Source organism: Oncorhynchus kisutch, linkage group LG8, assembly GCF_002021735.2.
Source record: "Oncorhynchus kisutch isolate 150728-3 linkage group LG8, Okis_V2, whole genome shotgun sequence".
NCBI classification, from domain to species: domain Eukaryota; kingdom Metazoa; phylum Chordata; class Actinopteri; order Salmoniformes; family Salmonidae; genus Oncorhynchus; species Oncorhynchus kisutch.
Genome location: NC_034181.2, coordinates 30,960,501 through 31,104,679, shown reverse-complemented (window position 1 = coordinate 31,104,679; position 144,179 = coordinate 30,960,501). Strand labels below are relative to the sequence as shown.

Below are 144,179 nucleotides of genomic sequence, written 5' to 3'. Positions count from 1 at the left end.
CTGTCTCTGACAGGCTGTGGAGGAGGCTCCATTGTTGTTGGTATGTTTAGGTAATACCTGGAGGCACTATCGCTGAGACTACAGCATTATCCTATTATTAGGCTTAGTTGTTTACGCTTATTGCTGCTTGTCAGGTAGGTAAAAGTATCCCACTGAAGATTTGTATTTCCAAAAATTTTTATTTCCACGACTACAGTCTTGTCTCATTCAGGTACACCGGCTTACGGTAATATTAATAATTTTCTGAGGTCTTAAGAATCTCTAGAGAGGACACAACAAGCAGATTGTGAAAGCAAGTGTGAACATCATGTTATCTTGTATAAAGTGACAGTGGTGGTCTTCACTGCACCTCCAAACAGGGTCTGAAATGTGATTGGCTGTTACTGTCAGAGCAACCTATTTCTGCTGTACCTGCTCATGCCCCAGCAGCACATATAGCACCGTGCTCATGTCTCCTGTCTTAATTACTGCTTGGAGACCTTGTGAGTTGGGACTAGCCTTGATTGATGCCTCTGTTTGCAGGAAAAGTGAACATAAAAAAAAAAAATCCCATCATATGGTCTGACAGATTTTGGGCACAGAACCAGGGATGACAAATGTGCTCTAGCAATAATTCAATCTGCTCACATAATTCTCTAACTTTGAGGGACAGACAGAGTGGAATATTTTGTGCAATTAAAACGCCAAGTTATCGTCCAGTGACTGTGATCAAGTGTTTACTTGAGATGGTTTTTCACAAGAATTACCCACTGACAGATTGAAGGGAGTAAAGATACACCAGAAGGGACAGAATGAAAGCATGAATATGTTCACAACTACTTAGTTAATGTAACCTCCAACACTCTATTGTTGATAACTGACAGGCTAGCCACAGCAGTATCAGATCCAAAACCTCATTAAATGAATGTTGGAAGCCACTTTTTATACAATAGTGTCTATCTTTTTTGTTTTCAGGGGAAAAGTAATGTTTCAATGATATTTGACCCTGACGCTCCAAGCTGTAGTAAACCAACTTGCTCTCATTGGAGGCGCTACCTGGTGGCGGACATAAAGGTAAGCAGACGAATAAAGTGGGTATGCTTTTTTCAACACTTACTGGACCGGACATCCAAACCGGATACAACATTTAAATTCAAGGTCTGTCAATAATATTCAGCCTGTATCAAATACAGAATGTCACTGTTGTAGTTAAATATGCCATTCTGTGATACCTGTAAGATTTTGTGGAGACTAGGTTGCAAGGCTTAAATCGTATGAATAGTTTTTAAGCCCACCATGTTAAAAAGGGGAAGTAGTTTTTCATATCATGCATCTTGTGCAATAAATGCCTGTGACAAAAGTGTGGGAGTAAGTCACACTAAATGACGGGGAAAGTTTGTGAGGCCCTGTCAGCAGCAATTTCCCTCTGCTGCTGATCGAGAGTCTGGGACGTGTCAATGCAAGCGTGTGAGACTGTGATTGAGGAGAGCAGCATGCGTGGCGAGTAGAGGAGCAGGCTCTATAGAGCTGTGGGCCTTCAGCTCCCCCTCCAGTGGAGAGATCTTGGCAGAACATCCTCCCTTCATCTGTTCCCCGAGGCAGAGCAGCTCCTCCAATGATCCACACTTCTCCATATTTTACACCCCCGAAATGGGCACTGTTCCGATCCCCCTATTTCTCTTCATGTTTTGCTCATCTTCCTCCATCCATTTGTTTTCACGTTCCTGCGTTCTCACGCCAAATGTGTGTTAAGTTGTTGATTGCCTCAAATATTGTGAGGTTTTGCAGACATTTTTGAATTCCACTGCAACCCAGTGATTAACCTAGTTGATTAGCACTAGTGACTTGAAGAGCAGCCATACAAGCAACAGAGAAGGTTTGACACATTTGCTTATCTTTGTTATCATAGAGGCTTAATGAAATCTATACAAATGTGATATGACTGGGAATTTTTGCCAGGATTATAATCCATAATGTTCACGAAATGAAATTGAAAACTCAATATTGTGATTCATTAGGCTGTTCAATTGCATCACATCGTACTGTGTTTTGAAAGCTCTATATCTTGAAAACTTGATTGCTGACATGCAAAACATTTTAGAGCTGTATCAACAGTGGACGAATGAAACAAATACTAAATATAGTTTTAGGAGTGGTAGGTATTTTTTTTTTCCTTTAAGCTTTGGAGACACAAACATGTTCTTGCTTGATTTTCAAAAAAGTACCTAGTATTGGTAATGAATCATTAGTATAATGATGACAAGTTCACTAACTGTTACAGTCCACTTTGTTACAGAGCAGTGACCTAATTTCGATGAGTCCTCATACAGTGCCTTCAGAAAGTATTCACACCCCTTGACTTTAATTAAAAAGGAAAAGCTGAAATGTCTTGAGTCAATAATTATTCAACCCTTTTGTTTTGCCAAGCCTAAATAAGTTCAGGAATGAAAATGTGCTTAATAAGTCACATAATAAGTTCCATGGACTCACTCTGTGTGCAATAATAGTGTTTAACATGATCTGTAAGATCCCTCAGTCGAACAGTGAATTTCAAGTACAATTTCAACCACAAAGATCAGGGAGGTTTTTCAATGCTGAATACAAAGTGTTGTTTGGGGCAAATCCAACACAACACATCACTGAGTTCCACTTTTCATATTTTCAAGCATGGTGGTGGCTGCATCCTGTTATGAGTATGCTTGTCATCGGCAAGGACTAGAGAAGCAACATCCTAGAGGGAAACCTGCTTCAGTCTGCTTTCCAACAGACACTGGGAGACAAATTCACCTTTCAGTGGGACAATTCCCTAAAACACAAGGTCAAATATAAACTGGAGTTGCTTACCAAAACGACATTGAATGTTCCTGAGTGGCCTAGTTACAATTTTGACTTAAATCGGAAAATTGCTATCTAGCAATGATCAACAACCAATTTGACATATCTTTAAAAAATAAAAATAAAATTATATTGTACGACCAGAAGTGCAAAGCTCTAAGAGACTGCCAAAGGTGATTCTAATATGCATTGCCTCAGGGAGTTGAATACTTATGTATTCAAGATATATCTGTTTTATTTCATCAATACATTTTTTTATACATTTTCCTTCTATTTTGACATTACTGAGTATTTTCTGTAGATAAAAAAATGACAATTAAATCTATTTTAATCCCACTTTGTAACACAACAAAATATGGAAAAAGTCAAGGCGTGTAAATACTTCCTGAAGGCACTGTAGCTGACAATATCATACTCCACCATTAACTTACAGTACACCTCCCTTTGCTCTTTTTTTAAAGGTCCTTACTGTCTGGCCACTTGACCAGTTGAGAATAAACAAATGTATTTTAGGTGCGCTGACAGACAACTTCTCTGCCAGCAATTCAATTTCCTGTCACTTGTGTGGGCGTTGACATGGATTACCTGCGTGGTGATTGGCCAGTGTGGCAGGATGTTTGGGTGATGGTGGCTGGTGGTTGGTCAGGGGGGTTAAGGAGGATTCTGAGTGATGCCTACCCTCAGTGGGAGGTGTTTAATTGCTGGGAATGACTAGGTGACATCATATAACCTCCATTTAGTTATAACAATTGTGGTTGTAAATGTGTTGAATTATTTCTAAATACCTTTGGGGGTTTACACTAATATAGTGCCTTCAGAAAGTAGAATTGTGTTACAAAGTGGGATTAAAATGTATTTTTATTGTCATTTTTGGTCAAAGATCTACACAAAATACTCTGTAATGTCAAAATTATAGCATTTATAACATTTATGAAAAATGAAACACTAATATAGTATCTTGATTAGATAAGTATTCACTCCCTGAAATAATACATGTTAGAAACACCTTTGGCAGCGATTACAGCTGTGGGTCAGTTTGGGTTCGTCTTTAAGAGCTTTGCACACCTGGATTGTACAATATTTACCCATTATTCTTTTTTAAATTTTTCAAACTATGTGAAGTTGGTTGTTGATCATTGGTAGAAAGCCATTTTCCAGTCTTGCCATAGATTTTAAAGCTGATTTAAGTCAAAATTGTAACTAGGCCACTTGGGAATATTCAATGTCTTCTTGGTAAGCAACTCCAATGTAGATTTGGCCTTGTGTTTTAGGTTATTGTCCTGCTGAAAGGTGAATGCATCTCCCAGTATTTGTTGGAAAGGAGACTGAACCAGGTTTTATGCCTGTACGTAGCTGTATTACATTTCCTTTTATCCTGAAAAAACTCAAGACATTTTAGCTTTTCATTTTTTATTCATTTCAACAACTTTCTACAAAGAAGGTATTGTGTGTAGGCCAGTGACACAACATCTCAATTGAATCCATTTTAAATTCAGGCTGTAACACAACAAAATGTGGAAAAAATAAAGGGGTGTGAATACTTTCTGAAGGCAATGTATGTACAGGTAATGTTCAAATGAATATCTATATATATATATGTATTTTTACTTTCTTTAGGATATTCTTTTTCAGAAGAATCTGATCATTCTCTGACCCTTTATTGATTATAATATTTGTTTGTAAAATTTAGCAAGTAAAGTTAAAACCAAGGTAGCGGTAGCAATATGTTCTTGAAAATGTAAATGAGGTCATTATTTGTCTGCTGCTTTTTTCTGGTATTTTTTAAAAAGTAAGACCATGGGTTACCACTGGTCACGGCATGTTGTTAGCTGTCATCAACATTACAACACATTAAAGTTATTCACTCAATGAAATTGGCACTTAGTTGTTTGTTTTTTTACCCCTTTTAATTTGTGTCAGTTATTCAATATGCATGGGGGTAGAGATGAATGTGGAATCGGGGGTAAGGTCAGAGGTAAAACTGTTTGAAAATGAATATGCTCATTCCCAATAGTTAGTTAGTAGCCATACTCCATATACAGTCAATTCCAAAATTATTGGCACCCTTGATCAAAAGGAGCAAAAATAATCTAAATGAAATAATACAAATACAGAGCCATATTAAATGGGACAATTGGATTATGTTATACTAATATGATTGCTCAGAGAAATAGATTTTGTTTAACAAGTAAAACAAATCCTCTAAAAATACATGTGTCAAAAAGATTGGCACCCCAAAAGATTATTGTAAATAAAATCAAGCAAAATTGAATCTGCATCAACATTCTACTTTTGTAAATTAATCTCAGATGAAGAAATGGTATTGTGGCCTTTTATAGCTTCCTGTTTAACTTGGGTATAAAAATGAGGTAACAATCATGTAAAGTCCCATTGTCACCATGGGGAAAGGCAAAGAACTCACAAATGGAAAGAGACAAATGGTTGTTGACTTTCAGATAATCGGTACAAACAAACTACTGAAAAAACAAATATACCACTTACCACTATTAGGGCAACAACTAAGAAGTTTAAAACTCTGGAACAATGGTAAACCTGTCTGTATCTTGTCCCCACACACATTGTGGGGACAAGATAAACCCTTATTCTAAAATGTATATATATTTTTTTAAATGATCATCAATCTACACACGATAGCCCATAATGACAAAAGCAAAAACTGGTTTTTAGACATTTTTGCAAATGTATAAAACATACAAAACGGAACAAATCACAATTCAAATCTAATTTTATTCATCATATACACATATTTAGCAGATGTTATTGCGGGTGTAGCCAAAATGCTTGTGTTCCTAGTTCCCAACAGTGCAGTAGTATCTAAAAACTCTTCACAACAATACACACAAATCTAAAAGTAAAAGAATGGAATGAATTAATATAGAGTTGAAGTCAGAAGTTTACATACACCTTAGCCAAATACATTCAAACTCAGTTTTTCACAATTCCTGACATTTAATCCTCGTAAAAATTCCCTGTCTTAGGTCAGTTAGGATCACCACTTTATTTTAAGAATGTGAAATGTCAGAATAATAGTAGAGAGAATTATTTATTTCAGATTTTAATTCTTTCATCACATTCCCAGTGGGTCTGTCACATCCTGACCTTAGTTCCTTTTTTTATGTCTCTATTTTAGGTTGGTCAGGGCGTGAGTTGGGGTGGGCATTCTATGTTTTGTTCTGTGTTTGTATTTCTATGTGTTTGGCCTGGTATGGTTCCCAATCAGAGGCAGCTGTCAATCGTTGTCTCTGATTGAGAACCATACTTAGGCAACCTGGTTTCGCCCTTGAGTTGTGGGTAGTTGTTTTCTGTTTTGTATCTGTACCAGACAGAACTGTTTCGGTTTAGTTCGTTCACGTTGTTGGTTTTTTCAGTATTCTATTAAAATAATTATGAACACGTACCACGCAGCACCTTGGTCCTCACCTTCTTCCACCTACGACAGCCATTACAGGGTCAGAAGTTTACATACACTCAATTTGTATTTGGTAGCATTGCCTTTAAATTGTTTAACTTGGTCAGGGCTTTGTAATGGCCACTCCAAAACCATGATTTTGTTGTCCTTAAGCCATTTTGCAACAGCTTTGGAAGTATGCTTGGAATCATTGTCCATTTGGAAGACCCATTTGCGACCAAGCTTTAACTCCCTGACTGATGTCTTGAGCTGTTGCTTCAATATATCCACATAATTTCCTTCCTCATGATGACTTCTATTTTGTGAAGTGCACCAGTCTCTCCTGCAGCAAAGCACCCGCACAACATGATGCTGCCACCCCCGTACCTCACGGTTGGGATGGTGTTCTTCAGCTTGCAAGCCTCCCCGTTTTTCCTTTTTGGCCTTCCTGTAACAATACTTTGTTGAAGCATCTTTGGTAGCAATTACAGCCTTGAGTCTTCATGGGTATGACACTACAAGCTTGGCACACCTGTATTTGGGGAGTTTATCCCATTCTGCTCTGCTGATCCTTTCAATCTCTGTCAGGTTGGATGGGGAGCATCACTGCACAGCTATTTTCAGGTCTCTCCAGAGATGTTTGATTGGGTTCAAGTCCGGGCTCTGGCTGGGCCACTCAAGGACCACATTCTACTTGGTCTGTTCCTCTTTCTCTTGATACTGACCAGTCTCTCAGGCTGCCACCACAATGCTTCACTGTAGGGAGGGCGTCAGGTTTCCTCCAAACATGATGCTTGGCATTCAGGCCAAAGAGTTGTTTCATCAGACAAGAAAATCTTGTATCTCATGGTTTGAGAGTCCTTTACAGTGGGGAGAACAAGTATTTGATACACTGCCGATTCTTCAGGTTTTCATACTTACAAAGCATGTAGAGATCTGTAATTTATCATAGGTACACTTCAACTGTGAGAGACAGAATCTAAAACTTAAATCCAGAAAATCACATTGTATGATTTTTAAGTAATTAATTTGCATTTTATTGCATGACATAAGTATTTGATGCATCAGAAAAGCAGATCTTAATATTTGGTACAGAAACCTTTGTTTGCAATTACAGAGATCATACGTTTCCTGTAGTTCTTGACCAGGTTTGCACACACTGCAGCAGGGATTTTGGCCCACTCCTCCATACAGGCCTTCTCCAGATCCTTCAGGTTTTGGGGCTGTCGCAGGGCAATATGGACTTTCAGCTCCCTCCAAAGATTTTCTATTGGGTTCAGGTCTGGAGACTGGCTAGGCCACTCCAGGACCTTGAGATTCTTCTTACGGAGCCACTCCTTAGTTGCCCTGGCTGTGTGTTTCGGGTCGTTGTCATGCTGGAAGACCCAGCAACGACCCATCTTCAATGCTCTTACTGAGGGAAGGAGGTTGTTGGTGAAGATCTCGCGATACATGGCCCCATCCATCCTCCCCTCAATACGGTGCAGTCGTCCTGTCCCCTTTGCAGAAAAGCATCCCCAAAGAATGATGTTTCCACCACCAGGGATGGTGTCCTTGGGGTTGTACTCATCCTTCTTCTTCCTCCAAACACGGCAAGTGGAGTTTAGACCAAAAAGCTCTATTTCTGTCTCATCAGACCCCATGACCTTTTCCCATTCCTCCTCTGGATCATCCAGATGGTCATTGGCAAACTTCAGACGGGCCTGGACATGCGCTGGCTTGAGCAGGGGGACCTTGCATGCGCTGCAGGATTTTAATCCATGACGGTGTAGTGTGTTACTAATGGTTTTCTTTGAGACTGTGGTCCCAGCTCTCTTCGGGTCATTGACCAGGTCCTGCCGTGTAGTTCTGGGCTGATCCCTCACCTTCCTTATGATCATTGATGCCCCACGAGGTGAGATCTTGCATGGAGCCCCAGACTGAGGGTCATTGACCGTCATCTTGATCTTCTTCCATTTTCTAATAATTGCGCCAACAGTTGTTGCCTTCTCACCAAGCTGCTTGCCTATTGTCCTGTAGCCCATCCCAGTCTTGTGCAGGTCTACAGTTTTATCCCAGATGTCCTTACACAGCTCTCTGGTCTTGGCCATTGTGGAGAGTTTGGAGTCTGTTTGATTGAGTGTGTGGACAGGTGTCTTTTATACAGGTAACGAGTTCAAACAGGTGCAGTTAATACAGGCAATGAGTGGAGAACAGGAGGGCTTCTTAAAGAAAAACTAGCAGGTCTGTGAGAGCCGGAATTCTTACTGGTTGGTAGGGGATCAAATACTTATGTCATGCAATAAAATGCAAATGAATTACTTAAAAATAATACAATGTGATTTTCTGGATTTTTGTTTTAGATTCCGTCTCTCAAAGATGAAGTGTACCTATGATAAAAATTACAGACCTCTCCAAACCTGAAAAATTGGCAGTATATCAAATACTTGTTCTCCCCACTGTACGTGCCTTTTGGAAAACTTCACGCAGGCTGTCATGTGCCTTTCACTTAGGAGTGGCTTCCGTCTACCACTCTACCATAAAGGCCTGATTGGTGGAGAGCTACAGAGATGGTTGTCCTTCTGGAAAGGTCTCCCATCGCCACAGAGGAATTCTGGAGCTCTGTCCGAGTGACCATTGGGTACTCGGTCACCTCCCTGACCAAGGCCCTTCTCCAAAGATTGTTCAGTTTGGCCGAGCGGCCAGCTCTAGAAGGAGTCTTGGTGGTTCCAAATTTCTTCCATTTAAGAATGATGGGTCCACTGTGTTCTTGGAGAACTTCAATGCTGCAGAAATGTTTTGGTACCCTTCCTCAGATCTGTGCCTAGACACAATCCTGTCTCAGAGCTCTGCGGACAATTCCTTCGACCTCATGGCTTGGTTTTTGCATGCACTGTCAACAATGGGACCTTATATAGACAGGTGTGGGCCTTTCCAAATCATGTCCAAACAATTGAATTTACCACAGGTGGACTCCAATCAAGTTGTAGAAACAAGGATGGTCAATGGAAACAGGATGTACCTGAGCTCAATTTTGAGTCTCATAGCAAAGGGTCTGAATACTTAAATAAATAAGGTATTTGTGTTTTTAATTTTTAATACGTCTGAAAAACTTTTTTTGCTTTGACATTATGGGGTGTTGTTTGAAAATGAATCAGGAAGATGTTTATTTAATCCATTTCATAATAAGGCTGTAAAGTAACAAAATATGGAAAAAGTCAAGGGGTCTGAATACTTTCCGAAGGCACTGTATGGTCAGATGAGACGAAAATATAGCTCTTTGGCCACGCACACTAGTGGAGGGTTTGGCCTCGAAAGAAGGATGCATATGCAGAAAATATCCTCATACCCATTGTAAAATATGGTGGTGTATCTTAGATGTTGTGGGGCTCTTTTATTTCCATTGGGCCTGGGGCCCTTGTTAACGTCTACGGCGTAAACTCTACCAAGTACCAGGAGATTTTAGCCAAAAACCTGGTTGCCTCTGCCAGGAAGCTTAAACTTGGCCGCAAGTGGATCTTCCAGCAAGACAATGACCCAAGAAAACATCAAAATCCACAAAGAAATTGTTAATTGACAACAAAATCAAGATTTTGCAATGGCCATCTCAGTCTCCAGACTTGAACCCCATTAAAATCCTGGGGTTTGAATTGAAGAGGGCAGTCCATAAGTGCAGACTAATGGATATTAAGTATCTGGAAGGAGGTATGGAGGAATGGTCTTCTTAACTGAGGCCTCATTAGAGAAAGCATGCTAACAAAGCAAGGACATGCTGGCTCACTCAAAGGGCTGAGTCTTTACTGTATCCTAAGGACCAGTTTTTCCCTCTCACTAGCACATCTGCTGATAGAATGTCTCTTCATCCTGTGCCAGCTCCCATGACAAAATCCACTTGTATTTCAGAAGGCTACTTTAAATGTCGACATACTTTATTAATTTGAAACAACACAGTTGAGTTAACATTTCTGTCGCTCTCTGTTTTCATTGTCTTTCCTTGTCCATTGAGACAATGAAGAAAATACATGTAAAGCTTCTTGATGATGTTTGATATTTATCAACTATTGTTACCCTACAACCGTTATTAGCTGGTGCTGCCTGTTACCATACAACCGTTAATAACTCATGTGATGGAGCTGTGCAATTGCTGCTTAAACCTCTTATCTTTGAAGTGGAATCATGAAATGTACATCTCATGGTTCTGTGATTCTCTTGGCTCAGGTCTCTGTGCTCTTTCACTCAGCCCTCTGTGTCTGTGGAGGCTCCTTCTCTCAGCTCCAATTGTCTCAGCATTGTGTATCGCTGTGTCTCTCATCTTTAATTGCTCCCTACAGCTCCCTTCCTCTCTGTCCTCTTAGCTGTTGTTTCTCTATGCAAGCTGATCTGAATAGCATCAATTCATATTTCTGATTCGTTTTTCAGGAGTGAAAAACTATTAGACTTCAGTGTATATAGTCAATTGCTCTTCTGCTCTGACAATGCAGGGTATGCTGAGTAGATCATTTCAAATTAGTATTTTATTTTTCAGTGATGTTTTATGAGTACATAGAGCTGAATTACATTTTGAAAATAGGGTTCTCACCGTATTGTGTATCAACTTGCAGTAAAGATGTGATTTGGTTAGAGCAGATGGTGAATGGGTTTATAGCTGTATATTTGATAAACTGAAATATCCCCCAGTTTATTGCTCACTCCAATTGACCTCTTAAGCTAAATGAAATTTAGGATACCCTAAACAGTTTGTGGTGTTTTGCATCAATCATGGACAATCCTCAACAGCTTGTTCTCTCTGTGACTAACTTGGCTTCCAGATTGTGTGCCTCTCACTCCCTCTCTCTTCTCTCCCAAAGTCTTAATCAATGCTGATGTTCTTGTATTGTCTTGCAGCGATAATTAACAAGCAAGTCATTAGTATCTAAAAAGAGCCTGCTTATGTAAATACACTGTTGTTGGATGTAACAGTTTTTTGGGTTTTTAACCCTCATCCTCCAGCTACAGTTTGCACTTTACACAGCAGTATACAGAAACTTAGAAAAAAATGTAGTTTATTATTGTTTATGTGGTATACAGCACCCTTTTGAGTCTAAGCCTTTGGGGAGGGGGGGGTTCTACTAAGCTAACATATGGAATTGTTTTAAGATGATTACACCTTAGATCATTTAGCAATTTGATCGTTTTTTAAATGATTTGATGAAATAGCCTTACTGCTATTAGCCCATAGAAACACATTGAATAACACGTTTATACATGGCAAAACAGATAATCGAAAAATAAAATGGAAGCATGTTTTGATGTGTCTGTCCTATATCTTAGAGATATAAGAAAGCTCTTTTTTGGGGGGGACCCATATTTAACCTCTTTGTTTTTGGCACATTCTACCCCCTATGAACTTTTGTTCATTTTGGCCACCCAGTACTGGGTTACCTTCAGAATACTCTTGTGAAGCTTATGGGGGTCGTAGAGCAAAACAGCTAACGTTCGTGAGAGTCTCAGCTTTCGATGGTGGGGTCATATTCATTTTTGTAGCCCAAACTGTTCAGCTTTAACAAACGATTTTGTTAGAAGACCTGTTTAGAGTGGGGAAGTCGGTGTCACTGACTTGAGACGACTCCCATGAAGCTTCTGGGCGTTGTAGAGAAAAACAGTTTGGACTTCACAGACGTTTTCGTGAAAAGTAACTTTTCGGCATCCTCTCTTGTCTGGCAAACACAGATTTCTGAACCGCCTGTCTACCGTATAGTCGAATGGCTGACACTGGTGGATTCAATGGATTTCTACACAGCCCAGTCTCTAGCGTGAACACTCAGGGTTTAAAAAAAAAAAAAGTGATGATATCACCAATTTCCACGCGGGCGATAGACCTCAGAGGGTTTTAATGGATTGCAGATATTGTGATAGTATGCAACCTGAAGATAATAATGCACTATTTATATGCAGCACCAAGCCAATCTCTGTACACATAGTGACTGTTACCTTCCATTGGAGAATCCAAGGGTCCAAACCCAGAACTCTGGCATGACTTACATAATCAGGGGTAAAGGACATGGCTGACAGACAGACTAACTGACCCATGTGAATCTGTTTAGGCTCCTCTAGGACATACAAATTCAAACAGTGAAGTATTGTGATGGTGTTAGACCAGGTGCTGTTGTGTTTGTGTATTCTGTTGTAGCCTGTAGGGATGCTGCACTCCGCCCCTCAAGATGTCCTTTGACTAACGATAGGATTATATTTTCCCCCTAAAGGACAGTGCTTTTCAAGAAGTCAGCATGTCAAGTACACTCATGTACTCGTCTTAGTTGGACTGTGCTCTGGCTGTCAAGGAGGAATTTCTGCCTCTTAATCGTTTGACCCAAGGAAGATACTGTAGGAGTTTGTTTTGTTAGGTCTCTATGAAAGTAAACTGAGGTCTTTTCAATTCAATTGTATACATTTGTTGAGACCTCCTTTATAACCTCTGCTATAGTTAGCTAAATATTTTTCAGGGAAATATTTTTGTGGTTTATTTCATGTAATTTTCCAGATTGCACTTTAATTAAAAAAAAATATTTGATAGACAACTCCCTCCCAGAAAGACGCCCAAAAAATATTTAGCCAAAGGCCAAGCAAACCTTGCTTTTAGCACCAGCCTGAGAACAATGAACCGTTGCTATTATTCCTAATTCAACTGTTATTGTGCTCTCTGCTGAATTTTTGATTCTTCTGCCTCTCTGCTGCGCTCTCGCTCCTTCTCCCTCTCCGTGCTTTGCACCTCATGGTGGGAACATCTGTCTGGCATCAGTGTGGAGCCTAGCTGTGCAGATTGGAGCAGGTAGAGGAGCACATTGAAGCCCAGCTAATGATGAGAGTGTCTGCCCTCTCTCTTGGAGGAGACGCAAGCTGCTGCTTCACACTCACTCACTCCACTCATACGCCCAGGGAAACAGATTTCCAAACATATGCAGTATGTTTTTAATCCAGTAGAGCACTTCAGTTCCCAACAAACACAAATAACCTTACGGGACATCCATATCTTATGACAAAGGAATTTAAAAATAATATTTTTTCTGTATGTGATTTCTTTTTTCAAAAAGTTGCTAAACACACCTAAGTTAGCCGTTTGTGTGTGTCAGGTTTTCAAAAAATTGGAGAGAATTACTCGTCAATGCCAAGTCATACAAATAAAAACTTAATGTCTACTTTTCCAGTTTAAACATGTTTATACACATGTTGTAATTCCTATGTTACCTCTGTTATTCCTTGAGAACATTCTTTGGATTTTAGACGTGGTAAAATTGTTAGAATAGCATTGCTCAATTGAGTAAGCATCTGGTTTTTATATCTTCGATACAGAGATTGATGTGTCTTTCAGAACACTCACTGTAACATAGGAGGTTGATGGCACCATAATTGGAGAGGACGGGCTCATAGTAATGGCTGGTACGGTATTAATGGAATGGTATCGAACTTATCAAACCCACGATTTCCATGTTTGATACCATTCCATTTACTCCATTCCAGTCATTATTATGAGCCATCCTCCCCTCAGCAGCTTCCTGTGCATTGTAATGCCTCTAAGGCTAATGTGCTAAAATGAAATGCACTCTCATATGAAGCCAATGCTTAGTATTGTATTGATGGTTAGTATGAATCAAACCCAGACAGAAATTGTTCTTGTGTTGAGCACTTACTTTTTGATTTGGAAGTATTTGACACTTCCCTTGGTGTCAGTCAACAATAGCCCCTATTGTTGAGGGGGTTTCCATCCTGCTGTTCTCTCTGGCCAGACAAATGTCAGAGGTGCTGTTAACTGGAGGTCATCATGAGGAAGTCATCGCCTCACCAAACTCACACAGCCACTCCCTCCTTCCACACACACACCCATTCAGAGGCTATTATTAAGTGTAGTGCATGATCGTTTTGTGTGCGTGCATGCGTGTGAGTGATTTGGTGAATGAGGTGTGCATGCAGGACTGTGTGGGTGGGAGGGCGGGCACACGCCCCCACCTACCAGCCTAATGTGGGTTCATAATCATGCATGGTAAAATCACGCAGGTAAAAATGTCAATCTTGGTATGAGGTCTACAATTAAAAAGTGCACAGGTTAAATGCAATTATCATACTATGGCTCCTACAAGCAGCTTGTCCTTGTTGTAAGCATATTGACAAACAGGTTATGCTGCAGTGTGGGCTGCCGTTCGCTGCTGCAGTTCGCTCTGTGCTACCTAAAGGGGGCATTACATAAGAATCCTCCGCTCCCTTGTCAGATTCATCCCCCGTCCACACACACAGTACTTGTGTTGGTAACCTTTGCAGCCTCTCCATCACTATAACAACTGGCCTCCCAGCAGCGCCTGCTCTGGTTTACTGTTGCGAGGTGACTGAGAAGGTTTCGCTGCAGAAGGAATGAGAGCAGCTTTGCCTTTGAGTTCCTGTGAGAGACTTGTTATGATCATGAAGGATGAGAAAGGAGCTGGGAATAGGCATCTGTGAATCTGAAGGTTTTAGGCGTTTTTTGTCTAGTTGAGTCTCTGAGTAGTTTTGTTGTGACGTGATATTTTTGGTCTCTGCATTTTGTAGTTGGTCTCTATCACTGTGCATCGTTTTAGAAGATTTGAAATAGTAGTTATTTCATCCCTGATACTGTAGTATATCAGTGTGTTATCTCAATTTCGCCAAGCACATTGTCCTGGATGTATTAAAGTAACTCTCTAAGAACAAAAAGGACAGCCCTAAAAGCCCTCTCTAATCCAGTCTGTCATAGTGTAGACAGTTGAAAAACAGATTGGACCATCTCCATGCAAACGACTGTTTAAAACCACTAGCTTCATACATAAAGACGCTTCTTTTAATATGTGCCCCCTTTCTTCACACCCACAATCATTGTGTATAAAATCCTGTTTTTCCTGAAAAGATTTCGACTCACAGCCACAGACAATGTTCCCCCACACAAGCTGTTGTATTTGTCATCCCCCTCCCCCCTTAGTCAGTAAAGCAGGATCTTTGGCAGTCGTCAGTGTGTGAGCGCTGTATCCAGGGAACAGGTGGAGGCTCAATGAAGCCTGCCTACCTGTTCTTGTGTAAGCTGGTCAATCTCCACAGATATGGAGAGCAGGAGAAAGGGAAACGAAGGAGGGATAGAGTGAATGAATGGCGGAGTTAAAGGGAGGCAGAGGCCACAGAGGAAAGCCCATTCTGTGAGGGGGAGCACTGTGACTCCTCTTAGGGTGAGGTGAAGAGGAGGGAGGAAGGCATGCTGATACAAAAACCTCACCAACAACCATCACCTAAAATAGCACTCACTGAAGTGGATGCTTGCTGGTCAATTATATACTTAAAAACCTAAGCCTTCCCAAAATATCCACAAACCTCTTAGAATATGTGTGGCCTAAATAATCAACGTTGATTACAGTGCATTTGGAAAGTATTCAGACGCCTTGACTTTTTCCACATTTTGTTACGTTACAGCCTTATTCTAAAATTGCTAAAATGAATCTACAAACAATCCCCCATAATGCCAGTTTTTTTTTTCTTTTGCAAATTTATACAAAAATAAAAATGCTTTTTTATAGAAGTATTCAGACCCTTTGCTATGAGACCCGAAATCAAGCTCAGGTGCATCCTGTTTCCTTTGATCATCCTTGAGATGATCTGGGGAAGGGTACCAAAACATTTCTGCAGCATTGAAGGTCCCAAAGAACACAGTGGCCTCCATCATTCTTAAATGGAAGAAGTTTGTAACCACCAAGACTCTTCCTAGATCTGGCCGCCCGGCCAAACTGAGCAATCGGGGGAGAAGGGCCTTGATCAGGGAGGTGACCAAGGACCCGATTGCCACTCTGACAGAGCTCCAGAGTTCTTCTGTCGAGATGGGAGAACCTTCCAGAAGGACAACCATCTCGACAGCACTCCACCAATCAGGCCTTTATCGTAGAATGGCCAGACGGAAGCCACTTCTCAGCAAAAGGCACATTACAGCCCGCTTGGAGTTTGCTAAAAGGCACTTAAAGGACTCTCAGATCAGAAGAAACAAGATTCTCTGATCTGATGAAACCAAGATTGAACTATTTGGCCTGAATGCCAAGCGTCACTTCTGGAGGAAACCTTGCACCATCCCTACGGTGAAGCATGGTGGTGGCAGCATCATGCTGTGGGGATGTTTTTCAGTGGCAGGTACTGGGAGACTAGTCAGGATCGAGGGAAAGCTGTATGGAGCAAAGTACAGAGAGATCCTTGATGAAATCCTGCTGCAGAGCACTCAGGACCTCAGACTGGGGTGAAGGTTCCCCTTCCAACAGCACAACCAACCTAAGCACACAGCCAAGACAACGGAGTGGAGTGGCTTCGGGACAAGTCTCGAGCCTGAACTTGAACCCAATCTAACATCTCCGGAGAGACCTGAAAATAGCTGTGCAGCGACGCTCCCCATCCAATCTGAAGAAGAATGCGATAAAGCGTCATACCCAAGAAGACTCGAAGTTATAATCACTGCCAAATGTGCTTCAACAAAGTACTGAGTAAAGGGTCTGAATACTTATGGAAATGTAATATTGAATTCATTTTAGAATAACGCTGTAATGTAACAAAATGTGGAAAAGTAAAGGGGTCTGCATACTTTAGGAATGCACTGTATATGAAAATACTCAAACGAAAAGTGGTCAAGTTTTCATAGCCTACATGCAAAGATGCACAAAGGGGGATTTAGTATATTTTGTTGATGATAGTTAATTTGCAGTTAACACCACATTTCATAATGTTGACATGTTTGTTAGAGAACAGGGCTTGTATTAGAATGTTAGCCAATTAGAGTGAAAATGTACATATTTTTTACTTAAATATGTCTCTAAAATTTAAAGATGTAGAACAAATCAATCTCGTCATTAAAATGTTTACTGTGAGTTACAGGCAGCATCTTGAATATACAAAAAATTGCTTCAAAATGTTATTTACTTTTTCTAGGTTTGAGGTTATACAGTGGGGCAAAAAAGTATTTAGTCAGCCACCAATTGTGCAAGTTCTCCCACTTAAAAAGATGAGAGGCCTGTAATTTTCATCATAGGTACACTTCAACTATGACAGTCAAAATGAGAAAAGAAATCCTGAAAATCACATTGTAGGATTTTTTATGAATTTATTTGCAAATTATGGTGGGAAATAAGTATTTAGTCAATAATAAAAGTTTATAAATACTAAACACTTTTTTGCCCCACTGTATAGTCTGAAAGATTTTTAAAAAAATTGAATCCAAAAGATTATGTTAGTGGCTCTCGCACATTTTTTATTTCGGTAATTTGACCTTTGTTGTTTTCAGAGTGTTAGTGCTAGCACTTACTGCAGCATGGTATACGCCTTTATTAGTAAATGAAAAGCTTGGCCTCAGATAGTGAGCAGTGAGTCAACAGATCAGCAGATCATGGATCTGTTCACAGCAGATTGCCTTGCCTTGGCGGCTGTGAAACCCCAGCCTGTCCGTTCTGTCCTGTCCCTACCAGCCAACTGTCCCCTGACTCCCTCCATGGGGTTTAGTCACAACACTGTTTTAGCTGTCTCAGGAAGGAAGTGCAGTTCTGGTAGGTCCATGAGGACACATAAAGCAGGTGTAGAGGCCTCTATAATACCATGTAAAGTATATGGATAACAGCTCCCTTGGTGTTATGCATAAAAGGCACATCATGTGTGCAGTTAAATAGAAGACATCCATCAGGTTATGAAATACTGTTTATTGTTTAGTAGTCTGGTATATAATACATGCAGTCATATAGATTTGACATAATGATGTACAAACCTTTTTTTAATCAATACATTATACCTCTACCGACTGTAAAATCTGCAAAGACCTCTGATCTGTACTATTGACCATTATCATAGCCAAGAGGTTTCTTTGTTACAATGGTGTATTTTTATGCTACAGTTGGTGGAGGAACCTGTTTACATTCCAGGGTAATGTAGTTCACTTCTCTCTGCAGCTCTGTGAGGTTCCAAAGGACTGTATAGATTTCTTTCAGCTGATGAAATTAAAAAGACAGCACAGTGTGTGTGGTGTGCCTTGCAGCAACACGATTTGCCTGCGAGTTCATGATATGGGTTGAGAGGGGAGTTCCTTTGGGGGGGATTAAATAGCTCCCTCTCTTCCTTCCCTCCTCCCCTGCCCGCCATCCTTGCAGAACACAAACTGCTCGCAGGGCTGTGCAGTAAGAGAGTACAACATGTTCACCACTGTGCTGCTCACAGGTAACAATAAGCACGGGTCAAAGGTTAAGAGGGATTGTGGAGCACTGAATCTTGTGTGTTCCTCTGGTAAAGCTGTGCAGTGTACTATGCACCTCGAAGGCATTATGTGCAGGCTATATGGAAACAATGCATACAGCGTAGCTTGGAGAGAATGTCGGTGGAGAGAGAGGCTATTGTTATCCCGATCAGTGCACTTTGAATGGTAGGAAGATAATCCATTTAAGCTCTTAATCGTGCATACTGTTTACGTACATATCGTGTTAGCTGGACCCAGGCCTAACACCTTTGTATCCATCACAGGTATGTATCATATCTAGTAATTCCACTCGTCTTCATCATTCAGTCTAGCCTAGCTGCCCCACTATAATAACCTAGCCCTGCACAGTAAATGGATTGAGGAAATATGCATACTTTTGAACAATGTTGTGAAAAATGACCCATTTTACCTGAAATGTATTCAAAGCAGACATAGTGGTTGCATCACCTACTGTACAATGTGCATTGTATGTTTTCAGATTTTTTTTTTTGAATTAATGAAGACATATTTCAGCATGTAATTGCCATTTAAACAATTATGTACTTAATTTCTTCCAATAAATGCATTCCACATCATTGTTATGCTTCAGATAGCAAAGCACCCAAAAGACTAAAACCTTTAATTCCAGCAAAGGCCGTTTTTGGTCACCGTCAATAAAAGCATAAAAGCATTTATTTCCCACGTTTGTCAAATGAACAGCATACTCCATCTCCCATAGGAACTGTGTGGTTCATTAACCTCTTTGTGAAGTGGGACAGATTTCCAGCAGTTACCATAACCTCTGTTCTGTTCCTAGCTCAATTATAATAGAAGAATTAAACATCCAGTGATTCAAAACAGTAATGCTGCCTCTTAAATCCCTTTGTAGCAGCTCTTAACTGGTAATGACTAAAGAACCGTGAATGAGGTACGCAGCAGAGATAAACAGAAATAACCACGGGAACCCAACACAACCAAATGTTATCTTTTGACTTTTGTGATTGTACAGTGCTAGATTGTTGTATTTTTTGTATTTTCAGAGATATACTGTGTAGCATGTGGCAGCACCATTTGCGTCACTGTTATAACTATAAAATTTGTAAAAAATATAGTAATAAGCATCTAACAGAGAACACAATCTCTATTTGTGTTGATATGTAATACCATAGTGGATGATATCATAGTGTAGAATCCTCCTAACCTTGTACAAATACCATACATAGAGGTACCTGTAGTAAAAACACCATCTCCGCCATTATCTGCCTTGTCCACCTCTTCCTCCTTCCCCTCCACATTCAGGCCCAACATGTTTCTTTAATCGTTTTCCCCCCATGTAATGTGCAGTATATCATGAATTTAATTGTACACTCTTTGTTCTCTAATGAGAATGAGCTTTGTCCTACACCTCCTCCTCCACCCCCCCCTACCCTCTTTCCATTCTACCTCCTCTTCTTCTATTTTATCCACACAGTTTTATATGATCTAAACATCGCAAGTAGGAAGTACCTGTAACTGGGTCATGTTACAGCTAGGCCTGCAGTTAGATACAGACTTATACCCTAGGTTGTAGGGTGCAGGCAGTAACCATGTAGTGGTTGCCCAGCCCTGTGTGTGCTGTGATGTGGTTGCTCCTGGTACTGAAAGCAGAGAGAGCCGGGGATTTTCCACAGCCACCCCCAGCAGTAGGAAGCCCTGTGTGGGGACATGTCAGCTCCCTGTTTGCTTGTTGTGCTGATGAAGCTGGGGGTGGGGCGAGTGTGCAGCTGAGTGTGTTCCAGGATTCCCTCCAAATGAGTCAGCCAGCCCCCAGTCTAACTGATTGTTATCTTGGGAACTCAGGCTGGGGGCTTCCCTAATCAGCACTGCACTACAGACTCATCGCTAGCTAGCAGAGACTAAAGAGTTCAAGAGGAAGACATGGAGGTGAATTATCATCACTGAATTAACATTAAATTACACCCCTGGGCCCATCTCCTCTCTAGTAATAAGGTATGCGCGAAATTATGGGAGTTTTACTTACTCAAACATATTCTCAGGGCAGAAATGATTATGACTGGTAGTATCAGGCAACCAATGTGTCACGCTGGTGTAAAGGATTTGGAGACAGGGGCAGGAATACGTGTGTTTTTAATACACCCAAAACAAACACGTATACAAAACACAGGGATGTACCCAAACAAAAGAGCGAGGGTACACCTTGTAGAACGACACGGGACGAGACCCGTAATACACAATGCACAAAACACACAGCACAGGATGAGACAACGCATGGGTACTCACACGACCAACAGACAATAATCATCAGCCCAATGGGGAAACAAAGGGCACATATATACAAACACAATCAGTGAGGAATTGGAACCAGGTGTGTGTAATGACACAGTTCAGTGCAGCCTAGAAGGCCGATGACGTCGACCTCCGGAACTGGTGAACAGAATGAGCAGCAGTACCAGGGGGGATCCGTGACACAATGAAAATGGAGAGGAGGTGGGAGGAGTCAGGAATACCAAACAGAGCAGGCAGGGGAGTAGACGTTTCACATCACAGGATTCGAAAATATTTTAGGGGAAAAAAGTGAGGGAAGAAGAGGAGGACAAAGTTCTGCAGGAACTAGCAGCAAGAAGTTAAGTTATATATACCTACCAAGTTCTTAATTTAGCAAATTCATGTCCTGTTTTCTAGCTAGTCTAAATAATTGATTAAATGTGATGCAAGATAAAGTTAGTTACAATTTTTTTTTTTTTTTACCTAATGTTAGCTAGTTTAGCCAGAGTTACGAAGCTAGCTAGCAAGCTAGGTCAACTGGTTTAACCTTATGTTACCAAGCTAGCTTGCTAGTAAACCATTCAAGCCTGCAGGCTAACTAGCTAGCCAGCTAAATAATTTATGTTGCTGTTCTACTAGCAGCATGAATGAACAGGGAGAGCTGCTGCTCTTGGAAAATAACTGTGTCAAACACAGTAACTAGTGCTGCTCTAAGACCAGTTTGAGTCAACTGGGACTTCTGCTGCTCTAAGAGCAGAACTGTACTGTGTTATCTTGATGTTGCTGCTCAGGTAAATTATCAGCACTGCTGCTCAAGTAGATCTAGACTGTATTGCCCTAAGAACAGAGTACAGCTAGCTCTAGGAGCTGTACTCAGACATGGATGCACACACACACACACACACACAATGAAAAAAAAAAACATCTTACCTACGCTTACACAGAGGCTCAAAGATCGTACCCCTAAGACATGCGCACCTCTCACCATTATCAATAGCAAGGGAGGGTAGCATGTATAGGGGATATGATCTTTGACCCTCTAATTTTCTCACTTATCATTATTCACAATTCATTCAGGATTATCCATAATCATGGAGCATCCACATTATTCCTTAAGAGTCTATTGACGCACCCGTGCATCACTCTAAGTAAAAAAATGTTTAATACAACCAACTAATTGCAGCAAGTGGAAGGGGGGGGAAGTAATGAACTTGCCTGTCAGCCCTGCATTAAAGACCAAAATTGGTTAAAGAAAATTGTGATAATGACCAAAATAATTGGCAGCTGTGCCATATAGATTGCAAAATAGTTAGGAAGAGATTTGCGATGTACCAATTCCATGGCAGGTGGTTTATGAACTATACGCAAAACGACGCCTGATTCAAAACCTAGAATTGTTTATTTGAATTATTATACAAAATTCTTGCAACCAATAGAAAATTATATACACAGTGCATTCGGAAAGCATTCAGACTCCTTGACTTTTTCCACATTTTGTTACGTTACAGCCTTATTCTAAAATAGATTCAATCATTTTTTCCCCTCATCAATTTACACACAATACTCCATAATGACAAAGCACATTTTTTAAAACATTTTTTAAAATAAATTAACTGAAATAATAAAATGTTATTTGTCACATGCGCCGAATACAACACCTTACAGTGAAATGCTTACTTACCAGCCCTTAACTAACAACAAAAATATCACATTTATATAAAGCTAACCAAATAGGTTCAATGTTAGCTAGCTAGCAGTACGCTTTAACTTGCAATGAAAAAGACTGACAAAATTAGAAACGTGTAATATCAGAAAATATAGCTAGACTTTTACCCGCATACAGTGCCTTGCGAAAGTATTCGGCCCCCTTGAACTTTGCGACCTTTTGCCACATTTCAGGCTTCAAACATAAAGATATAAAACTGTATTTTTTTGTGAAGAATCAACAACAAGTGGGACACAATCATGAAGTGGATCGACATTTATTGGATATTTCAAACTTTTTTAACAAATCAAAAACTGAAAAATTGGGCTTGCAAAATTATTCAGCCCCTTTACTTTCAGTGCAGCAAACTCTCTCCAGAAGTTCAGTGAGGATCTCTGAATGATCCAATGTTGACCTAAATGACTAATGATGATAAATACAATCCACCTGTGTGTAATCAAGTCTCCGTATAAATGCACCTGCACTGTGATAGTCTCAGAGGTCCGTTAAAAGCGCAGAGAGCATCATGAAGAACAAGGAACACACCAGGCAGGTCCGAGATACTGTTGTGAAGAAGTTTAAAGCCGGATTTGGATACAAAAAGATTTCCCAAGCTTTAAACATCCCAAGGAGCACTGTGCAAGCGATAATATTGAAATGGAAGGAGTATCAGACCACTGCAAATCTACCAAGACCTGGCCGTCCCTCTAAACTTTCAGCTCATACAAGGAGAAGACTGATCAGAGATGCAGCCAAGAGGCCCATGATCACTCTGGATGAACTGCAGAGATCTACAGCTGAGGTGGGAGACTCTGTCCATAGGACAACAATCAGTCGTATATTGCACAAATCTGGCCTTTATGGAAGAGTGGCAAGAAGAAAGCCATTTCTTAAAGATATCCATAAAAAGTGTTGTTTAAAGTTTGCCACAAGCCACCTGGGAGACACACCAAACATGTGGAAGAAGGTGCTCTGGTCAGATGAAACCAAAATTGAACTTTTTGGCAACAATGCAAAATGTTATGTTTGGCGTAAAAGCAACACAGCTCATCACCCTGACCACACCATCCCCACTGTCAAACATGGTGGTGGCAGCATCATGGTTTGGGCCTGCTTTTCTTCAGCAGGGACAGGGAAGATGGTTAAAATTGATGGGAAGATGGATGGAGCCAAATACAGGACCATTCTGGAAGAATGAGACTGGGACGGAGATTTGTCTTCCAACAAGACAATGATCCAAAACATAAAGCAAAATCTACAATGGAATGGTTCAAAAATAAACATATCCAGGTGTTAGAATGGCCAAGTCAAAGTCCAGACCTGAATCCAATCGAGAATCTGTGGAAAGAACTTAAAACTGCTGTTCACAAATGCTCTCCATCCAACCTCACTGAGCTCAAGCTGTTTTGCAAGGAGGAATGGGAAAAAATGTCAGTCTCTCGATGTGCAAAACTGATAGAGACATACCCCAAGCGACTTACAGCTGTAATCACAGCAAAAGGTGGCACTACAAAGTATTAACTTAAGGGGGCTGAATAATTTTGCACGCCCAATTTTTCAGTTTTTGATTTGTTCAAAAAGTTTGAAATATCCAATAAATGTCGTTCCACTTCATGATTGTGTCCCACTTGTTGTTGATTCTTCACAAAAAAATACAGTTTTATATCTTTATGTTTGAAGCCTGAAATGTGGCAAAAGGTCGCAAAGTTCAAGGGGGCCGAATACTTTCGCAAGGCACTGTACATGGATGGACGCTTGTTTGGCCCGCATTGTGTCAAGTCACTCTGGTTTACACGGACTTTGTACAAAAAGTAGTCCGTCACTTTCTCCCACTGATCTTTGTCGATATTGCCTGCTAAATTCAGGGCAGCAATGTTGTTGAGAGCAGTATCAACATTTTGCAGTTCTCCATGGCTAACGTTATATTTTTACAAAAAGCCGTGGTAGCAAGGATTATCTACACATACTGAGCAGCTCATTGTATAGGCAGAAGAATGCTACATGGCAGACCAATACAAACTTATCTCGCCATGTCCAGCCCATCCATTATCTCAGCCAAACATGGCTAAACCAACTAGGTTTGTAATTTGCCAATTTTATTCATATATGGCGTATACGTTTGATAAGCATTTTGCTACACCAGCAATAACATCTGCTAAATATGTGTGACCAATCAAATTTGATTTGATTTGTTATGGCACATGAAAGTTATTCCAGAATGCAAAAAAACACATTTTGATGGGAAAAAAACAGGAAAACAATGTTCAAATCAAGGTCACATACACATTTTTTTCAGATGTTATTGCGGGTGTAGCAAAATGCTTGTGTTCCTAGCACCGACAGTGTTCTAACACTTCACAACAATACATACATCTAAAAGTAAAAGAATGCAATTAAGAAATATATAAATATTAGAACAAGCAATCTTGGTGTGTGTGGCATTGACTAAAATACAGTAGAATATAATAAAGTATATAAACTCAGCAAAATAAAGAAATGCCCGTTTTTCAGGACCCTTTCAAATATAATTCTTAAAAATCGAAATAACTTCACAGATCTTCATTGTAAAGGGTTTAAACACTGTTTCCTATGCTTGTTCAATGAACCATAAACAATTAATGAACATGCACCTATGGAACATTCGTTAATTAAGGTCACAGTTCTGAAAACCTAGGACACTGAAGAGGCCTTTCTATTGACTCTGAAAAACACCAAAAGAAAGATGCCCAGGGTCCCTGCTCATCTGTGTGAACGTGTTTTAGGCATGTTGCAAGGAGGCATGAGGACTGCAGATGTGGCCAAATATTTTACTAGCAAGCCAGCTAGCTAACATTAGGCTAAAACTGATGAGCTAGCTAGCTGCCTAGCTATTCCAAATGTTGGCTAGCTAACATTCGCAAACAATGTAAAGAAATATGTTTTAGCTAACTAACTTTAGCTTGCATCACATTTAGTATTTAATAAATTATTTTGACTAGCTGGAAACAGGACATTAATGTGAAAAATGAAGAACTTGCTAGTTAGTTTCAACTTAGCTTGTTTTGCTTTTTGCTGCTCGCTCCTGAACTTTGTTCTTCTTCCCTCACGTTTTCCCCTCAAATATTTTTGGAATCCTGTCATGTGACACGTCTACTCTCGCCTGCTTTGTTTGGTATTCCCGCCTCCTCTTCATTTTCATTGGTTGCCTGACGCATACATTTATTTAGATTAAACAAAAAAAAATTGGGATATAAAGTATATTGAAAGCAGGTGCTTCCACACAGGTGTGGTTCCTGAGGCAATTGGTTGCCTGACGCATAAGATGTGATCTCTGGCAATATAAAGTAGCCTCATTGACAAAGTCCACTAATCTAAGTCATATTTGGGCTGCTAATGTATGCAGTTTAGATTTAATAGATTAGTGTAATATTGGGTTTGGTCGGTAGTTTTTTAAGTCAGTGGTTTGAGTACCATGGTGGTAGTACTAATGAGAATCTCCAGACTGAGATTATCTGGGGTTTGGTACATTAACCAGTGTGTCAGCTAGTGTCAGTAGTGATGGAGTTGAGTTCACTTAATAACTGAATTGTTTGTGTTCCTAACCCAGCTCATTGACATGGCCAAATGAGTTTCTTTAACAAAACCCATTAGTCCAACTGAGGACATGTTAATTTCTATAATTGATGATGCATTGCAGCAGATTTGGAGCGACTCCCCCACTGTCTCCCTTTCACCTCTGTCCTGTCGAAGCCATTCCTCTGCAGTGCCAAAGGATTGCCTCTTGATCAATTTTATTAGCTGTGTGATTTCACGAAATAAATGATCTCTTGGAAATGTTTTATTCTCCAATTCCAAATGTATCTTTTTCTTTTTTGCAGAAACCTATGCTTGTGATTCTCCATGTTCTTATTGGTTATCCAAAAGAAATGAAGGCTCACGACCTTGTTCAAATCTTTGAGTAAATAATGCCAGAGTAACCTTACCCCCCCATTTGATACCCAAATGGAAGAATTGGTTCTTACCGTATTAGCAAAGAGACAAATATTGAATGAAGATTATACTTGATGATTGATGTGGTACCATTCTCAAAATAATAATGTATCAGGAATTCTGTTTAATCTCTATTATTGAGGTAATCAAATACATGTCATTTTCTGTGATTTATTCAGATTATGTAATCGTTTTTTCTACATTTCACTTGTAAATAAGCTAGTTTGGAACAATAATTGAATTTGCAAACTGTGATCCTCCGAGTGAGACACTGAATACTAATTCACAATAACCCTGCGATGAATGGGGTTGTGGAGAGAGAGAGAGAGAGAGAGAGAGAGAGAGAGAGAGAGAGAGAGAGAGAGAGAGAGAGAGAGAGAGAGAGAGAGAGAGAGAGAGAGAGAGAGAGAGAGAGAGAGAGAGAGAGAGAGAGAGAGAGAGAGAGAGAGAGAGAGAGAGAGAGAGAGAGAGAGAGAGAGAGAGAGAGAGAGAGAGAGAGAGAGAGAGAGGTGAAGATAAGGAGTCAGTAATGGGCTTGGGTTGAGTGGGATAGGGGGAAGGCGGAGGGGTGGTGGTGGTGGTGGTGGTGGCGGTACAAGTCCAGCCTTAGAAATAGAGCTGTGAACACCATCTGTCATGCTCTCTCTCCCCGTCTGTTAGCCTGACTGCAAGTAAAAGGAAGAATGTTGCCCTCATAAGTGCATTAGAAGGACGTGGGTGCTCATTGTCGTAGGTGTGGGTTTGCAGGACGCGCGAGCGAGGGGGAGGAAGAGGTGGTGGATTTTGCAGGGAGGGGGGCAGGCAGAGCATGAGTAACTCTTGCTGACAAAGGGAAGCACTCACCCACACAGACAAGGAGAGGGGAGGTTTGGCAAGTGGGTATTCCTGATCACCCCCTCCATCGTAAACCCACCCAGCCTCCTACCTGATGTGTCCTGTCAGAGGATTCCTCTCCATACCTTTTCTTCACATTATGAGCACAGAGCCAGGTCATACTCAGAGAACATCTACCTGAGGTATAAACTGCCTTTACACCTTTTTAACGAGCCATGACTACAGTGGTGTCGAAATGATTGACACCCTTGATAAAGATGAGTAATTAATGACTGTATAAAATGTAATAATTCAAATACTGAGCTATATTGTATGCTCAATTCTTTTACAATATTATTTTATATGAATACAATTGCCCAAAGAAAGATATTTTGTTTAACAAATAATATATATATTTTGTCAAAAAGGTAGGGGTCAAAATTATTGACACCCCTAAAGATTATTTTAGAAATAAAGTACCCAAAAGTTTAGTATTTGGTCCCATATTCCTAGCACGCAATGACTACATCAAGCTTGGATGGATTTGCAGTTAGTTTTGGTTGTGTTTCAGATTATTTTGTGCCCAATTGAAATGAATAGTGAATAATGTATTGTGTCATTTTGGAGTCACTTTTATTGTAATTAAGAATATAATATGTTTCTAAACACTTCTACATTATTGTGGATGCTACCATGATTGCGGATACTCCTAAATTATTTGTGAATAATGATGAGTGAGAATGTTACAGAGGGTCAAAGATCATACCCCCAAGACATGCTTACCTCCTGTGTTATTAGTAATAGAGTTTAAAGAGTTTCAAGTACAGTATAATGCCTTTCTTTCAACAATGCAGTAATCAATATCAGTGTAATACAAAAAATTGCATAAGGTAGAACAAAAACACACAATAAATAAAAATAAGAAATAAGATGAACACGAGAAAGTAAGAAGCTAAATACAGGATCAGTTCCAATAGCATATGGGTCTTCCTTTGTTATCCGTAATGGTTCTGCCACGTGACGGGCAACGGATTCTGTGTAATATGATTAAACTTTATTCCTATATTGTCCTTTGGCTCGTTTGACGACTGTGGACGTCATAGCGGGACTTTTTGGTTCTGTCCTCAGCCATATCTTCAGGGCTGTCTGCGATGGCCCTGTGTGCGGTAGCCCTGTCCTTTAGCTTAGCTCCAACCTCAGTGTTAATCCAGTGCTTTTGATTGGGGAAGCAGTGAACCTTCACTGTGGGGACAATGTCGCCGATGCATTTCCTTATGAAGCCGGTGACGGGGGTGGTTTGCTCGTTGATGTTATCGGCTGAGTTTCAGAATATATTCCAATCAGCGCTAGCAAAGCAGTCCTGTAGCATAATGATTCTGATTACCCTTTCTCAACAGAGTGAGTCACGGGTACTTCCTGTTTTGAGCTTCTGCTTGTAAACAGAATGCAGGAGTACGGAGTCATGATCTGATTTGCCAAATGGCGGATGAGAGAGGAGAGAGGGCCTTGCATGCTTGCTTGTGGACAGAGTAACAGTGGTATAAGACTCTATCATCCCTAGTGGTGAAGGATTGAAGTTGGCAATCACATGTCATAATGACAATTGCCGACAAAAGGAAGGCAGCCTCCGGATATATGTTTTCCTGCTTGTTTATAGCCTCGTGCAGTTCGTTAAGTGCCAGGTGGAATGTATACAGGGGTCCAAACACATTAAGGCACCGACATTACACATAAAACAAAAGACAAAACAATACATATAGCATTATTACACTACTACATACAGTATCTACAATACAAAATGTATAATACCAGCATACAACAATATTGCAATGTCCGTGTGTGTAGAGTGTGTGAGCTTGTGTTTGTGTGCGTATACGTGTTTCTCTACCTGTGTGTGTTTTTCTTGCATCAGTTACCTGATGTGGAATTGAGTTCCATGTAGTCATGGTTCTATGTAGTACTGTGTGTCTCCCATAGTCTGTTCTGGACTGTGAAGAAACCTCTGGTGGCATGTCTTGTGGGCTATGCATGGGTGTCCAAGCTGTGTGTTTGTAGTTTAAACAGATCGGTGCATTCAGCTTGTCAACACTTTTTACAAAAACAAGTTGTGATGAAGTCAATCTCTCCTCCACTTTGAGCCATGAGAGATTGACATGCATATCATTAATGTTTAATGCTCCCTGTGTACATTTAAGGGCCAGCTGTGTTGCCCTGTTCTGAGCCAAATGTCATTTTTCTATGTCCCTCTATGGCACCTGAACACGACTGAACAGTAGTCCAAGTGCGACAAACTAGGGCCTGTAGGACTTGCCTGGTTTACAGTGTTGTCAAGAAGGCAGAGCATTGATTTATTATGGACAGACCTCTCCCCATCTTAGCTACCGTTGTATCAATATATTTTGACCATGACAACTTGCTCAATTTCCACATTATTCATTACAAGACTTAGTTGAGGTTTAGGGTTTAGCGAAAGATTTGTCCCAAGTACAATGCTTTAAGTTTTTGAAATATTTATGACCAACTTATTCCTTGCCACCCATTCTGAAACTAACTGCAGCTCTTTGTTAAGTGTTGCGATCATTTCAGTCGCTGTAGTAGGTGACGTGTATAGTGTTGAGTCATCCGCATACATAGACAAACTGGCTTTACTCCTCCACAATATAGCAGGGTGTGTAAAGCTATAACACACAAGTTTTCCAGCAGACTAGGATCGATAATGTCAAAGCTGCTACAATATTTTAATCATCAATTTCTTTCAGCCAATCATCCATCATTGATGAAGAGGCACACCCCTTCCACTCTCAATTTCCCTTGCTCTAATGTACTGTCCACTCGGTGAATGGAGAATCCATCGAGTTGGATAGCCATATGTGGTATCTAAAAGCCATGTTTCAGAAAAGCTGAGAATATTGCTGTTAAGAGAGTCCTGTTGGTAGCAAATCCTTGACCGAAGGTCATCCATACATCTTATTATTATTGGGCCAATAGAATAGAGGGAAGAGGTGGCTGGTTTTCCTTTTGCCTTAATCTCGCCAGGATTCCCCCTCTCTTGCCTCTGTAACACCGATGTTTCCTGTTGGGCACCCCGAAAAATGGGTCAGAATTATAAAAATAGCTCAGGGCTGATGAGTTGAAGTTGATGCCGGAATTGGGGTAAGTAACTGCTGATCTGATGTTCAAAAGTTCTTGTCGGTTATAAGAAATGATAGCGGATACATTTTGTGAAAATCAAGTAAAAATAAACGCCAAAATAATCACAAAATAGCAACGTTGGGTTGGAGCTCGCAAAACGTTGGCCATCCAGTACGGCAACATATTAGGTCATAATAGTGAGAGGGCAGCATTATCTTTGACCCTCTGTAACTTTCCCACTCATCATTATTTTCAATTCATTCAAGATTACCCAAATCATGGTAGCATCCACATTAATGTTGGGACCAAATGTAAGGGTTTTCTGGTGAAAGAGAGGACCAAAATGCAGCGTGATGATGATTCATGTTATTTTAATGAAGGAAATAACTATACATGAAGAAACTACAAAATACTGAAATGTGAAAACCAAAACAGCCCTATCTGGTGCAAACACAAAGACAGGAACAATCACCCACAAAACACTCAAAGAATATGGCTGCCTAAATATGGTTCCCAATCAGAGACAACGATAAACACCTGCCTCTGATTGAGAACCACTCCAGACAGCCATAGACTTTGCTAGATACCCCCACTAAGCCACACACCCAATACCTAATAAAACCCCAAGACAAAACATACCACAATAAACCCATGTCACACCCCGGCCTGACCACATAAATGAAGATAAACACAAAATACTTCGACCAGCGCGTGACACCAAATACTAAACTTTTGACTACTTTATTTATAAGAATCTTTAGGGGTGGCAATCATTTTTAACCCTACCGTTTTCTTTTTTTAACAAGTTAAACCTAATTGTATTAGTATAAAATAAAATAATTTCCCAATTTGTTTTGCATATAATGTAGCTCAATATTTTAATTATTTATTTTATACAGTCATTATTGCTCGTCTTTATCAAAGGTGTCAATAATTTCGGACCCAGCTGTACTTATACATGCAAAATCTGCACAGCAGGGCAAATCACTTCAGATCAGTATAATCATATGCACATCCATGTAATTTATAGGCCTACTGGGCGAGAAAATTGGGAAAGAAGATCATATGAAAAGAGGTCATATGACTATCATACATTGGCAAAACAATGTCATGACCCTTGAGCTGTATGCAATCTGCTTCTTTGAAAGTATCAAGCAGTTTTTGTGTCTCTAGAAGGAAGTACTTAGACTCCCCAGATAAAAAGCCAAGAGTTCTGAATAATACTTTGGTCAAGTATGTTTTCTGGCTAATATGCATATATTTTCATCAGGGTGTCGATAGTTTTGCACTGATCCAACTTGACATATCTCTATCTTGTACTCTCTTTTTATTTTATTTTACAGGTGCTCTGTATAAACTGTATGAGATGCAGAATGCTTTTCTCTTTGTTATAAAGCTGTTTTAGTCCCATCACTTATCCTGTCACTTCATACTATACACACACTATACACAGTGCAATACATTGTTCCTTATGAAGGGTGTTATGCCTCTTGGTAAGACTGCATCTGCTTCTTCATCGTGGTCAGATGTGTCAGCTCTTTAATCATGTGTTACCAGCCACTTGTGACATCAACTCTCAGTTTTGATATTTGTATTATTATTTTTTGTTGTTTACATTAATTACTGTTTTGTATGTTTGAGCCTTTTTATGGCATATTGTTATCATCGTTTTATCGCCAACCCCAGAGCTTTTAAAGTGTTTTGAACTAATAAATGATTTATTTGTCCAAATGTTCTTACCTGGAGCTTGAATACTCGTCATTTGATGTCCTTGATAGAAGATAAGCTCCATAAACGCTGTATGTGACATTTCAATCCCCTTTACAACACTGTCATTTATGTACTATATGAGAACCTTTTTCTGTACAGTACACCACATACATGCCTCTGTGATACTAATGACAATGACACTGAAGAAATTGATCAAATGTGGGTGGTGGGTGAGGGGATTTAAGGTGAGAATAAGGCACTTTGAGACGTTGGTGAAAAGTACTTCATAAATGCCATACATTATTATTTCTATAATAAGATAAATGAAGTATCACTTTTCATCTCTCAGTGGTGCTCCTCTTCTTGACATGAAAATAATTAACATAGCAAGTTGTCAGTCAATCAGTGACCAAGCCTTTTCACATGTTCTGCCACACCCACGCACAAGGTCCCCATAGGGAGGCTGGCCCAGCATGTGAGAATGTCATGCATATAGGTGTTAGTCCCCAAGAGGTCTAGGTTGACCTCACCACTCTGCTGTGCCACTCCCAACCATCTATGCTCTGACATCAAAAAAGGTAGTGAGAGTAAATTAAACCACTGAATATCTGAGTATTATACATATCAGCATTAGTTGGTTAATTAGCCTATGCATGCCCGTATGCGTAGTGCGTACTTTGACCACAGTCACATACTGTATTTTACCATGAAAAAGATGATGGTATTTGACTTTGTATTATGGCACCTTGCTTGTGTATCATAGTTCAAACTGTTTTATGTTAATTTCATGCTCCTTGTGCAGATAAAGGTCAGTGAGTTGTTCTATCGGGGGTGAGTAAGAACATAGCATGAAGAACAAGTGGGAAACTGTGAGTTGCGCTCTCAAATGTTGACTACCTGTTGCTATGGCAATGAGTTTGGATCCAGCAGGCTTTGGAACTCAGTCTTTGGCTATTCTAAATAAAGCTTTTCTCACTGATCAGTGGATGAAGCTACAAGTACTCATGTTTGAAACGAATCAAAAGAAACCGTTTCTTATCAGCCTGTGGGCACCAGCCCTGTATAGTGATTCCTTTCCAGAAAAGAAAAACAGTACAACACTGATCATGATTTCATGTCAAAATATGCTATAACTATTTGATTAGTTTACATATGTCATTTTTAAATATGGCTTAGGCTAATTAGTTTGGCTTTCAATAACGAGTCAACGGGAGTCTTGAATAGATCATTTCAGTTTGTAACTCTGTCAAGGTCATGTTAGCATAGCCTGCTGTATGTGTCAGAACAAAATATCAATACACAATTGTTTTCTTATTGTTCTTTCTAAAAAAGTATATTTCATTTCAGTCAATTGATGTATTTTACTGTGTATATTCAGACAATTGTCTCAGCTCTAAAAATGCACATTAAGTTGATATGCATTGATTTACTGTTGATGTGATTATATTGCACAAAAAATAAAGACATTAAAATGTTATCTTGATTCTAGTTGGTGACGCAACTGAGCATATGCTTTGATGAAATGATCGAAGTAGGCACATACTGCACTGTGAAGTACTGTACAGCGGTACTGTTAATTGAAGTAAGCATTACACCTGTTGTTTACGAAGCATGTGACAAGTAACATTTGATTTGATTTGATTTGACTTTTCTAAATAGGAAATTAGAACGTGATATATCGTACTGCACATTAAGCAGCTGATGATCTGCATCCACATAAATCTACTGCACTTATTTCTGACCAACCAAGCTAAACCATTAGCATCTAATCTAACTCTCCCTCTTTCCACTGTCTCTGTGCCATAATCATATGTATACACTGCCACTATTAAGATACCAGTGCCACGGAGCTCAGGTCAGAGCCATTGGTCCTCCCATCCAGTATTTCTCTTAGGTTGACGTTGATTGTCATGAGTCTTGTCCTGGAGGCAGAACTGAGCGATTTCCCCTTAGGTAGGCCAACTGCAAAGTTAAAATTGGCTACATTGTAAAAATTCCTGAAAACAAAAATGTGCTTGTTGGTTTTATTTTAGTTTAGGGTTAGGCATTAGGGTTAGCAGTGTGGTAAAGGTTAGCGTTAAGGTTGTGGTTAGGTTTAAAATCAGATTGTATGACTTTGTGGCTGTTCCAGCTAGTGACCACTCTGCCTCCAGAACAAGATTCATGATGAAAAATGCAAACCTGCATATTTCATAGGCTGCTGATCTGCAATCAGAGGGGTGCCCTGGCCCTTTCAGAGCAGGGTGGTGGAGCCCTCCCCTGATTGTCCTGGGTCCTCTGGTTAATGAAGCATGCAATCAGTGTGTGGGGAAGCAGGGTGGCTAGGTGCTGTCTTCTGGCAGCTACGTTACTGCGTCAAATGCTAAATAGATCTACCCCCATGATGAAAAGAATAGATGGTTAAATAAATATATGGATATAGAAATTCAAATCAGATCAGGTCATGAGTAAAACATGTCGCCTCAGGCTTTCCTGGTGTAGATATAGTATCATTCTTTGATATCTGAGAGAATAAATGCATTTGGCTAAAACATACACTTAAGATTTATAGTAACTTTAAGCCTTTTGTTTCGCAGTATGATTTTTTCTTTCAACAAGATTATTGAATACATTCATTCATTACATTTTTTATCTTTTCTGTTGGCTGGCATAATGAAAATCAAAATGAGGAGGGATCCATGTTGTACACCAAAAAAGATTGTTATTTCTGAATATACATGCATGAATTATATGTCCACTGACATTGGGTGAGAACAGTGTGCTGTCTTTTAGTGTTATACCCTTAATACCCTGTGGGGGGAGCCTGTGTGTATTGAACAGTAGACAAGACAGAACAGGAGAGAATTGAAGCAAAACTTGAAGAGTATGATGGGGACTTCCATCCTCACCTCAAGTGGGTTTTAGCCATTTTCAGAAACAACATATTTACACCTATACCTCCCACACAAGCATGCAGCATTACAACAGTAAGAAACCTGGTTTATTAAGCAAGTATTCATTTAGTGCAATTTGCGGTAAATTGTCTGAACACGTGGTTCTTGAGGATATGGGAGGATAACCAGAAAAATATAGAACATACATGCTTATGTCAATAAATGCTCAGTTCATTTCGGTCTGAATGCACTCCGGTTTCTAGGCAACAAGAAGCTAATATACAATTAATAATATGGGAATTTGCTTTCCTGAAATCCAATCACAGACTTAATTTGCCTGGGAATTGTCTTAGTATCCAGATATTAAATATTGCAGATCCCAAATGTAGTGTGCATTGACACATTTAAGCCCAGATCTAGTAAAGATAGGAGCCTGGTGAACAATTGAGTCTTAAATCCAGTTTCCTACAAGCTGGGATCTTCAGCCCTCTGGTGACAAATTATGGGCTTCTCACAATCACTCCCTTGGCCCTGCTGTTATAATGTAACCTTACATTCACCAAACCCCTTGTATCACATAGTCTAATGTGTAGTATTACCACCCCCAAGAAACTGACCATATATTTTACTGAACTCACATGGAAACGGACTGAAGAGAGGGGTTTTAAAGACAGAAAATTGCCTGGTAAGATTTCTGATATTACATTTTGATTGACTTCAAGTAGTTCTAATGTCTACTTATTGGAGAGCCATCATACAGTATGGCTAGCCACTATTGATTACCATATACAGTACTTGTTGTAATGCATTGCTTGTATTTCAAATCAATCCCCACTTACAGTATTATGATGTATAATGCATAGGCAGTACAGTGGGGGTTCAGCCATGTGATGTTCTCCTAATCAGTAGTCTCTGCGCACCATGACCTCAGTGTCCAATAAGATCACTTAATGATGGGGCACGTAGCGAGCTGATGTGGTTGGTCAACCTGCTCAAGGCTGTCACTTGTCTTATCGTCCCCCCTCTCAACCCCCATCTTCCCCTCGCTGGTCACATAGATGTTCACCCAGTCATTCCCTGCAATGCAAAGAAAGGGGGATACCTAGTCAGTTGTACAACTGAATGCCTGAATCAGAGAGGTGCTGCTGCCTTAATCAACATCTGTCTTCAGCACCCGGAGAACAGTGGGTTAACTGCCTTGCTCAGAGGGCAGAATAACAGATTTTTACATTGTCACCTCTGGGATTCATCCAGCAACCTTTTAGTTACTGGTCCAGCACTTAACCACTAGGTTACCTAACAGAGCTCAACAGGCAATGCTTCAGACAGTTTCATTGTGAGCTTCAAAGACATGATATTATAGCCCATGGAAAATAATGAAAGTGAACGAAAAGGCAAATCATTTGTTGAGTTACTTCGAGCAAATACTTTTTATGCATACTAACAATTATTAAGAATCAAATCAAATCAAATGTATTGATATAGCCCTTCGTACATCAGCTGATATCTCAAAGTGCTGTACAGAAACCCAGCCTAAAACCCCAAACAGCAAGCAATGCAGGTGTAGAAGCACGGAAGAAGCATATTAAATGGGTGATCATATGGCATCGTGTCTTCTATGTCATATTGTCTTCTACGTCATATTTTATCTGTCCCTGTCTATTTTTTTAATCAAAAGTTATTCTTTCTTTTCCTTCCCTCCCAACCCCCCAGAAAACTATGGTCTACATCACTGCTGTTGGAGTAGCCATCAGACATAACACTCCCACTCACCAAAGAGTCCTCCCTAGGTAAACACTCCATTCACACTTGTTTTATCCTTCAATACTTCAGCTGCCCACTTTAGTAGTGTAATTCTGTAAAATAGCAACACTACTGGACAGACTATCAGTGCAATATGCATAACCCTGCCATTGCAGACCCTGTCTCTGTGTTCTCCATTCACTTTTACTTTATAACTTCACGTCCCTAAATATGTTAGTTCAAGTGACTGTACACCTCTGAGCTCCAAATTCCACCTTAAACTTTTTGATCAAAACAACAATAACATTTTCCCTAGCCATTAAATGTTTTATCATGATGCTCTGCTGTTTCCTCCTCTGGGCTGTCTGCTGTCAAGGGTATAATAACTAGCTTCACAAATAAAAGTGAGCGCTCAATCAAAGCATTTTGAGCCAGTTTCCGAAGACTATTTTCTCAAAGTGCTTGAACTTAATAAGGAAAATGCTAATGAGGTTAGTGAGTCATTGTGTTGTAGCTAGTGCTGCTGCGGGGGTCAGGCTGAGTGCTGTGAGATCCCACGCACACCTGCATGCATTGGCTTCTGTATTCTGCCCAGTCCTCCTTCTGACCAGCTCTCTAGCTATTGCCTCTCTCATCTCTGAGAGAGGCCATGCTGAAATGTTGGTAATACTGGTCATTTTGATAGTAATGAATCTATAGTTTAGCCTACTCAATAATATGAATAGCTACAGTATTTTTGCAAGTGTAGCCTGTCTCCTTAGTACCATTGCTGTCTCTCAGTAGGCTTGTTGGGGGTAAACACTGCAGTTAATACAAATTATTTATTAAAGTATCTTTCAAAAAAGGCCATGAGTTGCTGCTGCCAGAAGAGCTTTGTTATTTGTATAAGTTTTCATTCTTTTCCTCACCATTTTAGATAAGCATGCTCCGTTCAAAAAATGCAGAACTAAGAACAGATACAGCCCTTGGTTCACCCCAGACCTGACTGCCCTCGACCAGCACAAAAACATCCTGTGGCGGACTGCAATAGCATCGAATAGTCCCCGTGATATGCAACTGTTCAGGGAAGTCCGGAACCAATACACGCAGTCAGTCAGGAAAGCTAAGGCCAGCTTCTTCAGGCAGAAGTTTGCATCCTGTAGCTCCAACTCCAAAAAGTTCTGGGACACTGTGAAGTCCATGGAGAACAAGAGCACCTCCTCCCAGCTGCCCACTGCACTGAGGCTAGGTAACACGGTCACCACTGATAAATCCATGATTATCGAAAACTTCAATAAGCATTTCTCAACGGCTGGCCATGCCTTCCGCCTGGCTACTTCAACCTCGGCCAACAGCTCCGCCCCCCCCGCAGCTCCTCGCCCAAGCCTCTCCAGGTTCTCCTTTACCCAAATCCAGATAGCAGATGTTCTGAAAGAGCTGCAAAACCTGGACCCGTACAAATCAGCTGGGCTTGACAATCTGGACCCTCTATTTCTGAAACTATCTGCCACCATTGTCGCAACCCCTATTACCAGCCTGTTCAACCTCTCTTTCATATCGTCTGAGATCCCCAAGGATTGGAAAGCTGCCGCAGTCATCCCCCTGTTCAAAGGGGGAGACACCCTGGACCCAAACTGTTACAGACCTATATCCATCCTGCCCTGCCTATCTAAGGTCTTCGAAAGCCAAGTCAACAAACAGGTCACTGACCATCTCGAATCCCACCGTACCTTCTCCGCTGTGCAATCTGGTTTCCGAGCCGGTCATGGGTGCACCTCAGCCACACTCAAGGTACTAAACGACATCATAACCGCCATCGATAAAAGACAGTACTGTGCAGCCGTCTTCATCGACCTCGCCAAGGCTTTCGACTCTGTCAATCACCATATTCTTATCGGCAGACTCAGTAGCCTCGGTTTTTCGGATGACTGCCTTGCCTGGTTCACCAATTACTTTGCAGACAGAGTTCAGTGTGTCAAATCGGAGGGCATGCTGTCCGGTCCTCTGGCAGTCTCTATGAGGGTGCCACAGGGTTCAATTCTCGGGCCGACTCTTTTCTCTGTGTATATCAATGATGTTGCTCTTGCTGCGGGCGATTCCCTGATCCACCTCTACGCAGACGACACCATTCTATATACTTTCGGCCCGTCTTTGGACACTGTGCTATCTAACCTCCAAACAAGCTTCAATGCCATACAACACTCCTTCCGTGGCCTCCAACTGCTCTTAAACGCTAGTAAAACCAAATGCATGCTTTTCAACCGGTCGCTGCCTGCACCTGCATGCCCGACTAGCATCACCACCCTGGATGGTTCCGACCTAGAATATGTGGACGTCTATAAGTACCTAGGTGTCTGGCTAGACTGCAAACTCTCCTTCCAGACTCATATCAAACATCTCCAATCGAAAATCAAATCAAGAGTCGGCTTTCTATTCCGCAACAAAGCCTCCTTCACTCAAGCCGCCAAGCTTACCCTAGTAAAACTGACTATCCTACCGATCCTCGACTTCGGCGATGTCATCTACAAAATGGCTTCCAACACTCTACTCAGCAAACTGGATGCAGTCTATCACAGTGCCATCCGTTTTGTCACTAAAGCACCTTATACTACCCACCACTGCGACTTGTATGCTCTAGTCGGCTGGCCCTCGCTACATATTCGTCGCCAGACCCACTGGCTCCAGGTCATCTACAAGTCTATGCTAGGTAAAGCTCCGCCTTATCTCAGCTCACTGGTCACGATGGCAACACCCATCCGTAGCACGCGCTCCAGCAGGTGTATCTCACTGATCATCCCTAAAGCCAACACCTCATTTGGCCGCCTTTCGTTCCAGTACTCTGCTGCCTGTGACTGGAACGAATTGCAAAAATCGCTGAAGTTGGAGACTTTTATCTCCCTCACCAACTTCAAACATCAGCTATCTGAGCAGCTAACCGATCGCTGCAGCTGTACATAGTCTATTGGTAAATAGCCCACCCTTTTCACCTACCTCATCCCCGTACTGTTTCTATTTATTTACTTTTCTGCTCTTCTGCACACCAATATCTCTACCTGTACATGACCATCTGATCTTTTATCACTCCAGTGTTAATCTGCAAAATTGTAATTATTTGCCTACCTCCTCATGCCTTTTGCACACATTGTATATAGACCCCCCCTTCGTTTTCTACTGTGTTATTGACTTGTTAATTGTTTACTCCATGTGTAACTCTTTGTTGTATGCTCACACTGCTGTGCTTTATCTTGGCCAGGTCGCAGTTGTAAATGAGAACTTGTTCTCAACTAGCCTACCTGGTTAAATAAAGGTGAAATAAAAAAATAATAAAAAAAAATAAAAAAATGATTGCGCTTGGATACATCTCACAGAGGGTGTATCCAGCTGTCTGCTCTGCTCAGGGGCGCGCTGAGTGATTTGAGGAGAGATCAGGGTGGTTTGAGACTTCAAGGATGGCGGCCTGAATGAGTGGAGCATCCAGTCTCTGCTCTGTTTGAAGTCTTGACAGCTTTGTCAGCAAGCAATTACGACACTTTAGAGTGAAGCTTGTTTGATGTACAGTAGAACCGCAGGAAGAATTCTAAAAGTAGATGCACTTTTGAGCACTTTCTTTATTTAACTTGCATTTGGGGAGGTTGAGTTGAAAATCTTTCATATTATCAAGGTATTCACTGTGTTAATGAATTGTGATGAGTGGTTTGAATAATACTCTACTATTTAGAATATTTCATGAAAATAACTGCATTTTGTGTGGGATTGACTTCATTATTGTAACAATATAGTCAATACTAATGGCTAACAAAGGGTCATGGATAAGTGTTCTTACAGTGAGAACTGCATAAGTAAAATAATTCCTTATTGTGATAACTAAAGAGTGATGAAGCTGGAGCTCTCTATTGTATTTGTATTTCTTTCAATGGAAGATGGAGCTCTGATTGATTTCTGTGAGTTGGCTCAATGTGATCGGGATAAGGTTTTCGTTACTAGCCAGTTGTAGTAGCTACCATTTCCCATGAACATACAACATTCAGTGATCCAATTCAGCGGTGAGACTGGATCCACCCATCATTAATCCCCATATGATTCTGATTCCCTCCAAGACATTTCCTCTCTGCAACTCTGCTCTCCTTCCAAAGGAAATTAAATTAGCGAATTAATGCTCCACTGTGATATGATCAAATATGTCATCTGAATGCACAGGGAAAACATGGCAGAAATATGAGCACATAATACACAGGTTGAGTATAAAAGTCTCATCTTCTAACAGTTGGCTAGAGTTGGCTGAATACTAGACATGGTATCATTATCTGCCTGTCTTTTCTCTAGGAAAGCCTACCTGACCTGTGGTGAGTATTATAGGCCTACAGTATAAACATGGATCATGAGGATGGTACTCCACACAGACAGACATGAGAAGCAGGGGGAATCCCATCTATCCCCTCCACCCCCGAGAAGTATGTTCTCCGATGATCGTCTGTCCTCACTCCATGTGGTATGACACAGAGAGCATTTCTCATAGCCCATGACATTAATTGATGTGATTTGCGGAGGGAAAACATTCAGCCGTGGGTGGGAGACTCCTAATGATCATTTTCCATTTCCAGTGTCTCAATCCTTGACTCAATTTCATTGCAAATCAGTTGTCATTTTGTTTTAATCTATGACTGCCACTTAAAGTAATAGGGGGCCTGAGTGGTAAAAGGTGAAGCAGATCTGGTCGTGAGGAACCACGGGAGTCTGCTGTGCCGCCTGTGTGTAGGTTAGGAAATGTGGGTCAGTCGATGGATTGAGACAGCTGGTTGTTACACAAGTAGCTGAGGGGGAATCGGCTCCTTGCACTAGACACAGGGGGTGTGATGCTGGGGAATCCCCATCTCTTTGGCTGTTCCTGTCTGAATGTTCCCTCATGCCAGGGGTTTCACAAGCCAGGGGCGAGGGCAGGCGTGGGTAGACAGGGCCTGGTGTCACTTTGCAGCCAGTTGGCAAAGCCTCAACATGTTACTGTTCAAGACCAGTCTGTCAGTTTGGGGTGATACTATAACAATGCTGTAGAGGAAACTGGAGTGGACCTTTGAGGGGGGAATCATTGTCCACAGCTCTTTTCACTTCCACAGAGACTTTCAATAGGAAAAGTGTTTTATCTTCCTGATTTTGTTTTGTACACTGTACAATTGTAATTTTACCAACACTTTTTCATATTTTATTGGTATTTTGACTTTTATATATTTTCTGCTTACACTGTCTTCCCTCCTCCATCAGCGTTGTTTAGTGAAGGAGTTGTGGCGGAGCATCACATTGTGTGAACGAGGGGTTCTCTGGTCTTCACAGAGCTGATGGATGGTGCATGATGGTTCTCATTCTCACTCCTAGTACTCCTCTTACTGCCAGCGCAGCACACTCCACAGTAATTGAAGCCATTTGCAACGTTGTAGTGTAGTAATGGGCAGATCTGTGTCTCCCACCCACCCACAGCCTCTGTCATTAATCAGAGCCCTGCAGTCAGGAGAGCCAGGGAGCTGAAGTTGCACCAGGCCTGAGCTGCTGGAGTCACGAATCTTCCCGTTTTCAGCTGCCTTGAGCTTGAGCATTGCGGTATCCACAGCAAGGTCCTTAACAAAACATAGCATTTAGAGACCATGCAGATGGCTAAGTGGGTGAATAGTTTTGAAACGAGGCCGGTCAGAGGCGCATGTGGATCGGCAATGTTTTGATGAGTAATGGCATTAACCACACAAGAAATCCCCTTTGAAGCTTCCTCTGTTAAATGCTACGCTGCCTGTTCTCTGATGCAGGGTGCATGCTAGGTCATAGGGTTCAACACTTACTTTAAGAGGTTAACAAGGGCGCACCACCCACACTGCTTGCACTCTAAAGTAAATCTCATCTCTGTTAAAAGGACAGATCAACATTTACTTGTGCTTTTTTCCTTTTTTCTTGAGCACAGGGGAGGGTTGTGCGTTTTTTCTCAGGTTTATGTTCACTCTTCTGCTCATATTTTCCCTGTAATCAATGGCTTGACAATGGCTTGACTTACTTTACCCTAATAAAGTTTACAAATGTTTGGGAAGGTTTGGTATGGAGTGGCTATTATTAATCTTTAGCTACTGCAGGCCTATAATATGAAGGTAGTGCACCCCGGCGTGCCAACTGACTCCGACAGTTTAACTTGATGTGAGGAAGTCTGTTTCAGGCCTACCAGAGTTACTCTTGTAATCTAACAATATAATGCTTATCTTTATACACTGAACAAAAATATGAACTCAACATGTAAAGTGTTGGCCCCATGTTTCTTGAGCTGAAATAAAAGATCCCAGCGTATTTCTCTCAAATGTTGTGCACAAATTGGTTTACATCCCTGTTAGTGAGCATTTCTCCTTTTCTAAGATAATCCATCCACCTGACAGGTGTGGCATATCAAGAAGCTGATTAAACAGCATGATCATTACACAGGTGTACCTTGTGCTGGGAACAATAAAAGGCCACTCTCAAATGTGCAGTTTTGTCACAGAACACAATGTCACAGATGTCTCAAGTTTTTAGGGAGTGTGGATTTGGCATGCTGACTGCAGGAATGTCCACCAGAACTGACTGCAGGAATGTTAATTTGTCTACCATCGTCGTTTTAGATCATTTGGCAGTATGTCCAACTGCAGACCACATGTATGGTGTCATGTAGGCGGGTGGTTTGCTGATGTCAACGCTGTGAACAGAGTGCCCCATGGAGTTATGGTATGGGCAGGCCTAAGCTACGGACAACGAACACAATTGCATTTTTTCAATGGTAGTATGAATGCATAGAGATACCTTAATGAGATCCTGAGCTCTATTGTCGTGACATTCATTCGCAGCCATCCCCTCATGTTTCAGCATGAAAATGCATGGCCCCATGTACACAATTCCTGGAAGTTAAAAATGTCCCAGTTTGTCCATGGCCTGCATACTCACCAGACATGTCACCCACTGAGCATGTTTGGGATGCTCTGGATTGACGTGTACGACAGCGTGTTCCAGTTCCCGCCAATATCAAGCAACTTCGCACAGCCATCGAAGAGGAGCCTGATTAACTCTATGCGAATAAGCTGTGTTGCGCTGCATGAGGCAAATGGTGGTCACACCAGATACTGACTGGTTTTCTGATCCACACCACTACCTTTTTTTTTTAAGTATCTGTGACCAATCATTTGGTCATGTGAAATCCATAGATTAGGGCCTAATACATTTATTTAAATTGAGTGATGTCCTTAAATGAACTGTAACTCAGTAAAATCATTGGAATTGTTTCATGTTGCGTTCCAATTTTTGTTCATTATACAAAATATTCGGATTGAGAATTAGCAAATTATCTGTATAGCAGATAGCCATCTGACATAAAGAAATGCATGTCGGTGTCGTGCATGCCACAGCATATCTCTATCTCTCTCGATCTCTCTGGAGATAGGCTTAAACTACAAGCTACATATACAGTTGAAGTCGAAGTTTACCTACACCTTAGCCAAATACATTTAAACTCAGTTTTTCACAATTCCTGACATTTAATCCTAGTAAAAATTCCCTGTCTTAGGTCAGTTAGGATCACCACTTTATTTTAAGAATGTGAAATGTCAGAATAATAGTAGAGAGAATGATTTATTTCAGCTTTTATTTCTGTCATCCCATTCCCAGTGGGAAGTTTACATACACTTAATTAGTAATTGGTAGTATTGCCTTTAAATGGTTTAACTTGGGTCAAATGTTTTGGGTAGCCTTCCACAAGCTTCCCACAATAAATTGGGTGAATTTTGGCCCATTCCTCCTGACAGAGCTGATGTAACTGAGTCAGGTTTGTAGGACTCCTCGCTTGCACACACTTTTTCAGTTCTGCCCGCACATTTTTCATAGGGTTGAGGTTAGGGCTTTGTGATGGCCACTCCAATACCTTGACTTTGTTGTCCTTAACTTTGGAAGTATGCTTGGGTTCATTGTCCATATGGAAGACCCATTTGCGACCAAGCTTTAACTTCCTGACTGATGTCTTGAGATTTACTGTGGATATAGATACTTTTGTACCCGTTTCCTTCAGCATCTTCACAAGGTCCTTTGCTGTTGTTCTGGGATTGATTTGCACTTTTTGCACCAAAAAATGTTCATCTCAAGGAGACAGAACGCGTCTCCTTCCTGAGCAGTACGATGGCTGCGTGGTCCCCTGGTGTTTATACCTGCATACTATTGTTTGTACAGATTAACGTGGTACCTTCATGCGTATGGAAATTGCTCCCAAGGATGAACCAGACTTGTGGAGGTCTTCAATTTTTTCCTGAGGTCTTGGCTGATTTCTTTAGATTTTCCCATGATTTCAAGCAAAGAGGCACTGGGTTTGAAGGTAGGCCTTGAAATACATCCACAGGTATACCTCCAATTTACTCAAATTATGTCAATTAACCTATCAGAAGCTTCTAAAACCACATCCACAGGTACACCTCCAATTGACTCAAATTATGTCAATTAGTCTATCAGAAGCTTCTAAAACCATGACATAATTTTCTGGAATTTTCCAAGCTGTTTAAAGGCACAGTCAACTAAGTGTATGTAAACTTCTCACCCACTGGAATTGTGATACAGTGAATTATAAGTGAAATAATCTGTCTGTAAACAATTGCTGGGAAAATGACAAGTAGATGTCCTAACCGACTTGCTAAAACGAAACTTTGTTAACAAGGGTATATCTACAAAGGCGTACAGCATCCTGGAGTCGCTCCAAAGCCGGAATGACTCTGGCAGGACAGACAGGCGGCTCTGGCAGCTCAGGACAGATGGGCAGCTCTGGCAGCTCAGGACAGACGGGCGGCTCTGGCAGCTCAGGACAGACGGGCGTCTCTGGCCTGGAGAGAGAACCTGGAGGGAGGAGATGGAGAGACAGCCTGGTGTGTGGGGCTGCCACAGGACCCACCAGGCTGGGGAGACCTACAGGAGGCTTGGTGCGTGGAGGAGGCACCGGATGGACCGGGCTGTGGGGGAGCACTGGAGCTCTGGTGCGCAGCCTTGGCACCACTCCTCCAGGCTGGATGACCACTTTAGCCCGGACCATCCAGAGTGCAGGCACAGGTTGAACCGAGCTGTGGGTGAGCACTGGAGATCTGGTGCATACTACTTGCACCTCGCCCTTAGGCTCAATGCCCACATTCACCCAGCACGGGCGGAGTACAGGCATAGGACACACTGCACCCTCCAAGCACCCCAGATACCCTGGTCCGAAACGGCGTACCGGAGACCAGACATGCTGAGCCAGCACAACATGCCCTGGCTGGATGCCCACTCTCGCATGGTACTTGTGGGGGCTGGCCTATAGCGCATATCGGCGACACCGTGCGCTCCCCCGCATAACACAGTGCCTGACCAGTACAACGCTGCATTCGGTAAGCACGGGGAGTGGGCTCAGGTCTCCAACCCGACTCTGCCACACTCCCCGTGTGCCCCCCCCCCCCCCCCCCAAAAAAAATATTGGGGCTGCCTCTCGTGCCTGTCGCGCTGCCGTGCTACCTCCTCACATCACCGCCGCTCAGCTTTCGCTGCCTCCAGTTCTTCCTTGGGGCGGCGATATTCCCCAGCCTGTGACCAGGGTCCCTTTCCATCCAAAATCTCCTCCCAAGTCCAAAAGTCCAGAACCCTGTGCTCCTGGTTACCACGCTGCTTGGTCCTTCTTTGGTGGGTGATTCTGTAACCCTTCTCGTTGGTGGAAGGAGAGGAAGACCAAGCGTGGTAAGTGTTCGTCATGTTTTAATTGAACAAACTGAACACTACACAAAATAATAACGAAGAGAAAACGAAACAGTTCTGCCAGGTGAACAGACACTCAACAGAAATTAATCACCCACAACCAAAATGGGGAAAACAGGCTACCTAAGTATGATTCTCAATCAGAGACAATGATCGACAGCTACCTCTGATTGAGAACCATACCAGGCCAAACACAGAAATACAACATAGATAAAAGAACATAGACTACCCACCCCAACTCACGCCCCTGACCAAACTAACACAAAGACATAAAAAAGGAACTAAGGTCAGAACGTGACAGCTTAAGTTTTCTCAAGTTGGAGCTAAGTTTGGGCCAACTAAAAGTTTTAAGTTCAGGTAACACTGACTGAAAATTTGAGTGAACTAAAAAAGGCTGTACTTAATAATAATTAGTTGAAACAACTAGAATGTGGCTAGCTCTCTGAAACCTTCTACCACCCGACACAGCCCTGCACTTCCTGCATCACACAAACAAGATGGCCAGAAAGAGATTGGAGGGGGAGGGGGAAAACAGAGTAGTGTCGCCCACAGGTCCTATCTGTCCTTTCCATGAGCAGGCAGATTGGGGAGGTGGAAAGATGTCGCTGCCCTGAAATGAGCAGAAACAGACACCAAACTATTTAAAGGTCATGTGTAAATTTGGGTGGTTAGCAGGAAGCCAACCCTGCCTGCATGACAACACAAGCTATTGTCATTTGTGTTTCATATCTGTGCCCAATGAAAGAATGAGGCGCAGCTGTAGACAGTTCTGGCCTTATAAAAAGGTAGACTTCACAAGCCCTACTTCATATTGATTCTCAAAATGTGATGTTCATACTGACATAAAGTGTTTCTCAAGTCTCACTTCAACATACTCTTAAAAAAAGAAAACACTGCCTCACCACATGGGAACATCCTCTGTTTGACTTAGCAGAAGCGAGTGTGCTTTGTGCACAAAGAAAGGCTATACCATACTACTAGACTTTGCTGTTAAAGGTACTTTATTCACCCATCATAGTATATAAAACCAACAGTTTATTTCTATTGCATATTCCCTTTAAGTGTGTGGTTCCGTGGGGTGTGGGTCTGTGGGACTGGGTACAGGTCAGCTAGGCCAGGGTCGGGATCTGCAGAGGCGGCACATTATCTCCAGTGGTGCTTAGGCCATAGGGGCCGCTGGGCCCATGTCACATCATAACTGCAGGTCACTTAACTCCTATTTCTCTCACTCAATTACAGAGGCCCTGTTCCCATGCACAGAGGGGACCTGGAAAGACTCAGGGACTAATCTGCCTCCAGTTATAATTCACCGTCTCCACCAGCTGAGCTCAGAAACTGTCATCATCCGACAGGGCCTCAGACACAGTGTTAGGCTTCCCTCCCTCAATGCCCGGAGACAGAAGGAACCACATCACAATACAGTAGGTGGATCAGATTTATTCACACCATTCTGTACTTTTACTTGTAGACTTGATAATTGATAATAACAGTTACACTCTATACTGGAGGTGTGTGGTGGCCTGACGCAGGAACCAGTCGACAGAGAGAAAGTACAGCTCCAGTGTGAGAGGTCAGCAGGACTGATGTTTGTATCTCAGCCCGGTTGTGTTGATCCATCCAGGTACAGTAAGACCCCTCAATGGGTAAAACTCTAAAAGCTTTCTCTCAACCGATTGGGAGAATTTGAATATTTGGCTGTAATTTCAAAAAAAAAAAAAATCCCTCTTTCTGTTATAGCAGCTGCTTAAGTCGCTATACTGTACAGTGAAATACCAGAGCATGGGAGGAAATGATTCAGCTTAACGATGAGCTGAACTACCTTTCATAGAATGAAGAGGTTGTGGTTGTTCTCAAGCTCTGTCTTTCAAACACACAAAGAAACGTGAGTACACATACAAATACACACATACAATACACACAACGATGCAAGCATGCATATACACACATGCACATCACTGCACATGCACGCACACACACTCTCACACACATACACACACAGCGGCTTTTTCCAGGATGTGGTGAGCTTTGCAACTTTGAAGCTGACAGGGTTTCCCTCCAATTGAAAATGCAGAGCTAGCTATCTCTATCTATTTACTTAGGCCTTATTTCTTCAAGATTATTTTCCTTCGTATCAAATATGTCAGGCCTACACAGATGATAGAAATAGAAATGATACAATTATAGAGTGTGTACTTTACCAGTGAAAGTAAAGGCTTCAATTACAATACACTGTCCATTAAAGCTATATTATTCAGTTATTATTATAAATGTAGTACTCAGAGCTCTTATTAAAATACAGTTGAAGACGGAAGCTTGCATACACTTAGGTTGGAGTCATTAAAACTCGTTTTTTTCAACCACTCCACAAATTTCTTGTTAACAAACTATAGTTTTGGCAAGTCGGTTATGACATCTACTTTGTGCATGACACAAGTCATTTTTCCAACAATTGTTTACAGACAGATTATTTCACTTATAATTCACTTTATAACAATTCCAGTGGGTGAGAAGTTTACATACACTAAGTTGACTGTGCCTTTTAACAGCTTGGAAATGTCCAGAAAATTATGTCATGGTAGACTAATTGACATAATTTGAGTCAATTGGAGGTGTACCTGTGGATGTATTTCAAGGACTACCTTCAAACTCAGTGCCTCTTTACTTGAAAATCAAAAGAAATCAGCCAAGACCTCAGAAAAATATTTGTAGACCTCCACAAGCCTGGTTCATCCTTGGGAGCAATTTCCAAACGTATGAAGGTACCACGTTAATCTATACAAACAATAGTACGCAAGTATAAACCCCAGGGGACCATGCAGCCGTCATAATGCTCAGGAAGGAGACACGTTCTGTCCCCTAGAGATGAACGTACTGGTGCAAAAAGTGCAAATCAATCCCAGAACAACAGCAAAGGACATTGTGAAGATGCTGGAGGATCTATACCACAGTAAAAAGAGTCCTATATCGACATAACCTGAAAGGCCGCTCAGCCAAGAAGAAGCCACTGCTCCCAAACTGTCATAAAAAATGCCAGACTACGGTTTGCAACTGCACAAAGATCATACTGTTTGGAGAAATGTCCTCTGGTCTGATGAAACAAAAATAGAACTGTTTGGCCATAATGACCATCGTTATGTTTGGAGGAGAGCGGGGGAGGCTTGCAAGCCGAAGAACACCATCCCAACCGTGAAGCACAGGGGTGGCAGCATCATGTTGTGGGGGTGCTTTGCTGCAGGAGGGACTGGTGCACTTCATTTGGAAGAAATATTATGTGGATATATTGAAGCAACATCTCAAGACATCAGTCAGGAAGTTAAAGCTTGGTCGCAAATGGGTCTTCCATATGGACAATGAACCCAAGCATACTTCCAGTTGTGGCAAAATGGCTTAAGGACAACAAAGGTATTGGAGTGGTCATCACACAGCCCTGACCTCAATCCTATGGAAAATGTGTGGGCAGAACTGAAAATGCGTGTGCAAGCAAGGAGGCCTACAAACCTAACTCAGTTACAACAGCTGTGTCAGGAGGAATGGGCCAAAATTCACCCAACTTATTGTGGGAAGCTTGTGGAAGGCTACCCAAAACATTTGACCCAAGTTAAACCATTTAAAGACAACACTACCAAATACTAATTGAGTGTATGTAAACTTCCCACTGGGAATGTGATGAAAGAAATAAAAGCTGAAATAAAGCATTCTCTCTACTATTATTCTGACATTTCACATTCTTAAAATAAAGTGGTGATCCTAACTGACCTAAGACAGGGAATTTTTACTAGGATTAAATGTCAGGAATTGTGAAAAACTGAGTTTAAATGTATTTGGCTAAGGTGTATGTAAACTTCGACTTCAACTGTATATGTAGCTTGTAGTTTAAGCCTATCTCCAGAGAGATCGAGAGAGATAGAGATATGCTGTGGCATGCACGACACCGACATGCATTTCTTTATGTCAGATGGCTACTGCGTCTGCTATACAGATAATTCTTGCTAGGATTAAATGTCAGGAATTGTGAAAAACGGAGTTTAAATGTATTTGGATAAGGTGTATGTAAACTTCTGACTTCAACTGTAGCTGTCATTACAATCCAATCACTTCATCAGACCCCAAAGCTTTGTTTGTTTAGAAAAAGTTAAACCAAGACTAAGGTTTAGATTCAGTCAGATCAAGCGTTAACCTGCCATAGCCGACACCCACATAGTTGGTGTTTTGGCGGTGTCGGAGATGCAACTGCATTAGAGATGTCAAATCGGTGAGCAGCTGCTCGTGGTCCTTGTCACGAAACTACAGCCGTCCCTGAGTTCTGAAAGGATTTCTATCAACCTAATCGAGGTGTAGATTAGGCTAGCCTACATCTCACATTCCAGTGTTCGAACTTGTAAACAAGGCTGCATGGGATTTCTCTTAACGCAACGGAAATGTTCGCTTTAGGTATAATACTGAGTACCGCTTGTTGATTTGACAGCTTTATTGCAGTTCCGCCCAAGTAAATGTGTATTATTAATATCATGATTTTGGCATCCTGTTTATAGGGCTAATGTTAAATACAGTACTTCTAAACTTCAAAACATCCAATCTAACATGGAGGAATGATAGAATACCTTGCTACACTTTCAAATTATGGTGTCTTTTGTTGGGCAAATCAGATGTCAATGTAGCCTACATAAACCCAAGCTCACTCTGAATTTACATCCACATACAGCTTGTGTAAGAAAAGTTAGAGAAGTTACTTTCAACTATTCAATATTATTTAGGTAGTCTACACAAACGAGTATGGAAGCTAATCAATGTCCAAATGTGTTGGCATGATAGGTCTGCTGAAATGAACACAGGGCACATAGAGATAGGTATCTGGATTGTAGACTTGAGCTCACTGAAGTGCATTACCCCTCATATACCAGTAGGAGTCACTGTTCAGGCAGAAATCATTGGACTGTGTTTTCACATTTGATTTAAATATACTCTTTATTTATTTATTTAGGTTGATAGCATGACGTTGATAGCATGACGTTGAAACACTGATGCTGTTCAAACAAACCATTTTACTATCAACACTGAAACAAGGTCATATACACTACAGGGCCAAAAGTATGTTGAAACCTGCTCATCGAACATCTCATTCCAAAATCATGGGCATTAATATGGAGTTGGTCCCGCTTTTGCTGCTATAACAGCCATCACTTTTCTGGGAAGGCTTTCCACTAGATGTTGGAACATTGCTGGGGGGACTTTCTTGAATTCAGCAACAAGAGCAGTTGGCGTGTTCGATGGGGTTGAGGTCAAGTCTGGGAATGAAGTCTCTGTGCAGTCCAGTCAAGTTCTCCACATCGATCTCGAGAAACGATTTCTGTATAGACCTCACTTTCCACATGGGGGTAATGTCATGCTGAAACAGGAAAGGGCCTTCCCCAAACTGTTGCCACAACGTTGGAATCACAGAATCGTCTAGAATGTCATTGTATGCTGTAGCGTTAAGATTTTCAATCACTGGAGCTAAGGAGCAAAGCCCGAACCATGAAAAACAGCCACAGACCATTATTCCGTCTCCACCAAACCTTACAGTTGCCACTATGCATTCGGGCAGGTAGCGTTCTCCTGGCATCTGCCAAACCCAGATTCGTCAGTCAGACTGCCAGATAGTGAAGCGTGATTCATCACTCCAGAGAATGCGTTTCCACTGCTCCAGACTCCAATGCCGGCGAGCTTTACACCAACTCAGCTGATGCTTGGCATTGCGCATGATGATCTAAGGCTTGTGTGCGGCTGCTCGGCCTTAGAAACCCATTTCATGAAGCTCCCACGAACAGTTATTGTGCTGACGTTGCTTCCAGAAGCAGTTTGGAACTCAGTAGTGAGTGTTGCAACCGAGGACAGACGATTTTAACTCGTTACGCACTTCAGCACTCACTCTGTGAGCTTGTGTGGCCTACCACTTCACGGCTGAGCCATTGTTGCTCCTAGGAGTTTCCACTTCACAATAACAGCGCTTACAGTTGCCCAGGGCAGCTCTTGCAGGGCAGAAATTTGACAAACTGACATGTTGGAAAAGTTGCATCCTATGACGGTGCCAATGAGCTCTTCAGTACAGGACATTCTAAAGCCAATGTTTGTTTATGGAGATTGCGTGCCTCTGCGCTCGATTTTATACACCTGTCAGCAACGGGTGTGACTGAAAAAGTAGAATCCACTAATTTGAAGGGTTGTCCACATACTTTTGGCCATGTAGTGTAAATCATGTCTAATCAAATCTACAATTCAGCATAATTTCAACCACCCAACTGAATATAGGATGAAAAATATTTTTTACATTTCTATGTTGAATTTTCAAATTTAACGTTTTCATAGTTCTGATGATTATGTTAAAATTTGATTGATGTAACCTTTTAGTCAGGTTAAGTCAATGTATTTAAGTTGAAGTTTTCCCCTAATTTCAATGTTTACAAGGCTGATTGAAATGAGATGAGAATAGGTACTGGTTGATGACTTTTCAAATCCAGCATGTTTTACGTCCCAATACGACGACAAATTACGCTGAAACAACGTTGATTTAACCAGTGTGTGCCCAGTGGGTTGCCCTTAAAGTAGAAACTGAGAGCAGTTCGTTGTCTTGGAATCCTGCTTTGTGTAGAGAGGCGGAGCTGGTGGGAATGAGGTGGTTGTCAAATTCCATGAAGTGATATTGTCATACCAGCCGGACTGCCGTCTGGTGTTTGTTTTAAAGGGGAGGGGAAAAACATATCAATCATGTCTTCTTGCCAAAAAGTCCTTGCGTTCCCACCTCCAGCATTACAGCAACATGTTTTATTTTCAGCTGTGTTGTTCTCAGTGACTCACATCCCAGAGACAAGTGCTGCACTGTTAGAAAGTGGCCATTAAGGATGCACATTCTTGGAAACTACTCAAGTCAAGCTTTCGCTCTCTCACTCAGTGTACTAAATAAAGCCGTATTTGGTTGAAGTACAGTATGTGATAGGTAGGCCATCTAATCAGTAATTAACGTGTAATTACTATACTTTGACAACGTTTACAGTTAATGCCATGAAGATGGTTTTCTATGATTTGATCTTTTGTTGTGGAACATATCTGATATGAAAGTGTTTTTTCTCCTATCGTCTCTTGACCCAGGCAAATGGAACCATCCGGCTTTCATCAAACGATCTGGTCTGAGAAAGGGGATACCTAGTCAGTTGTACAACTGAATGGCTTCACCTGAAATGTGTCTTTTGCATTTAACCCAACCCCTCTGAATCAGAGAGGTGCAGGGGGCTGCCTTAGTCGACATCCACGGCGCCCGGGAAACAGTGGGTTAACTGCCTTGCTCAGGGTAAGGTTAACTGTCAGCTCTGGGATTTGATCCAACGCTCTAGGCTACACGCTCTAACCACCACTAGGCTACCTGCCGCCCCAAGGCCTATGGCTACAGTTCCTCACCCAAAACTACATGAACTAGAGTTAGACACAACCTGACTTTCCTCACCTTGCATCTTCTTGATCCATAAGGTGCATGTCACATGAAGAGTCACATGAAGAGTGGACTGTTTTACTAGAATGATTGATCATGAATTGTCTGCTTATGCATTAAGTACCTTTAAATTGCAATTTGAACGTACTTTATCCACTGACGAAAAATGCCATTTTATAATGTCAAAATGGCATACTGAATAACCATAGGTATAATTGAACAGTTAATATTGCTTTAAATAGAAATGTAATGTTAAAATTCTTGGAATGTAATAGGTTGCATCATTGATTTCTAGGTACAGTAAATCTAATATCAAATTCCCCTTTGTGTGTGTTGCACTATATAAGCAGATGTTGATGCAGTCAGAGTTTTCTGTCACCCGATTTGGGGTTGAAGGAAGTTGGAAATTGAAGGAAATTGACTATCTGATGGGGGGTTTCATATTAGTTTCCAAACCCTGTTGAAAAGAGAGAGAAGACAACCTGATATCAGGACTGAGTGTGAAAACAGTGGAAAGAAAGATTCTAATTCAGGGGAGGAAATACGTCAGGGCCAAAAAAGGAAGTGGGAGGTGAAACCGAGACCGCAACACAGCCGGAAGCCACAGTGGAACTTGAACCAAAATACTCTTCAGCACTATTTAGCCATGTAGCAGACATTGACAGAGTGACAGGACAGGGGAGGGGCTTCTGTTTTTTTTCTGTTGTTTTGTGGTGAATGGAACATTCTGTTTGTGAATGTGTTTATCATATTTCCATTGACCACTTATCACTCGTGTGAAAGATGCTGAGATAATATGCAGCAATTACCATCAGCTGGAAGACTAAATAAAGGCCATGGTGCATTTTTATGTGTTCTTGAATTTAACTTTAAAATTGTGAACCCATTTTGAACTTTGGACAGGCCCACCTGGCATGTCTTTAGAGGACAGTGTGGATAAACTTTTCAACCCTTTGACTACTGAGCTACACTTTTCAGACTTCCACAGGTCTTTGTAGAGGGTGGGCCAGAGTACCCCCCGTAAGGAATATTGGCATCTGACCAGCACCTCTCCTCCAGGGATAGGGTTGTATTAATACCCCAGATGTCTGAAAAAGGGTGGATTTACATGAGGGACTTTGATGTTCTGATGATCAATGTTTTGTTGGTGGTTTCATTGACCCTATTTTGGTGTCTCATCAGTGGGCTAGGCTGAAGTAGGTAATAGAGGTTTTTGTTCCTTTGGTGGTTAAGCCAGCCTTGGTAAACCTCTATGTGCCCTCTCAATGAACTCTGGGAGATCATTGATCAATTGTCCTGTATTTGCTTTGTTTATCTCTCAGACTTAGTATTCAGAGCAGTCCAGTCCACAAACAACACAGCCAAAACAATGCAAAATGCACAAAGCACAGCACAATTCATTCTATATGATCTCAGGATACCTTGATCAATTGCAACCTTTTTTGTGTGTTATTCATGTTCATAGATATATTCACTGAGTGTACCAAACATTAGGGACACCTTCTTAATATTGAGTTGCACCCCCCCCTCCCCCTTTTGCCCTCAGAACAGTCTCAATTTGTCGGGGCATGGACTCTACAATGTGTCGAAAGCAGTGGCGGTCAGTGCCGTTTAAGATGGGGGAGGACACATTTTTTTAATGAGCATGGCTTTATTTCTATTACAGCATATTGGATGACTCTCATTCATATTCCATTCACCCAGTTCAATGTAACATCAAAAGGTTTAGACTACTACATGATACTTACATTTCCCCTATACACATTATAAGGTTGCTACAACCTAGCCTATGAAGGAAAGTTTACAATATAGGTGTACACAGGTCGAGAGACAAATTTGTAATCAAGGTGACCGCCTTGCACACTCTTGCCTGCATCTAGCTGATATAGGGTGTAAGCATTAGTCCAACAGTTGCAAACGAGAGTTTCTATTGGACAAATTCATGTACTGTACGTTTATCCCCGTTTGCTTCTGTTTAAGAAACGTTTTTCAACAGAATTGGCGGAATGAATACACTCCTGATCACGTGTAAACAGAGTTCTCTTTCATAGCGGCAACGTTGTATTCCTTGTCTTCCTTTCGCTTGTGGACTTCAATGCACAACACATCAGCTGTACGTTACCAGGCGGAAAACCATTCCAAGCCAAACCATATCATAACCGCTACACAGAGCCTGCATCGTTGTCACCATATTAGATAAAGTAACATCATAGTCAGCATAACTAATTGAACTAACGCGTTAGGAAACCCGCTACAGTAATGCAGTAACGTTACAGTGTACAGTCAGTAAGCAGTTACACCGGCGGGCCCCGGTGGCAATAACTTAGTAATACCAAAAGCTTCCCTTGACTTGGAAGAGTTCCAGTGCTGTGTTGGAAAGTCATAGCCAGCTAGCTAACATAACATCCTTCTGTTTGAGCAGGGTGTTTTAGTAGGCTAAACTAGCTAGCTGCATTTTCTAGCTAAGTAAGTGAAACTGAAAGTTTAAAAAAATGACCATCTCCTTATCTATTTCTCTCTTGCATCTCCTTAATTTTGGAAGAAAATTATTTGTTCAACTATTGTCTTTCGCTCTCTTTGAGTCAACTACTCACCACATGTTATACACTGCAGTGCTAGCTAGCTGTAGCTTATGCTTTCAGTACTAGATAAATTATCTGATCCTTTGATTGGGTGGAAAACATGTCAATTCATGCTGCAAGAGCTCTGATAGGCTGGAGGATGTCCTCTGGAAGTTGTCATAATTACTGTGTAAGGCTATGGAAGGGGGTGAGAATCATGAGCCTAGTAGGCTTTACATTGAAGTCAATGTACCCAGAAGAGGATGGAAGCTAGCTGTCCTCTGGCTATGCCATGGTGCTACCCTACAGAGGGCTGTTGGGGCCACTACAGACCTTATTTGCAAAATAGTGAGTTTTAATCAGTGGTAACTGATTAAAACATGCTTGGCATTGTTGGTGACGTGATTATATTTAGTATAGTTTTATCTAAATTCATTGAGTAGGATGGTTCTCCCCTTCCTCCTCTGGGGAGCCTTGACTGGTTGAAAGCGTTCCACCGGGATGCTTGTCCATGTTGTCTCAAATGCTTCCCACAGTTGTGTCAAGTTGGCTGGATGTCCTTTGGGTGGTGGACCATTCTTGATACACACGGGAAACTGTTGAGCGTGAAAAACCCAGCAGCATCGCAGTTCTTGACACAAACCTGGTGAGCCTGGCACCTATTACCATACCCGTTTCAAAGGCACTTAAATCTTTTGTCTTGCCCATTCACCCTCTGAATGGCACACATAGAGAATCAAAGTCTCAATTGTCTCAAGGCTTAAAAATCCTTCTTTAACCTGTCGCTCCCCTTTATCTACACTGATTGAAGTGGATTTAACAAGTGACATCAATAATGGATCATAGCTTTCATCTGGTGTTCTTAATGTACTCAGTGTATGTGATTAAGCAATACAATATAATTCGCACAGCTCATAGGTTAAATATTCCACATACAGAGTTCTAACTTCTAATCATTATACGTCTAGTCTAGTCCAGTGTAAGGTGCAGTCTGATTACATGGAGCAGCCATTTCTTCCACATTCAGCTTACAACTAAAAGCTGGATTCTGACACTCAGCTTCACTGTATGCCAACAAATATGTTTATTCAGCTCCAATTATCAGGAGGGTTAACATATTATGATTAAGAAAAAGTGACAGCTGTAGTTCAGTATCAGGATGTGCAATATATTGCATTTTCAGAAAAAAAAGCTCTCACATCCCTTGATAATATGGGAAAATAATTTAATAACTGCTTAATATATTCAAACTTACATTAATTAAAAGGAATTTGCATAATCAATTCAATTGCCTAACCGTAGCAAGTGATCTAATATGCATAATGATTTGAATGAGTCTCCATTTCTCTCTTCTTTTGGTAAACTGTGAGACCTGCAAAAGATTTCTCACTTGGGATTCTACTCCAGCTCATTACTTTATTGCTAAGGAGGAGTGGTAAGAATGTGAGATGCTGTACCATCTGTTTCACGTATGTCAAGAGTCAAGTCTTCTCAACTCTACACATTGACATCTCACCTTAGCAGGCTGGCCCAGTCCTCCAGCCCCATTGGACTATGAGAGGAGGCTTCTGTCTGTCTGTCTGTCCTCAGACAGATGGTTTGTGCTATTAACCTGGACATCTTCCAATTCATGTTAATTTAGAAGAGGGACTTACAGTGACACGTACTGTAGCCTACATGCTGTCACTGGCCATCTCTGGGATAAGTCAATAATATTATTATTCTGTAGTCAAAAAAACACATTTAATATGTGACAATCACACATACTTTCTTGCTATGTGGGAAGAATATTATTTTTGACTCATCACAGAAACCCTGGGGCTGTAGGTGTGTGTATTTCAAGGCATGACATTTCAGACTGCTTGCTGTGGTTACTGGTCATAACTATAAGTGACGAAACTTTACAATAGATGTCAAACCTCTATCCTCTGATATCATATAGGGTTTCTTGTATCAAATCTAGCCATCCATCCTCACCATGGACTGTGAAATTAGATTAGGCCCAAAGTAGACATTGTTATACAACTTTTGAGGAACCTTGCTGTTTGTTTTTACAGGGCTGTAGCCTTTTCCCTATGATTTATTAATTATTTATTTTTATTTAACCTTTATTTAACCAGGGAGGCAAGTTGAGAACAAGTTCTCATTTACAATTGCTACCTGGCCAAAGCAGTTCGACACATACAACAACACAGAGTTACACATAGAGTAAAACAAACATACAGTCAATAATACAGTAGAAAAAAGTCTATATACGATGTGAGCAAATGAGGTGAGATAAGGGAGGTAAAGGCAAAAAAAGGCCATGGTGGCGAAGTAAATACAATATAGCAAGTAAAACACTGGAATGGTAGATTTGCAGTGGAAGAATGTGCAAAGTAGAAATAAAAATAATGGGGTGCAAAGAAGCAAAATAAATAAATAAATAAATACAGTAGGGGAAGAGGTAGTTGTTTGGGCTAAATTATAGATGGGCTATGTACAGGTGCAGTAATCTGTGAGCTGCTCTGACAGCTGGTGCTTAAAGCTAGTGAGGGAGATGTGTTTCCAGTTTCAGAGATTTTTGTAGTTCGTTTCAGTCATTGGCAGCAGAGAACTCGAAGGAGAGGCGACCAAAGGAAGAATTGGTTTTGTGGGTGACCAGAGAGATATACCTGCTGGAGCGCGTGCTACAAGTGGGTGCTGCTATAGTGATCAGCGAGCTGAGATAAGGGGGGACTTTACCTAGCAGGGTCTTGTAGATAACCTGGAGCCAGTGGGTTTGGCGACGAGTATGAAGCGAGGGCCAGCCAACGAGAGCGTACAGGTCGCAGTGGTGGGTAGTATATGGGGCTTTGTGATAGTATATGTGGCACTGTGATAGACTGCATCCAATTTATTGAGTAAGGTATTGGAGGCTATTTTGTAAATGACATCGCCAAAGTCGAGGATCGGTAGGTTGGTCAATTTTACGAGGGTATGTTTGGCAGCATGAGCTTTGTTGTGAAATTGGAAGCCAATTCTAGATTTAACTTTGGATTGGAGATGTTTGATGTGAGTCTGGAAGGAGAGTTTACAGTCTAACCAGACACCTAGGTATTTGTGGTTGTCCACATATTCTAAGTCAGAAGTGTCCAGAATAGTGATGCTGGATGGGCGGGCAGGTGCAGGCAGCGATCAGTTGAATAGCATGCATTTAGTTTTACTTAGATTTAAGAGCAGTTGGAGGCTACGGAAGGAGAGTTGTAATGGCATTGAAGCTTGTCTTATGATACCAATGTATGCAAATCATATTATTTTAGCAATATGAGCTATCATACCCAGCAACACAATGTATACATGTCAGTATTAGAACCCATATGAAAAGATAAAGATGTGGTATTTGGCAACTTTCATTGTTGTTTCATAACTTGTATAAATCATCTTCTTCTTGTAAGGGATAAGTAAGCTATACTGTTCATTGGATACAACGAGGAACAGACATTTGAATTGGCCCCCATGTAGATGGAAAAAAGTGAACTAATTTGATTATATATCCATAGTGGCACTGTATTCAAATGAGCTAGATAACCATCTTGGACAAGCCGGTGCTTCCACGGAATCCCCATATGCAAACCAGACAGGGAGCTTTGATCCAGGTGATGTAACGAATCACTTCCACCATGCATACTGCTTCCCTTACTGTGACACCTCATGTACCTGGACGTCTAGGAAATACAACAGGCAGCTATTTCCGGCCCAGGTTCCTCTCTCCACCCCATACAAAGGGTTCCCCAGAGGAAAGGCGTTGGAGGCGCAAGGAGTCAGGACCTCTTGGTGTTCTAGTTCAAAGGGAATATCCTCACTGGTTTTTATCCATAAAATAACCGTCAAGGGTTAGTAATTAACTAGAGGGAGGTGCAATGACACTGCTTTCCACCTGCGTTGTTACTGGACACTCCCACCTTGACTACTAGACGCATACATCTTTGTGGGCCTCTGCTAAAGGCCTATGAACTATCAGCTGGGAGAGTGCCTTTGGTAAATACAGTATTCAATCATATATTCCCATTCACATCTGGATTATAAAACCCGTTTGCCCGATTAATCTCCTTTCACATGAATTTTCAGACTCAGACTTTTTTCTCCAAGTTGAAGGAAAAGGAAATCCAAAACACAGATAATAACCATAATATCCCTGATCTTACTGTATTTCCAGTACAGTGAGGACACTCTAAATAATGCACACAGAGCTGGTTCCAGGCATAAGCGACATAAGCGAAACGAAATAGGAAATCAGTCAGGTTCTCAACTTACTGTTGCGATTTAGAATAATAGAATATAGAAGGTGCCATTTCGAAATTTGGTTGTGCATCAGCAGTTTTTCCGCTTATGTCAGTCATTGTCAGTCCCTCAATTAACCCATGTCAGCAAAAATAATTATGTATATTGGTGAGTTATCACAGCTACCTAAACTTAGTAGTAATCATAGTCGAATTAGCGACTGGGCACACAGGGCACGTGCCCAGGCGCCCTGACATTCAGGGGACCCATATTGACTTTGTTAGTCACACTCACTCAGATGTCATATTACAATGGCATAAGTCGTGGCAAAATTAGTAGAATTGCATGAAATGAGTCATAAAACCACAACATTTTCTCTATAACACATGGAAAAATGTGTAGAATTGCATGAAATGAACTCTAAAACGTCAAATGTATCTCTCTGCCAACTAGCGGGTGGGCACTAAAATGTTTTGCCCTTAGGGTGGGGGGTCCCCCAACAAAATTTTACTTAGGACCCCCAAAAGGCTAGAGTCTGCCCTGAATCCACAGATGGCAGTTTGAACTTATCCCCCTCATGGCTCACCTACACACTGACTGTTCCACATAGCCCTTAGAGGGATCAGACACAGGACTTCCTTGTGCGTTCTGTTAGTAAAAGCCCCCCAAACACTGAGTATGATTCAGACTTTCTCCCACACATCCTATTTTCCAGTTATTAAGGGAGTCTGTGAGCTAATACTAGACTGTTTAATATCTCATTCTTAAATATTCAAGGCCAGAAATGGCATACTACATTTAAAATGTTCAAACAAATGTGATTATTTCTACCACTCAGAATTGTTTGAAAGTTTAGAATTATTTTAATATGAGCCCCATATTGCCACATATGGCCAGTTATGTTTGTGTGACCATATTGTTATCATCATTAGTGAATAGTGAGTGGTAGTATAGCGGTAATAGCTTGTAGTAGCTTAGTAATAACCTAACAGTCCGTGTCTTATAGTGGTGAGTTCACAAGCCTGCTAAGTCGTCAAAGGAAGCACATCACAAACAAGGGAGGGTCTATTAATTGGGTAAGAAACACTCAACATTTTGTCTCTCAGGTTCCTCAAATTGTTGAATTATGACCCATGACGTTGTGTCATCTGTGGTTCAGATCTCTTTTCCACTTACCAGTGGCTTCACCGGAACATTACTAACCAAATACAGACTTCGAGGGGCGGTGCCGGATCAATGCCTTATTTGGAGTTTCCACTTCAGTCAAAGCAAGCCTGTGGATTCACAGAGCGCTTGCAATATTTACAAGCGATTAACTCTGACAATTACTGTCTTTGTAAACCAATGTTGGTGCATGAAAAGGGTTTTAGAGTGTAGACGGACAATTAAACCCCATGCGTTATGTTGTGCAAGTTAGTTGTTTCATGATGCACTGTGTGGGGATGATTATTTCTTTTTTGCACATAAAGTGAGAACGAGTTCAAGCAGGACTACTCTACTGTATAGGCTACAGCTCAACGTCAAGAAGCCAGTGTGGTGCAACATTATGACAAGAGACACACAAGTTGGGGTCATTGAGCCCACTGTAATCAAAAGTCTGAATTGGAGTGCGCATCCATAAAACTGTATTTGCCTCGTATGGATTTTGTAGGCTATAAAGCCATTATTTAACTACAATGTGTAATGATGCAATACATGCGTATAATACTGTACATGCACATACATGTAAGATGTGAATAAAGTATTAAGGACTTAAATCACGCTAAAACATTTTCAAGAGAAGAGTTGACATGCCTTCAAGATTTTACGCACAGTTGTCTACGGCGGGTATATTGTGTATGGATTCAACTGGTTCAGTAGGTAGGCTATAGCATAGCTTACCTTTACAATGTTCACTAGCCTATATGTTGAAAGCTGAAAACTGTCACCCATGCAAATGTGCAATAACCCGTTGTCTAGCCAAATTTTTATATTTTCATTTTTATATCACAACGAATAATTGCGATGATTTGGCAAAAGCAGCTTTACACATTAATGGATATGATGATTCTAATGGCATTTTGACCAGAAGGATTATGATTTGTGGTTCAGTTGTCAGTGTTCCAATATGACAAAGGATAAAAGTGTAATGTGTTCTCAAGGACAACACGAATAGCTCGTATCAAACAACATGCTTCATTACAAAGCTATGCCAATTGGTTGAAAACTTTATAAAATGTGAGTTCGTCTACAGGTAGCACAGTAGACCAAAACAGGCTTCGCTCCACGGAACTCATCCGTCGCTTGAGACTGTCTTACTGCAACAGACTCTAATGTTTCCACTATGAGGTGCTTCCATTGGTGACGTGTTATGTACGGTGTGGCTTTGTGTATCCATAAATGGTCATCTACGTCACATAAATGTTCCGTCCCCCTATTTAATACCAGCAAGCGCTGGAGTTCCCTATACGAGCAATACAGATCAGCGCTACACTTGTGCAACCACCACCGTTTCATTGATTCACAGACTTTAAACTCCCAACAAGCAAAAAAACAGGAATCATTGTAGACTAGATTAATAACAATTGCCTGTGACTATTCAGTTCGACTGTATCTCAACGGAGAGATATCAACGCTGTCTCTGAAAGGAACTTGGATAGCCTACAACATCTAGGATTTTTTCCCCTCCTCTCTCTAATTCTTATAGATCATCATCTACTGTGTTTTCTATTTGAAAACACTGTTCGTGATCTATTCGGACACCTGCACCTTGCCATTTATGTCAGACTAAATAACTGCTATGACAGGGAAACTAGCGGACAAGCTCCCTCTTACCATGAGCAGTTTAATAAACACGATTCCTGACAGTCTTTACCCAGAAGAGGACATTCCGACGTCTATGAACATTTTCACCAATACGGATTCTATAAACCACTACTCGCAAATGAATACAGGTAAGAATAGTTTACTTTGTTTGTGATGTGATTGGGTTCTGTTCTATCAAGGCTCTGTTTTAACTACAGCGCGTCTCAACTGTGGAGAGCACGCATGCACCGCAACAGTTGTCTTGGAGCTCGCGCGCCGCGAACATCTTCTAGGCACCTGTTTGCGCTTCGGGCTGTTACGCACTGACTCGATCTCATTTGAATCGAGTCTGATCTTGTTTTTGATAGCATATTTCACAAAGGTTAGATACTACTATTTTGATGACATGTCAAACAAGTGCTGTTAGTGTTAACCGTATGAGAGGCAAGAATTTATGCCAGAAATATGATGCGTAGTTTAACGATGTCCAAGCCTATGAGTTAACCGTCACGATTTCACAACCTGCAATTTACATGTAAGGTCAAGTAACTAATAGTATCATGAACTTATCTGCTCTGGTGAAAAATTACACAAAATGATTGGCATGCCTTTAAAGTGAAAGTAAGTATACAAACGTCCGAATTGGCATAAGATTCATAGATAGATAAAGATTCATAGATTTAAAAAAAATCATACATCTAAGCCTATTCACCAAAACAAAAACATAAATTGACCTGGTATGAAAGGCCTAGATATTTTTTGTTAAATTAAACTGAAGCCATCGTTTTGTTGATTGATCGTCCATAAATAAATGTGCCACTGTAACCAAAACGACAGTTGCATACATTCATTATGTCGAGTCAACATTAAATTAGTCAATTCATTAATAATTGTTTGTATATTTGTCGTGAATTTAGTTATTGTTTTTGGATTGGGCTAAGGTGGCATGGCCATCCCCTATATAGTGGGCGTTCGACCGGCGCTGCATTTCAAGCTTTCCCATGCCTAGCCTCCCGAGTATGCTAGGCTAAAGCCTTATAGCATTCTATACGACCATAATGATTCGGCTACATATACAAATGTATTTCTAGGTTCTCACTGAAATGCAAGTCTCCAGAGGACAGCAGCTTTCATTTTCAGAGATGTGTGACATAACATGATAATGTTTTCTGTTAAAATTGAATGCAAGTGTTTGTCAATTCTAAAGTGACGTATAGAAGAACATGTTGGCCTACTTTAATATGATAATTGAAACGAACCTTGATAGCAGCACATACATGTTTTCAGATCAAATATGCTTCAGACACACCAACATATTTTATTCAAATTTAGAGCCAGAAGTACCATATAGCACATTTCAATTGGACCTCGGGAACTGTATATCAACACACGAGGAATTTTATGGTACCCCGTTGAAAGTGTGTCACTCAATAAACTCAATAAATAGGCCTAATTGTTGTTAGAGTTGTGGTTAGCCGCAAGCTAAAGATAAAGGCCTATACAGTCTTTAATAACTTAATTAAATATAATGCGTAGTCTAACTATTTCACTACATAATTATATAGCCATCTGTAGTGTCAGTATTGTTTATAAGTTCGTCAATGAATACTTACAATTGTCGAAATATAATCGATATTGATTATCAAATATCTATGGATATTTGTTATTTGTCAATATGTTAGACCTATTACTTTGCAAAGTAAATGTAAGCAAAATTGTAGATAACCTTTACAAATATATGACTGAAGACACAGCACCAACCACGTCTAATTCTAATATTGATATATGTTCTATCATTACCCGTCCCGGTGCCCTAGTACAGTAGCAAAACGACATTTGCTCTGATATAAGTAGGCCTATCACCTCTCGATACTCAGAGATACAGCATTGTTCTTATAACTAATCGGAAATAAATACGATTTTTGAAAAACGTAATGGAGATGAAAACCCTTTGACATGCCTCACACCTTAGGTTAGCCAAGTGTTTGCCAGGTAGCCATCAATGTATGATAATCTAACATGTTCATGTCAGATCATATCCGACTGGATATTTTCATTCAAATCACACACATTGTGATAGCTATTCCCTATGATGAGCAACCTTTTGAAATACCTAGATCCAGGTGTTAGGTCCCTTGTGCAAGTGGTGTTCTCTCACAATATTTACCCCAAAGTTATAACACCAGCTCAATTTAGAGCAACATCTGTGACACTGCTTACATTTTATTTTAACTCAAACAAATCAAAATATTGAGGAAGATTACAGCAAGATAGTGTCTGCCTTGTATTCCAATAGCCTACATGATGAAACACACTCCTAAGCATTGGCTATTTTTTTAGGCTTGTTTTCTTCTACTTCATCTCCACAACAATTCAAATATAACCTCATGTGTTGAATAGTTGTGTGAAATGTATGTAATTTTGGTTTTGTTTGCTTCATCATGCTTTGCCCTTAGCCAAATTCTGGTAAACAGACAGTAATTACTGGGACTGAATATATAAGCACCCCTGTGTATAATTTATTGTGACGTGAATGATTGGCTGATTTATCTCTGTTGATGTATGAATTCTGTTACATTTTCTGCACAAAACTGTGCAAAAACTGCATTCATTTGGATGTTTTCATTGCAAGTGTCTGATTTGATATTATATAATACCTAAGACAGACTACTACAGTACTAGTGGAAAACACACTGACAAAAGAGCAAGAAAGTTAGTGTGGACATAACATTTAGCTAGATGGCCAAATGTGCATTGCTATGACCAGATGTGCATAGCTGACCCAATGATCTGAGTAGGATGTATACTTTACAGTTGAATTTCCTCATTTTGAGTAGATATCTCGTTCTGCTAAAACCCACGCAGCTACATTGAACATGCATGCATCTGTGAAAATGCTAGCAGTGGTGTCTGGCTTGCACCCTATTGTGTGGAAATCAGATCTTGCCATTCAGTGTGGCTGTCCTCCTGTGAGACATATAATGACTGGATCAAAGGGGGGTGTTTAGGTCTTGATTTATGAGAGCTTGTGGGATCTGAGAGAGAGAACACTGTCTCAGATGCACAAGTCAGTGGATAAACTTGCAGGTCTGACAGCACCGCTCACTTTTTCCTATGAACTGTATTGGGCTGCTTTGTTTTATGATATTTTCTTGGCAGACTATATGCAGAGATATGCAGAGAAGCTGAATTTCGGACTAATCGAGGGCTCTGACTGAAATCAAGCAAGTTCATATTTAGAGTAGACTAGCGTAGTAGCTTCTAGACTTTTTAAAAAGTTTTCTGCACTAGTTCTACTGCACACTTTCATGTATGTTTTTTCTAACAGGTTCTGCTTTTAGTTGTATTTCATTTTCATGTTATAACAGCTGGGTGAACTATTCATTAAAATGTATTTCATTTGTTTCCCTGTCATCCAGATAATATCATGGATCTGGGGATGGGAAGTGATAAGGGAACCGCAGAGATCCAGTATGGCTCCAGCTTCCAGTCAAACCGCAGTGGGCAGACCGTCACCTATCTGGGGAAGTTTGCCTTCGACACTCCTCCGTCGGGTGGAATCGGGGGCTCCGGCTGGTGTTCAGACAACAATATCATTAGTTTAGTAAGTGCTGGCATCCTGGGTGTCTCCCCGTCGCCTGGCAATATCACCACACAGACGTCGTCCTCTGGGGCCAGCATGGGCGGCCAGTCCTCAGACATGGAGCAAGTGTACGGTCCACCACTGCCCGCCTATTCCACCTGCAGCGAGCTGTACCAGGACCAGGTCTCCTTCCACCACAGCCCTGCCACCAGCACTGCCCTCGGCTACCCCGGCAATGACTATCACACCACCTCCAAGCCCTCCATGGACGGGAGCCTTTTCTCCATGATCCCAGATTACAACCTCTTCCATCATCAGGGTGAGGTTGGTGTGATGGAGCACAAGCCCTTCCAGTCCATGGACCCAATTAGAGTCAACCCCCCACCTATCACACCACTTGAGACCATTCGAGCATTCAAAGACAAGCAGCAGATTCATCCAGGTTTCATTGGCGGGCAGCAGCTTGCTCCTCAACACCACCAGCCACCACAGACGCTAACACTCAAACCAATCCGACCACGGAAGTACCCAAACCGACCCAGCAAAACCCCTGTGCATGAGCGGCCACATGCCTGCCCAGCAGAAAACTGTGACAGACGCTTCTCCCGTTCAGATGAACTGACACGCCACCTCCGTATCCACACGGGTCACAAACCCTTCCAGTGCCGCATATGCATGCGCTCCTTCAGCCGAAGTGACCACCTGACCACCCACATCCGCACGCACACGGGCGAGAAGCCCTTCTCCTGTGAGTTCTGTGGACGCAAGTTTGCCCGGAGTGACGAGCGCAAGAGACATGCCAAAGTTCACCTCAAGCAGAAAGACAAGAAGCCGGCCGACAAGGGGAGTGGGGCAGCTGGCAGCCACAGCTCACCCCCCAGTTCCTGTGGTGGCAGTGGAGGGCCCAGCGGTGGCAACATCATGACTGTCACTACCTGTGCTTAGGATGGATCATCACCCTGCTCTAACATAAGACTGAGGAAAGGTCCTATCCACAATGAGACAAATAGATGACTCTTTCTCTCACTTTTCCTCTTACATTCTCCTAATTTTTTATTCCAGGTAATATTTCCCTCCTCTATTTGGAGATGGGCTTGTTTTGTTGTAAGAGTAGGGTAAGGAGAGGACATAGACGGGGCGGCCAACAACTGTGTGAATGCCAGCAAGCAGATGGGCATCATGGCACCGGCTGTCCAAGAGGACATGGCATATCATTGAGAATTCAATTCAAGTTTCTGAAGTCATATCATGTCTTGTGTTTTCTGAGAAATTCACCAAGAATCTTGACTGAGGAGGGATTCAAACATTTTTGTACAATTGGGTTGAGACTGAATTACAACTAGGCGTAGAATAAGGTGAGCTATGTTTGGGATGTATGCATTTATTTCATCTGGTTGTTAAAAGTGCAATTGGTTGTATTTGTGTACTGTTGTTGATACCTTATTTACTGCACTTTCGATTGCCTGTCTTTTTGTTGAAAAAGTATTTAATTATATTGTCTTTTTTATTGTTTCTCAACAGAATGTGCCAAACATATGGGGATAATAATGACTATGTTTGTTTTCTTAATTGTGCCTGTGATTAACCAAACATTACAAAGACATAAACTATGTTTCCGACATTGATTTTAGGCAGATTGGTAGCCGCAAAATACTCAAAAATAGTTTCGATTTTAGTAGCATTTTTGCAATTATTTGCATCACAGTTACAGTTCAATGGTTCAAAAGTATTTTGCTATAAGCTCAAAACATGAGCGTTAAAAAGCCCAGGGATCATTGGCTTTGTCCATCCAAACATGATCCTGTGGTCAATGGACCAGTATTTGGTGGTAAACTATTGTGGTCTGATGTACACTCAGTGAAATGGATTGCAACATTAATGGTAAATAATCATGAACCAATGTGTCATTGAACCAATGACATTTTCAACATGTTCACTACAAATTACACACATCCATGAAAGATAGTCTACTAAGATGTCCAAGATAAACATATATATATATATATATATATATTTCTTTTTAAGTTAATATATATATTTTAAGTAAGAGTGTTTTATGTAGCTTTCGTCTATCTTCCGAAGACTCCTCTTGGTCATATTTATAAGTGCATTTAAGACACATTCGACCAATCTTGAAATAAAATGTTGAGAGCGTAGAGAAAAAGACTGAAACATTGAAATGCCTGCCTCTGTAAGCTATTGCAAGCCGACAACACATCTGGATAAAAGCAGAGATGAATTAGAGGGTCTTTTATCTGCGCTTTCACTGACAGAGACCTGCCAGCTACATGCATGTAATTAGAGATATTGTCAAATGAAAGGGACGCAAATGTTTTGCATATTGTTACGATGAGCAACACCTGTAAGAACTACCATAGAATCTACATGATATTTCCATGTTTACACCTCCTATTGTTTTGAGAGATTCTGAATTTAGAAATGAGGGATTATTTTTTTTTTCTACAGTGAGAGATGTATACAGGTATATTACTTAAACTTGTGTACTCAGATTGTGGAAACTTCAGTATTAAATTGTGCATTTGTGTGCAATTGTATTTAGATGTACACTATATAAAAATGCACACATTTCTAACTGACTGAATGCTTGTGCAGAAGGTGTCTTCAAATGCTCACTCTAAAGTAATGATACTGCAGGATGTTCTGTGAAAACAAGTCCTTGCCAAAGACTTTGGAGCATTGAGACAGTGCCAAATTGGGTGCCTTATCTTCCATTTCAAAACAATCTAATATTATTTGTACCTACTGTAGGGTTGTAAGTGGGGAGTGGTTTGAGGAAACACTAATGTGTTCTTAATAAGAGAAATAAACAAAAAAACATTTTTGAACAAAAATCGTGTGTATTTCAATTGCAAACAAACCTGTAATGTATCGGATTCCAAAGTTCAGTCAAATATATGAAAAAAGATAAGTATGCAAAACAAATCATCATTTTTATTTGATCAGTAAAGCAATATACAATTTTACAAATGCCAAGTCTGGCATTGACTGAAGGCTATACACTACTTGATTGGCTCTAGATTCCGAAAAAATTAATTTCTTAGGTCATACTGATTAAAAAATGTGCTCAAATGCGTCAAATCTATAAAACCATTAAACAAGAAGTTTCACAAATTATAACACTGTATAGGTATAGCTAATAATGGATAATACAAGTCATTGCAGGGATGTGAATCCAAACTGTTTGGTAATTGATCCACTACATTAGATTGTTGTCTTCACTGTGCTCAATGCTCTTGTCAGCTGTGGTCTTGATGTTTTTCTAGGATGTCTTTCCCCTGAAAGGACAGTTATTTCCCCTCCTGTCCCATCAGGCCCCGTGTGAAATCATTTCTGCACCACAGTCGAATGTGTTCTCTGTGTGTTTGATATGGATTACTTATTGTCATAGATGTGCCTGATAGTAAACACTTTCAGAAATCTTGATTGAAAATGTCAACAATGAGAATTTACAAATGCATTGTTCTCAGAGAACACACAATTATCCGATGTGCTTCCAAGGCCATATTCCCTCTTTCCTGTACAAAACTGTTTTCATTGCTAGGCTTCCTGGCGAGTGTCCACTTATTTTCCAATTAATTTGGCCCCAGAGAGTCTTTCTCCAGTTCATCTACTGTAAATGGGTAAATTAGCAGACTCCTTGCATTGTCTGAAAGTGTTGGCGAGTTCACACATACAGTATCATCTCACTTATTATGTAAATCAATGGCTTTATTGAAGTGCATTTTAGGACACTTGTATTCTTGGTGACAATTATTATTATTTCCTGGACTTTGCTTGAGCTAGTTCGATGTATGGAAGGAATTTAAAAAGGATTGATAACTGTTCATGAATAAAGTGGAAAAATAAAGGATATAGAAGTGGAATGTAGATGATTACAGTCTATCTATAATGACACTCAAATGACACTGGTCTCTATTGAATCAAAACTGTATCAATTGAAGTGTGATTTGCCATAAGCTAAGTGAAGTCTAAAAAACTGTATGGATTGGAACCCTTGAATTTCTTCATTCAGTTCTTGCCTTTAATGTCGAAAGTGTGTACACAAGCAAGTGAACCCATCTTAACTTTTCTGGGTGATTGAGGGGATATAATTCTCAACAGCTGAGACAGGGTTGGCTCTCAGGTGGAAAGGGCAAACATAATCTATAACAGTGAACACCGAACATCTCCAAGGATTTGGTGTTGACATAATTTGGTGGTTTTAAATGTTGTTTAAGCATCTTGTGCTTTAGAATGATGTCTTCAAAACCATAGAGAATGAGCAAAATACCTTCAGAATTATTCTGTACTTTTTAATTCAGCCAGCATGGTTCAGCAAGAAAAGCCTTTCAGTAAGGGTAGAATAGCAAAGACCGTTTTCAGAGATCATATAGCAGCCCTGTGGATTTGATGGTCATCTCTGAAGGTTCAAATGTTGAGTTTCTGGTATTGGATGAGATTTGGTTTTAAAGAATACTGTGTTTATCTAGATCTCGGTGAGAAGAGTGGAAGTTGTGCTCGGAAGAGAGGAGAATACGCCAACATATTTCTATCTGTCACCCGAAGACATGTAATTACAACATTGTAAACTGGATGTCATCTGTCACATCTCTGATTAATGCAAATTGCACAGTGTAAAAGCATGGTCTATATTACATATAACAATTGAACATTTTTATTTCACATTACTGTTAAATATCAAACCACTGTCAAAAGATCTGAAAGTAAAAATTGTCCTCATGAATCATGATTCAATACTGCTTTGTTTGTCCCCCATGATCTGAACAAAGTACTTTCAGTAGTCGACATTATCATGTCAATTAGAGCTGAACTATTTCTAGACTGATTTCCTTTTTGTTTTTGTCTTGCTCTGGTATGATTTGAGAGGATACGTTAAGTGTGTAAGAGATTAAAATAAGAGAGCTGCCTTCATATCTTCTCCTCATCATCCTGATGGTTCTGGGCTCAGTCCTGGACCCAAGCCAACCTTAACAGTCATGTTTGTGCCAAATTAGGTTGCATGGTTGGGTGATTAGGAACAATATGCAATGAGAACTCCACAGAAGCAACAAACGTAAATGTGACCTCAGTCAGCTTACGGCTCAAGATGGCCCTGTGCTGATGTCTGTGTTTACTTACTTTTCATTTACTACAAAGCTGCCTTTGTGCAAGAATATTAAAGACTGAAAGTAAACGTTCCAAACAAAACCTCCATGGCCGCTCTTGTACTAGGATAAATGACTGGCAGCTCTTCTCATCTTAATGACCCAAAAATGCTGCAACTGTTGAAGTTGATGATAGATTGCTATCCCAAATGCTTATTTTGAGGATGGTTCCAAAAATTGTCAATGTGGTCCATATTAAGTAGAGTAGGTTAACCTTTGGCAGATGGCACTCAAATGTTTTGGGGAAAATTGTATTTGTTATCTCCTGTTTCCTTTTCATTATATCTTCATGTTTGCATGTGCACGAAAAGGTTCCAAACATGTTTAGAGCGACCCTAAGGTTCTAAAGGTGGTGCTCAATTATTTTAATTTTATTATGCATGGAAATAATTATTACAATAAAAACATTAAACGTTAGTAAAATGGGGCAAACTGCGGAAATACAAATATGGACATTTTGGAAAATCACACGAGGATTTGAGAACTGTTTTTTGTTGGCTTCTTTTCAAAGAAAACAAGAGGTCTTGTTGAAAAAATTGTGGATGTTTTTACTTCATGTTTTTCTATTACCTTATAATAAGGTCTTAATATAAATTCTGAATATTGTAATGACATGTATTATCCTTTTGTGGTGGGGAGATGTACTCCCCTCATTGTTAACTTGGCACTTCAGTTTGTTGTAACGCAATTGTTTTTGTTATTTCTATGTAAAGTACTTGAATAAAGAAAATGAAACTGTGTGCGTACCATTTTCAGTATTATATATATATATATATATATATATATATTTTTTTTTAAAGATAACATTCTTATTTAAAACATTTCAGAATGTACACAGACTCAAATTATCTTTGATTTGGTGGAGGAATAGGCCTGAAACATTATGTTATATGCCTATCAACAGATGTAGACTACTATGGAATTACCATTTTGTTAGGCACACAGGTTTTAAAGAACGTTGAAAATGGGATCTGCCTACACGCACTGGCATGGCATCATACTTCCATCCATATAGATATATTATCTCCATGCTTCCACATCTGGGCTGAAATCAACAAAGACCAGGACGAAATCCTCAAGGTCCAGGATCTCTTTTATTTCTGATCTTTCCTTGATTTGAGCTAATCTATCAGAAGCATAATTTATTTTCTAAACTATAATATAACATTTTAAACAAAAAAAATGACATTCTGAAGAGAGAATCCCACAGAAATAGTTTTATCTCGATCGATCTCTATTTTATATCCATGTTACCCAGTGTGCCGTGCAGGCCTTTCTGCTTTCCGTAGTTAAAATCCCCTTGACCCCCACGTGAACACAAACTACCGTAGCCACTTCCTGATTACTTAATCTATTATTTTGTGTGAAAGGGGATGAGGTTTGCTGAGAGAATAGCTGCCCATTGAAACTGGATTAGAAATTCAGACAAAATGAGCTGGTATGTATTTCGATAAAACAGCTATCTTAACGAAAGACGAATTCACCTTCAAGCTAACAGTTTGCCTCGACAAGTGACATTGTGGGGTTTAGCGACAGCTCAATTGTTAGCTAAAAAAATAAAAAATAAAAAAGCTAAATTGTTAGCTAGCGAATTTAGGCTGTGTGGCTTAGCTTTCAGTAAAGTAATATAGAACTGATCAAGCTTTTTACAAATATATGATACAAATTAGCAATGTGGCTAATGTCGTAATACTATTGGTCCAGTTGCCTTGCAAAATCGTCAACTCATTTTCAAATGCTAGCATAAGCGCACCTAGCTAGGGACCTAACGTTAGCTATCTATTTACATTAGCAATCTAGCTACCTTTGCAAGCTAGCTGTTGGCTTGCTTACTTCAGCTTGTTAGATTAAGTAAGTAGCTAACTATTCAATCATTTAGCTAACCTACCATCTAGTTAGCAGATATCGTTTCGTGCAAGTACTAAGAAACGTTAGCTAGCTAAGGAATTCAAATCCAATGTTTACATTGTCAACTTTGGAGTTACATTCTTTGCTAACGTTCGCTAGCTAGGTAAGAAACGTTACCAGCTAGGCAGGAGGAACTTGCTTGACAGCCAACATTTCACCGTAGCCTAAATGTTTGGATACCCGTACAGGCTATACAGAACAGTACATTTTCCATACACATTAGCTATCCCCCACCCCTTCAGACCTGTCTTTGATATATGTAGGGGACTTATTGGGTGGAGAGCTTCGGTCGTTTCTTGTGCTTCCGTGACTGCCCCCCATTTGCATGGCTATAATGTGCCAGTGATGAAATAATCAAGATAGCGTCACACGGCTGAGGCTGAGGATCAATAGCTGGCAGGCCACGCTTCCATCAGAAGGCACAGCCAAGCATTAAGGTCCTGTCCAGTGAAAGAGCCCTTTATGGACTTTGCTGACTGATGCATTCCTGTCAGGCCCTCACTCCAGCTTCTATGACGTGAGTGATTTGACTCAGGGTTCATCAGAACAATCACACTCCTAATGTCCTCAACCAGTCTTCTGTACTCCTTGCAATAGCCCCAGTTAATTGTATCCCCTTGCCGATGGCGTACACATTTGTAGTTCCAATTTATTCATTTGTTCTAGCTGTAGCAGCATAATTTCTGTATTTGTATCATGCAGAGCCAATAGCTGTGATGGTAAATAAGACTGTTGTTTCTCTGGGCATGCATACGTCTAGACTAGAGTGACGTCTGTAAGGAAACAGCTTAGTCCTTGATTCTTGAAGAATATAATTTATAAATGCCTCATTAGCTTAGTTCAACTGTCCTACCACATCAGAATCCAAAATATAAGCTTGCTTTAATCCAATGTTTGTAAACAATGTCAACACTGTATAGAAACACACAGTTATAACTATAATTCTGATATCATGGTTGGTCAGTCCTTGCATCCGTAGCTCGGCCTGAATTTGAGTTGTTACGTATCTCCAGCCCTATCCCTCAGCTTTTTACCAAAATAGTGGTGGGGTGCCTGCTTTATTGTTTCACCTGCAGTTTGCCCCTTTAAGCAAAAGGTCTACACCTAGCCAGGACAAACGTATTATCACGATTTTACTAATCACAACATAATATTTTTTTGTAGTTTTTACCTGATAAAGTAGAATCCTGTTGGAAAATGTTAAGTACCATTTATATTCCCAAAACATACATTGAGATTTATACTGTTGCTGCTTCCTGTTGTCATGGCCTTTTGATGTAAAACACTGGTTTTATATGTCCAAATACATAATAATGCTACACTAAGTGTATTTCTTCCTACTTTAACATGGAGAGAGTTAAAAAATGCTCCTAAGCAAAATATAACCAGGCACCCTAGACGGTCCATAGGGTCTGTGCAGCAGGCTGAACATTTGACATCCCTACTACACCATCAGCCATATTGTCGTGTGGACCACCGCAGAACTCTGGGAAAATTGGGACTATTGTGCTTAATTTTAAAAGAAAATGTTAGGGCTATAATTGTGTAAGGACATTTAGGCTAAATATAAAAAATGAAGGGCTAAGACTTTGTCTTTAAATTGGCCCTTGCCTACTCCTTGATTAATGAAGTGAAAGTATGCCGTATACGTTTATTGACCTATAGGCTAAGCACTGTATTGCTGTTTTGAATTCAAGTATTGGAACATGTCCAAAGATGATCATTTTTGACCTGATATTTATTCTATAGAATAATCCCCCAAAACATGCCATCTTATTTCTCAGTTGTTGAACCTGAAATCTAGGCCTAACCTATTGTAGTTTGAGCACAATGTTGTGCTGTTGTTGTGCTTGGCTTGCTGTAATCACTGTGCAGTGTTCACTTACACTAATAAGCTGCAAGTCTGTCCATAAGAGAGAAGGTTGTGCTCTCTAGTTAGCCTACCTAATGTAGCTCTGTGCAAGCTGTGTCATTCCTGCCCTTTGAGTAGGTCATGGGATCAGGGCTTATTGCTAACCAAAGTTTCTAAATGTACAGGCCTCTACTAAAATGGCACAGTGTGTGAAGAAACATAACAAACGATTCCCACAGCATACACCATCCTCCTTCCTCTACCCCTCTATATAGCCTCCTGTTCTCTGGATCACTTTGGGAATTTGAGCAAATAAGGCAGTGTCCACATAGGCTAAGTATACTTATTAACAACAGCAGTCTATGCCCTATTGTGTTACAGTGGGCTAGATTGCATGTTCTACTTGGCCAAGATCTTTTGTATTGAAGGGTTAAAGATATAGCCTAAGCTACAGTCAGGGTGTTTTGCAAGAGCTCTAGCAAGCCTTGTTGCCTTAATGATCTTCCCTTCTTTATTGGAAAGTTACTGCATGTTTAAACAAACAGTTGACATAGCATAATAGTCCTTGCAAAGTCTCCAGATTGTTGCTCAGATAGTTAGGCCTAGTTACTGCCATAGTGGACTGGTGATGCGTTGCATGTAGTAAGATGAGTCACCCTGTGGACCACAGGAATTTCAGTGGGTGACAACACCATGATGGTGTTGGCTCATCAGAAGTATGACATAGGTGAAAGTATGTTTTCCTCCTGAAATCAGCCATTTCAACCTTAGATTTTGGACTTGATCTGATATGACACAGTGGTTTATGAATGGGATACATTCTTTTTTTCTTAACATTGCTTTACTCTGGAAGTCAGAAAGGGAATCAAAATCATCTTTCTCCTAGGGCTTTACCAGGGTTAGTTTGACAGGGACTTAATACTCCCTCCTGCCTCTTGGCTGTATTGGGATTTCTGATTGAGCCGTCATCTAAGGGAACTGCCACACACACATCAGTGGCGTTTCCTGGTTGCACAACGCTGCCCTACCTCACACCCTCTCCTTTCCATCTCATTAGTCTACACACCTTTCTTTTGATGTAGCTGCTGCCTCACTGAGCCTGTCAACGGCAACCGTCCATCTTGTGCCTTGGATGTTGTTAGTGTCACGTCAATGACATCCTACAGCCATGTGCAGTGGCTATATAAAGACAAAGTTTTCTTCCTCGTGGATTCTCCATCATTCTGGTGATTTAAGTAACAACTTATGGTTTAGAAAGTTGGTTTCAGGTGGATAAAAACTAATGTCATTAAGAAAAGATGCCGTTACCTATCAAAACTAGCATCAGATCAGATGCCTATTTTACGTATCAGCATTTCCCCTATGATTTTTTTCAGCAGTGGTGGCAAGGGTAGGGGGATGCATTAGAGGTTAACACGGGTGTGTGAAAAGCCGTTCCTGTCTCTTCTTATCCTGTCAAAATGTTTCCCTTACTTGTTCAAAAGTTATATAACCCCAGAACTTTCGGGTCCCATCCTGATAAAAATCATTTCTGCCCGTGTTCATTTTTACGCACAGAAATCAGAAATAACTTCCTCCGTTAGCCGCTCGTCTCTGTCCTGCGCTCTGTGTGTGAGTAGCCATAGCAACTGCTCCATTTGGCAACTGCTCAACGCTCACGAGACAGTGCCTGCCCTACACACACAGCTGAGAACAACCACATTACGAGATTTTGGCAATGAAGGCAGACCTTATACTTACCCAGAGTCGGATGAACGCAATTCCTCTCTTGCAAGCTTCGTCATTCACTGACCTATGTTGGCATCTGAGGTAAAGTAGTGACTGTGCAGTGATGTGTTAGAGTGTGAGCTGATGATGGGGAATGGGATAAATGACCATTATATATTTTATATATTTTTATTAAGTAAACTATATTAGGGCTACATTATTTTTTACATTTTCATCAAATTGTATTGGTCACATACACATATTAAGCAGATGTTATTGCGGGTGTAGTGAAATGCTTGTAAGAATAAGAACTATTTATGTGCTGTTCGTTCCTGTGGACTGTCGATCTTGTCCCGTACTGTCCCGAACTTGACTCCCATTCCTGCCGGAATCCCGTGGGATCTGCGGGAATCCTGTTCCCGTGTCAACCTCTAGTGTGCATTGCTACTAGTGTTAGCGCAATGACATGCTCGCTGTTCCCATAGACTTCCAATCATTTGAGCCAACGACTCCATATAAAAGCTTGTCTCGGACTTAAATATATATCAATATTTTTTTAAATTACATAATTTTTTGGCAGCAGTGGCATGAATTTAATTAATATAGAGGAAAATTGCATATGGATGTAGCCTAATTCTTAATCTAACCACTACACCATTAATACAATTTGGGAATCTTGAAACCTTCTATCAAACGATGAGGAGGCTAACCTTGGATCTTGTCATCATACTGGCATTTAAGTTTTTAATAAACCATAGGCTTAGGCTGTAGACTGACTGGGGGCTGTAAGGAGTGCAGAGTGATTCATTGTGAGCTGCCTCTGCAGTCTCAAATCACAGCGATCTGTAAGGCTATGCCCATGATCTCAAATCAAATCAATTGTGGGCCTGTGTTTGATGTGGGCCTGTGTTTGATTGGTTGGGCGCGGGGGGGGTGCAGGAAAGTCACTAGGAGCAGAGGGAACTGCAACTTCTAATTAGTGATATCCGCTAGCAATGGAAGCCAGATGTGGTGACAGGAAGTCAAGGCACAGGGCTCCTGAAACGCACTCCACAAGGCCAGGGGTTAACAGAATTGCATTTGGCTGGCTGTGACTTAGCCATAGGATACACTTGTTCACTTGGTCCCACTTCACAACACATTATTACCTACCAGTCAGAGTACCTGCTGTGGTCTGCCAGCCCTTTAAAAATGCCTCTCATTTCAGTTAAATGTCTGTGTTTGGATGTGTTAGATTGTCTTTGTGATGTGCAGAATGTGGTTGTACATGTATGTGTCTGTCCCACCAATTGATAATTTTGTCTGCTTCTAGGATGCCCTTCAAGATTGGACAACCAAAAAAGCAGATTGTTTCCAAAACAGTAAGTGTTCAGTATTCTCTCCTCTCCCTGTCCCTAATTTACAAAAATGATCTAACATGCCAACATAAGAGCTTCCATTAGTGTTGCACCTTCAACACCAATGAAACCAGACAATAGATAATGAAATCATGTATAATTTCACTAGACACTCGCTACCAGGCTTTATTTAGCTTGTTGTTGTATAGAGGAATCCTGGGATCTTACAACAACTCACTGTTTTACTGATGCGTGAGAGACTTTCAGACTGCAACAATCCAAGCTTGATATTTGTACCCCTTTAATGGGCTAAGGCTAGGCACTCTGGCCCAACCAATTAAAAATAGTCATTAGCATTTTGCTGTTAGAAATGTATGCTGTGTGTTTTAAATATGAGTGTCCTTCTGACGAAGACTGAAATGCCGTGGTGGCTCTGGAAGAGGATCAAAATGTTCTTCTGGAAGACAAATTCAGGTTGAGCTTTTAAACTATGGATTTAGCTTTGAGGGAGAGCACCCCTATCCACACACTGTACTGGGCAGTGAAGGAGTTAGGCTTAATTTGTGTCTATGTGGCCTGTGGAGTGACTCAATAAACCTCACACAATGTTTCAGGTCCCACAGAATTTAATGGAGAGCAGTTACCCAGCTTCTACTTCCAATTATTGATTCTCCAAAGGATCCTATAATCAGCACATTCAGAAATGTTGTTTAAAATGTGGAGGAAACCCAAAGGAAGTCCCTCATCCTGACCAACTACATTTTTCACTTGTTACCCTTGGATTTTCAGAAATATCTTGATATTGTATAAGGCGTATGAGTCTAGGTTCACAAAATGAGCATAGTCTACTAGAGGTAACCATCAGCAAATTGTCAGACAAGTTCAATGAACCTGGGCAAGTGAGTCTGTGGGGTGTCAATTTGTCCAAGCCATATGATGGGGCTGAGGTTGCTGCCAGTGAGTGGGCACCCTCCTTAGGGGAAAACCACTTCCACAGTAATTTGTCTGACTGTGGCCCAGCAGCGGCAGACAGTAAGAACAGGCTCCTGGGCAGCTTCCTGTGACATCCCAGGCCAGACCCAGGGAGTGGGCTAGAGTACAGGGAGCCCTGTGGACAGCCCTCCCTCCGGTGACAGACGGGCAGCTGCCTGTTTATCCAGAAGCCCACAGAACCACAAAAAAGGAACCCCTGCTACCTCCATAATCAGCGCTGGCCTGTTCAATCAGTCTAGTCTGATCTGAGGCAGAGGAGGGTGTGGGCTTTCAACCAGACCTCTAGAACTAAAAACATGAAACAAATTAGAGGAACTGGAGTGACTTCTAATTGTCCAAGGACAAGGGGGAGCCGGTCTGCTCAGATTACGGTTTTATTGTTGGGCATTTCCATCGAAAAGGACCCATGAGCACAAGTTCCATATCAAATTGGGTGTCAAATGAAAGCCAAGAGTAGGGTTGCAAAGGGAGGGTATATTACTGGAAACCTTTGAAGTTAACCACCACAATAGTGGTGTCTTTCAAGGATTTTAAGGAATCTATCACAAGACATCTAGTGGCCCTTTTGGGTACTTCAGATTATCACAGGTGTCTGTAATTATCTCTGGCCCTCTGTGTGGCCTTATCACATGTAAAATGTCTGAAATAAATACAAAAAAATTTAATGAGAAAGCTGTAAAATATTATCCTAAATATAAACCATCAACTTAAAGAATACCATTGGTGTTTAAATTAGGGTTTCAGCAAATATCAAATATCCTTAATATTTGTTTTACAAACTTATTTATTTTACTATGTCTATGTATTTGTTGTCAATGTTTTGGCGTCAATCTCGTGGCAGTTGCGAAAAAAGTCCAAAGTTGGAAGAGTTGCAGAGTTAATAGAAAATAATGCCATTGTGTGATTTGGTGCTTTTTTTTCATTAATATTGCTATTTTCTCTTGAATAATATGGTCTATCTACTAGAAACCCATAGACAATATAAACACACATATAAAAAAATGAATGCTCCTGTATATATTAATCATTTAAAAAAGCTATTCAAGTATAAATGACTAAAGTTACAGTAGATTGCCTTTCTGTTAATTACCAGAATTACTGAAGATTCCGGGTAACTTGAGTAAATTACCACTAGCTTTTCAACCATAGCTAAGAGCCCATATTTTTGGGAAATTAAGGCATAGTATGCTCTGTGATTTCCAAACTTGCGGAACACGAGGAGATTGACTTTCATATACAGTACCAGTCAAAAGTTTGACACACCTACTCATTCAAGGGTTTCTCTTTATTTTGACTATTTTCTACATTGTAGAATAATAGTGAAGACATCAAACTATGAAATAACATACATGGAATCATGTAGTAACCAAAAAAGTGTTAAACAAATCTAAATATATTTGAGATTTGAGATTCTGAGTCAAAGCGTAATTCTGTTACTCTGTAATTGGCCTGTCTCTCCAATAGCAGGGATATTTAGTATTTGGTAAGCACGTGTTAGGACTATAATGGAACAACATTGACTGAACAGACATGAACACAAAGATGATAATGTTGTATCTAACAATGAGTTTCAATGTGTTTTTACAGGTTGAAAGAGACTTTGAACGAGAATATGACAAGCTCCAAAAGTAAGTTTGTTAAAGATTTAATTTGTGCTCTGTTGCCCATATGTATTGACTGTGCGTCAATATTGCAGCAAAAAAAAACATTGCAGACAAACACTGAACTGACACAGACCACAAAGCATTATGACTGCTATTTTAAGTGCAAATATTCCATTGATTTGTGGAGGTGCACACACATGCGTGTTATCGCAGGGTTTTTAGGCTTCCACATCAACATTTAAATAATTGTTTTCAACAGGAAAGACAATGTTAGACCCAATCTTTCACATCTCTCTTTTCAGACCCATGCAGAACTGAGTTGGGTTACACAATATAGATTGTTTGTGTGAAACCAAGTAGAGAAGTGTTCAAAGCATTCTGTTGTCCAAGACCTTCCGTGAGCTACCACATAGGAGGCCCTCCCCTGCTGTGTGTCTTAGGTTAAAGAGACTCCCCGATGGGCCTGCAGACTGAGTGGGAGCGCTTCAAGGTTTTGTTGAGTAGGAGACGTGGCACCACAATATACCTTACACATGATGAGTAAGAGGAGCAGGCATATACAGACGTCTTGGCACTCCCTTCAGATCCATATCAGGAACTCTTACTGAACGTAATTCTGCCATCTAGCTCTTTGAACTGTTGTTGAATTCAATATTTCTATTAATCTGACTGGAAATATAACCCATGTCATTTTAAAGACCTCTCGGGGTCCAATTAACGTGGAAGGCATCCAATGCCTTCCACGTTAAGTCTTGCATCTCTAATCCCAGAGCAGTATTTGTATTTTTTACCTTAGATCAGCTGCTTATTCCATACTCCTATGGCATTATACCATAGCAGCAGGGAGTGTAGAGAGGCTGGCTGTTGGCGGCAGTAGAGGGCAAACTGTTGGGGCACCAAGCAGTGAGTAGCAGCAGCTGCTTCAGCAGGCATCCATTAACACCTTGTAGGAACAGACCTCTGGCACACCTGGCCGAGATCCAGAAGAGCCCTCCTCAGCCTTCACACTCTCCTGCCTCCTGTCAGATAACACAGATTGGACAAGGAAATGGGAAAAGCGTTGTTGTTTTTTCAGTCCCCCTCCCTTAATGAATCCCTGAAAACGAATGTGACAGCAGTCTCCTGGGAGTTGCTAAACAGTCCCTCGTTTCCCTTAATTGATATAATGAACGACACACGATACAGCCTCCGTACTCTCATAATTGCTATTTTAACACCCATCATTTGAATGAATGAGGAGGGATGATTGAAGACATAAATGCTTATATGCCAGAATTTAGTTGTCTGAAACATGAAGCAATCCTAGTATTTTTTATTAGCTAAAGGGGTGTCATAATAGTGTGTTTTATATCAAATCAATGCAATTTGTAATCGTATTGAATGTCCCAGTTCATACAGTGCCTTCAGAAAGTATTCAGACCACTTGACCTTTTCTGAATTTTGTTACGTTACAGCTAGTGATGCACCGATATGACATTTTTGGCCAATACCGATATCCGATATTTTCCTTGCCCCCAAAAAACTAAACGGTACCGATAATCTATATTAACAATTTTAGCGGCCTTTTAAGCATTCTAGTACAGTTAAATAATTAACACACTCACATGGACTCAGCGGTCTAAGGCTCTGTGCAAGACGCATCACTACAGTCCCTGGTTCAAATCCAGGCTATATCACATCCGGCCGTGATTGTGAGTCCCATAGGGCAGGGCACAATTGGCCCAGCGTCGTCCGGGTTTGGCCAGGATAGTCTGTCATTGTAAATAGGAATTTGTTCTTAATTAACTGACTTGCCTAGTTAAATAAAGGTTACACAAACACACCACACTGACTAAAAAGTTATTTTGTCTGCAGTTACGTATGTCCCCATTACCAGTAAAACATAATCAAAACCTATTTCTTTCACTTGCTGTGTGGTTTCATTGTTCAGTCGTTTCATTCTCAATCTGGATTTCTATGGAATGCTGTTTGGGTCTTTGCTATGGAACGCCGTTTGGGTCTTTGCGTGTCAAAAAAGACAACAATGACCAGTAGATAACACCCTTTGACGTGTCAAATAAGCTTGTTGACCAATCAGGACCTGAATATGACTGCACGTCACATAATTTAACGTGTTCATACATTTTTTTACATTGTGTAATAACTATTACTTGTATTTCATGCCACAACGATTCATCAGTACGATTCATCAGTCTCTCGCACCTAGAGTGCTGGTCATTTAAAAAAAAAGCTAGCTAGCTCATGGATGGAAACAATGTTCTTCCCCAAAAACATAGCAAAGCAACAATCTGTTTCAGTAGCTATAGTTAGCTAGCTAACTATATAGCTAGGTGTCATCATCTAAAATAACCCAAATTTATAAGACCAGTTTTTATTTGATTAATGGTGGTCGGACCCATCTATGTGAAGCTAGCCACAATAGGGATTATCCACAATAGTGGACTTTGCGGTTAGCCTTCAAAATAAAAGTATGGCATAACTCTACTATTTGTATTCATTTGCATCTCTGTCAATGATTTTGAAGGCTAACCTCAAAGTCCACTATTGTGCCTAATCCTTATTGTGGCTAGTTTCACAACTGATAACCAAGTCCGGTCGAGACTCACTAGGCAGATGAAGCTAGCTGGCTGCTTATAATGTTAGCTTTGGGCAACACAGTTAAGTAGCTGGCTAGCTATTTATTTGAATGAACTGAAGTTTAATTTCAATAGGCGATCAACAAGTGGCAACCTAGCTAATACTTGCTCACAAGGATTCCTAGATCATTGCTAAGAATAATGAAAATGACTGCAGTTTCTACTGGTCATTGTTTTCAGGCTGGTTGTATTGGTGCTATCTAGGTACCAAGCTAAAGCTAGCTAGCCCAGAAGTTGTGGTCAAACAAATGATGCTTTATTACCTACGCGGTATTGTAAACACATCGTTCGTGGCCTCTGTTTGCTTGTTTGCAGACTTTTTCTGTAAAGCTTTGCCAGTGCTACTGTATCTTTTTTGACACGCAAAGACCCAAACAGCGTTCCATAGTATGTATGTCTTGAAGCTAACAGCAGTGACGCTATTAACTGTGTAACTCCGCTAGGGCAACATCTGACAAATGGCGCACTTGGTAGTGTGTACCAGTGCTCGACCAGTTGGCAAAAGCCAACATCACCCACGACAGAGAACGGTTGATTGTCAAGGGCAATGAATTCCATTATCTTGGCTTTAATGGATTTCGCCTTTTGAGTTCTCTCACTGAAATGTTCTTACTCTTTCAAGTGACTGCTCGACTTCTTGACTGCTCGATCCACACAGCAGATATTGTGAGCTAGGTAATGAATGCTGTGTTGCACATGTAGCGCAAACTACGCTATATAGGTATGCACGTCAGCTTCAACATCAGCGTTAAACTAGACATCTAGTTCACCGATAAATCATGCATCCCTAGTTACAGCCTTATTCTAAAATGTATGAAATATTTTTTTCCCTCATCAATCTACACACACTATCCCATAATGACAAAGTGAAAACAGGTTTTTAGAAATGCCTTATTTGAGCTCACGTGCATCCTGTTTTCATTGATCATCATTGAGATGTTTCTTCAACTTGATTGAAGATAAATTAAATTGTTGGACATGATTTGGAAAGGCACACACCTGTCTATATAAGGTCCCATAGTTGACAGTTGATGTCAGTGCAAAAACCAAGCCATGAAGTCGAAGGAATTGAACGCAGAGACAGGATTGGGTTGAGGCACAGATTTGGGGAAGGATACCAAAACATTTCTGCAGCATTGAAGGTCCCCAAGAACTCAGTGTCCTCCATAATTCTTAAATGGAAGAAGTTTGAAACCACCAAGACTCTTCCTAAAGCTGGCCGGCCGTCCAAACTGAGCAATCAGGGAGAAGGGCCTTGGTCAGGGAGGTGACCAAGAACTCGATGGTCACTCTGACAGAGCTTCAGAGTTCCTCTGTGGAGATGGGATAACCACCTCTCCAGCACTCCACCAATCAGGCCTTTATGGTAGAGTGGCCAGATGGAAGCCACTCCTCAGTAAAAGGGGCATGACAGCCCGCTTGGAGTTTGCCAAAAGCCACCTAAGGAACTCTCAGACCATGAGAAACAAGATTCTCTGGTCTGATGAAACCAAGATTCAGCTCTTTGGCCTGAATGTCAAGCGTCACGTCTGGAGGAAACCTGATACCATCCCTACGGTGAAGTAAGGTGGTGGCAGCATCAGGCTGTTGGGATGTTTTTCAGGGACTGGGAGATTAGTCAGGCTCGAGGGAAAGATGCCGGAGCAAAGTACAGAGAGATCCTTGATGAAAACCTGCTCAAGACCTCAGACTGATGCGAAGGTTCACCTTCCAACAGAACAATGACCCCTAAGCAACAGCCAAGACAACTCAGCAGTGGCTTCGGGACAAGACTCTGATTGTCCTTCAGTGGCCCAACCAGAGCCCGGACTTGAACCCAATCGACATCTCTGGAGAGACCTGAAAATAACTGTGCAGCGACGCTCCCCATCCAACCCGGCAGAGCTTGAGAGGATCTGCAGAGAAAAATTGGAGAAACTCCCCAAAAACAGGTGTGCTGAGCTTGTAGCGTCATACCCAAGTAGACTCAAGGCTATAATCGCTCCCAAAGGTGCTTCAACAAAGTATTGAATAAAGAGTCTGAATCCTTGTGTAAATGGGATATTTCAGTTTATTTTTCAGTTCAGTTCTAAAAGATTCTAAAAACCTGTTTTTGCTTTCTCATTATGGGGTATTCTGTATAGATTGATGAAAAAAAACAATTCAATCAGTTTTAGAATAAGGCTATAACGTAACATAATTTGGAAAAAGTCTGAATCATTTCCGAATGTACTGTAGGTTATTTTGTAGGTGTTTATTTGTAGCATTCTTGTTGGACTGAGATCCCAGTAAGACTGTCAGTGAGCTCTATATAGGCATTAGTGATTTGATCAGGCTGCACACAGTGGACCCTTTTTCTGTACTGCCCTCTGCCTACCCTAGCTGCTTAATGCAAACACATGATCCTACTGTCAGTTTGCTCTGTAGATGCTTAATTATACTTGGACTGATACTAACCAAATGTTATATGCTGTATTATTGTGATATCCAAGAATCTGAACTGAAAAAACTACGTTTCCCTTATTTTACAGGTTGGAAGATCAGACAAAGAAGCTCCACAAAGACATGAAGAAAAGCACAGAGGCTGATATAGGTGTGTTGTTGACACAGTGTTCATATTTTGATCAGTCTCTGGAAAAAACATTCCCACTGATCATGTTTTCTTTCATGAACAAATCTTCTTTAAATCATTAGCTTTCTCTCATTCATCTCCTTCACACTCTCGGCATACATTTACTGACACCTTAATTGTTGTTGCCTGTCAGGTTTCTCAGGGACAATGTCTCTTGTGCAATTTTGGAAAATGATGTTACCCTAATTTCAGTAGCCCTTAAAAATAAGAAAGGTTTCTCACACTCTTCCTACTCATAGCTTTCAGCTTACATTCTAGTTTTACATTTCTACTGCTAAGAAAAATATTTATTTTTTGTTGGAGCTTTTGGAAATGGAAATCTTTGGGAGGAGCAGTAGCAGAAATTGCCCCTGGTAGCGATCTACTCTGAGGGTGGAGAGGGGAAGGATGGGGGAGTGAGGGGCTTCTTCATTTCCTCTGCTTTGTGCTCTGGAATATGGGATGATGCCTCATCAAAGTATCAGAGCTGTCAACATCTTGTTATAATTAATGGATTCCATCTGTTGCACAGGTCCTTTCTCCACCAACTGTCACCAAACAACAAAGAGTGGACCTGCCTGCACAGCACAGTGTGCTCCACACAGCGTTTCATAATGGCAATCATTTGTCTAGTCTATTTAAAGTAAGACGATGAAATTGTGGGCTCTTCTGGGGCAAGTCCACAAGTCATTAGAGATGAATCTTTATAGAGTCAGGATATCACTGGCCACAAGCCATTTATACCATTGGCAACACATCTTTATTACCTAACTAAAATTAGAACACACTATGGAATTAAAATTGAACTGTCCAGTGAAAATCACACTTTTAAAAGTTCATATTCTCATACCTAAATAATGTTGCTGACTCATTCTATACTCGTATTTGTGGCCAAAGTATACATTGGAGAAAAAAAACACTTGAAAAACCCACCTCAAACTTGTATCTCAAACAGACAATAAAAAAAGCTTGCTATTTAATCAATAAGGCAAGGAGGGTGTTGTAAATGGCCAATATACCACGGCTAAGGTCTGTTCATATGCGCAACGCAGAGTGCCTGGATACAGCACTTAGCCGCGGTATATTGGCCATATACCACAAACCCCCGAGATGCCTTATTGCTATTATGAATTGGTTACCAAAGTAATTAGAGCAGTAAAAATAAATGTTTTGTCATACCAGTGGTATATGGTCTGATACACCACAGATGTCAGCCAAACCACCCAGTTTATAATTCCTTATAGAACATGATGTCATATTGGCTCATTGGCTGAGTTTTCCAATCAGCAGCCTACTCGCATTAATATTTCTAATGGTCGGTGTGCGGCCACACCATTTTGTTGTTAAGGTACACAGAAAAGCTGCTTTTTTTAACATACTTAATTACATTTTTTTGTAATGTGTCTTTACCCGATCCTCAGAGCTCAGAGGCCTCAGTTGAGTTAGATTTTTTTTATTTTACTTTACGTCTTATCAACTTCTCTGTATGTCCCCAGTGCAGCTAATTTATTTTGACAGTGATGCGGTGATCCGATATGTGCTCTGTGTCTAAGATAAAGTGTCAGGAGTGCAGATTAACTGTAATTGGCGTTGGCACTATAGAAACATTTGCACACATTCCCAGTGCTTTTGTGAATATTCATCACAGCAGCCGAGCCCACCACCCCCTCGACTCTCTCCAACTGATGCTGCTAATTCTCTATCCTACTTTTCCTTTTCGCTTATTTAACTTTTGTGTCTGTCAAATGCCCACAGTGTCAGTCCTGGCACGGCTACTCACCTCTGCTGCTATGCCCCCATCCACAGGGCATGAGTGGTCTCTGAATGGTTTGATGAGCATGAAAATGATGTAAACTAAATAACATGGCCATATCAGTCACTAGATCTCAACCCAACTGAACACTTATGGGAGATTCTGGAGCGACACATGAGACACCATCAACAAAACACCAAATTATGGAATTTCTCATAGAAGAATAGTGTTGCATCCCTTCAATAGTTTCAGACACTTGTAGAATCTATGTCAAGGTGCATTGAAGCTGTTCCGGCTTGTGGTGACCCAATGACACTTTATTTAGTTGTTTCCTTTATTTTGGCAGTTACCTGTATGTTTCTCTATTCGGTTATGGCTTTTTTTCTTTCTCTCTATATCTCTCTCCTTCCCTCCCTTCCCATTTCCCTCTTTTTCAGGACCAGTTTTACCATTTGAATACTAATATTCTCTGCCTGTTTTATATGTCTTTCAGCGATGTCCAAGGCAGCAGTGAAGATCTCAGGTGACCTGCTCAGTAACCCGCTGTGTGAACAGGACCAGGCCTTCCTGGAGTCCATGACGGCTCTGGACACAGCCATGAAGAGGATGGACTCCTTTAACCAGGAGAAGGTCAGTGTCAGGACCTGTCCGTGCATCTCTCACACTGCCTCACACCACAGCCGAGTCATTCTCCTAGATTGTATTCTAAGTGGGGTGCATCGAAATTGTCTATTGAAACCAAAATAAACGATATACTCTTTTAGGCAGGGAGACCTATACAGTGGTAGAAGAAACCCTCCTCCAGCCTAGCTTTCACAGCTCTACCTATGGGCATTTTATTCAGTATTCTGACAGATATGCCTCATATGCCCTCTCTTCAAACACTCAAAGGGCAGAAACCAAAAGGGTTTGATTGGCCTAAGTGTATTTTCATCATTGTCAATATTGCGTAACTGTGTGAACGAGAAAAAAAATCATCTCACTCAAGATCTCTTCTCGTCTTTTGAAAGCGCCTCCAGCAGCACACTGGTCTATTAGCTGCTCATCTTTGTCAAATATCAGAGAGCTGTAGATCGGATGCATTTGTGACTCACTAGTGTTTAAAATAACTCATACTATGGAATAGCTTCACTTGGGAATGTCACAGGCTGTTTTAACGGGATCTGTTCTCTGCATGATCTTCCCCAGTCCCTCTCTGTGAGCAATTCTACTCTACAATTCTTAGCTCCTTTATGTTATTTGCCATGTGTGCTTCACATATTGGATTAAAATCATCGCTGCAGGTAATTGCTAAGGAAATCATAGGGTTGGCATTGCATGTGTTTCTACAGGGCATTGCACTGTGAGAGGCAGCTCTGTTAAGGTAGAGAAGTCAGTCACACAGGGAATCACACTGATCATCAAGAATGCAGAAGAAAATAAATAGTACGAGACCTGATTATACTATATCTTCAGAAGAGTGCTTTTGCCTTTGACTAGTTTTCCCAGCATCCTTTTATTTGCTGGTGGCTTTACCTTGAGTGACCAATGTTCATCTCTGTACATATTCTGAAGATCTCTGTGAATTCCTTTCAAGCGCTCAACAACAAGGCATTCTTCAAGCAAAGACTAGAGACATACACCACGTAAACTGTGCTCAGATGTAATCAAGATCTACAGTAGCCATTTGAAATGACTGGACAAAGTTAAGTGTGGTGACTGCTTGAGGTTCACAGCTTGTGACCTATGGTGGGTTGCTTCTTAGTGGTCTGCCAAGAAGAACAGTCCTTCAATTTGGACTGTATTTAATATGGAATGTCTTCTGAAGATTGGAAATGAGTAACATTTTCATACATTTTAACATCAAAATCCTTTCAGCTCAAATTCTGGAATCTTTACAAAAGCAGAAGCATTGCCAATATTTTCTACCCAACTGTTATGAAATGTAGGCAATTAAGAGTATCCATTTTCAGTCTGCTTTTCTCTTTCCTTCTCCACTTCCCTCTTAGTTAAACAGTGTCAAGACCCTAAAGGGTAGTTAACATCTCTTACTGTTTTCCTCTGAGCCCTCTTCCCTTTGACTACGCTAATAACCTTCATCACCTTCACACAACCTGGGAGGCCAGCTTTGCACTACACAGCATTCATCTTGTTGGACTATTTGAGCTTTCCAAATCATCTCGAATTGGTTTTGAGCTACTTTGAGTCATACGGTCAGGAACAGCTAGATGTCAATGCGGTATTGTATTTCTTTAAAAAAAAATGTTTTAACATCCCTGGTGTTTTGCAGGTCAATAACAAAAGGTGCAGGTTTGCTCTACAGTGTGTAGGAGTGGAGGCGTTGGCTGGCTCCATAGGGTGTAATTTCCTTCCTTGGCTTCATGGCCATGGTCTGCTGGACAGTGCTCCAGCCAGGCAGCATGGAGCCAAATACACCTTCTCACTTCTGGAGGCGAAGCAGTTAGAAAATAATACAAAATACATGATTCTCCATCATATCCAGCCTGCTTGTTTTTTTTCTTTGTGATTTTTAAGTGGCCTTCAGAGAGAGTTTTGACATGCAACCCTTCTGTTATCACAAAATGGTACTTGAGTTTAGGGGCCTCCTTTTTCAGCCAGTCTCAGTCAGCAAGATGTTTAACATGACCGTGTTCTGCTACAGGATGTTTCTCTGTGCCGCTTAGCTTGGCATTCGTTAAACTGGTTGAAACCTGACGGCAAAGCTTTTCTAGGCCCTTGGTTGGTCAGTTGGTTCAATATTTGGAATATCTCCTCAGGAGTCCAGAGTTGTTAAAGCCCAGCGCAGCTCACCAGAATCATACTCCACCAGCTCTCCCTCCAAGCTGGCTGTTCTTCCTTCTGACGGCACCGCCAACGACTCAACTGCTCAAGCAAAACAGACACCGAAGCAAACATTCTGTTGAGACAAGATGATTCGCCGCGGGGGCTGCGATTGAGCGAGCGGATAAAACGTGCAGGGATAATGAAGGCAGCAGTGGCCCAGGCCTGTGTGTTTATTTCTGGGGCTGAGGAGGGCGCGGAGCCCCCCCGGCATACTGCTGCTGAAGTCAAGCCCTAGTGAAAATGGCGGCTGAGCAGTAGCGGATGCTCCGTTTGGAGGGGTATTGATTTCCTCCGCGATCTGCATGTATTTTTGGGAGGCCTGTGTGCCGGGATGGCCTCTGCCCCGTGACTCACTCACAGAGACTGCTGCTAGAGCTCCGGCCTCAGGCACTGCTGGGCCTCAGCTGAATAGTCCTGCCCCCCTCTCTGTGGGAAAGGGCAGAGGGTAGAGGGCACCAGCATGCTTAAGCAAATGTGCTGGTGTTGTTCTCCCTGCTTACTGCATGCACTCACCTCGACAGCAGCGCAGCTCCAGCCTTTTCACTCTCCCAGGGAGGGGGGGATGGTGTGAATATGTAAAACAGAGGAAAATGTGAATTCCCATGTACTTATTTGTTATTGGTTCTCTCAAACTACATTCATTCGCATTATGTATTTGGAAAGATGCCTTGCGATTGTTTGTGTGTGTGTGGGTGTATATTCTCAGAGACTGTCAGGGCATTCACAAAGCTTTGCTGTTGTACAGTATTTGCTTCTTATGTTCTGTGATTGACTATCCTTCCAATAACTAGTGAATGATTGATTAGCTGTACTAGGCTCATTGTTCTCATGGAGCTGTCACTTCATGGAGTTGTCTTGCCACTTTTATTCCTCATTGAAATGATTTGAACGATACTCTTCACTGGAGTTGTTTGGCGGGTTAACTTAGCGTTCTGTCAGAGACGTAGATCTACGAGTCATTTTGAATCTGCAATGTAAATGACTTTGTAAACTTTATTAAATGTTTGCCAACTTCTGTCGATGAGACTTTGGCACCCGGGCTGGAGGCCTCGAGATGAGATGTTCATTTACTTCCACTTAACAAAGCCCCCCCCCCCCCCCCCCCCCCCCCCCTCCCTTCCCCTGTCGGCTCCGAGAAGGAGAATGCAGGAAAATATAAACTGTTATTGTTAAAATGTTTGTTTGCAAAGAACTTTCATCTTGTAAGGCAGCCCACCCTCCGCAGGATTTGAAATCAGTGGGGCTTAGCTTTCATGTCCGTCCCCTGACAGTTGCATCCTTTTGTATTGTTCAGCTCTATGAATATTCAGGTGTTTCTCCTCGGGGCTTGTGTACAATAAAAGAGTCAACGTCACAAAAGTTTCTTGCAACCCGCCTCACCTCCCTCCCCTCTATTGTCTTGAGTGCTCTGTTTGAAAATGCACAATATTTTTTATTTTTTATCATGCTGTTAATGAGTGGGACTATTTTGTATTTTGTTCAACTTAAAGTAATTAACTTTGACAACAAATTTCAAGTAATAAAGACATTCCCTTTCAATTTACGAGAAGTACTGGACTTTTTAAATGAATGTTTGACCCGTGTTTGTTCGTCCATAGGTGAACCAGATCTCAAAGACGGTGATCGATCCTCTGAAAAAGTAAGTGTCTATCTGGACCTGCACCTCTCCTATTGTCTGCATGTTTTTAATACATCACAAGCAGCAGCAGCTGCTGTGTCTTAAAAGCTGCTCTGTCTGTAGAGTGGGAAGGAGCACACACTTAAGGGGAGCTTAGCACTAGCTCCAGAAGGCTCTGTAATAAAGCATCGTTGATAGTAAAACTGGACTGGACTGGGGAGTGAATGGGGCTGCTGTGGTGGTGTGTCTGGAAGAAAGTTTACTTGGTTCCCCTTCCCTACTCTCGCCCCCGTCCGTCCAAGCACCACACACACACACACACACACACACACAGTGCAGAGGCGGTAGAGGGAGTGGCCAGGCCGGGAGCAAGGATCCCACCCGTCTTCCGTAGTGCTTGTTAAGGTCCTACTTCCTCCTGCTGACCCCTCCCCGGAGGCTGTTTTTTGGAGCGGGGTGGGTGGGTGGGTGTGTGTGTGTGTGTGTGTGTGTGTGTGTGTGTGTGTTTGAAAAAGAGAGACTTGGTGCGCTTGCCAGTGTCTGTCTGGTGAATTTGTGTGTTTAACTTTTGTTTATAACCACAAATCGGTCTGAAATCCCTGATCTTTTCATATCAAACCCTTCACAAAGTGAACTTTGATGGAACATAAGAATGCTATGAGTTAGTGTATGTGTGCGTGTGCTATTGGCCTCTTCCTCTTGTGTTCTGGTGCCGGAGCTGTGACAGGATGGAATGGTTCTAATTTCCTCTTCCTGGTGGGCGGCAGGCGGACGTGTGGGCAGGCCCTGAATATGGCAGAGGGCCCAGCTTCCTGGGCCAAGGGCAGGAGATTGGCTGGAGAGCAGGACTTGTCTCAGGACAGTACACACATATTGCATTGGACAAACACATTGTGGGGAGTCACTGTACTAACAGGATGGGCTCTGAGGCCAGATGAAGTTAGCCTCTCACTTATATGAGATTGAAATAGGTCAGGAAGTAGTAGATTTAGTCCTGCATGCATAAACAATGTTTTAAGATGGTGAATACAAGCCGCCAGCCCTTTTGCTGTATATGGTGTTGAAGCACAGCGTAATGTAATTAATCATCGAGGTATAGAGGACTGATCTATTAAGCCACCATACATTAACCTTCCATTAGTCCACCAGTAACTGAATGTTGACCATTGTTTCTGAAGTCTCAGTACTCTTTTGATGTTTTTGTGTCGATCTGTAAGAACATGTGTGGAATCTTAAATGGAGCAGAGAATGGTCCGAGCCTGGAAAGTCTCTTAATGGAGGGTTTTATTTGTCCCTTCAATGGGCTTTGCATGTACGTGCCGGCCGGTGTGTATTCACATTTAGGCCACACTTAGTTGGGTCATTAACACTCACTGTATTAACACATCCAGGAAATAATGAGCTCAGAAAGGTCAGTCTTTCTCCTCACCCCTCTCCCTTTCTTTCTCTTCCTCTCCCTTTCTCTCTCTCTCCCTTTCTCTCTCTCCCTCTCTTTATCTGTCTCCCTCTTCCTCAGTCTCTCCCTTTATCTGTCTCTCTCCCTGTCTCCATACCTCTAACTCTTTCTCTCTCCCTGTTTTTCTTTCTCTGTCTCTCTCCATCCATTCAGCGGGATCAGTGAATGACATCAGTCTGTTTATGTGGAGGGAGGGGGAGTGTGTGGGCATGAGTCGTTGCTGTTATCTGGGCCTCCTAGCCGAACCCGTTCTGCTCCATTGCTCTTTTGGGTAAGACTGAAGGCAGCTCTGTCGTAAAGACGTGCTCTGGTCCAAGCAGTGGCAGGGCAAACCAGCACTGCTCCTTTAAGCTAGCAAGGCTGGGAAATGGACTTCCCCGACACTCTGGTTAATTTAGCCTGCTATGGGAGTTAAGGTGCTGTTGGATTTCTGTTGTTGTGAAATAGTAGCAATTAGATGTGTTTAAGGGGGTGACTCAAAATGACGTAGCCTATAAACTAGCCTACGTTTTAATCACAGAAATGTTTTTTATTTGTATGTTTTTATGTTCAGTCTAGACTCAAGCCAAACCCCCCCGCTGCCTTATCTGGGGGGTTTTCTGCTCTTGCCTTTTTATATCTGGTGGATCAGGTATCTAGCTTGCGTTAGTCCTCTCACTTTCCATTAAGAGTCAAAGCATAAGGCATGTTGCGGCAGAGCAAACCTACCCTCTATCAAAACGGAGGTTCTGCTGGCACATATTCAACATACTCTGTCTTTACGCTTTTTACACTTAGCCTAGCCTACACAACAAACGGCAAAAACATAAACGCAACATGCAACAATTTCAAAGATTTTAATTCAAATCAAATGTTATTTGTCACATACACATGGTTAGCAGATGTTAATGTGAGTGTAGCGAAATGCTTGTGCTTCTAGTTCCGATAAGGCAGTAATAACCAACGAGTAATCTAACTTAACAATTTCACAACAGCTACCTTATACACACAAGTTATGCCAGCAGCATACCACCCTGCATACCACTGCTGGCTTTCTTCTGAAGCTAAACAGGGTTGGTCCTGGTCAGTTCCTGGATGGGAGACCAGATGCTGCTGGAAGTGGTGTTGGATGGCCAGTAGGAGGCACTCTTTCCTCTGGTCTAAAAAAATATCCCAATGCCCCAGGGCAGTGATTGGGGACACTGCCCTGTGTAGGGTGCCGTCTTTCGGATGGGACGTTAAATGGGTGTCCTGACTCTGAGGTCATTAAAGATCCCATGGCACTTATCGCAAGAGTAGGGGTGTTAACCCCGGTGTCCTGGCTAAATTCCCAATCTGGCCCTCAAACCATCACGGTCATCTAATAATCCCCAGTTTACAATAGGCTCATTCAACCCCCTCCTCTCCCCTGTAACTATTCCCCAGGTCGTTGCTGCAAATGAGAACGTGTTCTCAGTCAACTTACCTGGTAAAATAACAGATAAATAAAATAAGTGTAAAGGGATGAAGAATATGTACATAAAAATATATGAATGAGTGATGGTACAGAACGGCATAGGCAAGATGCAGTAGATGGTATCGAGTACAGTATATACATATGAGATGAGTAATGTAGGTTATGTAGCAGTTGCCGTGCATCTGTAAAAGTTTGAGTGCTTTTGGTGACAAGTCGAATTTCTTCAGCCTCCTGAGGTTGAAGAGGCGCTGCTGCGCCTTCTTCACCACGCTGTCTGTGTGGGTGGACCAATTCAGTTTGTCCGTGATGTGTATGCCGAGGAACTTAAGACTTTCTACCCTCTACACTACTGTCCCGTCGATATGGATAGGGGGGTGCTCCCTCTGCTGTTTCCTGAAGTCCATGATCATCTTTGTTTTGGTGACGTTGAGTGTGAGGTTATTTTCCTGACACCACACTCCGAGGGCCCTCACCTCCTCCCTGTAGGCCGTCTCATCATTGTTGGTAATCAAGCCTACCACTGTAGTGTCGTCTGCAAACTTGATGATTGAGTTGGAGGCGTGCATGGCCACGCAGTCGTGGGTGAACAGGGAGTACAGAAGAGGGCTCAGAACGCACCCTGGTAGGGCCCCAGTGTTGAGGATCAGCGGGGTGGAGATGTTGTTACCTACCCTCACCACAAGGGGGCGGCCCGTCAAAGTCCAGTACCCAGTTGCACAGGGCGGGGTCGAGACCCAGGGTCTCGAGCTTGATGACGAGTTTGGAGGGTACTATGGTGTTAAATACTGAGCTGTAGTCGATGAACAGCATTCTCACATAGTTATTCCTCTTGTCCAGATGGGTTAGGGCCGTGTGCAGTGTGGTTGCGATTGCGTCGTCTGTGGACCTGTTGGGGCGGTAAGCAAATTGGAGTGGGTCTAGGGTGTCAGGTAGGGTGGAGGTGATATGGTCCTTGACGAGTCTCTCAAAGGACTTCATGATGACGGAAGTGAGTGCACGGGGTGGTAGTCGTTTAGCTCAGTTAGCTTTCTTGGGAACAGGAACAACGGTGGCCCTCTTGAAGCATGTGGGAACAGCAGACTGGGATAAGGCTTGATTGAATATGTCCGTAAACACACCAGCCAGCTGGTCTGCGCATGCTCTGAGGACGTGGCTGGGGATGCCGTCTGGGCCTGCAGCCTTGCGAGGGTTAACACGTTTAAATGTTTTTCTCACGTCGGCTGCAGTGAAGGAGAGGCCGCAGGTTTTGGTAGCTGGCTGTGTCAGTGGCACTGTATTGTCCTCAAAGCGAGCAAAGAAGTTGTTTAGTCTGTCTGGGAGCAAGACATCCTGGTCCGCGACGAGGCTAGTTTTTATTTTGTAATCTGTGATAGACTGTAGACCCTGCCACATACCTCTTGTGTCTGAGCCGTTGAATTGCGACTCTACTTTGTCTCTATACTGACACTTAGCTTGTTTGATTGCCTTGCGGAGGGAATAGCTACACTGTTTGTATTTGGTCGTGTTTCCGGTCAACTTGCCCTGGTTAAAAGCAGTGGTTTGCGCGAATTCTGCCATCAATCCACGGTTTCTGGTTTGGGAATGTTTTAATAGTTGCTGTGGGTATGACATCGCCAATGCACTTGCTAATGAACTCGCTCGCCGAATCAGCGTATTCGTCAATGTTGTTGTTTGACGCAATGCGGAACATATCCCAATCCACATGATCAACGCAATCTTGAAGCGTGGAAACAGATTGGTCACACCAGCGTTGAACAGACCTGAGAGCGGGAGCTTCCTGTTTTAGTTTCTATCTATAGGCTGGAAGCAACAAAATGGAGTCGTGGTCAGCTTTTCCAAAAGGGGGTGGGGGAGGGCCTTATATGCGTCGCGGAAGTTAGAATAACAATGATCTAGGGTTTTACCAGCCCTGGTAGCACAATCGTTATGCTGATAGAATTTAGGGAGTCTTGTTTTCAAATTAGCCTAGTTAAAATCCCCAGCTACAATGAATGCAGCCTCAGGATTTGTAGTTTACAGTTTACATAGTAAAATAAAGTTAGTTCAGGGCCATCGATGTGTCTGCTTGGGGGGGATATATGTGGCTGTGATTATAATCGAAGAGAATTCTCTTGGTAGATAATGCGGTCGACATTTGATTGTGAGGAATTCTAAGTCGGGTGAACAGAAGGACTTGAGTTCCTGTATGTTGTTATGATCACACCACGTTTCGTTAATCATAAGGCATACCCCCCCGCCACTCTTCTTACCAGATATTTGTTTCTGTCGGCGCGATGCGTGAAGAAACTAGCTGGCTGTACCGACTCCGATAGCCTGTCTCAAGTGAGCCATGATGTCTCTCTGGAAGGCTACCCTTGCTCGGATTTCATCAACCTTGTTGTCAAGAGACTGGATATTGGCGAGTAGTATGCTCGGGAGCGGTGCGCGATGTACCCGTCTCCGGAGCCTGACCAGAAGACTGCTTCGTCTGCCCCTTTTACGGAGTCGTTGTATTGGATTGCCGGCTGGGATCCGATCCATTGTCCCGGGTGGTGGGCAAAACACAGGATCCACTTCGGGAAAGTCGTATTTATGGTCGTAATGATGGTGAGTTGACGTTGCTTTATGTCCAGTAATTCCTCCCGACTGTATGTAATAAAACCTAAGATTACCTGGGGTACCAGTGTAATAAATAATACGTAAAAAAAACGAAATACTGCATAGTTTCCTAGGAACGCGAAGCGAGGCGGACATCTCTGTCGGCGCCGGAAGTCACTGAGTTACTGAGTTATAGTTCATATAAGGACATCAGTCAATTGAAATACATTTATTAGGCCCTAATCTATGGATTTCACATGACTGGGAAAACAGATATGCATCTGTTGGTCACAGATACCATACAAAAATAGGTATGGGCGTGGATCAGAAAACCAGTCAGTATCTGGCGTGACCACTATTTGCCTCATGCAGCGCGACACATCTCCTTTGCATAGAGTTGATGCGGCTGTTGATTGTGGCCTGTGGAATGTTGTCCCACTCATCTTCAATGGCTGTGTAAAGTTGCTGGATATTGGCAAGAACTGGAATACGCTGTCATACACGTTAATACAGAGCATCCCAAACGTGCTCAATGGGTGACATGTCTGGTGAGTGCAGGCCATGGAAGAGCTTGGACATTTTCGGCTTCCAGGAATTGTGTACAGATGTGAGCATCTGCCCACTGAAGTCGGTTACATCGCCAAACTTCAGTCAAGTCAAGACCCTGGTGAGGACGACGAGCATGCAGATGAGTTTCCCTGAGAGGATTTCTCTCAGTTTGTGCAGAAATTCTTCAGTTGTGCAAACCTACAGTTTCATCAGCAGTCCGGGTGACTGGTCTCAGACGATCCTGCAGGTGAATAAGCTGGATGTGGAGGTCCTGGGCATGCATGGTTATACGTGGTCTGCGGTTGTGAGGCCGGTTGGACGTACTGCCAAATTCCCTAAAACAACGTTGGAGGCGGCTTATGGTAGAGAAATTAACATTCAATTCTCTGGCAACAACTCTGGTGGACATTCCTGGAGTCAGCATACCAATTGCACGCTCCCTCAACTTGAGACATCTGTTGCATTGTCTTTTATTGTCCCCAGCTCAAGGTGTGCCTGTGTAATGATCATGTTGTTTAATCAGCTTCTTGATATGCCACACCAGTCAGGTGGATGTATTATCTTGGCAAAGGAGAAATTCTCACTAACAGGGATATAAACAAATTTGTACACAACATTTTAGAGAAATAAGCTTTTTGTACGTATGGAAAATATTTTATTTCATTTCATGAAACATGGGGCCAACACTTTACATGTTGCATTTATATTTTTGTTCAGTATACTTTGTATTTTCATTATTCAATCACAAAATATGCATAATTTATGAGTAATCTTGGCTTTCGATGTTAGTCCCTTATTTCATAGTGAGATATGGGAGGTCAACATATTCTTAGAGATACCTTTTTGTTATTTTAGTAATGTGAAATTGACGGTGTTAAGTGGAGCGGTCAGTGAGCCTGCCAGACTAAGGTTCCTCCGAGGTCTCTGGTCAGCTCCAGCTGGGCTGGTTGGTCCAGACTGGGGTTTGGCTGACTGTCGGGTTGTGTCGGTCCAGCTATGGATCAGCTTGTCATAAACAAGCTCTGTCGACCAGTTGCTATTTTTGTCCACCTGCTATTTTCAGCCAGCCACCACACCCTAAATGACCAGTCACACAGACGGTGGTAGTGCGCCCTTGGTCCAGCAGAACCTGGGCTAGACACGGCTGGAGTAAATATAGGCTGGTCTGGAGCTGACCGGTCAGTATGTGGACGTCAGTCCAGAGACATCTAGGGAAATGTCCAACCCAGCCAGCGATCCAGCCCAAACTATCATTACGCACCGTGTACAGTGACCTTCAAACACAGCCACTGTCACTCCACTACATGAGTTACAGTTGAGTCAGACAGGCTCCCACAGAGCTCCTCTTTAGACAGTCTGAGCACAACACGGACACATTGGCATCCTCTTGGAGCTCTACCTCTAGGTATAAAAGCATTGGGACAGTGAGGAGATCATTAGTGTGGAAGGACGGGATCAACTTCTAATATCGGCTCACACAGGTGTTCTCTCAGTCACATCATTAAGAGGAAGGACTGACTGTCGCCACTACCAGATACCGCCTACCTACAATGTGATCATGTGTGAGGGTGACTAAGTGACCTAAATGCTGTCATTACTACTCTATTGCGTTGCTGTAGTCATCAGACATCATGGCACCTCATGACACCATGCAGAGGTGGTGTGAGGTGATGTGCTCTGGTGGAGGAGAATGCGGTCAGCCTTTGTGCCTTTTTAGTGAGCCAGTGTGGTGTGTAATGTCATGGACCAATGGAATTGTTTCAGAGTGCACTCGTGCCTAGAGGGTGGTTGCATAATCCCCTGGCACTCGAAGTATGTGAACACTACACTGGAGCAAGAGGCAGATAGTAAACTACTAGAGGAAGGCATCCACTCTGCGCTGCCTGCTGTTAACTGAGCCAAAGTGATGTTTTATAAATAAAGGAAGAGCGTGGGCTGTGGGGCTGGGCTCTGTGACGTCGCCAAAACGATACAAGGCCGCTCCCTTCTCAACTTCCTGTGGGAAACAATCCACAGCTTGTCTGAGGCCCAGTTCACGTCACACTGCCCTCCTCCCAACGGCCCACCCCTTCACAGGGCTTACTCTACTCTACTCGGTGTTGAGGACGACTAGATTTCACAACCTTTTGTCAGGTCCATTGTCAATTCCCTTCACCTGTTGTATAGTAAGTAGTGGGAAAGGAAGATTGGCTCATTGTTTGAGGAAAAAGTGAATCACTGGCACACTTTACGCTAGTGAGAGTAGCATACCAAGGAACTACGCTATAGCTACAGTGGGGCAAAAAAGTATTTAGTCAGCCACCAATTGTGCAAGTTCTCCCACTTAAAAAGATGAGAGGCCTGTAATTTTCATCATAGGTACACTTCAACTATGACAGACAAAATTAGAAAAAGAATCCAGAAAATCACATTGTAGGATTTTTAATGAATTTATTTGCAAATTATGGTGGAAAATAAGTATTTGGTCACCTACAAACAAGCAAGATTTCTGGCTCTCATAGACCTGTAACTTCTTCTTTAACAGGCTCCTCTGTCCTCCACTCGTTACCTGTATTAATGCCACCTGTTTGAACTTGTTATCAGTATAAAAGACACCTGTCCACAACCTCAAACAGTCACACTCCGAACTCCACTATGGCCAAGACCAAAGAGCTGTCAAAGGACACCAGAAACAAAATGGTAGACCTGCACCAGGCTGGGAAGACTGAATCTGCAATAGGTAAGCAGCTTGGTTTGAAGAAATCAACTGTGGGAGCAATTATTAGGAAATGGAAGACATACAAGACCACTGATAATCTCCCTCGATCTGGGGCTCCACGCAAGATCTCACCCCGTGGGGTCAAAATGATCACAAGAACGGTGAGCAAAAATCCCAGAACCACACGGTGGGGACCTAGTGAATGACCTGCTGAGAGTTGAAACCAAAGTAACTCAAATCCTGCAGTGCCAGTCGTGTCCCCCTGCTTAAGCCAGTAAATGTCCAGGCCCGTCTGAAGTTTGCTAGAGAGCATTTGGATGATCCAGAAGAAGATTGGGAGAATGTCATATGGTCAGATGAAACCAAATAGAACTTTTTGGTAAAAACTCAACTTGTCGTGTTTGGAGGACAAAGAATGCTGAGTTGCATCCAAAGAACACCATACCTACTGTGAAGCATGGGGGTGGAAACATCATGCTTTGGGCTGTTTTTCTGCAAAGGGACCAGGACGACTGATCCGTGTCTAGAAAGAATGAATGGGGCCATGTTTTGTGAGATTTGAGTGAAAACCTCCTTCCATCAGCAAGGGCATTGAAGATTAAACGTGGCTGGGTCTTTCAGCATGACAATGATCCCAAACACACCGCCCGGGCAATGAAGGAGTGGCTTCGTAAGAAGCATTTCAAGGTCCTGGAGTGGCCTAGCCAGTCTCCAGATCTCAACCCCATAGAAAATCTTTGGAGGGAGTTGAAAGTCCGTGTTGCCCAGCAACAGCCCCAAAACATCACTGCTCTAGAGGAGAGGAATAGGCCAAAATACCAGCAACAGTGTGTGAAAACCTTGTGAAGACTTACAGAAAATGGTTGACCTCTGTCATTGCCAACAAAGGGTATATAAGAAAGTATTGAGAAACTTTTGTTATTGACCAAATACTTATTTTCCACCATAATTTGCAAATAAATTCATAAAAAATCCTACAATGTGATTTTCTGGATTTTTTTTCTTCTCATTTTGTCTGTCATAATTGAAGTGTACCTATGATGAAAATTACAGGCCTCACTCATCTTTTTAAGTGGGAGAACTTGCACAATTGGTGGCTGACTAAATACTTTTTTGCCCCACTGTATCTGCAGCCTGTATGAAATCATCTCAGATGATTAATAGAAAATCAAAGCAATGTCATCAGGTTATGAATTAGACCTGTGCATTAGACCTGTGTAATTAAACATGCATGGTGAATATGACACCTGTCTTACTGTGCCTATATATAATCACACAAAATATATTAGTGTTCTCAAATGTGTGACACTTGGTTAGATTGTCTGACTAAACAGGTTGGCAACCATTTTTGTTTTGTAGTTTGGAAAATGTTCATCTTTTGCAAATTAAGTGGCGTAGCTGCATTTCTGCACTGTATTTCCCAATAAAAGCAGAACGCACAGAACCAGTGTGTTGGAGCAAAGTAAGTCCCAGGATGAGGCACGGACTCCTGTTGCTAAGTTACAGATGAGTGTTTCCTATTTTTAGTACCTAAGACAAGGATTCTCTCTGAAAGAATGTATTTTCATTTTGAATAACCTAATTGAAACTGAATAAATTGTTTCATGCCATTTGCACTAGAGTAATTCAATATTAACAACCAAGGACCGTGTCTCTAGTCTACACTAAGAGGTCTCCTACTTGAGGGCGCTTTTCTGTGTTACATGCGTATCGATCCAGGTGACCTCACACAAGCACACCTGTAAACCCCAATTCAAAAAGTTCTCAATGGTTCAGAAAAAGCAGAGATTATTTTATTTTTTTTACAGTCTTTCGATCTTAAAGAGCAGTTTTCTATGCACATTTTTATTATTTCAAGACAACATTTAGGGTTCAGTTGGTATGATTGGTTTAGATGTATTGGTCTGAATTGAGAGCACATTGCATTAAGTAGGAAGAATCATTCAGATTGTCTGTTAATAGGCAGTTGTTCCTCTGACAGGGCTCTTGCCTGTCTATGTTCACAGAGCAGTATCGTTTCTCGTTAGGCCTATGTCCACGTATATCTCCGGTACAAAGCAGTGTCACTTTGTCTCCATGATGTGGTCCAGCAGTATCTCTGTCAGTCTCTGCGCCTAGATCTCATTCTCTGTGTCTCTGTGTGTCTCAGGTACAGCAGTGTGTTCCCCAGCCTCAACATGGCCGTGAAACGAAGGGAGCAAGCTCTACAGGACTACAAGAGGTTACAGTCCAAGGTAGAGAAGTATGAAGAGAAGGAGAAGACCGGTCCCATCATGGTCAAACTACACCAGGTACACTATATATGTAACAGAACTGTGCTAAAAGCGGCTGCTGGCACGTGTGTTGTCCACTTGAAATCTGTCTGTTGAGCAACATAAATCAGGCTTTAAGCTCTTGCCTTGCATGGTGTCAGTGTTTTGAATACGATCAATAAGTGAACAAGGTACAAATGCTGACTGGATATGAACATGTACATGTGCACTCTTTTCACCCACACAAGCGACCAGGCTGTCAAGTATTGCCTTTTGAAAAGGCACTGCTGCACATAAACGGGCACGTCATTTAGTATTGTAGACACATTCGCTGAGACCTCTAGGGCAGCATTCACAGATATCAATGCAGCGCTGCCTGGGCTCACACACCCTCACATGGGTGGCCACCCACACACATTGAGAAAAGCATTGTCAGTGGCACAAAGAGTCAAGAGGCCCCCTATGTCCCTGGCCTTTGAATCTCACAGCTCTTAGAGAAATGATCTGGACCAAACACTAACATGCCATTTAAAGACTCACAAAGGACAGACACACAGGGGAGTTACTTAAGATAAATATTACTTCACACAGGTGATTCTGTTCTACATATGTTATATCCCCTCTCGAGCACACACACATTGCGCACTCTATATCATTGCCTATTCATTGAGATATCATCTCTTTCTTAATGCCCACCAGACTACCCACTAATACATCACACACGTTCCTGATCAGCGGTGGTGTGGTCTGCACACAGCCAACTCTTCCCACATAACCCACTCCTCCTCACTTGTGATCGTGATTAGGCTTTTTATTTTTTCTCTATTCTTCTCTGTGGGAAGACATTTTCATTCTCCTGTTGTTTTTCACTGTTGTTGACAGATTACATTTCTGAGAACGTAGCTGATATGTTATGGTTGAGCCCCAGTAGTGATTGAGGTATGCATAGGTCTGTTACCGTGACCGTATTACCGCCACACCGGCGGTCACGAGTTATGACGGCAGTTAAATTCCACGTGACCGTTTAGTCATGTTAATTAGACTTCTCCAAGCTCTGATGCTGCTGATGGTCTTTAGTAGCCTACCAAACTTGCTAACTGCCTGGTACTCGACACTCTATTGTCCCTCTAATCACTCTGACATCAATGCAAATGTAATCGAAAATCTAATCAAACACTTCTTGACAGTCCATGAGCTCATGTTGCGCAACATTTCTATATGCAATGTGCTTTTGCTGTTCGTTAGGCCTACTCATCTTGTTGGCTGCTGAAAAAGTAAATGTGGACAGTTCTTCCAATACCTTAAACATGCACCTCGGATAAGGACGTGTGCAGTTGCGTCCCTGATGTGTCTGTCTTCACTTGTAGCCTGTGAGAAAGACTCAATCGTGACGGCCATTGGCTAATAAGAATTTAGCTATCTGATAGAACCGTGGAGGTGAGAAGTGCTTTGGAGCACACAGCCAGGAGAAGGGAATTATAATTATTATTTTCACCAAGGGCACAACGGTCACTGGCCGCAAAAGGCATGTATATTTTTTTAGGGTGCATTATGGCCACGCAAAGGGGATGACGCCGGGAAATTCAAGGCATTATCAAGTGCTTGTCAAATTGTGAATGAAAGATTGATGAAGTGTGTACAGCCTGTGCAAGAAACAAAGCAGAGCTCATGCAACTTTTTTCAAATCATCATTAGAGTCTCATCATATAGCCTTAGAATGTACAAAAAGATTTGCAACATATAGCCCAATGTTTGTATCGCAACTAAAGATGCATAAATAACTCTAAATTAAGCATATAGGAGGACCTGTTTCTTTGTTAACCTTCCAACACAGAATAGCCGCACGTGTACACCCCCTCAAATAATTTGGAGAAAATATCCTTTCTATTTTTTTCAGCCATGTTCATTTGTATTATTCATACAACAAAATAATATAAACTAATGCCATGTAATTCTAAGCAAATCTTGTCTGCTAAATGAACTAGTGTAGCCAACAGCCATATTGCATAACCAGATCAGGGCCTAACATAAGGACAACTCAAGAGTATGCTATTCTGTTCTTCTGAAATAAACTAAATTTTCTTCATATCATATTTCTTTAGACCAGTCTAAAACAAATAATGGATTTATTGTGATGGTGTGGGCTATATAACATGGATGGATTTATTAGACTTTTTAAAAATGAAAAAACTGCGTTTATTTTCAGTAAACTTAACATATATAAATATTTGTATGAACATAAGACTCAACAACTGAGACATAAACTGAAAAATTTCCACAGACGTGACTAACAGAAATGGAATAATGTGTCCCTGATCAAAGGGGGGGGATCAAAATCAGAAGTAACAGTCAGTATCTGGTGTGGCCACCAGCTGCATTAAGTACTGCAGTGCATCTCCTCCTCATGGACTGCACCAGATTTGCCAGTTCTTGCTGTGAGATGTTACCCCACTCTTCCACCAAGGCACCTGCAAGTTCCCGGACATTTCTGGGGGGAATGGCCCTAGCCCTCACCCTCCGATCCAACACGTCCCAGACGTGCTCAATGGGTTTGAGATCCGGGCTCTTCGCTGGCCATGGCAGAACACTGACATTTCTGTCTTGCAGGAAATCACGCACAGAACGAGCAGTATGGCTGGTGGCATTGTCATGCTGGAGGGTCATGTCAGGATGAGCCTGCAGGAAGAGTACCACATGAGGGAGGAGGATGTCTTCCCTGTAACACACAGTGTTGATTGCCTGCAATGACAACAAGCTCAGTCCAATGATGCTGTGACACACCGCCCCAGACCATGACGGACCCTCCACCTCCAAATCGGTCCCGCTCCAGAGTACAGGCCTCGGTGTAACCCTCACCCCTGGTGAGACAAAACTGTGACTCGTCAGTGAAGAGCACTTTTTGCCAGTCCTGTCTGGTCCAGCGATGGTGGGTTTGTGCCCATAGGCAACGTTGTTGCCGGTGATGTCTGGTGAGGACCTGCCTTTACAACAGGCCTACAAGCCCTCAGTCCATCCTCTGTCCGCAATAGGCTGAGAGACTGAACACTGATGGAGGAATTGTGCGTTCCTGGTGTAACTGAGGCAGTTGTTATTGCCATCCTGTACCTGTCCCGCAGGTGTGATGTTCGGATGTACCGATTCTGTGCAGGTGTTGTTACATGTGGTCTCTCACTGCGACGATAAGCTGTCCGTCCTGTCTCCCTGTAGCGCTGTCTTAGGCGTCTCACAGTACATATATTGCAATTTATTTCCCTGGCCACATCTGCAGTCCTCATGCCTCCTTGCAGCATGCCTAAGGCACGTTCACGCAGATGAGCAGGGACCCTGGGCATCTTTCTTTTGGTGTTTTTCAGAGTCAGTAGAAAGGCCTCTTTAGTGTCCTATGTTTTCATAACTGTGACCTTAATTGCCTACCGTCTTTAAACTGTTAGTGTCTTAACGACCGTTCCACTGGTGCATGTTCATTACTTGTTTATGGTTCATTGAACAAGCATGGGAAACAGTGTTTAAACCCTTTACAATGAAGATATTTGGATTTTTACAAATTATCTTTGAAAGACAGTTCGGAAAAAGGGACGTTTCTTTTTTTGCTGAGTTTAGATGTTCCAAAGATCTACATCAGTGGCTTGCAGGCCATGTGTGGAAGCCAGTGGCTTGCAGGCCATGTGTGCTAAATATGTTTGCCAATTCCTGTGAGACCGGCAGTTATTTGCTTGACAATCACTGGCTGACATGACCGCCACAGTCCTAGGTATGTATGCTAAAGCTTCAACTGGTCTTCTGTTTGCCCTAATCTGTCCAGGCCAGGGAGGAGCTGAGACCAGTCAGGGAGGACTTTGAATCCAAGAACAAGCAGCTGTTGGATGAGATGCCCAAGTTCTACCACAGCCGCATCGACTACTTTCAGCCCAGCTTTGAGGCACTCATCCGGGCACAGGTGAGCTATAGATAGTGTATGATTGGGTGCACACTTGTGACCGTCCCAGTTTAACTCTGGTGAGCCATCTTTATAATGCATACATGCACAGTTATGAATTATAAGGCATTCAGTTGACACCCAAAACCTGTTCACAACTTTCCAATCCCAGTTCAAATAGTTTCCAATGGGTTTTATTTGAGTCGTTTTAATAGATTGTTTATTTGGGTGTAGTGTTGCCCCTAGCTGTCTGTTGACCAGCATCAGAGCAAGAGAGAGTGGTAGTGTAGAAGAGAGTGCGTGTAATCCTCCCTGTCTCCCCCACCCAGTCTTAATGTGATTAACCCCAGTGACGGCCCCACGCCTTCCTAATTAGCCCAGGAAGCCCAGGTCTGTCTGTCTGTCCGTCTTGCTCCCGCCTCTTTCTAACCTAGGAGCCCGGTCAGCCCGCCTCGCTATAACCAGCCCAGCAGCTGAGTCGAGTGCCCGCCACAATCGCCCACCCTCCGCACCCTACCTCCACCCCCCGCCATGTAATTTCCTCTTATGGTCCACACGCCTAATCAGATTGAGAAGTGGCCACATCACTAGGCCAGGCTGGCACCCCGCCCCCAAAAACACTGGCAGACAGACAGCTGCCTATCAGACTCAGCAGACATGTCAATGATACTGCCAGGCAAACCCAGAGGGGGTTCAAAGGATATGTCTGCCCTTTGATCAATCCAAAGTGATGTCTTCTGTGACACAGAGTTCTGTACGTTCCTCTGTGTTCCTATGATAGCAGAGCAGGTGGGTAGGTTTGTGTGTGATGACTGTTACTAGTAGACTAAGTGAATGGAGCCCTCCTGGGTATAACAGCAGCGGAGCCTAATCTTCACTGCTCAGGAGATGGTGTCACTGGAAGTAGTCTGTCTGGACTTGGTAGCTGCCATTAGGTCTCTGGTAATCTTGTTAGCTGATCAGGATTATCTCCTTCATAGTAGCGCTGTAATTTAACAATGGACATCACTGTGTCATTATCTCTTCCTAGAATGATGATTATACAGGCATAATCATTCTCTATAAGATTTGGATTTAATAGAGACTGGTTGTGGATGAAAATTAATGGGTACAGATTTTGGGCCTTCCCACTGTTACATTGTCCCTGTTTCAGTGCTCTGTCCTCTATGGACACTGGAGCAAGACTGTACTACTCAGTCATTTGCAGACAGACTGACTCACTGCTGAAGCAGCTTCAAACAGTAATGAGGGCCCTCTGATGGAGGCAGAGCGCTGATGACTCGAACATGCTCAGATAGCTCATCTCTAACTCTAGCAGTGTGAATTAGTGGGGTTGGGTCAGAGGGACAGACTCCAGAGCTGGGCTGACGTACACAGCCACTCCTCTAGTACAGCCGCTACTGGGTGGTCAGTCAGTCAGCACAGCACAGCAGCCCAGTGGACCTCGGGTCCGGGCCAGCCCCCCTCAGCTGGCCCTGCAAGCGCAGTCTGGACTCCCACTCCCCCTCTCTCCCCCGGACATGCTGCATGGCTCCCAGAGCACCCTCACAATGCCTCTCTTTGTTCTGAGGCTCGAACACCACTAGTTCCATAAAAAGGCTGTGAATGGGAAGCAATGCTCTGCTCTGCTGTGATCGGATGTGCCTGTCCACCTGTACAGATGCTGGATAATTGAGCCATTGTCTGAGTGTGGATTCCCGGTGGTTGTTCTTGGTTACGGTGTTCTGTACTGCTTTTACAAACTGAAAGAAATAATGTTATTTTGACACACGCTACTGTCATCAGTTTCAACTGTTCTGCCTTATTATTATTCGACCATGCTGGTCATTTATGAACATTTGAACATCTTGGCCATGTTCTGTTATAATCTCCACCCGGCACAGCCAGAAGAGGACTGGCCACCCCACATAGCCTGGTTCCTCTCTAGGTTTCTTCCTAGGTATTGGCCTTTCTAGGGAGTTTTTCCTAGCCACCGTGCTTCTACACCTGCATTGCTTGCTGTTTGGGGTTTTAGGCTGGGTTTCTGTACAGCACTTTGAGATATCAGCTGATGTACGAAGGGCTATATAAATAAATTTGATTTGATTTGATAATGATTGAGTTATTTTGCACCTGAGCCCATTGATAGACTAGATTGATAGAGATGGGCTCATATTGGACGCCAAATTTCTATGACTTTTTCTCCAACGTACTGTATGTTATTGAAATATTGATAGAGAAATAATCAGAGTTGAGGTCTGATGAGCCGGCGTAGCTCTCTGTCTATATCAATATTTAGTCAATCGGGGCTAGGGTGAGGCCACGGGTGTGTATTTGGACGTTTGTTCAAAAATAAGTCACCGAGGTCATACAAATAATAGTCTGAATTTGGCTTCTTTTCATATGTGGTCCATGTAGACTTACTGGGATAATTGTAGAGACTGGATGACAAGAAGGATGTTCACGCCGGACCGGACACAGTGATCGTGTGTGCATTATCACTGACATGTATTCCATAGCTTTTTCACCAAGCCACTTTTCAAATGAAAAATATCCACTTTACCCCCACATACACCGGTAACTTAATACTCATGGCCCACTGATGTGGTCTAGGTGGCAGAGTTTGCTATAAACACACAGAGGCCTTTCAAACCGGGTTCCTCTTCCGGTTAGCCAACTAAAGAGCTTCTGTTAATATAACTTTTGCTGCCACTGGCACACACATCATGTGGATAAGACATTTGGTCTGAATTAAATGTCCTTTGATCAGATGTAATTAGTTGAAAATGGCTACATATTGTCATTTCTCTAGCAGCATGCATCCTCTGACAAAGCTCCTATAGTAGCATGTGGTTAACAGTCTTCATTTTCCTATCTGAAATGGCCTCTATTTATTTTCTGTTATGGCCAGCAGCAGCTATTATTTTATTCCAACCTCTATATAGAACTGAACAAACGTGCACATTTGCAAATAAATCAGAAATGCCCCCTTAAGTGTACTGTAGCATATGCATCGCTGCATGAATAAATATTGAAATGTGTGTGGGTTTCAAGGGGTTGTATTTCCCAGTACTTTCATTCTCGGCCCACTCTTCTGGAGTCTTGTAATGTGATTAAAGTCTATTAATCATCAAAGTATCTCTCCTGGGATTCTGACTCATGAACTGGGGGAAGAAGCAGGGGTGGGATGTGTCAGGAAAGCTTTCAGTGAACACTCTATCTCATGTTGCGATTGGAAGAGAAAAGGCAGGGTCACTACCCACTGAAGGTCTGGGGTTTGTTTTAGTTCTCCGGGCTCACTCCTTTACTTTGAATGGCTTTTCATTAGTGGAGGTAAAGGGCTGTAGGACCAGGACCAGCCTCTGCATGTTGTAAGTAAACTGTAAACGTAAGACCTTTTCCCTAACCATTCCATTCTTATCTCTTTCAGGTGGTGTACTTCACAGAGATGCACAATATCTTCAGTGAGTTGACGGATCAGATCGACCAGGCAGGGCTGACTGATGAGCAGAGGGAGAGGGAGAATGAGGCCAAGTTGAATGAGCTGCGTGCTCTGTCCATTGTCGCTGATGACTGAGAGAACACCAAGAAGGGGAAGGGCTCCCTCTAAACCTCTGGCCTTGCCTCCTTTCACACCTCAGTGAATGGATTTATCTTTTTCAGGATCCTTCTCACTGTGAAAATGGACTGCTTTGGTCATAGCCTAATCATTAATAGCTTTCTTGCACTAATCTCCTCTCTCCTGACATCGAAAGAAACACAGCAACTGCCACATTTACCAAGCCATCAGCCAATATGTATATATTTTTTTAATCATGTAATGAAACAGTTCTAAGAACTAACTTGTGGTTCACACCATAAAATTACAAATAGTACTATAGATTTATAAGATCCCTGTGGGTCGCTCCATACTCAACTTTGAATCTGTTTTCTAGTCATTTCCAAATCAAGGTATGTACCAAAATATGCATTTCATCAAGTTTATGTATACCAGGAAATTAATTTGAAACCAATTGGCTAGTACTGTGTGCGAACTTGAGGATGAAATGTGACTCAGGGTGGTGGGTCGAATTGCTCCATTTCTGTGTTATTCACTATTTCCCCTCACTGATCTAGCATGTGCATTGTGGACCGTGAACTTATTTGTTGAGGTAAAAATATTGAAAGTTACCTTAGTATTTAACACTAGCCACTCCAGCTTCCTGACTATCATAAGGCAATGTCATTATTCTTCAGATCTGGGATGGTGCCTGTATAAAGGAGTGGCAACATTTCTTTGGCTGTTGCCTAATTGTTCCCTGCTTCTGAAAGGCTAAGGAATAATCTGACATTGACTGAGATGGTCCTTCTTCGCATAGGTTTAGAGGACTTGCTTTCCAAAACATGCTGTTGCTCCCTCTAGTGGCACTTAGTTCATTTGACCATATCTATGTTCTTTGTCATGTTGAGGGAAACCTCTTGCCTTTTGTTTGTGGACAGCTGTGTAGATTTGTTTTAAACTTCTGACAGGCCTGGCTCAACATTGAGTGAGATACTTGACATGTAATCTATTAAGCGTGGGTTTTATTTGTTACCATCTGTTTAAACTTTTTGCACAATCATGCAATACATGAGTTTCCTTCATTGTTCAACTAAATAAAACTGAAATACAATAATTTCTTTATTCAGGAAAACGTACAAGAATATTTCTACATTGTTGGGCTCACTGGCCACTAATTCATCAGCATTCTGACTCAAGGGTAACTTTAATCCCTCAACCTTAAATGAATGAGCTACTGTAACTCATTCACTGAGAACACTAAAAAGTCATATCTAGAATCAGAGTAAGTAATGTACACTTCAAAAGCAGCCTTCGAGGTTTAGAGTCTATATTTATTAATCAGAATCAGGCCATTACCAGGCCCAGGTAGTCTACTTGCCCGCTGCTCTCTAAAGTGGAGCTGTAGCTATTTCTATGGCTAGGTTTTTTGCGTGGACAACATTGGCGCATTTGTTTGGTCCCATTCAATGTTCCTCTGTCTATGATATGTAAACAATGAAAATACATTTAACATACTGATGTACAAGAAGCAGCATGGTGTCGAACTGAAATTCCCTGAAACCGTACCAAATGTGTTTGATAGTATTTGAGCTAAGTACTGTGGGAATGTCTGTTGTCTTGGCTACATGCTCAGTTTAGTACTATAGACCGTGCGATCCCGTAAACTGCATATCTTTGTCTAGTGACAGGAAACACAGTTCATGTAAATGTCAGTGGAATGAGTAATACATTGGATTGAGGTCTACTAGATGACTGTTGTGCTGTACATGTTTGTGATCTGTTCCTGGAAGACCCTGCGGATGTCCACTCGTCTGCTCTTCAAGGTGGGGGTGAGAAGGCCGTTGCTCACAGTGAACATCTCTGGATGCAGGTGCAGGTCCTTCAGCTGACAGTGAGGAAAGAGATGGCAACACTATCAGTGTTGTATTCAGTTCTGTTACACCATTTGTTACAGGTACAAAGTCGATGTATGAATGCATTCAGCTTCTACCCCCAAGCCATAAGACTGCTGAACAATTAACCAAACAGCCACTGGATTATTTTAACCCCCCCCTCCCATTTTGTTTTTTTACACTGCGGCTACTCGCTGTTTATTGCCTATGCATAGTCACTTCACCCCTACCTACATGTACAAATAACTTGACTAACCAGTATCCCCGCACATTGAGTACCCCCTGTATATAGCCTCGTTATTTTATAGTGTTACTTTAGCTTATTTGGTCAATATTTTATTAACTCTTTATTGAACTCTACTTTTGGTTAAGGGCTTGTAATTAACCATATACATGTATTCGGCACGTGACAAATAGTTTGATTCCTCACCTGCTCAAAAGACTTCAGCCCAGCTTCCTTCCCCACGGCTGTCATGTCTTCTAACACTGCTTTCTTCACATCCTGTAGTGATACAAGATTTCAATCAGTACCTGTTGAGTTGATACAAGCCAACAACGGCACACATTGTAAAGTTGCAGATGGCCTATTGTGTGAGCTACGGTGACGTCACATACTGGATGCTGGCAGAGCTCCTTGTAGGATCCAATGATTCCCCTCTCCTTAACCCAATCAATAAACACTTCTGGGTCTGGCACAACAATACCAATCAGGTGAGACTGAAAAAAAAAAAACAAGTGTGAGAATGATGGTATGTCCCAAAAAAAAGACTATCCTTTGATAGGGAATATAAGAGTACCGGTATCTCATACCTTTAAGCTGTCACCATGCACAAAGACCTGTAGCACAGGGACACAACGCATGTAGACGTTCTCAATCCTTTCAGGGGCGATGTACTCTCCCTGGGACAGCTTGAAGATATGCTTCTTCCTGTCTATGATGCGAAGTGTCCCGTTCTAACAGGAAAACATACGAACACACAAATGTATATGACTTGACTGACTGGAGTATCTAGTGATCATATTTTGTCCTATATTGTAACCCAGCTCACCAGTAACCACTGGCCCACATCTCCACTGTGCAGCCAGCCATCGCTATCCAGAGCCTCTGCTGTTTTCTCCTCATCCTTCAGGTAACCCCGGAACACACTGTGGCCACGGATACAGATCTAACAAAGCATAAAGTTTGGAACAGTGTTAACCAATTTGTTCCCAAATGTCACAATGTAAATCTTATGCCATTAGTAACAGACATTAATCCATATTTAAGTTTACTTACACCTTAGCCAAATACATTTAAACTCAGTTTCACAATTCCTGACAGTTAATCCTCATAACAATTCCCTGTCTTAGGTCAGTTTGGATCACTTTATTTTAAGAATTTGAAATGGCAGAATAGAGAATTATTTATTTGAGCTTTTATTTCTTTCATCATATTCCCAGTGGGTCAGAAGTTCACATACACTCAATTAGTATTTGGTAGCATTGCCTTTCATTTGTTTAACTTGGGTCAAACGTTTCAGGTAGCCTTCCACAATAAGTTAGGAGGAACGGGCCCAAATTCACCCAACAGAGCTGGTGTAACTGAGTCAGGTTTGTAGGCCTCCTTGCTCACACATGCCTTTTCAGTTCTGCTCACATTTTCCATAGGCTTGAGATCAGGGCTTTGTGATGGTGAAGCCAATACCTTCACTTTGTTGTACTTAAGCCATTTTGCAACAGCTTTGAAAGTATGCTTGGAGTCAATGTCCATTTGGAAGACCCATTTGTAACCAAACTTTAACTTCCTGACTGATGTCTTGAGATGTTGCTTCAATATATCAACATCATTTCCCTATAACATGATGCCATCTATTTTGTGAAATGCACCAGTCCCTCCTGCAGCAAAGCACCCCCACAACATGCTGCCACCCCCGTACTTCACGGTTGGGATGGTGTTCTTCAGCTTGCAAGCCTCCCCCTTTTTCATCCAAACGGTCCATCCATCCAGATGGTCATTGGCCAAACAGTTCTATTTGTTTCAGACCACATTTCTACAAAAAGTATGATCTTTGTCCCCATGTGCAGTTGCAAAGCGTAGTTTAATGACGGTTTTGAAGCAGTGGCTTCTTCCTTGCTGAGCGGCCTTTCAGGTTATGTCAATATAGGACTCGTTTTACTGTGGATGTAGATGCTTTTGTACCTTTCCTCCAGCATCTTCACAAGGTCCTTTTGCTGCTGTTCTGGGATTGATTTGCACTTTTCAAACCAAAGTATGTTCATCTCTAGGAGACAGAACGCTTCCTGAGCGGTGTGACGGCTGCATGGTCCAATGGTGTTTATACTTGTGTACTATTGTTTGTACAGATGAAGGTGATACCTTCAGGCATTTTGAAATTGCTTCCAAGGATGAACTAGACTTGGAGGTCTACAAAACAAAATTGAAGTCTTGGCTGATTTCTTTTGATTTTCCCATGATGTCAAGAAATTTGTGGAGTGATTGAAAGACGAGTTAATGACTACAGCCTAAGTGCATGTAAACTTCCCACTTCAACTGTACGTACATACAGTATCCGTCAAAAGTTGACACCTACTCATTCAAGTGTTACTTTAAAAAAAAATTACACTAGATTCTTCAAAGTAGCCACCCTTTGCCTTGATGACAGCTTTGCACACTCAACCAGCTTCATGAGGACTACCACAGGAAAGTAAGAACCAAAGTTACCTCTGCTACAGGGGATACATTTATTAGAGTTACCTGCACCTCAGATTGCAGCCCAAATAAATGCTACAAAGTTCATCACAACATCAACTGTTCAGAGGAGACCGAGTCAGGCTTTCATGGTCAAATTGCTGAACCACTAAAGGACACCAATAAGAAGACTTTCTTGGGCCAAGAAACACGAAATCTGTCTTTTGGTCTGATGAGTCCAAACTTGAGATTTTTGGTTCCAACCGATGTGTCTGTGAGACGCAGAATAGGTGAACAGATGATCTACGCATGTGGTTCCCATCATGGTGGAGGTGGTGTGATGGTGCTTTGCTGGAGACAGTGATTTATTTATAATTGAAGGCACACTTAACCAGCATGGCTGCCACAGCATTCTGCTGTGATACACCATTCCATCTGGTTTGCGCTTAGTGGGACTATAATTTTATTTTTCAACAGGACAGGCTGTGTAAGGGCTATTTGACCAAGGAGTGTGATGAGTGCTGCATCAGATGACCTGTCCTCCACAATTACCAAACCTCAACCCAATTGAAATGGTTTGGGATGAGTTGGACCGCAGAGTGAGGGAAAGCAGCCAACAAGTGCTCAGCATATGTGGAAACTCCTTAACTGTTGGAAAAGCATTCCAGGTGAAGCTGGTTGACAGAATGCCAAGAGTGTGCAAAGCTGTCAAAGGCAAAGGGTGGCTACTTTGAAGAATCTAAAATATACCAACATTGTTGGTTACTACATGATTCCATATTTCTTCACTATTATTCTACAATGTAGAAAACCCTTTTGCTTTGTCATTATGGGGTATTGTGTGTAGATTGATAAGGGGAATAAAAAAAAATGAAACCACAATTTAGAAGACTATAACTTAACAATGTGGAAAAATTGCATTTCCGAATGCACTGTATACAAAGTTAGCGCCACTGTATTTTCCCATTGGTCACAAATGTGCTAAGATACCGCTAAGATATTTTTATATGCCATGAGCATCATGGATTCACTATTGAAAATGAAGGCATAAATGTAAACTCAACCCTTTAAACATTACATTTACAGACAATATTTTCTCAAACTGTTGAATACAGAATTCTGGTGTCAAATTCATCTGTAAAAGTATGCCTTGTAAATGTGTTGTCTTGTGACCATTTTGAGAAATCAGCCAAAACTTCTGAGTCATACTAGACACCTTTATAATGCATAATGACTTTGTTGATAAATACAACTAACTTCTCTAGAGCCTGTAAATTACTCCTCAACAAATCTCACTATTGTGACCAAATGGGTTTTAATATAACATACGATACACAACAGCCATGGGGATACATTTTCTGTGTAACTATCCCGGACTCACTATGTTGTAGAATAGCACCGTAATACAATTATGCTTTTTAGCCACCTCACCTCTCCTTCTCCGTTCTTGGCATAATAGTTCATATCAGGGATGTCAACCAACTTCACCATTGCACAGGGCAGGGGAGCGCCAACATGGCCTGAGACAGAGTTTCAGAGTATAACCAACACGCAGACATGGGTATCACGGACTAGTCGTCTCCAGATATACATGGATAGTTTCCCCATTGTCAGAGAGTCCACTTACCTGCACTCCAGTCTCCTGGCATGGAGAAGGTGCAGCCTGCTGTGCATTCTGTCTGTCCGTAACCCTCAAAGATCTGCACAAAGCAGCAGGAACATTCCACATCAAACCTCACATACCCACACTCCCATCAGAAATAAACACATGTAGTCTGAGCTCCAGGCAGGCATTCTCACCAGACAGCCGAGGGTGGCCCTGAGGAAGGAGAGCACGGTGGGGGAGATGGGGGCCGAGGCAGTCAGGATAAACCTCAGATTACCTCCTAAATTAGCCTGAAACCCATGGAAAACAAATAGAATCCCATTACGTCTAACAGAGTTTTCTAAAAGGGGAGACGTTGGGCCACGTTCCATGTGTTCAGTGACTGACCTGAATCCTGTTAAATACCAGCCTGTCCCACAGACTGTTGTTACGTACAACCCCACTGCTGAGCTCAGCCTGCTTCCTCCTCACTGCATAGTGCAGCACTGCCCGGCGCAATGGGGACGTCACAGAGCCTAAGATCTACACACGCAGTCACACACAAAAGCATAGAAAATAAAAGGCTATATATATTTTTTTTAAGTATGTTTGGTATCATAGGATTTGGACTGACCTTGTCGTAGATGCGGTTGAGTAGGCGAGGCACCACTGGGAAGAAAGTGGGTTTCAGAGTCTTAATATCGTCCATGAGTAGGGAGATATCCCCTTGGTAGAATCCTACCCTGGCCCCATGACAGAACATGGAAACCTGAGACAGACGTAGGAGCATTTAAAGAACTGTCTGACATTCCCTGAGTCCCCAAGATGGACACATACATTTACTTTTGTAATCAAAAGAGGGTGAGCTACCTGAATCATCCTCTCAAACATGTGAGCAAGAGGCAAGTAAGAGATTGACACGTCTTCTTGCCGAATAAAAAATGACCCCTGTGAAATGGAAAGAATTGATACGTAAAACGGTTACACAGTGGATAATAGAGGTGGCATAACAATTGAATATGCAATCTAGATTTTACAACGGCAATTAGATGTGCAGTGTATCTTTTAGTAGGACAACAATGGGTCAACTATCTATTAAACATCCCATTTATCACAGGAACAGATTGAGAGATGGAACGAGAGATGTAGTGAGATAAATGGGATAAGCCATGAAACTCCTTCTGAACTTCAGACAGAGGGAGCCAGAACAGACCTCCAGGATCTTAATAACAGAGGAGGAGTTGGAGGCGATGTTGCCGTGGGTGATCATGGCTCCCTTCGGCTTTCCTGGCCAAATAAACAGAACAGTTTAGTTTGGAGGAGTGCATTACTGCACGGCTCTATGCAGCACAAGAATTCATCTCATAACATAATGAGAGGTTGTCAGTGGGCCCCCATGGGCACATCTCTAGTAGCGTGGGTAAATGCTTTAGTATATGATTAACATGCAGGGTAGTGGGGGTAGGCTGCATGAGGACTCACACAGAGATCTATAAAAAAAATGGTACCTGTGGTTCCACTGGTGAAGCACACGACTGCCAGGTCCTGGGGTTTTGGTGGCTGCAACAAAAAGACAGATGAATGACAACAGGATCAAGAACAGCAGTGAAGCAACAAAAACCATCAATGAGACCTTATCAACATTCAGAGGCAAACTCACCATAGGATCTTTGAGGTTCTGTCGTCCAAGTACCTGCAATATGCAGGGTCATGACACACTGTGATAGTCTGTGGTAATCAAGATGTCTTCTAATCTAACCCCATGGAAAGGGACTTCTCTCTCAACTAAAGAAGCCGGCATCTATTCTAGCAATTCATCATCTTTACATTGTCGGCAGCTACCCTCTTCTCACCATGAGCTGTGCGAGTTCTAGGATCTCCACTCCACAGTTCTTGCCCCTCTCCACTATGGCATCACTGCAGTCATTAAAGAGCACCAGACAGGAGAGAGTGGGTGTTGCACCTTTCTCCTTATTCCCCAGAAGGGACTCTGCCTTCTCCTCCTTGTCACAGATCACCAGTGAGATCTCCGCTAGGAGGTGAAACAGCGACAATCAACATGAATAGTTGTAGGCCAGTGGTATGGGAGTGTACTGATATATAGATCTATATATCTATATCTATATATCTATATCTATATATAGATATATATAGATATATATATAGATATATACACACACACACACACACATTTAATTTTGTAGCAGAGTATTCCAGCCTTACCCAGGTTGAGGATATGCACCATGGCCTCCTCTCCAAGTGTGTCATACAGGGGCACCACGGCCATAGAGAAAGTGTAGCAGGCCAGCTCTGAAATAATCCACTGCCACCAACAGAGGTAGACAGAGCAACGCTATTAGAACAACAGATCCCAGACTCCTTCCGAACTGATGCTTGGTCACGACATTGCTGGAGTCTCTACAAGGACAGTGCTCTAACAGAGGGAAGCCTTAGGGTTAAACATAATGGCATTTCACTACATAAAATAGGGAAGGAATGTGTAGCCTTCTGTACCTCTGGTCTGTTCTGGGCAAATATTCCAACAAACTGCTGAGGGTTTGGTTGGCAGCCTTTGCCCAAAAGCCCAGAGCCCAGCACCTGTGCCTGTTCAGCCACCTAAAACAGAACAATCAGACAAACAATAATACAATCCTCGAATAGAGCTTGAGCATATTTGTATGCTTGTATACGTGTATTCTCATTGTAAATAGTAATAATGACCAAAGATCCACAGACCTCAGTGTAGGAGATCCACTGGTAAGGTTCCCCAGGTTTCCTGAAGCCAAGGCATGGGCCGTTCCCTGTGCATCAACACAATCTCATCAGGTACACTCTGGCATGTCTGGTAAATAGCCTGTTGGTCCACTGTGTCCAGCTAGCTCACCTGCCACCCTCAGTCCTCTCTGGAACATGTCATAGGCTGTCCTGGTGTCATCATAGTAGAACTCCAACAGGGCATCGTCCTTGAGCAAAGCTGAACGCCTCCAATTGGGCTCTCCCTGCAACACAGACTGTATAAAAACTCTCCCTATTCAGCTCTTTAGCCTTGTTTATACCAAGGGCTAACATGTGTCCTTTGTCCTGATCTTATTTATATTCTGATTGTTCCCACATTGTAGCCGTTGCACCTACACATGGCAGTAAAATATGTCTCTTATCCAACCACTGTCCGCATATCCTGCTCACTCCCTGTATGCAAATTAATTGACAATATGCTTTCTAAATACTATTTATTGAATTATTTTAACACATATTGATGCCATAAGTCAATGGCATCACTTGTCAATGACTAGAGGGCGGGATAAAGAGGATTTAAATGATTTCACTGTCCAGATCCGTCTACACTTGCAAGGTATCCAGACAATGATGTAGGACTACCTCCGAGGGTGGTCAGGAAGATTTGATCACAATCCGATCAATGCGTCTTAATCATCTACACCTGTTTAAAAAATGTTGCCAATCAGAATGTGGACAAAGGGCATGTTATAACCAGGTATAAACAGGGCTTGGGATGTAATCAATGTTAATTAGTTATTAGAACTGAAATCTAAAACACTGATGAATACAACTACTGTCCATCACACAAACGAGCACTTGACTGTTCTGGATAAATATAACTCCTACTAATCTTTCACTCAGCTTCTACTTAAAAGCTTCCAGAACATAATGCTCTCACCTGTACAGCGATAGACTGGGCATTGAGATCACAGGGGGGCTGCATGGGCCGACGGCGGGTCACCAGCCAGTATGCAGTGAGGGAGGCCAGAGCCCCTATACCCAGCAGAGAGGATGGGGACCGAGAGAGAGAGGAGAGGGAGAAAGAGGATGACGAGGGGAGAAGGCTCCAGAAGTCCTCCCTCACAGGTCCCTGAACCCCCCCACTGGAGTGAAGGGACTGTAACCACTCCTGAAAATGCATAGCTGTGAGAGAAAAAGAGAGAAAGAAACACATGAGTGTGTTTGCCTGAATGAATGAGAGAAATGTAATGATAGTGTAACACTGAAAGGGTGTCACGTTGTCTAATGACTAGAGCAGGAATACGTAATAGTGTGTTTAATTTTCTCCACCCAAATAAAAGAGCGATGTGTAGTAAACCTCCAAATAATACACGTGACGAGACCCGTAAACCAAGTGCACAGCGAGGGAACACTTCGCATGGAAGCCGATACAACAGCACAGGTAATCACAAGTTCAACGGACATTGTAACAGAGGGCACATATATCACATACTAATCAGGGAGAATGGGAACCAGATGTGCGTAATGAGACAAGACAGTCCGGGATTGGTGGTAATGAATCCAGTTCAGTGACGCCTAGAGGGCCGGTGACGTAGACCTCCGGAGCTGGTGAACGGAATGAGCAGTAGTACCGGGGGGGGATCCGTGAAGTTGAAGTAATTACATCCAGGAATTCTCAACAAACTTGTGAAAATACGTCCACATAGGTGCTATTGTACTTTAGAAACAGAACATAAAGCATCTGCTGTAAGCAGGAAAGAGTAGCTAAACTCCCCTATACAATAGCATTCAACATGTCAGTTTCTGGGACAAGAGGGGCTGAGAGGGGTCAATCTTTATGGTACAAATAAGAATTAAAGTGACTGAAATCCTATACAGTACAAAATGAATACAACAAAATTACAACAAACAAACTTGACCACTAAAACTAAATACTGCAACATCCCGTTTTGATCATTTTAAAAAGCCCAGCTAAAGCACACTGGCCCTCTGGCTCAGCAGACAGACAGGGGTACTGAGTAGAGCATGAATGGCTGGGGTGTATAGGGGAGAGGGACTCGGAAGTAATCATGATTGGCTAAACAGAAAGAGGTACTATTGAGGTTACTCTCAGTCATGCTGTGTCCACTGACAGAAATGGAGCTAGAGAGAGGAGAAAAGAGAGAGAGCGAGTGAGTGAGCAAGAGAATAGTTGCATACAGTAACAGAGTTTGGTGGCAAGATGGGGTGAGGGGGTGGGACAGTGTGGTGGCCTGTAGGTCCACCCTCATGTTTCCCTGCCAGTCTGTAATTGCTCACAACCAAACCAGTGTGAGAGAAAAAAAACCTGGGCACAATACGTTAACCCAAACAAATGTTTTTTTCACACCCTCCTGTCTTCTAAAATCTCTTATGTCACTCCAATATATGAGTTTGCCCACCGTTCCACTTCCTCTCCATCTGCACATGGGAATTCACTTCACCAAATAAAAACCCCTCCTCCATACCCCTCAACCTCTCACCTACTTCCTCCCCCTTCTTCCAAAAGTAAAGGGGATAAAGAGTGATGTCACCCCCTCTCCTTCAGTCTTTAAACCAAGCCGACCATGTCCCAGTACACGCCCCTGAAGAATAAAATGACCATCATTCTTTTTCTCATTACTTTTTCATAAAGTTCTTAGAAAAATCTAGGACCTCTCCAAATGCACAATATCTAGCCAGAACATATCAAATGCTCAGATAAAATGCTTAGATTGCTCTGTCGGTATTGTCACATAATTCATACTGTGCCCAGCATCCACAATAATAAATCATTTGAATGCTGTTAGCTGATAAAATAAAAAATAGGACAACAATTGGCCCAAGTGTTGCACTACAATAGAAGCCAACACCTGCTGAAAAGTTGCAGATGGAGTTTGGAAGGTCCCCATGTCTCTTTTGACGTATACAAAGAGAAAATAAATGAGCTTTCATATGACACATGAAGAAAAATGGTTTGTTGAGAGGAGTATACTCCCCTATGTTCCTGTCTTTCTCTCTTTATCTAGACTTTAGTATTCTCTCCTTTCCTCCTGCAGTCCCATTTATAATGGCTATTGTCAGAGCCAGACAGAGACTATTGTGCTTCCCTGGCACTTACTCCCAAACAGATATGAGAACAGAAATGAGAGAAAGGGAATAATGGAGACATGTCAAACAGTTACTAAGCATATTATATATCTAAGAGGGATTAAATACACCCATTTTAGGCCTCTAACATGTATATCTGCTGTGTTGTAACGTATAGATATAACACTACAATCTGGAATGAATCACCTATACTGCTCAGTAAGGTACGCATTTAAAGCTGCCGTAAGGCACCAGCTTAGTTTCAAAAGGAAGTAACAAATACTTAAGACACCCAAGGGCAGTTTGCATGTCTGTGCATATTCACTCTTGCTGGCTGGCAGAGATAGACCAAATTGAGCAACAGTAAGACAAAAACAGAAACCATACCATTTGTAAATAAGAATATTTGATGATGCAACACTTGTCTGTGGAAAGTATTGCATCCACTATCACTATCCTCATTGTCTTTGCACTAAAATAACATAGGGGCCTATTTAACGACACACCTGGGGCTCCGTTCCACAGGAGAGAGGTGCACGGGGGAATGTGGTTGGTAAGGGACTTCCTCATCAAGCAGAGAGATTAAGCAGTGTTTTCCAGATTTCCAGTGATCAAAAGCCACCACAAAACAATACTAATGTTGAGATTAGTGAATGAGAGAGTAAGGAGAGAGAGAGAGAGAGAGAGAGAGAGAGTGAAATGCACTGGTGTTTTCTGGCTGTGATTCCCAAATGAAGTGTGAAAAACACAGTCACAATGAAGGTTTTGGGAAGGGGAAGGGGATGGAGAGGAAGAAAGGAGGCAAGCTATGCGTCACGATTTAGGGCTGCTGGGATGATGAACTGTCCAGGAGCAGACAGAGCAGAGCAGAGCAGAGACCCCCTTCTAGTCAACACACACTCAAAGAACACAGGAGGCCTTTGCAGCACTCCTACCACCATCATTAGACTTCCATGGTGTATTCATTAAAAGAAGGACCAATCTGAAATAAGGTTAAACATATATAATAAAGCTGGGCAATATGGACATAAAATCCAAAAGGGGGCGCAATGATGTCTGCAGTTTATTGTTGTAGAGCATCAGGGCCAGTTTTTTTTTTTACATCAATTGCTTTCAGGGCTCTACGCACCTCAGACAAGAGAAGGGCGAGAAGGAGTGCTCGGGAGTGTTAGGTAATTACACATGGGACTCATGTTGACCTTTAACCCTATCAAATAATCTACCTGCATCAAGAACATTTTGATTTAAAAGAGTTCAGAATAGAGGTCAACCAGCAGTTGTTAAGGGAGGTGTACATTTTTGTGTTGCATTCTAAACCTTTCACTACTTGCCAAAATTTGGAAGGATTATTCATATTATCAGCAGTAGATTTGAGGTAGAGGTCTGCTTTCAGTTTTTGTCATAGCCACACCCTAATTCCGAAAGCGTTTAAAACCCATCCAATCATCAGCTGAATCAGACCATCTTGCTTTAGCACAAATAGCATTCCGTTTCCTTATGATTTCAGATAGTTCATCTGAGAACCAAGGGTTATCTCTGCCCTTAATTCTGTATTGTTGGAAAGGGGCATGCTTGTTGTATATATCCTGGAATGCTTTATGGAAGTAAGAAAAGGCTAATTCATCAGGGCTGAATTCAACTCTATTCCAGGCTATGTTAAAAACCCTGAGTATTAAACTTCTTCCAGTTCATTTTCATGATGATACGTGGAGGTAGTTTAGGAATTTTACCATCCCTTACAAAGGCAACAGCCCGGTGATCACTTATAAAATTTGTAAAAACACCAGAAGCATTAAAACGATGTGGAGTGTTGGTTAAAATAGGATCAATCAAAGAGGATTTTAGAGGACACTTTACATTCAACCTTGTTACACAGATACTTGAGTTGATCAGAGTTGGATGTCAACCAGTGTAGGTTCAGGACACCCTTGCCTAAACATCAGACTATTATCATGGTTACACCACAGCTCTGACACACACACTTATCCCGCCCGACATGCCACCAGGGGTCTTTTCCCCAAATCCAGAACAAATTTAAGAAAACGTACAGTATTATATAGAGCCCTTATTGCATGGAACTTCCTTCCGTCTCATATTGCACAAATAAACAGCAAACCTGGTTTAAAAAAACAGATAAAGCAACACCTCGTGGCACAACGCCTCTCCCCTATTTGACCTAGATAGTTTGTGTGTATGCATTGATATGTAGGCTACGTGTGCCTTTTAAAAAAAATGTATGTTGTTTTGTCCTTGAGCTGTTCTTGTCTAATGATGTTCTGTATTATGTCATTCTGTATTATGTCATTCTGTATTGTTTCATGTTTTGTGTGGACCCACTGCTTTTGTAACAGCTAATGGAGATCTTAATAAAATACCATATACCATGGATATCAGTCAGAAAGAAGTCGCTGTAAAAAAATATGCAATAGTCTCTACAAGGCAGAATGTTGAATAAAATGTTATTTACACTTATTTTACCGGTTGTACATGTTGGTACTTTTGGCAGGTAGGAGGTGGTGATAATGTGTCCACAAGAAAGTGTTGTTTAGCCGACATTTTGCAACGCCAGTAAGTTCTGTCTGTTGTGTTTTTTATCTGTTGACGCATTGCACGTGATGCGCAATATGTAAACTGTAACCGAATGTAGTCGTCTGAAGCAGTTTCCTTGCAATCAGCTGGAAGTGTTTGCTGTTCGGTTAGGCTCGGCCACATTGTGCAAGTGTTTGCTGTTCGGTTAGGCTCGGCCACATTGTGCAAGTGTTTGCTGTTCGGTTAGGCTCGGCCACATTGTGCAAGTGTTTGCTGTTCGGTTAGGCTCGGCCACATTGTGCAAGTGTTTGCTGTTCGGTTAGGCTCGGCCACATTGTGCAAGTGTTTGCTGTTCGGTTAGGCTCGGCCACATTGTGCAAGTGTTTGCTGTTCGGTTAGGCTCGGCCACATTGTGCAAGTGTTTGCTGTTCGGTTAGGCTCGGCCACATTGTGCAAGTGTTTGCTGTTCGGTTAGGCTCGGCCACATTGTGCAAGTGTTTGTCGTGCGAATTGCATCAGTATTGAAAATAAAAACTGGAAATACAAATGATATGCAGACCAGTGTACTGAAGGTCGGGTTGATAACACTTCCCTGTGGATATTTTGTATCAGATTACCTCCGACATCGGGACGAAATCGGCAGACAACAGGTAAAGTCATTTGAAATTCAATTTGTTCATAATTCTGACTTGTAATTCAAAAATACAATCCAGAGAGCCAGCAATAGCAGATGGGAGTTTATAACAACAGGAGCCAAAAATAATCAAGGATGTGCAGAGATTTAATTTTAAAGACAGATGATCAAATTGCTTGGGTTTGGTAAGTCAGAATGGTCGCCGAAAACATGTATTTTATGTATACAGCAACACCACCACCTTTACATTTGCAATCTGACCCAAAAATATTGTAGCCATCAATGCCAAAGTCTTTGTCAGTGATAGTGGGGCAAGTGCATGATTTCTCCCAGAACGCAACATGGAATAAACACTCAAAGTTCTCTGTATTTAAGGGGTATCATAGAGCTGTTGCGGTGACCGTATTACCGCCACCCCGGCTGAGTCATGAAGGCAGTCAAATTCCACTGACCATTTAGTTACGGTAATTAGGCTTCTCCAAGCTCTGATGCTGTTGATGGTCATTAGTAGCCTACCAAACTTGCTAACTGCCTGGTACTCAGCACTCTATTGTCCCTCTAATCACTCTGACATCAATGCAAATGTAATAGAAAATGGAATCAAACACTTCATGAGAGCCCATGAGCTCATGTTGCGCTACATTTCTATAGGCTATGAAATTGCGCAAGAAAACAGAGTGATGCATTTCGCTACACTCGCATTAACATCTGCTAACCATGTGTATGTGACAAATAAAATTTGATTTGATTTGATGGCCTCTATTAAAAAGATAAAGGCCATCAGTTTTCTATTCCAGAGTATAGCCTACCTGGCTGACATGAAAATGAACCACAGGAAAAGTGTCCCCCATTCGCTATTTAAGTGCAGAGATGACATGTCTTTTTCCATGCCTCTGTTTTCGAGACAGGTGCATGATAATGGTCCATTCTAAATCAAAACAAATTGCACACATATATTATTTAGTATATGTAAAAACAAGATTAAATCAATAATAGTCTGATGGTAGACAACAAGCTTATCACTTGTGAATTATATACAGTTGAAGTCAGAAGTTTACATACACTTAGGTTGGAGTCATTAAAACTCATTTTTCAACCACTCCACAAATTTCTTGTTAACAAACTATAGTTTTGGCAAGTCGGTTAGGACATCTACTTTGTGCATGACACAAGTCCTTTTTCAAACAATTGTTTACAGACAGATTATTTAACTTATAATTCACTGTATCACAATTCCAGTGGGTCATAAGTTTACATACACTTAGTTGACTGTGCCTTCAAACAGCTTGGAAAATTCCAGAAAATGATGTCATGGTTTTTAAAGCTTCTGATAGGCTAATTGACATCATTTGAGTCAATTGGAGGTGTACCTGTGGATGTATTTCAAGGCCTACCTTCAAACTCAGTGCCTCTTTGCTTGACATCATGGGAAAATCAAAAGAAATCAGCCAAGACCTCAGACATTTTTTTGTAGACCTCCACAAGTCTGGCTCATCCTTGGGAGCAATTTCCAAATGTCTGAACGTACCACTTTCATCTGTACAAACAATAGTACACAAGTATAAACACCAGCAGCCGTCATAGCGTCCAGAAAGGAGACGCATTCTGTCTCTTAGAGAAAGGGACCTTGTGAAGATGCTGGAGTAAACATGTACAAAAGTATCTATATCCACAGTAACACGAGTCCTATATCGACATAACCTGAAAGGCCGCTCAGCAAGGAAGAAGCCACTGCTCCAAAACCACCATAAAAAAGCCAGACTACGGTTTGCAACTGCACATGAGGACAAAGATCGTACTTTTTGGAGAAATGTCCTCTGGTCTGATGAAACAAAAAAAGAACTGCTTGCCCATAATGACCATTGTTATGTTTGGAGGAAAAAGGGGGAGTCTTGCGAGCCGAAGAATACCATCCCAAGCAACATCTCAAGACATCTATTATCTCAAGACATCTAAGTTAAAGCTTGGTCGCAAATGGGTCTTCCAAATGGACAATGACCCCAAAGCATACTTCCAAAGTTGTGGCAAAAGAAATAAAAGCTGAAATAAATAATTCTCTCTACTTTTATTCTGACATTTCACATTCTTAAAATAAAGTGGTGATCCTAACTGACCTACAACAGTGGATTTTAACAAGGATTTGTGAAAAACTGAGTTTAAATGTATTTGGCTAAGGTGTATGTAAACTTCTGAATGATGCCCTCTTAAGGCAAGAAACAATGGCCTTATTTTATTAAATATTTTTTTTATAATAGCCACACAACTCATATAGCCCAGCCCATAGGCCTATATGTTTTGAAAAGGTTTGTATGACAACTACAGTGTCCAAATAACTTCTTAAAATGAAGGACATTAATCTGCTTTGCAAGGGATGTAGAGCCTAACTGGCATACTTAAGAAGCAGGTGAGTTTCAAGTTTTGGGAAGATCATTTTCACCATAAAAATGCATCTTTATAATAAAAGCATTACATGCATAATCACATTTGTGGTCACTTTTGATAATTGTGTTTTCCCACTAGTGGAACAGTTGCACTTATAGCCTACTGCCGTGTGCGCATTGCTGCGCCTATATGTGAAGATTTAGCCTAATATTTTATCAACATTTTAAGCTAAACATTCTCATCTGTTGCTTCTGACTCATTACGTAAAAACATTTTTTTGATGCTAGTGATCGTATTAATTTGAGAACAATCGCATCCCACAACTGTCCCAGACTATGTTTGCAATATTTATTTCTCACACAGAATAGAATAGGTCAACGTTTGTACTATGGGGGATAGTAGATTGACATAGGCTAGTGCTTTTGCTATTCGTTAGGCTTACTAAGTAAATGTTATTTCAATATCTTCAATATGCACCTTGGAATTGGATAAGGACACGCGCAGTTTCATCCTGCATGTGTCTGTCTTCATTTGTAGCCTGTGAGAAAGACCAGATCATGTGGTGCTTCGAAGCAGGGTGCATTTTTTAGGGTGCATTATGGCCACACACATGGGATGCCGCTGTGAAATTATAGGCATTATCAAGTGCTTGTCAAATTGTGAATGAGAGACTATTGGAGTGTGTACAGTCTGCGCAAAAAAACCAAGCAGAGCTCATGCCTTTCAAGCAACTTTTTTCAAATCATCATTTAGAGTCGCATCATGCAGCCTTGCAATCTATTAAAAATCTAAACATACAGCCCAACGTTTCTAGAACAACTAAAGTTACAGTAATAACTCTAAATTAAGCATATAGGAGACACCTATTTCTTTGTTCACCGCTCAACACAGAATACCCGGATGTGTGCACTCCCTCATCGTTTAGAGAAAAGTTCCATTTTATTTTATTCAGCTTTGTTCAATTGTAATCTTCATTCTACAAAATAATATAAAATAACCGTCTGACAACATTTTGTGACCGCCACAGGCCTAGTATCGGGCCCTAAATACATCATCCTCAGTGTAAGAGTCAAGGTAGACAACAGAAACAGCAACATGAGAAATAACCAAAAGTTTTTTAAGACTCCGGTCTATAGGACTAGGAGGTTGCACACTAATCACAAATAGGCCTAAGCTACAAGAAATAAGCTACAATAAAATAACAATAAAGGCCAAGTAATACAAATCTAAACGCATACAAGTTCCAGAGTAAAAGTCCACATAAGTTCACAGGCTAAGAATACAATTCAAATCAGAGACCGCAGTGTGTGCATGTAAGTGGGTGCTGGAGTGGTGAGCGAAGCTCGGGGGAGAAGGGGGCAAGTGGCATGGGTGCCTGTACCAGACAGGGGGAACAGGCCTGGGTAGTCGGGAGCAGACTGAAAGGTGGGGTCCAGGCAGTTGGGAGAGGCTTGTGTCGGGAGGCAGGGTGGGAGAGGAGGCTTTCAACCAGACAAGTGCGTGGTGGAGGAGCTTTCAGCAATGGAGCTTTTCAGTGATTAATATCTTTTTGCTTTCTCCAATAAGGATATTTTATATAGCCAAGTAACTTGTTGACTATATAAAAACATTACTGCAGTATTTGGAATGATATTAACAAGAAACACTTGCAAACAGACACTCAGAAGCACACAAGACACACAGGTTCAGCTGTGAGGGCTGTGGCTGTCTGACATGATTGACAGGCAAATTTTCAGTTTATCGTCCAAGCTCTAATCTTTAATTAGATTTGACGCCTGTTGACTTCATATTTTTCCTCTAGTCAGTAAATAAAACAAACATAACATGACAAGTCAGTGACCATTTCAAATCACCTGTGTTTTCATCTGACAAGTGTCCAAGAGTCTTACTACAAAGTAACCTGTTCTCTGAAACAAACAAGCACTCTGACAGCCCCTGTGTGTTTGTGTACTAAAGCAGCACAGCCCATTCTGCATGAATGGAAACTAGACTTAAGCTGTCCACAGTGTTACCTTACAGATGTAGGATCTTAATTTGATCACCCTGTTACAGGAGAACTTTCCTGCAATGCAGGAAATGTAAAAATGTTTGTATATCTGAGGTTTAAAAAGGCTTCTGAAGTTTGTAATTAGACATTTCTGACTATATTATCCCTTGTGAAAAATGTAGCAACCTCAACAAAAATGTTATAATAATGAATTATAATCAACATAATAATTCACGTGTCCTGCATTAGTGCAGGATTATTTTCCTGCTGTAGCAAACTGACTCAAATTAAGATCCTACAGCTGTGCCTCCCCTGTCTGTACCAGAGAGAGAGACAGGACAGTGTGTGATGGGCATTCCGAGTCTTATCAGTGAGCCAGATATTTTGGCTCCATTCACCTAAAAGAGCCGTTCATTTGCCTCGCAAACAGCTCTTTGTTTAGTGCTTGATTAAAAATTGTATGAAAAACCATGAAAAATAGAACATATCTAATGTAAAGGCTAAAAGGTTGGCTACTATTATGCCAGACCGTGAAATATGAGTTCAAATACATTTTTTTTATTAAATTAAACCACTTCCAAAAAAAGTGAAGTATTTTTAACACATTGAAAAGTTAGGTTAAAGGGTGGTTAGCTTCACCTGGAATGCTTTTCCAACGGTCTTCAAGGAGTTCCCACATATGCTGAGCACTTGTTGGCTACTTTTCCTTCACTCTGCAGTCCAACTCATCCCAAACCATCTCAACTGGGTTGAGGTCGGGTGATTGTGGAGGCCAGGTCATCTGATGCAGCACTCCAATCACTCTCCATCTTGGTCAAATAGCACTTACACAGCCTGGAGGTGTGTTGGGTCATTGTCCCTTTAAAAAAAAATGATAGTCCCACTAAGAGCGAACCAGATAGGATGGCGTATGGCTGCAGAATGCAGTGGTAGCCATGCTGGTTAAGTGTGCCTTGAATTCTAAATAAATCACATATGGTGTCACCAGCCAAGCATGCGTCCCGGTGGGAACCACACATGTGGAGATTATTCGTTCACGTACTCTGCATCTCACAAAGACACGGTGGATGGAAGCAAAAATCTCAAACTTGGACTCATCAGACTAAAGGACAGATTTCCACCGGTCTAATGTCCATTGCTCGTGTTTCCTGGCACAAACAAGTCTCCTCTTCTTATTGATGTCCTTTAGTAATGGTTTCTTTGCAGAAATTCGACCATGAAGGCCTGGTTCACGCAGTCTCTGAACAGTTGATGTTGAGATGTGTCTGTTACTTGAACTCTGTGAAGCATTTATTTGGGCTGCAATCTGAGGTGTAGTTAACTCTAATTAAACGTATCCTCTGCAGCAGAGGTAACTATGGCTCTTCCTTTCCTGTGGTGGTCCTCATGAGAGCCAGTTTCATCATAGCCCTTGATGGTTTTAGCAACTGCACTTAAAGAAACTTTTAAAGTTCTTACAATTTTCCGCATTGACTGACCTTCATGTCTTAAAGTAACAATAGACTGTCGTTTCTCTTTGCTTATTTGAGCTGTTCTTGCCATACTATGGACTTGGTCTTTTACCAAATAGGGCTATATTCTGTATGCCCCCCTACCTTGTCACAACACTGATTGGCTCAAATATATTAAGAAGGAAAGAAATTCCACAAATGAACTTTTAACAAGGCATATCTGTTAATTGAAATGCATTCCAGGTGACTGCCTCATGAAGCTGGTTGAGAGAATGCCAAGAGTGTGCAAAGCTTTCATCAAGGCAAAGGGTGGCTACTTTGAAGAATCTCAAATATATAATATAATTTGATTTGTTTAACACTTTTTTTGGTTACTGAATGATTCCATATGTGTTATTTCATAGTTTTGATGTTTTCACTATTATTCTACAATGTAGAAAATAGTCAAAATAAAGAAAAACCCTGGTATGAGTAGGTGTGTCCAAACTCTTCACTGGTACTGTATATATTATATATAAAGTGCATTCAGAAAGTATTCAGACCATTTTGTTCCCATTTTTTTACTTTACAGCCTTATTCTAAAATAGAAAACTGAAATATCACATTTACATAAGCATTCAGATCCTTTACTCAGTACTTTGTTGAAGCACCTTTGGCAGAGACTACAGCCTCAAGTCTGCTTGGGTATGACGCTACAAGCTTGGCACCCCTGTATTTGGGGAGTTTCTCCCATTCTTCTCTGCAGATCCTCTCGAGCTCTGTCAGCTTGGATGGGGAGCATCGCTGCATAGCTATTTCCAGGACTCTCCAGAGATGTTCGACTGGGTTCAAGTTCGGGCTCTGGCTGGGTCACTCAAGGACATTCAGAGACTTATTGTGAAGCCACTCCTGCGTTGTCTTGGCTGTGTGCTTAGGGTCATTTTCCTGTTGGAAGGTGAACCTTGGCCCCAGTCTGAGGTCCTGAGCGCTCTGGAACATGTTTTCATCAATGAACTCTCTGTACATTGCTCCGTTCATCTTTCCCTCGACACTAACTAGTCTCCCAGTCCCTGCCGCGGAAAAACATCCCCACAGCATGATGTTACCACCACCATGCTTCACCGTAGGGATGGTGGCAGGTTTCTTCCAGGCGTGACGCTTGGCATTCAGGCCAAAGAGTTCAATCTTGATTTCATCAGACCAGAGAATCTTGTTTCTCATTATCTCAGAGTCCTTTAGGTGCCTTTTGGCAAACTCCAAGCGGGCTGTCATGTGCCTTTTACTGAGGAGTGACTTCTGTCTGGCCACTCTACCAGAAAGGCCCGATTGGTGGAGTGCTGCAGAGATGGTTGTCCTTCTGGAAGGTTCTCCCATCTCCACCGAGGAACTCTGGAACTCTGTGACCATCGGGTTCTTGGTCACCTCCCTGACCAAGGCCCTTCTCCTCCGATTTCTCAGTTTGGCTGGGCAGCTAGCTCTAGGAAGAGTCTTGGTGGTTCCAAACTTCTTCCATTTAAGAATGATGGTGGCCACTGTGTTCTTGGGGACTTTCAGTGCTGCAAAAGTTTTTTGGTGCCCTTCCCCAGATCTGTGCCTCGACACAATCCTGTCTCGGAGCTCTACGGACAATTCCTTCGACCTCATGGCTTGGTTTTTGCTCTGACATGCACTGTCAACTGTGGGACCTTATAAAGACAGGTGGGTGCCTTTCCAAATCTTGTCCAATCAATTTAATTTACCACAGGTGGACTCCAATCAAGTTGTAGAAACATTTCAAGGATGATCAATGGAGACAGGATGTACCTGAGCTCAATTTTGTGTCTCATAGTAAAGGGTCTGAATAATTATGTAAATAAGTTATTTGTATTTATTTTTTGCAAACATTTCTAAAAACCTGTTTCGCTTTGTCATTATGGGGTATTGTGTGTAGATTGATGAGGATTTTTTATTTTTATGCATTTTAGAATAAGGCTGTAATGTAAAACAAATGTGGAAAATGGGAAGGGCTTCAAATACATTCAGATTGCACTGTATATATCAGGCCATGTATAGTGAACTCGTACACATTGTAAATATGAAAATAGAATAGAGTCGTGTATGTCAATATCAGACTACAAACATGACCAATGGCATAACATCTCATCTATATGTAAATTCAACCAAGCAATAGGAATACATAAACATCGAATGCACATTTATGCATTGGCAAATGGATCCATAACCAACCCTGTTGCATAGTAATGTGAATAACTGATGATTAATAAGGGAAGCAGTCATGGACAGTCACTACCATCATGGGAATTGTATTAATTGTTTTATTCTGTGTTGCTACTGCATTCATCCCACATAATGCATAGTGCAATTAATGTTTAAAAAAAAATCGAAACCGAAAATCTTTATTATTTTTTAATAATTGAACCTGAAACGACCTCAAAAAGCATGAATCGCTCGGCACTACTCTCCTCACCACCTGTTCTTGCAGTGAGGAATTGCCATCTTCAGATAATGTTTTTTGTAACTTATCTAAAAAATAATAGCTGCCTGGAGCACAAAAAGCATCAGTAGCAGTTTGCAAATCAGGGAGTTAAATGAACGGCTCTGTCACAGATACAATTTCGTTCCCGACGTTCACCAAAAAGATCCGTTCGAAAACAGCAGTTCGTTCGCGAACGAACCATCACTACCAGTGTGCCAACTCAGCCCTGCCCAGGCTGTGCATTCCAACAACGTGGGACAACTTTCAACACGTTGCCCGTGGTTTCCATAGACAGACATAGACTTCAAGATTACGGCAAAGCAGACACATAGGGACATTTAGCCAGACATGATTTATAGTGACTGTACAGCATGAACTGCAAAATTAGGAATTCCAAAGAACTCAAGCTATACATGGGTTTGGTCCAGCCTTTGTTTTGGGGAAAAGAACGACCACATAATTGTGCAGTTTTTTTCACACCATAAACTACAATTAAAAGTACAGAGACGTGCTGAAGTACATGTATATCCTTACTTGAAACTAACTTTTTTTGACCATGCATTGTAAACTTTAGAATATTGTGTTTTTTAGTTACTGTGTGGATATTGGAGTTTTGCCCAATGCTGTAGCTAGCAAAACAAAAGGGCACAATGTTACAACTAAAACCATTTTGGTGAGGTCGGAGGGGTGAGGTCGAAAATCGTATTTCTGTCCTATCCATGCCAAATATATAAATCAACATGCATCTTCAGAACCGACACCTCTGTCTCGCTATCTCCATTGACATAAAATGCAGCAGGACCATTCAAAATTGTCAAAACATTTCAATGCATGTATCGAATGGAAATGATGAACAGGTTAAAACAGTGTATTGCACTTAAGCCACGATGGGTAGGCTACTTTGTATCCAATAATAGTGTCACTACTAGTGCGTTACAATTACATACTGTAGCTTATTTCTAGCGAGTACAGAACTTTCCCCATGCCTTTAAAGAAATAGTTTTACCAGTTTCGAGTTACCGCCTCTTACCTGAGTAAAATGTAGATCACCAATGTTCTTCAAATTGTGTTCCCCTACTTCAGCATGAGAAGCGAAATACTCACCCGCCACCACATGCCAAAGTGTTACCCCATGCTACACCCTAACCACCCCTCTTCTTTGACTGACGTCAGCTTGAAAAAAAGTATCGTGAGAGAAAAAGCTATTGAACGAGTAAAGCGCCTTACACTGTAACTAAATAAATGCTGGAGGTAATTACATTTTTCTATTAATTAAAGTGCTCTAAAACATCCTATGATTTAACAACCAGATGTTGAATGCATTCACATGATGAAGCTCAGATTATGTATTTGTCTATTTACAAATAATCAGATATTGTGCCTTTGTGAAGTCCTTCCCAGTTGAAACCTTCAAATCACCCGAAAGAAAGAACAAGATAACAAACCTGCTGTTACATAGATGACAGTGCCACAGTCTGATGTTTCCATCTTTTTTTTTTTACTCGGCAAATCAGTTGAGAACAAACTCATATTTACAATGAAGACCTACCACAGCCAAACCCAGATGACGCTGGGCCAATTGTGCTCCGCCCTATGGGACTCCCAATCACAGCCAGATGTGATGCAGCTAGGATTTGAACCAGGGACTGCAGTGACGTCTCTTGCACTGAAATGTAGTGCCTTAGACCGCTGCACCACTCAGGAACCCATTTCAGCCATCTTACTTGTGCTTCTTGTTGTCCTTGGACCCATTTCTATGATTCCCAAGTCTCTACGGGGTTGTTCCTGAGAGGCCCGGACAGAGAGACATCATGACACACAACAGTATGCAGTCATTGTTATATGGCTTAGCTGTGTTACACCTGCAGAGCTTCTTGATCAGATTTGAGGCACTCTTACTGATGGTTTTAGGGAAATCAACCAGATCAATCCCACGGATGGTAGCTGTGAACTTATTCATAGGATCAGGGCCACAGAATGGGAGACTGGAAAGGTAAAGATTGAGAGGGGACATGAAGTAGAATGACTTAGAGATGACAGAGAACAAAAAATGGGAAATAGACTATAGACTATTTAATAATATTACCTTCCACTCAGCAGCTCAAATACCAATACCAGAGACCAGAGATCTACAGATACACTGTGGCCCTTGTTTAGGATTATCTCAGGGGCAACATAGCCAGGTGTGCCACAGAACGTCCATGTTTTCTTACCCAAGCCCACTTTCTTAGCAGAACCATACCCCACCTGTAACGACTCTCCTCTTCGTCTGATGATGATGAATAGGAATCATCGGACCAACACCCAGCGTGGTTCATCATAAATTTAATGAAATGAACTGAACACTGAATGACAAAAATAACAAAAGAGAATGAACGAGACCGAAACAGTTCTGTCTGGTACAGAATATAAAGACAGAAAACAACTACCCACAAACACAGGCGGGAACAGGCTACCTAAGTATGGTTCTCAATCAGAGACAACAATAGACAGCTGCCTCTGATTGGGAACCATACCAGGCCAAACACATAGAAGTACAAAGTATAGAATGCCCACCCCAACTCACGCCTTGCCCAAACCAAAATAGAGACATAAAAAAGGAACTCAGGTCAGGACCCCACCCCCCCAACGGTGCGAACTCTGGCCGCAAAACCTGAACCAATAGGGGAGGGTCTGGGTGGGCATTTCACCGCGGTGGCGGCTCTGGTGTGGGACGTAGACCCCACTCCACCTTAGTCTTGGCCCACTTAGGTGGCGCCCCTGGAGTGGCGACCCTCGGACTGGCGGGAAACTCTGGCGGTGCCGGACAGGCGGGCGGCTCTGGCGGCTCCGGAGTGACGGGCTGCTCTGGCGGTTCCGGACAGACAGGCGGCTCTGGCGGCTCCGGACAGACGGGCGGCTCTGGTGGCACCGGACAGACGGACGGCTCTGGCAGCTCCGGACAGACGGGCGGCTCTGGCAGCTCCGGACAGGAGGGCGGCTCCGGCAGCTCCGGACAGGAGGGCGGCTCTGGCAGCTCCGGACAGGAGGGAGACTTGGTTCTAGGAGCAGGCACAGGACTTACCAGGCTGGGGAGACATACAGGCGGCCTCTTCCTTGGCCCGAGGCACCGGATGCACTGGGCCGAGCAACGAGCCTGAACAACCCTTCCTGGCTGGATAGACCCTGTAGCCAGGTAAGTGCGGAGAGTTGTGCTGGCTGTGCTGGCGATACGGGGACACCGCACGTAGGGCTGGTGCCATATAACATCTGGAGACCAGATGCACTGAGCCGGCTTCATCCCTCCTGGCTCGATGCCCACTCTAGCCCGGCCGATTCGATGAGCTGCGATGTAACGTACCGGGCTGTGAATGTGCACTGGAGACACCGTGCACACCACCGCATAACACGGTGCCTGACCAGTACGACGCCCCACCCGGTAAGCATGGGGAGTTGGCTCAGGTCTCCTACCTAACTCTGCCAATCTCCCCGTGTGCCCCCCCTCCAAACAATTCTGGGGCTGCCTCTCGTGCACTTTTCCTCGAGCCAACTCTTCGTAGCATCGCCGCTCCACTTTGGCTGCCTCTAGCTCCTCTTTAGGACGACGATACTCTCCCGGCTGTGCCCATGGTCCCTTGCCGTCCAAGATTTCCTCCCATGTCCAGGAGTCCATTCTTCCATGCTGCTTGGTCCTTTGGTGGTGGGTAGTTCTGTAACGACTCTCCTCTTCGTCTGATGATGAGGAATAGGAATCATCGGACCAACACGCATAGTGGTAAGTGTTCATCGTAAATTTAATGAAATGAACTGAACACTGAATGACAAAAACAACAAAAGAGAATGAACGAGACCGAAACAGTTCTGTCTGGTACAGAATACAAAGACAGAAAACAGAAAACAACTACCCACAAACACAGGTGGGAACAGGCTACCTACCAGCCCAAACACATACCAGGCCAAACACATAGAAGTACAAAACATAGAACAAAACATAGAATGCCCACCCCAACTCAAGCCCTGACCAAAACAAAATAGAGACATAAAAAAGGAACTAAGGTCAGGATGTGACACCACCTAGGAAAGGCAAAGCACAATCAAGTTATGAATATTGTCACACCCTGATCTGTTTCACCTGTCTTTGTGATTGACTCCACCCCCCCTCCAGGTGTCACCCATTATCTTCCCCATTATCCCCTGTGTATTTATACCTGTGCTCTCTGTTTGTCTGTTGCCAGTTCGTTTTGTTTCGTCAAGCCTACCAGCGTTTTTCCCTCTGTGCCTGTCTCTCGATTGTTCCTGTTTTCTAGTTTTTCCGGTTTTGACCTTTTCTGCACTGACCCTGAGCCTGCCTGCCATCCTGTACCTTTGCCCCACCTATCTGGATTACTGACCTCTGCCTACCCTGAACCTGCCTGCTGTCCTGTACCTTTGCCCCACCTTTCTGGATTACTGACCCCTGCCTGCCCTTGACCTGTCTTTTGCACGCCCCTGTTGGATTAATAAACTGTTATTCATTCAAAGTTGTCTGCATCTGGGACTTACCTGAAATGTGATAAATATGGATTTTCGGTATCTCAATGGATCTATAACATAGATTTTCCAAGGTGAAACAGTTCTATGTATGATAATATAACTGTAACCTTTGGACGTACTGTATTTGTTTGTGTAACCATGTACGAAATTGACAATTACTATATTATTATAACGATGCCCCCTTTCTTCATCTTGTGTGGATTAAAAATGCATCAGATGGAGCTGTAGTCTTTAAATTACCACTTTGGCTTATCCGCACTGGTCCAGAACTACATTTTCAGGCTTCAGGTCCCTGTAGATGATATTGTTGTGGTGCAAGAAGATGAGGGCCTCAACAACACAGGCAGTGTAAAAACATGTGCTTCTGCAATCAAACGAGCCTCTGAAATGTAGAAGCAAGAGCACAATAGTGATCAGAAAGTTTCATCGGATATTCTGACATTGTTCCCTAGGAGAAGTATTCAAATCCTATCAATTCAGTTATAAAATCCATACTGTAAAATATACAAACATAATATGAAAACAGTACTTATTCAGTAGACTCCAGAGCTCACCACCTAGACAAGCTTCGGCAAGCATGTACAAGCACCTCGCATCTTCGAAGGTACGGTGTAGCCTAGCAGTGGCAAAGAAGACACAGGTATTGTCCAGTTGATAAGCATATAGTGAGTTCACCAGTCTTAAATAAGGGCAGGGATTCAATCCAGTCGTAGGTTATAGACATTGTGGTTTTTAAAGTCAATTTCCGATTAGCTGGCTAGTTAGCATATCTTTTTATATTTTTCTAAACCCTTACTTCAAAATACTCTCCTGCAACCCGCCTCACCCAATGTGGTGTGGACCTGCTTTTTCTCTAAAGTATTTTTCTTTGCCTCTATTACTGGAATCTTTCCATAAACTAGCCAGCTTACTAGCCAGCTAACGGTCATCAGCTAACCTCTAGTTCGGAAAGCTCTCGTCAGTTTGTACAACACGATTCAACCAGAGCATACCGGACCTATTTTTCTCTCCATATCCCCGGATTCCTATCGCAAGCTCTGAACCTTCTCACCTTCCGACCTTCGTAGCTAACGTCCCCTGAATGCTAGCTGTCTAGAGCACAACGGACTGTTGGCTTACGAGACCCATCGAATACATTCCGAAGCCACTAGCTAGCAGTCAGCTATCTTTTCCTAGCGGTCATCAGCTACCTTTATCCCGGACAACTCTCGCCAGTCTGTACAGCGCGACTCAAACCAGAGCTAGTCGGACTTATTCTTCTCCATATCTCAGGATTCCTACCGCAAGTTCTGAACCTATTTTAAAAAAAAATATGTACATTTTTATTATGATTTTTTTTTAAATCCACCTGGAATTATAGCAGCTAACAACCCCTGAACACACAGCCGCTAATCTGCGGCCTGCTAGCTATCTAAAGCACATTGGACTGCTGGCTTAAGAGGCCCTTCGGACTTATTTCTTCGGCCACTATACATATTTTGCCAATTGGCCTGGTTTACCACACGGAACCCTGCTGATCCGTCCGCTGATGTAACTGCACGAGGGGGCCACAACAGACTTTCCTCCGTCGCGTCATCCCTCTAAGGCCTTTCTGTTAGCCTGCTAGCCCCGTGCCGCTAGCTGCCTGAAGCCACACACTGGACTTGTATGATCACCCAGCTACACATGCCTTTCCCTAACGTCACCATGCCGTGTCGATTGCTGTTCTGGTTTGTAACTATTGTTTTATTTCACTGTAGAGCCTCTAGCACTGCTCAACACAACACTCTTCTCTGTATACATCAATGATGTCGCTCTTTGCTGCTGGTGATTCTCTGATCCACCTCTACGCAGACAACACCATTCTGTATTCTTCTGGCCCTTCTTTGGGCACTGTGTTAACTAACCTCCAGACGAGCTTCAATGCCATACAACTCTCCTTCCGTGGCCTCCAACTGCTCTTAAATGCAAATAAAACTAAATGCATGCTATTCAACTGATCATTGCCCGCGACCTGCCCACCCATCCAGCATCACTACTCTGGACGGCTCTGACTTAGAATACGTGGATAACTACAAATACCTATGTGTCTGGCTAGACTGTAAACTCTCCTTCCAGACTCACATTAAGCATCTCCAATCAAAAATGACATCTAGAATCGGCTTCCTATTCCGCAACAAAGCTTCCTTCACTCATGCTGCCAAACATACCCTTGTAAAACTGACCATCCTACCGATCCTTGACTTCGGCGATGTCATCTATAAAATAGCCTCCAATACTCTACTCAGCAAACTGGATGTAGTCTATCACAGTGCCATCCGTTTTGCCACCAAAGCCCCATACACTACTCATCACTGTGACCTGTACGCTCTCGTTGCCTGGCCCTCGCTTCATACTCATCGCCAAACCCACTGGCCAAGGGTTATCTACAAGTCTCTGCTAGGTAAAGCCCCACCCTATCTCAGCTCTCTGGTCACCATAGCAGCACCCACTTGTAGCACGCGCTCCAGCAGGTATATCTCAATGGTCACCCCCAAAGCCGATTCCTCCTTTGGTCGTATTTCCTTCCAGTTCTCTGCTGCCACTGACTGGAATGAACTACAACAAAAAAAATCACTGAAGCTGGAGATTCCCATCTCCCTCACTAGCTTTAAGAACCAGCTGTCAGAGCAGCTCACAGATCACTGCACCTGTTCATAGCCCATCTATCTACCTCATCCCCATACTGTATTTATTTATTTAGCTCCTTTTACACCACAGTATCTCTACTTGCACATCCATCATTTGCACATCTACCATTCGCGTGTTTAATTGCCATATTGTAATTACTTCACCACCATGGCCTATTTATTGCCTTAACTCCCTTATTTGACCTAATTTGCACTCACTGTATATAGACTTTGTTTTCTTTTTTTCTACTGTATTATTGGCTGTATGTTTTGTTCATTCCATGTGTAACGCTGTGTTGTTGTATGTGTCGAACTGCTTTGCTTTATCTTGGCCAGGTCGCAGTTGCAAATGAGAACTTGTTCTGCAACTGGCTTACCTGGTTAAATAAAGGTGAATAAATACAAAAATAAACCGCGATCATATTGAGGTATGTTTGGCTGGTGGGTGCATACCTGAGGCTGGTGGGTGCATACCTGACGATGAATGGACTATGTGCTACCATGAGGATGTGTCTTTCCCTGAGGATGCGCTCCTGTTGACCAGTGCTAAGGATCTGATGCTTCCTCAACACCCTCATGGTGAAAAGGCAGTTAATGTTGGTCCTAAGCTGTCCCTGAGAAAAGTATAAAAACATCAACTACAACGTCAACATGTGGGCCTATCCATTAAAATAAATGTTGGAAACTAGACAATAACAATGCAATGGGATTTACTGACACATTTTCAAGCCTGACCCACTACTTCCTCCCAACTCACCAGCTCAGAATGACCGATTTCCCCATCTACTAGATTGCATATGACCTGGAAATCCAGAAGAGACACGTTGAAGAGGAGAGTTGCATCTTCCTCTGACCAGCTGACATGGAAAAGAAGAGTTACCCATGTTGCATTCGGCTAGTATTCAGACCCTTTCCCCTTTTCCACATTATGTTATGTTATAGCCTTATTCTAAAAATGATTAAACCAATTGTTTTCCCCATCAATCTACACACAATACCCCATAATGACAAAGCGAAAACAGTTTTTTTAGCCATTTTTGCACCTAAAAAATCTAATGAAATGAAATACCTTATTTACATAAGTATACAGACCCTTTGCTATGAAACTCGACTCGAAATTGAGCTCAGGTGCATCCTGTTTCATTGATCATCCTTGAGATGTTTCTACAACTTAGAGTCCACCTGTGGTAAATTGATTGGACGTGATTTGGAAAAGACACACACCTGTCTATATAAGGTCCCACAGTTGACAGGGCATATCAGAGCAAAAACCAAGCCATGAGATCAAAGGAATTGTCCGCAGAGCACCGAGACAGGATTGTGTCTAGGGACAGATCTGGGGAAGGGTACCAAAACATTTCTGCAGCAATGAAGGTCCTCAAGAACACAGCGGTCTCCATCAATTTTAAATGGAAGAAGTTTGGAACCACCAAGACTCTTCCTAGAGCTGGCCGCCTGGCCAAACTGAGCAATCGGGGGAGAAAGGCATTGCTCAGGGGGCTGACCAAGAACCCGATGGTGACTCTGACAGAGCTTCATAGTTCCTCTGTGGAGGTGGGAGACAGACGGAAGCCGCTCCTTAGTAAAAGGCACATCACATCCCGCTTGGAGTTTGCCAAAGGACACCTAAAGATTCTCAGACCATGATAAACAAGATTCTCTGGTCTGATGAAACCAAGATTGAACTCTTTGGCCTACCTATAAGCCAAGCGTCACACCTGGAGGAAACCTGGCACCACCCCTACAGTGAAGCATGGTGGTGGCAGCATCATGCTTTGGGGATGTTTTTCAGCGTCAGGGACTGGGAGACTGGTCAGGATCGAAAGAAAGATACAGAGAGATCCTTGATTAAAACCTGCTCAGACTGGGGCTAAGGTTCACCTTCCAACACTACAATGACCCTAAGCACACAGCCAAGACAATGCAGGAGTGGCTTCAGGACAAGTCTCTGAATGTCCTTGAGTGGCCCGGCCGGAGTCCGGACTTGAACCCAATCTAACATCTCTGGAGAGACCTAAAAAAAGCTGTGCAGCGACCCGCCCCATCCAACCTGATAAAGCTTGAGAGGATCTGCAGAGAAGAATGGGAGTGTCATACCCAAGAAGCTGCCAAAGGTGCTTCAACAAAGTACTGAGTAAATGGTCTGAGTAAACTCCCCATAGCACTCACGTCAGTAGCCATGAAGTGCTTTGAAAGGCTGATCATGGCTCATATCAACACCATCA

At 42.0% G+C, this 144,179-nt stretch overlaps 3 protein-coding genes and 1 pseudogene across 6 annotated transcripts; 2 read left to right on the top strand and 2 right to left on the bottom strand.

Annotated features, from left to right (window-relative positions):
- The first annotated feature begins 63,073 nt into the window (after positions 1-63,073).
- Positions 63,074-72,899, top strand: egr3 (early growth response 3). The gene is made up of 2 exons (XM_020489931.2): positions 63,074-63,562; positions 66,833-72,899. Exons 1-2 carry the CDS (start codon positions 63,409-63,411, stop codon positions 67,939-67,941), a joined length of 1,263 nt encoding a protein of 420 aa, XP_020345520.1. The 5' UTR covers positions 63,074-63,408; the 3' UTR covers positions 67,942-72,899.
- A 547-nt stretch (positions 72,900-73,446) lies between these two features.
- bin3 (bridging integrator 3) lies at positions 73,447-112,517 on the top strand. 2 transcript variants are annotated; one of them, XM_020489935.2, is made up of 9 exons: positions 73,447-73,599; positions 78,941-78,989; positions 81,546-81,586; positions 86,709-86,770; positions 89,035-89,171; positions 92,963-93,003; positions 103,847-103,988; positions 107,752-107,886; positions 111,275-112,517. In XM_020489935.2, exons 1-9 carry the CDS (start codon positions 73,592-73,594, stop codon positions 111,419-111,421), a joined length of 762 nt encoding a protein of 253 aa, XP_020345524.1. In that variant the 5' UTR covers positions 73,447-73,591; the 3' UTR covers positions 111,422-112,517. The 2 variants fall into 2 exon arrangements, with proteins under 2 accessions (XP_020345524.1, XP_031685964.1); XM_031830104.1 differs by lacking the exon at positions 107,752-107,886.
- LOC109895876 (long-chain-fatty-acid--CoA ligase 1) lies at positions 112,391-135,971 on the bottom strand. 3 transcript variants are annotated; one of them, XM_020489933.2, is made up of 21 exons: positions 135,825-135,971; positions 121,207-121,451; positions 120,415-120,529; positions 120,267-120,331; positions 120,045-120,146; positions 119,754-119,853; positions 119,384-119,562; positions 119,191-119,223; positions 119,039-119,090; positions 118,744-118,817; positions 118,401-118,478; positions 118,165-118,299; positions 117,939-118,073; positions 117,746-117,841; positions 117,573-117,645; positions 117,377-117,465; positions 114,327-114,443; positions 114,088-114,231; positions 113,893-113,994; positions 113,708-113,779; positions 112,391-113,270 (listed from the first exon to the last, which is right to left on the bottom strand). In XM_020489933.2, the coding sequence occupies exons 2-21, from the start codon at positions 121,447-121,449 to the stop codon at positions 113,130-113,132; spliced, it is 2,145 nt and encodes a 714-aa protein (XP_020345522.1). In that variant the 5' UTR covers positions 121,450-121,451; positions 135,825-135,971; the 3' UTR covers positions 112,391-113,129. The 3 variants fall into 3 exon arrangements, with proteins under 3 accessions (XP_020345522.1, XP_020345521.1, XP_020345523.1); XM_020489932.2 differs by lacking the exon at positions 135,825-135,971 and adding an exon at positions 121,627-121,724; XM_020489934.2 differs by lacking the exon at positions 135,825-135,971 and adding an exon at positions 121,599-121,718 and having other exon boundaries at positions 112,492-113,270.
- Positions 135,972-136,152: 181 nt separating this feature from the next.
- LOC109894903 (cGMP-dependent protein kinase 1-like) lies at positions 136,153-142,532 on the bottom strand (annotated as a pseudogene).
- Positions 142,533-144,179: the final 1,647 nt, after the last annotated feature.

Bases quoted from the DNA above. Each gene is read 5' to 3' on its own strand.
- LOC109895876 (XM_020489933.2), bottom strand. From the start codon at position 121,449: ATGCATTTTCAGGAGTGGTTACAGTCCCTTCACTCCAGTGGGGGGGTT. The intron at 120,147-120,266 runs GTCTGTGGATCT...GTTCTGTTTTAG, and splicing joins AGTGGATCTCCTACACTGAG to GTGGCTGAACAGGCACAGGT. The intron at 117,646-117,745 runs GTGAGAATGCCT...TGCTTTGTGCAG, and splicing joins GGGCCACCCTCGGCTGTCTG to ATCTTTGAGGGTTACGGACA.
- bin3 (XM_020489935.2), top strand. The intron at 78,990-81,545 runs GTAAGTGTTCAG...GTGTTTTTACAG, and splicing joins AGCAGATTGTTTCCAAAACA to GTTGAAAGAGACTTTGAACG. The intron at 86,771-89,034 runs GTGTGTTGTTGA...TATGTCTTTCAG, and splicing joins AAGCACAGAGGCTGATATAG to CGATGTCCAAGGCAGCAGTG.
- egr3 (XM_020489931.2), top strand. From the start codon at position 63,409: ATGACAGGGAAACTAGCGGACAAGCTCCCTCTTACCATGAGCAGTTTA. The intron at 63,563-66,832 runs GTAAGAATAGTT...CCTGTCATCCAG, and splicing joins CTACTCGCAAATGAATACAG to ATAATATCATGGATCTGGGG.